This window comes from Marmota monax, unplaced genomic scaffold (genome assembly GCF_021218885.2).
Source record: "Marmota monax isolate L192 unplaced genomic scaffold, Marmota_monax_Labrador192_F-V1.1 WCK01_AAM20220418_F8-fsc00076, whole genome shotgun sequence".
NCBI classification, from domain to species: Eukaryota; Metazoa; Chordata; class Mammalia; order Rodentia; family Sciuridae; genus Marmota; species Marmota monax.
Window position 1 is genome coordinate 6,856,676 of NW_026692843.1, and position 142,685 is coordinate 6,999,360.

At 50.5% G+C, this 142,685-nt stretch overlaps 2 long non-coding RNA genes and 1 pseudogene across 2 annotated transcripts; 2 read left to right on the plus strand and 1 right to left on the minus strand.

The window, feature by feature from the left end:
- Window positions 1-33,896: 33,896 nt before the first annotated feature.
- Window positions 33,897-33,992, minus strand: LOC124095679 (U6 spliceosomal RNA; annotated as a pseudogene).
- A 17,412-nt stretch (window positions 33,993-51,404) lies between these two features.
- LOC124095620 (uncharacterized) lies at window positions 51,405-109,121 on the plus strand. The gene is made up of 4 exons (XR_006852539.2): window positions 51,405-51,691; window positions 66,757-66,893; window positions 108,320-108,425; window positions 108,502-109,121. It is a non-coding gene; the product is annotated as an uncharacterized LOC124095620 (long non-coding RNA).
- Window positions 109,122-109,128: 7 nt separating this feature from the next.
- LOC124095652 (uncharacterized) lies at window positions 109,129-119,624 on the plus strand. Its single transcript, XR_006852553.2, has 5 exons — window positions 109,129-109,941; window positions 110,426-110,518; window positions 111,276-111,336; window positions 113,983-114,110; window positions 119,185-119,624. It is a non-coding gene; the product is annotated as an uncharacterized LOC124095652 (long non-coding RNA).
- Window positions 119,625-142,685: the final 23,061 nt, after the last annotated feature.

Consider the following 142,685-nt stretch of genomic DNA (forward strand, 5'->3'; position numbering starts at 1 on the left):
GGGTCACAGTGTGTGGATACTGGCCACGGCAGGTGCTGCTGTCTCCCCAGGCTGTCCCTAGCCATGGCGCTCTACTCTGGGAGCACTCAGGCCTGGGTCCAGCTGTGTCCCACCCTGACCATCACTGCGTAGTGTTCCATCCTCAACTTCTGGGACTTTCTCAACACTGTGGGAGCCAGCAAGCATAGCCTAGCATTATGGGGATGTCCCAGTGGGGGACAGAAGAGGTAGATGAACACAGGGTCCCCTGTCCTCCAGGTGGGCAATTTTAGGAGGCTTTGAGGACACTCCCTGCTGCCTGATGTTGGGGCCTTGAGCACAACACTTGTGGCTGGTCCTTGTCCCTCTCTCCCCCCACCCCTTCCCCATTCCCCCATCGTGGGCTCAGCTCCCGAGGACCCGTCTCCATCTTTTTTTCTGGAGGACTCAAGTGTAAGGTACTGACCCATGAGAATGCCCCAAGTGAGAGTGCCCCTATGGTGACCTTGGAAATGGGTGGCTTTTTGGAGAGTTCCCTGAAGGGCATGGGTGCTCCCGCTTCCAGAGGAGGGGGGATGTGGTGAAGCAGTGGGGTGTCCTCACTGGGCAGCCAGGCTCCTGCCTGAGAGGACCAACTCCAAGACTGCTTCACCCTCCTGGCCCTCCTTGCTGACCCTCCTGGGGTGAAGATATCTGCAGTTTCTACCTCTTTCTGGGCACACACAGCAGGTTTCCTGTGACCTGGGACCCTAGACACAACTTTGGTTTCCTGAGCTTTGTCTGCTGGGGGCTCCGCTAGAGAGGACCCTGCCTAGGGACAGATGGTTGTTCCCTCTCAACCTTCCAAGATCTCACTGCACAGACCTTGCATGAAAAGAGACGTTATTCCCGGGACTTATGTCAATGAAGGGCCTAGCAGAGACAGCAGCTCTTGGGAAGTCGCATATGTGACACATCTGACTGTGGCCCCTTGTGTCTGCCCAGCCCGGGGTTCTGAGGCGGGCTGCACCCTCTGAAATCAGCTGCGGCTTCTGAAGTGCCCTGGATTCCTGATGCTTGTGGTTTTCCCTCCTGCAGGAAGCTGAGGGCTTCTCCTAAGAAGCCGAGTAATGGAACACAGGGAGCTTCAGTGTCCTCCTTAATACTCACATCTCAGTGGGCCGCCTGAGCACTAGGCGGATATTTTTTATGCACTGGCAAGAGAACAAAGCTACATTAAACTCAAAGATGTTTGCTAATACACCATGGGATTTGTTTTGTTGTTGTTGTTGCCTTAAAAGTCTTGCAGCAGCCAAGTACTGGGTACTGACGTGGTAAAGAAAAGAGGAAAAACAACCCTAGCCAGGCCCAGCCACGCCACTCCACTAGGGCAGCTGAGCTCCGGGGTGGGCTGTCCATCCAGGCAGAATCACCATCACTGATGGCACTTGATTTCAGCTGAGGGTGTGTCGGAGGCTCTGGACCCTCTTCCTGGGAAATACTCATATTACATAGCCTTTGGGGGACTGCCGGGGGTTGCACATTGCTGAAACACACCTATTTGCCCCAGCTGAAGAAAAATTTCCCGATTCCCATGAGAACTGGGTGGACTGTCCCGGGAAAAACAGGGGTAGAGTCCAGGCCATGCACAAGCCCCCAGGTCATTGGGATCCAAGCGGGGTAGGAGCTCCATTTAAAATATCTGTGGATGGGAGAACGTTGGGTGTTCCCTGAAGTTCCGAGAGGCAGTCATGCAAGGGAGGGCCGCATGTGCTCTCTGGCCAGACTGCTTTTTATGATTTTCTGTGCACATAAAATCAGGGCCATTCTATAGCATCAAGTGCTGCATTTTACAAAGACAAGTAAAAAGGTAATACCAGACTTCCTCTGTGTCTCAAGCCAAGACTGAGTATGTAACGGGGACGTGTGTGAGGCCCGTGCTCAGTGACTGCAGGGTGAGAGGGACGTCACTGGGGTGGCCACCGAGGACAGCTGGGGCCTCCAGAGGGCTGGAGGACCACAGGAACAGGCCCAGGTCAGCAGCATGGCTGGGTGTCCTGGGGAGTGGGCACTGGCACTGCCCCCTGAGTCGACAGTATTCGGGTGGAGGGAACTTTCCAGATAGATGTTCAATGGTCCTGACACAAACCACAAAACTGCCAAATATCTAGAAATGGGAACTGACAGAAGCTGCAGCTGAGGAAAGCGCAGACTGTCCCAGTTTCCTGGGAAAGCGAGGTGCCACTGTGGGGGACGGAGGCGCACCAGCGCCAGTTGATCTCTGCTTTACAAAGAGCCTTCGTGTGGCAGCTCTGAGATTTGTACAAGCCAATTAACTCCGTGTTGCTTTTAATGGTGAACACAGAACCTCACAAATGACTTTCTCTTTGGAGAAATTCCCTCATCAGGGAAAAGTTTGAAACATTCCATGAGACTGTGCAACCCTTTGATTGTGTTTTCTTTTGGAAGATTATTGATTTTCTTTTTTCCATTTTGACACACTGTTTAGAAACTAAAGATGAGCATGTAGCTTGTCCATGCAGGGTTTTTGAATGCTGTCTAATTATGTGAGCTGTTAAAGTTGTTATTTTGTTTTTCCTAAGGTAATACAGAGTCCCCCAAACACTGAAGGGAAATGGTTCTAAGACAATTTGATAAGAATATTAACCTAGTGCACAGTTCAGAGCAATGCTGTTTACAGAAGCCACGCCGGGGGTGCTGGAGCCCCGTGGGCTAAGGGGAGCTGGCCGTGCCAGATGGGCACAGGATGGTGAGGCAGGGTAGGGGTCACCCCTGATTATGCCTCACCTCCTGCTCTTGTTCACCTGGGGATCACGGCCTGCAGCTTCCACGGTGTCTGTGGTTCCTGAATGAACAAGAGGGGTGCCCGACTCTTGTTTGTTTCCTATAATAAAAACATGTTGAAGACACTTGCACACGCCAACTGAAAACAGCTGCAAACGTGCAGAGGCAGCCTAAGGAGAGAGATGAAGTTCAATCCAAAAAAAAAAAGAAAAAACAGAGTTAAGAAACAGGGCCGAGACCTACAGAGAAGGGACAAGGAAAAGGCCACGTGTTCATGCAATGGAGTACCAGTCAGCCCTGAAGATGGAAACCACCACTCACAACCGCGCAGGGGAGCCTGGAGGTCACAGTACAGCGTGAAGCCAGTCAGCAGAAGGTCACACGCCATGTGAGAGCATCCACACGAGGGATCTAGAGTAGACTGGTAGAATTGGAAGGTGCAGGGGTGGGGGCCAGGGTCCAGGGAGGGGAAGTACCCACCGAAGGTGCAAAGTTCAGTTGTGCAAGGTAAGTTTGCCAGGGACCTGCGGTGCAGCAGGGCTGCTCACTAAGAAGGTAGACCTACGTCAAGGGCTCCTGCTAGGGCTGGCAGGAAGAGGAAGTGAACACAGACACAGAGGGGAGTTTCGGAGAGGATGTGTTCATGTCGTGGACTGCGGGGTGGCTTCATGGGTGCACGCCTACCTCCACACTCGCCAAGCTTCCCACCTTAAACAGGGACAGCATTTTGTACATCAATCCCCTTCATAAAATGGTCAATAAAATGTTCTGGATGAGAATTTATACGGAACCACTCCAGTGCTGGGAGAGAGGGCTTGGTGTAGCTCCCCCCATCCAAACAGGGCAGGACGGGGGCTCCGAGAGTGGCAAGAGAGGAAACCCTCTGGGAGCTGTGCTGGTGGGCCAAGCCCAGGGACTCTTGCTAGTGCTTGTCCCCATGTCCCCATGTACACTCCCACCTGGACACAGTCCAGCCCCAGCCAGACTGGGATGGGGCAGTGTGGGCGAAGAGGCCATGCTCCCCAGTGCCCGTGGAGTGAGGGCAAAGGCTGTGGGTAGCTGCTCTCTGGGGGCTGATCCTGGAAAGGGAGGCCTCTGATCGCTTCCCTGAGGCGGCCCAGATCCTCCCAATTCAGGTGACGCCTTTCCTGTCCAGAGCATCCTGGGGGGGGGGGAACATGATCAGGGAGTGGCGCTGCCCCCAGCCCCTCCCCAGCTGGCTTCACCCAACGCAAGGCTTCCCTTCACCAGCCCCCAACCGCAGCCAGCACGCGGCACTCGTGCCTGGAGAGCCTGGGAGGGCCACAGTGGAGAACACCAGGAGCCAGGAGCACGCTGGGGCCCTGTCCCTGTCCAAGAGGACGTCACCATGATCGGATGGCCAGGCTGGCTCTGGTGGAACTGTAGCCACACTTGGGGTCATAGGGCATTCTATCCATCGATTCAGCCAGGGGCTTTATTTCTGCCGTTGTTGAGTAATCATCAAAGAATGTAAAATTCACGAGATAGAGCAACCTAGTCTTTTCCATTCAATTCTTTAGGTGTTTTGCACAATAATTTTCTAGGTCTGTAATATTCTGGAAGTTTCTATGACAGTTTCTGTAAGAAAAATCCAGCTGTCTCCTAGTTGGGTTGGTGCCGGAGGCTCTGTGAATCTAGTATGCACAAAGGTAGAAACTGAAAAGTGTCACTATAAAAGTGGATTTGGGAACCTTTCATGAGCCAGTCTTCCAGACCCCAGTACCACTGTGTAGATCATGCGGCCTTGCAGAGATCACCTTGGATGTTCTCTTTAAAGTTCAAAAACCATTTGGTAGAGTCGTGAGCCACTTGTGGTGTTTCCTGATGGTGTTAGTCTTCAGCTGTGTGGGTGGGCTGGCGCCCTGCAGGAAGTCGTGGGGGTGCAGCCCCCGACCTGTGGTAAAAGGTGGGAAACAGCATCCGCTCATGACAGTGAGCAGTGGAAGGGAAACTTCGGGTCCAGCTCTCTTTCTTGGCCACGGTGGCGGGGGTGCTAACATGCACAACTGTCTGCCCGGAGAGGTTAGAATTTCATTTTCTTTTCATTCTGGTGCTTGAGATATGGCAATGGGGGCTAGAGTCCAGTCCACCTGAAGTCCAGTCTACGACTGACCATGGCCTACCATGCCTGAACTACAGGGCCACCAGAGAAAGGAGTGTCTGTCTTTGCAGTAATGTGAGCCCTGCTGGACTGGAGACCTTAGCATAGTGGACTCAGCCAAAGGACAAAGATGAGGTGTGTGGTGCACATGGAGGGAGCAGGAAACATCGGTCACTGTGTGCCTGGACCCTCTAACTGGGAAGCTTGTTCTGCTCTGAGATGGAGCAATGCCCTGTGCCCTCCCAGTGTTGGGCCCGAGGTCCCCGGCCACTCCTCATGGAGAAGCAGGGCCACTCTAAGAGCACTGGACTCCACATTTGGGGTAAGGAAACCCAGGGCGGCCTGGAACACCCATGTGAGAAGAAAGGAGGTGCTCATGTATTGGCAGAGGTGGCGACAGTGGAGTTGGATGAGGGGTTGTCACCAGCAAGTGTTAGTTTGAGCTTCAGAAACAACACGATGGTAATGGGTCCCATGAATCTGCTAATACCCATGAGTCTAAGAGGATGCTCCAAGGCGATGCGTGTTGGAGAAAGGCCACAGGCTGCTGAGTCCCAAATTCCAGGAGTTCCGTGTACGTGAGCCCCAGCCCCGGTTTCCTGACAAGTGGCATCTGCTGGGAGGATGCGAAGCAGAGGTTTGTGAGGCCCGCCTGGTACCAAGGAGAACCAAAGCCAGCCCACTGAGAGAGCTGAGACAAGGCGGACCCCCGGGGAGGTGGGCTCTCTAGGATGCTGGAGAGCTGGAGATGCTGCCGAGAGGTGCTCAGGCCTGACTCTGCCCCTGGTCTCTGGGAAAGGCTGTAGACTCAGTGAGCTTTGAGAGCCATAGTGACTCCCATGGTCGTGAGAATGTCTCATGAAGAGCAAAGACAATTTGCACAAGTCCTTCCTGGTAGTGACTCTGACCTCCCAGCTCAGAGGACCTCAGCAAAGAACAGTCAGTTCTCGGGTCCAGAAGTTCTTCATTTGGCCCTTTGTGGAGAAAGTACCAGCACCAGCGATGTGCCCTCCCACCCCAGGGGGACCTCAGGGTTCCAGGGGGCTCTGCATGGCTTGTCATCTCCACATCAGGATCTCGGTCTAACGTTAGTGTGTGGGAGTGAATAAAAATGTGAGTGTGTGAATATGTGTGTATGTGAGCATGTGTGTGTGATTGTGTGAGTATATGTGACTGTACACAAATGACTGTGAAAGTATGAGTGTGTAATGTGCAAGTGTGTGAGCATGTAAGTGTGTGTTCACACAAGTGTGCTTGCCTCTGTGTGTGTGTTTCAACAGATATATGAATGTGTGGCTGTGAGTGTGTGTACAAGACAGTGTGTGTGATAGCAAGTGTGTGAGATTGTGAATGTGAGAGTGTGCAAGGGTGCATGAGAGTGTGCAAATGAATTAGGGTGTGTGTGCATGAGTGAGTGTAAGTGGCATGTGTAAATGTGCTTGTGAGTGTGAGAGTTGTGGGTATGTGTGAATGTGTTACTATGTGTATCTGTGTGTATGAATGTGTGTATGTGAACTTACAAGTGTGTGAATATGTATGATTGTGTGATTGTGCAAGTGTGTGTGTGTGTGAGCTTGAAAGTGTTTTCATGTATGAGAGTGTGTTTGTGTGTGTAAGTTTTATTTGTGCATGTTAGTATGTGAGCATTTGTGTGTATGTATGCAAATGATTGTGTGAGTGAGCAAGTGTGTTTGTGAGTGTGTGGTGTGTAATGTTTGAGTGTGAGAGTACATAAGTGTGTGTGTGTGTGTGTGTATGTGTGTGTGTACGGTGTGGTCCTCTCTTACCACTGCAGACTCCCTCCAGGTTCACGAGGTCAGCCTGATGCAGTGAGGGTGGAGTGGGTGCCAGGCGAGGCCCCTGGTAGCTCCCCGTGGGGTGATGAAGCGTGCAGCTGGGTGGGGGTGTTTCTGAGTGGCCTTGACAGCCCAGGGAGGGATGGGACGTGGGCCCTCAGGAGCTGGGTGCCTGTGGGTCCTGCCTAGGAGGACTGGCAGATGATGAGAGTGACGTGCAGGTTTGGGACACTCTGTGGTTGTTGGGGTGCCTGTGGAGCCCCTTGTGTGGTTGGCAAGGTGGGGCTGTGCAGTGGGAAAGGTTGGGGTCAGTGTGGCTACTTGGAAGTGATGGCTGAAGGGGTGGACGATCATCTGGGCAGCTGGGAGAAGAGGGCCAAGGCCAGATCTCTGTGCAGTCCCAAAGCCCTGGGGGGCACTGAGAGAGGCCACTTGTGCGCCCGTCACCCTCTCAACTGGGAGAGGTGCCAGGGGCCCCACTCCCTGTGTTACCCAGTCCCTTGGTGGGATGGCACCACACTAGGGACCCTAGGTTAGCAGGAACCCTGGAAGTCATCTGGTCAGAACCTGGGCTCTGACTATGCTCTGACAGATGCCAGCAGGGAGAAATTGGTGAGGGGCTTGGGCAGGCGCAGTTTCCTCACCAGTGACTTGAAGACGCCAAGCGCCCTCCTCCCAGGGTGGTAGATGTCCAGGAGGCGACTATGAAATGCTCTTCACAGTGGCTGGCACATGGGGCCAGCTAGACGCGGTCCTCTCCTAGTGCTCAAACTCTTCCTCCCTCTGCGTCCTGGGCATTGGGGATGGATGGGCCTGGCTTGAGCCGAGCTTCCCCTGACCCCTCAGAGGCTCCATGCGCACTCAGACAGCTGAGCCAGGTGGACTCTCAGGGCAGCCTTGGGCCAGTCTGCTCCTGGAGACGAGGCCCCCTCCCCAGGGCCTCCTCGGGGCCAGGCTGGGTAGTTTGTGTGGAGGGCGTGGCCTTGCCTGGGGCGCAGTGGCAGGGAGGGCAGAGGAGAGGGTCTCCTCCACCTTGAAGGTCCTGTTGGCTCTCTGTCTGGGGGTCCCTGCACCATGTGGGCCTCAGCCGCAGACGCCCAGCCTCCTGGAGTCACCTGCCACACTGCTGGAGACCTTCTTTCTGAACGTAAATCCTCAGGGAAAACCGGGTCTAGTCCCAGGCCAAGCTCAGTGGGGTCTGGTTTGAGTTATTTCGAGGACACACTGTGAGAGCACAATGAAAGGGTGACAGAAGGGGGGCCCTGGTCCGGGGTGCAGAGGACGCGAGGACGAGGCAGCTCAGTGAGTATTTGTGGTAAGTGTGCTTTTGAAAAGCTGAATCTAATGGGTGTGAAACAGTCCCCTTGTTATCTCAGACCAGCTGGTGTTTCCTGGCTGTGAAGGTGGGTGCTGTCCCCTTTAGGTGACAGTCCTGATAGTTATGACTTTAAAGCACACACTCTTTCTTTTTGAGCTCTTCTTTAAGAGCCATTCTCCTTGCACCCTGCTCCAGGCGGGGAGGAGCAGACGGCGGCTCTGGAATCCTTGCCAACTTGCGCAGCCAGCCCCTCCTGCCTCTGCTGAGGTGCTGGCAGGTCTGCAAGGGAGCACCTGCCCCTCTTCTGCCCTTGCCCATGGATCCTGGAACTCTGAGGTCGGAGCGGTGGGAGCCCGCGTGTCCCCTCTGAGCCCTGTTGCAGGGTTTCCTGTGGAGCAGGAGAGTGGAGGCTCCGTGGGTTTTGGGGCTGTCCCTGTCACCCCAGGTCTCCCAAACATCTCTCTTTTATTACAGGAAAAGTGTGATGCTGTGTGGAAAAGCTGATGTTCCTGGCAACACACACGTTCCCACTGCGAAACTGCTCAGATAAGCTATTTTCCGTTTCCATTGTGACCCAGAGACTCCTGGGGATTCAGGAACTCTCTGCTTACATTTCTCTCTAAGCCTTAAAGTGCGGCTTTAGCCCTGGTGCTGTCAGAAGGCAGGTCAGACCATCTCTCCTCTCCCGTCCAGCCCAGGGAGGCTGGGGAGGATGCGGCCCCACCTCCCTCTCCATGGTGCCTCTGTGTCTCCCTAGGTGTGACCCCTCCCGTGCTGGCTTTGCTCCCGTGGCGGCCCTTGAGGTTGGATAGGATGAAGGCAGTGCCCGAGGCCGTGGAGCTTTGGGCCAAGCTGCTTGGTTTTCAGCCCACAGGTCTAGTTAGAGGCAGCATCTGTGGACCAGCTCGCAGGAGGTGGGGTGACCAGCTCCTGACCAAGCCACGCTCTCTTCACATCCACAGGGTCCTTTCTGTGCCCTTCCTCTCTGAACCTACGTTGCTTGTGGATAAATCAGATGGGGGCTTTTGTCCTTGGGCCATGGGAGACCACGTGGGCCTCCTCAGGGTGCTGCGGGTCTGCATACGCTTGGTTCCAGGGGCGCGGAGGGGACTGGCCGAGGTTTCTGCCTGTGCCTGGTGACCCTCAGTGCTGCACCAGCCCACCCCACTCAGACTGCAATGACCAGTCTGTCTTCCCTCACCACCAGATCAACTGAAGCCAGCTCGAAAAAAACCTGGATTAACTGAGTTAATTACCCTGTTTAATTGAGTTAAGAATGAAAACTCGGAAATTCCCCAAATTGACGTGTCTGTTCTGGTAGGAAGAGCCCACTGGTTCTGCAGGTGCCGGCCCTGCTCTGGCTGGCTGCAGCAACCCCTCACCAAGGCCCCTCCCAGCTCTGTGCTCGGGGTTCTGGAACGCCGGAGCTGGTGTTTTAAAACGGGATCCACGTGTGCTGCTTTTCTTTGACCCCGTCCTAGCCCACACAGCACGGGGCTCTCTGTTTCCCTTTACAGCAGGTGCTCACCCACTGCACCCCGTTCTGTAGGCATCCATGATGGCATCCATCAACTCAGTGGGAGGATGAGTGCTGGGTCCCATCTTCCTTGCCCTGCCCTCTCCTGTCCTCCTCCAGTGTGGTGGGACCTCACCTGGTGTTTGTGCCACTGTCTTACGTTGCCCGTGTCATCCATCTTTGCACTAGGTGCCTGGCACGTGGTCACGTCTCAGATACGTATGCCCAGCACATCCGTCACTCAGCCTCCCAGCTCGCTAAGTAGCCAGTCTTACAGGGAAAGGCAGAAAGGCCCGTTTGCATTTCTATTTCTGCCCCAGGTGATGCTGAGGGGTTGAGAGTATCACCTGCCGACTGGGCTGTCTTTCGGCTTGCTAAGAGGGGGGCACAGAGCTCCCCATCTTCCACAAGGTGGGTGAAGTCTGGAAAAGAAGGCAGAGCCACCCCAAGAGCAGTGCTGCTGGGGGCTCCTGGGGGCTAGTCTGTGAGCATTTCTGCCTTCATGCTGGGCTGGGAAGAGAGTGCAGGAGCAGAGGGGAGGAAGTTGGCCCGAGTGCCCACCGTGGGCCGCAGCAGCCTGGCCCCACACAGTCCTTTTGAAGCTATTTAACTGCAGAGGCTTGTTTTCTGCGTGAAAGTGTTTCTGTCCCAGGACAGGTCTGTCTTGCCCTGTTGATACGTACTTCCTGTGGCCTGGCTTAGGCAGGGAGTGCAGTCCCTTGCATGTGCCAGTAGCTGATTGGGGGAGAGAAGATGGCCCTGCCACATCCCATTAGCAGTGGTGGAGTGTTCGCCTGATGGCGGCTCAGTCCTGCCGCTGGGCTGACCCGGGTGCAAAAAATCAGCACTGACTTTCCGAAGTGCTCTTGATTTCTTGATTCTGCCATTTGTCAGGTTTCCACCGTCTGCGCCCCTGAGGTGCCTGCCTCTGGGGGTGAGCAGAGCTTTTAAGGGAATAGACCATTTATTCATCTCTGGAAAACACAGCCTTGTTAGATGGGGGTGGGGATGGAAACCCGTGAGGACGCTCCTGCAGGAAGTCCTCCCCTACCCGCTCTCAGCTTCCAGGGGTCCAGGGGACAGGCCAGCGCATCAGGAAAAGCACAGCAGACAGGACATGTTAAGGGAATCATGTGTTTTTGTGAATATTTAGATTCCAACCTCCATTGAAATCTATTAATTCTGTAATAGATGTGAAATGCGTAACTAGTTTTTAAGTGAATAATGTAGAAAAAGAGACACATTAGTGTCTGGTTGTGCAGTGTGTACCTGCTGCACATGGCTCAGGTCACGGAGGGATCTAATGGCCATTCTTGTATGGAAAGCCCACAAGGTGGACGGCATTACTGTAGCTCTTCCTAGGTTTGAATGCGCATGCATGGGCAGGTGTGGGCAAGTGTGGGCAGGCTTGGGCAGGTGTGGGCACATGTGGGCATGTGTGGGCAGGCGTGGGCACATGTGTGCAGGTGTGGGCATGTGTGTGCATGGGTGGGCAGGCTTGGGCAGGTGTGGGCACATGTGAGCAGGTGTGGGCAGGCTTGGGCAGGTGTAGGCACCTGTGCGCTTGTGTGGGCAGGCATGGGCACTTGTGGGCATGTGTGTGCAGGTGTGGGCATGTGTAGGCAGGTGTTGGAAGATATGAACACGTGTGGGCAGGTGTGGGCAGGCATGGGTAGCTGTGGGTACAGTAGGCGGGTGTGGGCAGGTATGGACGCATGTGGGCAGGCTTCGGCACATGTGGGCAGGTGTGGGCACGTCTGGGCACGTGTGGGCTTGTGCACCTGTGGACTGGAGGCACCCAGTGGCCCACCTTTGAGAACTGATGGCCTTACGAGTGCTTGGTGCTGGATGACCCCCAAGGCACCGAGCCGCCTCACTGACCTGCGGCAGGCCCAGAGCCCAGCGGGACTTGCTCAGCCCAGGGCTCCTGTCTGTTGGTGCTGCTCAGAGGAACCGCTGGTGGAAGGAGGAGCTGAGCCCTGCTGTTTGGCACCTGCAGCTTCTCGCTGGGTCCACTCATCAGCACCCAGGGAACGTCAGAGGCACAGGTTGAGTGCCGTTTCTCTTGGAAGCAGCCCTTGCTCGGGTCTGTCCCCTTCTGGGGGCTTGACAGTGGTCGGTGGCTGCAGTTGCCCCTAGTGCTGCTCATAGCATCTCTGGGACTTTTGCAGATGTCGACTGGGAGCTGCAGAGGCTGTTGCCCTGCTCTCGGCCTCCATAAGAACCGAGGATAAATGGCAGCCGGAGTGATGGCTGTGAAGGGCCGGGTCTCCAGGGACAGTGCCAGAGCAGGCTGTTTCCAAGCGTGAGGCAGCCTCCCCAGGGGGACAGTGACCTAAATGGGGGGAATTAGACTGGACTAAACGCCTCATTAAACGCATCCTCTCTAGAAGCAGAAGTGTGAGCAGGGTGTGAGCTGGGGATCAGCATGGGGGTGTGGGGGTCAGGGTGTGAGCTGGGGATCAGCATGGGGGTGCGGGGAGCAGGGTGCCCGCTCCCCTTCCTGCCAGCCCGGCTGCTCCAAGTCCCCCAGCCCTGGGGAATGTGGCCTGAAGAGCATGTCACTAGGAGCAAGCACACCCTTGGCAGTGCCTGCTGGGAAAATGAATGAGTGAGTAGTGCTGCCAGGTGACAGTGGGTGACATGTGAGCCTGGTTTGCCTTCCAGGCCTGGGCTGACACCCTGTGGGCACTGCCTGCATCTCTCCAAAGGGCCCCCGGGAACTGTGTTTTCACTTTCTTCATCCCGTCAGTGCAGCAAAGGTCTTGGTCATCGGTGCCACCTTGCACTGTGTGAAACGAGGGCCCACACAGGCCACATTTGGAAGTTCAGACCTGCTTGGCTCCACGGTGGAACAGCGCCTGGCCCGTGTTGGCTCACCTCAAAGCCAGCACAATCCCTCCCCCAGATCCTGGCCCTCACCGCTGTTTTCTGACAAAGGTGACCAGTACCCCCCAAGGAGCACCATCTTGAAGAAAGAAAAGGGAAGCCTTGGAACAGAGTTTCATTGTCAGAAAGAGGCAATCCTTTCCTGAATGGAGGGATGGTCAGAGGAGAAAGGACCACCCAGGAGGGGCACTGCTGCCCAGCATGGCAACAGGAAGACGGGGTGCTCAGGGTTGACGGTGCAAGACCAGCTGACAAAGGGCCACGCACTTGGTAGAGGCTCTCGAGAAAGAGAGAGTGTACCCAGAACTTGTACTCTTGGTGGACAAGGACAGTGAACCTGGAGCCTGTCCTCTTGGTGGACAAGGACAGTGTACCTGGAGGCTGTCCTATTGGTGGACAAGGACAGTGTACCTGGAGGCTGTCCTCTTGGTGGACAAGGACAGTGAACCTGGAGCCTGTCCTCTTGGTGGACAAGGACAGTGTACCTGGAGGCTGTCCTATTGGTGGACAAGGACAGTGTACCTGGAGGCTGTCCTCTTGGTGGACAAGGACAGTGAACCTGGAGCCTGTCCTCTTGGTGGACAAGGACAGTGTACCTGGAGCCTGTCCTATTGGTGGACAAGGACAGTGAACCTGGAGCCTGTCCTCTTGGTGGACAAGGACAGTGAACCTGGAGCCTGTCCTCTTGGTGGACAAGGACGTGCCGGGACGGGCATGTGGTTCGCAGGGTCTCAGCTTCTTTCTGTTCCTTTCCTGTCTCTGGGTGTGGACCTGGGCTTACTTCTGTGTAAACAGGAAAGAAGGGTGGGGGAGGCCTCAGGCTGGGTGGGAGCCTGCCATCACCAGCAGGACGTGGGAGGGCAGTCTAAAACTTGGTGACCCCGGGAGTCACACACCCATGAAGAGGATTTATGGAGTTCCAGGAGGGAAAATCACCCCAATGCACTAGGGAAGTGACAGCCAAGTCCCCAGCCCAATGCCTTCCTTCTAGGCTGGAGTCTTCAAAGTTTTCTGACCAGATCTGTAGTGAACACCACGTTTCTCTCTCTCTCTCTCTCTCTCTCTCTCTCTCTCTCTCTCTCTCTCTCTCTCTCTCTCTCACACACACACACACACACACACACACACACACCCCAGTGGGCCAGCAGGACCTACTCTAGGTGACAGATGCCTGGAGTGTGCACTCATCTCCTTACCATCTGAGAAGACAAGTCACATCGAGAGCACAAGGCCCCCCAGATGGCACCCCACTGGCTGAGTAGCCATCCAGCACCTGGCAGGGACTGGACGGAGCCTCAGGGCCACCTCTGGCCCCAGCTCTGGGCACCCAGCACCACACTGCTGCGGACTGTGGAAGCAGGGCCTTGGGTGTTATGGGGTGGGTGGGGCCCAGGCCTGGGGTTCTTGCCACGCACCGGACTGGCCAGCAGGTGCTCCTTCTGAGAAGTCTTCGAGGCCGACTCTGTCACGTTGGAAGAGACACAGCTTCTCAGTGGTGGATGCTAATAAAAGAAGAAAGGAGGCCACTCTCATCCCGATGGGGAATTTTGACTGTAGCCCAGGGTCTCAAGTGAAGGGCTGCTGTTCTGCTTTAAAGAGGCGGTAACACCTCCCTTGTGATGAATGAGTACTCTGTGCTGGGCTCTACCTACCGCACACGCCACTCCCAGAGTCCCCAACAGCCCTCGGCAGTAGGCCCTGAGGAGGGAGCACAGGTCAGCTTGGACAGGGGCATAATCCCTAGAGAGTGGGGTCTGAATCCACATCTAAATGCAAACACATTATTTCTTACAATGGCTCTTGTGTGGGATCCTTATGCTTTTCTTACACAGCATGGTGGGGGGGGCACATTTCATTCCAGGGGAACAGGAGCCTGATTACTCTGTGCTATATAGTATTTATAAGTCCTTTCAATCTAACTTAGTGAAATAACACGAGGGCCCCATACAGTTAGGGCTCAGCCATCTGTCTAGCCTCAGTTATGTATTTCAAAACACGTCAGTGCTTGCCCAGTACACATGCCACCCTGATTCATTATGCTTCCACTCCACTGTGTGGACCTGTCTGACTCATGGATCACCAATTTTCAGATTCTGAAATAAACATAGAATACTCAGAGTGCAATAGTGAAATAAGCACCTAATAGAAAAATAGTCATTATTTCTCTATCATATCGTTCTAGCTGTTAGGGATTAAGTCTCCATTACTGGGGGAAGAGGGGACCCACCCATCACCCCCACCCCATTAGAGCTATCGATTTCCAGCTCCTCTTCTCAATTTCCACGGCAGGTGATCTGCTTGGGAGACTCTGCATTCCACCTTTTCCTCCAGCTCCTTCCTCCTGTCCTGTTAACAAGCAGTGAAGGGCACAGGGAAGACTGCAGAGTGGGAAACAGCTGGTGGACATCCCATCGGGGCTGCTGCCTGCCAACGTGCTCCCCACCCTTGTTATAAACAGGGCCACGCCAGGCCTCAGCCTTCTGAAGGGCTGTCTGCCACTCGAGGCTCCTTCCGCCATCCTGCAGAGTGCTTCCTCGCTCTCGCCTGGAGATGGGGCTTCCACAGAGCACACCCCAGCCTGTGGGAGCATCTGCCTGGGTTCCTCTCCACCCAGGGACTTGTCCCCACCTTGTCCCTGCTGGAGCACTCCCACGGGGCTTCTCCTGGCTCAGCGCAGGACTGTCTTCAGAGGCTCGGGGGTTCAGGGAACCCTAGGGACGCAGACCTCGCTGGGTTTGATTCCACATTCCTGGATGAGCTGGGTGTTGGAGCCAGCCCCTGGCCCGTCCTGGCTTCAGCCTCCTTTGGAGGTCTTCATAAGGAGACTGCCGGTGTTATACCTGTCTGGGGTTCAGCCCTGTCCTCTGCAGTCTTTTGTAGTGACGTGGGCACCCTGGTGGGTACTTGCTCTCGGTGGACACTCTTGCTGTGGGCAGTGGAGGTGGCTAGTGCCTCCAGGAGTGGGGCCCAGGCTGTCTGTGTGCTTGTTTATTAATTTATTTAATAAACCACCTGATGTGGTTCTGGGTTTCAGGAATGTGGCAACACTGAATTCCACAAAATCCATCTCTGAAGGGTGTCTGGTGGGGATCTGCAAGCCCTGCTACCACATGCAGTCGAGGAGGAGCCTGTGGGTCAGGGTGTCACATCAGCATGGTGTCCCATGGGCACTTGGAGCTGCGGGGCAGAGTCCGCTTCTGTCCATGTTTGGTGTTCTGGGCCAACATCCAGGGACATGTCCTCACCCTGGCCACAGAGAGGGTGTCATGGTGGGCTCTGCAGGGTGAGTGGCTACTGTCTGCAGAGTCTTTGGCAGGCCTCCATGGTGTTGACCTCATGCTATTTCACCACCTAGTCACCCAGATCTTAAGGGGAAGCAGGAACTGGGCAATGGCACACTCCTGTCTAGTGACCATAGGCTGCCACTGGCTAGCAGACAAGAATCAAGTGTGCGCTTTGTTAGTGAGGCCTTCCTCCCTGCATCGCGTCCCCAGATGGCCCTAGTGGCTCCTGTACCTTCACGGTTTCTTCTGCTCTGGGGTCCTCCAGGCCCTCCGCCTGTGTCCTCCTCTTGATGATCTCCCTGGGCTGCATGGCCTCAGCCTCTCAGTTTTCCTTTTTGGGGAGAGCTTAGGGTCCTGTCACTAAGTACCAGGGCTTGCCCTGTCTCAGTCCCTGCTGGCTGCTTTAATGAAGCCCCAGATTGGGTGACCTGCGAACAGACCCCTACTTCTCCATTCCTGGTAGCTGTGGGTCTGGAATCAGGATGCCAGCCTTATCTGGTCCTGGTGAGGGCTCTTTTCTAGGTTCTGTCCTGTGTCCTCTACAATTTGCTCAAAGGCTAAAACAGTGATTTAGCCCAGCACTGATTGCTGTGCTCAGAGCAAGGAGTAGCACTCTGTCCTGGGAGGAAGGCGATGGGCAGAGGGGTCCTGGTCCGCCTCTGGGAGGGAGGGGCTCCCTTTGTGAGTGGCAACCTCTGGAAGGCTGATCTTGCAGCCAAAACTGAACAGGTTTCCTTGGATGGCACAGGGGGCACCTGCCCCAGGGCTCGAGCACAGCCGTCCAAGCACCTCCTCCCACAGCCTCCTTAACCTTTAAACCCCCAGACACTGCAGAACAAAACCCTCAAGTGGTTGCTAGGGAGAGGATCTTCACCTGTGCAGAGTCGGGCCCAAGTTAGGTCCTGTGGGGCCCAGGACGTACCCTGTGCAGAGATGAGTGAGAACTGCCCGGGCTTTCCATGTGGTGAGCTGGGGCCTAGGCTGACGAGCAGCAAGGGGAGGAATCACAGAGGAGGTGCCGGCAGGATATGCAGGACCCGGGCGTCAGCTTCCCCTCCTCTCCCTCCCAGGACGGGTCCCACAGGCTCAGTCCCCTTGCCCAAGCACGCATTGGCTGGCATGTGGGCCTTCTGCCTGTGGTTCTCACTGGGCCTGGTCACCCAGGCACCTCCGGACTCTCAGGCGGAAAGTGGGTCTCCAAAACAAACCCCAAGGTTTGCACAGGGAGCCACCCTTCAGCTGGAGGAAGCTCCTAAATCCAGATGCCAGATGCCTTCCCAGAGCCAGCCCTGCAGCAGACCTTCCCGACCGGGTGGTCAGGCTCTGGCCACCCTGGGACATTGCCTGTCTCTCAAGAGCTTGATCTCCTGGGAGAGCAGCCTCTTTCTAAAACAGAGCCACCAGCATCTTAGGTGCTTGGCTCCAGCTATGCTCCAATGTCTAGCTCATCTCGACTTCTGACCCAATAAACACGACAAGCAGGAAACACTGACTTATGTGAGGATGCTTCGTGAAATTCTGGTGGTGAGGTGCAGGCCTGAGGTTTTATTCAAATGCACTGATAAAACCACAGAGCCTTAAAAGTCGACCTTAATCCCTGAATCAATATCCTCACTGTGCAGTTGATGGTTTGCTTTGGGGACTGAGTGGGCAGGTGTTGGCTGTGATGGTGGCTGCACAGGCATGGCTTCTGGCCGCCCCAGGACCCTGTGTGGGGTGCCTGTGACCCGTGCTTCCTCATAAACGAAGCCAGCCCGTGAGCAGTGTGTAATTGAGTGAAGAAGAAAACTGAACAATGAAATTGATTCGGGACAGAGTGGGGTTGTTAGAACACATGAATTTGGAGGCTTGTTGAACACTTTAAGGAAAATTCAAATTTCAAGTAATACTTGTTTTCCTTACTACACACCCAGGTGTGGCCACACTTTTTCCTGTAGTGATACGTCCATGGTGTCCCTGCCTGGCGCAGTCTCTGCTGAGCTCACGTTGACAGCCCTCAGGTACCGTGAGGACTCAGGGGCCAAAAGCTGTCCCTGTCCCTGGGGAGCCTGGTGGTGGTTTGGGCAGATGGCACTGCCTTTGAACTCGTAATTGGAAATGTCTTCAGAGCCTCATCTGGCTGCTTTCCATGAGGGACCCTGAGGGGACTCAGTGTCGGGTCAGCTGGTGTGGACTGAGGCAGGCCTGGGAGAGAGAACCCCAGCTTGGCCTCCAGACAAGTGTCCCAGGCTTTGTCCCCTTTCCTGCCTGAGGCTCGAGCTCTAACAGTACAGGGGTGCAGACAGCAATCCCAGAATGCACCTGCCCAGCTCAACGTGGCCCTCTGTGTGCTCTGGGTCCCAGACGGGTGGTGTGTAGCTGGGGTCAGCTGCTCCCCCAGTTTTCAGAGGACTTTCACAAGGTGACTCCTGGTTTCCCCTAGATCACCGTCCTGATTAACACCGGAGGTGATGGGTGTTTTTAAGTAGAAGGGTGACTGTGTGCTCCTCTGCTGGCAGGTGCATCTGTTAAAGAGAGGGACAGAGGTGTGCGGTATCTTTGTGCAGCATGTGGAAATACCAGTGTTGGGTGGTGCCAGGCAGGGTGTGTAGGAAGGAGGAGGGGGTGTGACGTGGTGACCCTGGCTCAGGCTTAGGACACCATTTCCTGGTGTTGGAGGAGCATCTCGTTACTGGGTGATGCTGTTGGAGCTGCCACCTGTCATACAGCTCCTCCAGGTGATGTCTAGGAGTTCCTGATGTCCTGATCTAGCCTGGAGAGAAGAGCCTTTAGCTAGTAGCTGCTGGAGGGAATTGGGTGCTGAGCTGTATCAGAGAATCCACCAAATAGTTCAAAGATTAATTTTCATGATGACTGCTAGTTAGTAAAGATTATCCTTTATGCCATCCTGAAAAAAATATGTAATGGGAATGATTTAAGTTACTTTGGTTTAATTCTAAACCATTAGTTATAGCAATTCTTTGCATTTTGATTACTGTTATAAGAGAACTGGCTGATTTGTGGATGCTGGATCCCTGGACATGGGTACAGCTGTGGGATACAGAGTCCCCTGCAGAGGAGCCAAGCTACCTGGGGATGCTAAGTGCCTGAGTTCAGGCAAAATCTCCTTCTGGTTGGTGGCACCTTGACAAGGACACAGGCTTCTTCTGTTCATCCATTCATTCAGTGAATATTAACTGAGGCTGAATTTAGAGAGAAACTTTGGATTGTCAGCTCACACTGTCAGCTGTTGTCTCCTCCATTAGGATGAATCCATGCAGATTTCCCCTGAGAGCCAAAGAGCCATTTGGTCCTGGTGTGATGTGGACTTTGGTTCTGCTCCAGTTCTGCTGTGTGGCCACCTGCAAGTCATGAAGCCTCTCTGAGACTCATGGTGCTCAGCTATCCAGTGTGGTAAGCATCTACCTGCCTAAGGTCTAGCTACAGGAAGGAAGCCCCCCGAGGGGTGCATGTGGTTCCACAATGGTTGGCTCATGGCAGACCCTTGGTGATGGCCCTCCCCTCCTCTTAGAGCTGGCTATCGTGACACTCACCTGCTCCGTGGACAGCATGGTCCCTGCACACACAACTGGACATCTTGGTGGACAGGTGGGTCCTCTCTGCCTGTCAGGTTTCCTAACACACATCCCAGAGTCCCTGCAGGGCTGAGGATGAAGCAGGTCCTGCCTCATGTCTGGCGCTAGAAGACAATCTCGTCCTGCGTTTGTAGAACTGGAAGCCAGGGAGACAAGTGACCTGCCCATGGTGACCTCGAGTGTGGCCAAGGTCCTTGGACTCCCTGTCCAGCCATTTCCTGCCTGACTCCCCAGTTTGACCTAGAAAAATGCTTTGTGGCCTCCCACCCACCTGAAGCTTTTCCCCACTTTCCTGGAGAATGCAGTGTCCCTGAGCTTTGGTCCCCATTGTCCTTGGCAGGTGTGACTCCAACAGGGAGGAACCCTTGGCTCTTCACTTTCAGAACACTAAAAAATTAGGCATTTGTCATTAGAAACAGTGACCAAGGTGAAGAAAATATGTTGGGAGGAAAGGAGAAGAGATTCCAAACCCACCCACAGCGCACTGCTAGCCCAGGGCTCAGGAGGCTCCTGGTGACACATCTGTGTCCTGGAGCGACAGAGATTGGTCAGCTTGAGCTCCAGCCCCGCGGGTGCCAGGCCAGAAGCCGAGGCTGGCACCTTCCTGGAGGATTGGTCTGCTGGTTTGGGGGGCCCTACCGGGTGTTTCTGCCCGCAGGCTCAGTCCTCAGTCGGTTTCTCCTGGGAGGATTTGCTGGCGCTCCTGTGACTGTTGGAATCTTTGCCTGAACATAGCAGGACCCCAGGTCTTCCCAGGGTTGCTGAGTCATTGGGGACACTTGTCCCCAAGGCCACAGATTCAGGATTCTGATCCTCATGAGGGAGAGTGCTTTGGAGCGATGTGCGATGTCTTGGAGAACACGCAGGCCAGGTTCTGTTTGTGGGAGGCACAGGCCAGGGTCTGCAGGGCCGTCTCTGGAAGCTGCTCTCCCCACTCAGGCCTGGGAGTGGTTTGAGCAGCTTGTTTCGTGGATGGTGGTTGCAGGTGGCTGCACTGAGCACCCATGACCTGGGGAGTGAGCCCTGAATGGAGGCCCTGCCTGCCTGGGGACTCAGGCACCATGCCTGTCTGTCCAGGCAGGCGTGGCCGCAGGTTAGCTGGCCTTGAAGGGATCAGTCCTCATTTCCTCCCTCTTGATTCTGTGCTCAGACACCTGATCACCTCTGATTTAGTGCCTGCTCTGCAACAGCTGAAGAGCATGGACAGCCACCTCCTCCTTCATGAAGGGTCATAAAGCTTGATTATGTTGCAGGAGCCATATGGAACCAGGTGCCAGGAATCACAGCCTGAGGGAGGGCTTGCTGAGGGCTGGTTCTTGGCCAGGAGTTATTTGGTTACAAGGACAGAAACCCAGGAGAGGCAGCTCATACAAAGAAGGCTTATTCCCAGGGTACAGACCCTCATAGAATCTGAGTAACAGCTAAGCCTGGGGCAGGGCCTGGCTTCGCTCCAAAGGGAACCCCAGCAGGCAGATCCAGGCTCTTTGCACTTCCCAAATCCAAATCCAGATGCCCCAGGAGGGAAGTCTGTGGCTGAGATACATCCAGGAATCCCTCAGTACACCCAGGTGAGCTGGACACGACATGGGCACACATCCACTGGGGCATGACTGTGGCTGCCCTGAGCTGGCAGATAAACAATATCTATTAAATGTCACAAGTGGATAAAACTTGAGACACAAACATATTTTAATGAGAGCTTGACACTTCAGCTTGTGTCTTAAGATTGACTCAGGTCTGTGACCAAGTACTTGCTTCTAACAGGAGCCTGGGACCTGTGACACATAGTGCCCATGACACCATTCAGCATGGGGCAGGTCGGCAGGTGCAGACGCTGGGCAGAGGGACGAAGGGCGGTGGAGGGCCTGGGTCTACTGTCATTTTGGAAAGGCCTGGGGGTTGAGGAGTTGGTCTGGGAAGGGAGGGCTTGGGGGCCAGGGAGTCCCAGGGAGGGGACTGGTTCTGACTTGGCCCAAGCCCTGCACTGTTCACTCTCACTGGGTCTGCATGGGCGGGTCGCACGTTCTTGCGCCGTCAGCCACCAACCATGGTAATGCACTTTGTCACTGAGCCACTTTGCTCATGATGGAGCGGGTTAGGTGACTCCCTGTGTAGCAGTGGAGCCGTGCTGGTTGTGGTGGCTGTGGCCACCTGTGTGGCCAGATCCTGAGCTCCATGGCCCTGTGCTCAGGTTCAGCAGTCTCCCTGTGGGCCGACTGCTGGTGAGCTCAGGCCATGAGGCACCTTCTGCCAGCGCGGGCCATGCAAGCTGCTCCTGGAGCCACATTTATACTGTTGCTGTTTTCTTTTATGAAACCAAGCCCCTGTAAGGTACCATTTGTCTCCCTAAGAAAATGTCCCAACAACGTCCCCCGCCCCTCCTCTGGGGGTGAGGAGACCGGCACAGCTGTGTGTGTTAGTGTTGCCTGCACAAGGCAGGGGCAGGGAGAGCCCACGGTTTGCCCTTCTTGTGTTGCTCCTTGATGGTGCTGGTCAGGTGCTGCTGCCCTGAGCTGCTGGAGCGGCGTGGTGTACCGTTGGGTGGGGTGACCTGTGCGTGGGAGTGGGGTCCCAGGCTGAGGGGCAGCAGTGTTCCCTGACAGCTGGTTAATAACTGTGAGTTGGTAACAGTGACTCCCCTGTCCCTGCTCGCTTCCCTGTCAGCTACTCTTCTCTTACAGTGTCCAGCTGCCACCAGGAGCAGAGCTGGCCGGCGAAGGTGCCAGCAGCACCCTCAGCAGCAGGTCTAACAGCGGGGCTCTTCGGGGAGCGCTGCCGGCAGGGTGCCCGTGGCCTGATAGCTGCCGAGGGCCACCGTGCTCTGCAGTTGTCAGCTGTGACTTGAGCTTCCTGATGGACGCATGGCGTGATGGGCGGGAAGGCAGGTGCTGGATGGCTACTGTGGACCCCGGGAGGGAAACCCTGGCTCTCGGCATTTGCCATCCTCCGGGATCGTCCTGCTGCTCTGCAGAGGCTTCCCCTTGATTTTATGTCACTCTACTCACCCACAGTAAGGAAGTGCCACAGAACAGGAGCCCTGTTCACACAGGTGTCTTCTTGATGAGGGGCCAGGCACGGGTGGACTCTCTGCTGTAGGCACAGACCCTGTGCACCATTCTGTCCCTAGCCTGGCCAGGCCACATGAGGACCTGGAATCCTTTTCCCTGAGCTGAGAGACAGATGGGAAGAGGGGGCGTCTGCAGCTTGGGAGTGCTGACCTATAGCAGAAGCCCTGTCTGCTGGCTCCTTGCCAATGAGGTGGGAGGTCTGGGGAGCAGGATGAAGGAGAGGTGAGAGTCAGGAGTCCTTGGTCTTGTAGGGACCCACGGAGTGAGGGACTATCTTTCCCCTCCAGTATGGGCAGGGAGGGTGGGCTCCTAGCCAAGGCAGGGCATCCCAGGGAAGGATGAGTGGGGGCTGCTGTTCCTGAGGCTGGGTGGAGCTCACTGGCTGTACCTGGGCCGCCCTTGGGTTTGATGTTTTCATACAGACCCAGAGCGCATGTCTGCAGCCCTGTGCCTGCCCCTTCCTACTGATTTCCAAGGGCAGGGGCTGCACCCAGTGGGCAGGTTGGAATGGGCACTAGTGTGCTGGGAAAAAGAGGGTGGGCACACGCACCCTGCAGGCTCAGAGGGCTAGGAGAGGACCTGGGACTCCTGGGCCTCCAGAGAGGAACAGGAGAGAAAAAGGGCTGGCGAGGGCTGCATGAGGGTGTCCGGGAGTGGAACTCGGCTCAAGACAGACTTTGTTCTTCTGAGATGGGGCTTTGAACACAGGTGTGCCCAGGACTGCCACAATAGTGACGCGGGTTGGCTTAGGGTGGCAGAGGTGTGTTCTCCAAAGCTCTGCAGCGGAGATGCCTGGCCCAGGTGCTGGCAGGGCTGCGCTCCTCTGAGGGCTCACAGACAGCAGCTTTCCCTCTGTTTCAGCTCCTGGTGTTGCTGGTGGCCCTGGGCACTTTTAGCTGCCTTATTCTGGTCTCCGTTTCTGTGGCTTCACTGTGTATCTCTGTTCTCATGGGCTTCGCTGTGTGTCTCAGTCACCTGTGGCCCCTGTCTCTGTCATCCTCCCCCTGGGGGTTCTATGATCCCATGGCCCCCGTCATCTCTATCATCTCATATTCTTATCAGGACTCCAGTCACTGGATTCAAGGTCTCTCGAGTCAGTGTGACCTCCTCTTAGCTAAATCCATCTGCTGAGGTACTACTTCTAATTTCGATTGTAGTCCGAGGTTTCGCGTGAACACGAACTGTCGGGGGATGATATTCAATCCAGGACAAGGACGTTTTCCAGACTGACAAATGGGACCGTGCCCCAGGTAGCGTCCTGGTCAGAGATGCTCCTCCTCAGCACCCCTTGACCCAGGTCTCCCCATTTCTGCCATCCTCAGCCAGCTGAGCCACTTGAGCTGTCCTGGCCCCTCATCCTGCTCTTGGAAGCCAGCCTTAGGTGTGCAGCCACGTGGGCATGGGGGTAAGGAGTGACACACTCAGGGTACCAATGGCTTCTGACCTTGATGGCCTGCCGGTGGAGCTCCCCCAACAAGCCCCTGACCTGGACTCTTGGTCTCAGGTGTCCTGCATCCTGGTGCCTCTCTCAGCTTCAAGTCCTCCCAGAACCATGTCTGAGCTGGTGCTGGGGTCCAGACAGACCTGCCCAGATGCTGCCACACTGTGACTGCCCCTCCCCTGCTGTCTCTCCAGATGCCAGCTGGGGAGCAGGTGGGCGGTGGGCTCTGCAGGCCTGAGCCAAGGTGGGATGGACTGAGCCAGCGCTCCTGTGGCTGACTTGCACGAGAGCCACCCTGTTCCTGCTCCCCGTGGTTCCTCTTTGCTGAGATGCTCTTACCTGGAGGTGCTTTCTGAAATGGCAGGCCCTGCGTGTTGAGTTGTTGTCTTTTGAAACTCTTCCATTTCAAGAAAATAGACTCTTATGGGAGTGTTGGCACATACCTGTGATTCCAGTGGCTCAGGATGGTGAGGAAGAAGGACGGTGAGTTCAAAGCCAGCCTCAGCAACTTAGCAAGCCCTAAGTGAGACCCTGTCACTAAATAAAATATAAAAAAGGGCTGGGGATGTGGCTCAGTGGTTAAGTGTCCCTGGGTTCAATCCCTGGTACCAAAAAAAAAAAAGGCTCTCTTATCAGGCATTTACCATATTGTTTTTGTTTTATTTAATGACCTTTATTAAAAGAGAATCTTTGTGACACTATGCATGGACATAGTGTTTTCATGATGTCACTTTGCATTTTTTACTTTATTCATTTAGGGCTGGGGACTGAACTGAGGGCCTCTGCTCTCCCACTTAGCAACAGCCCAGTTCCACCTTGTACTTTTTAAATTGACTTTTAATGAAGCATTTATGGTGCTTTATTCAGCTTTTTTTTGTCACTGTGACTAAAATAATGGACAAGAAAAACTTTAGAGGAGAAAAAGCTTCTCTGGGGTCCATAGATGGCCAACTCCATTGCTCTGGGCCCCAGCTGAGGCAGAACCGTGGTGGAAAGGTGTGGGGTAGGAAAGCAGCTCAGGACATGGCAGCAGGAAGCAGAGAGAGCCTCGCTCACAAAATGTGAGCCCCAAAGTCATGCCCCAGTAACCACCTCCTCTGGCCACACCCTGCCTGCCTACTGCTGCCGCCCAGTTAACTCATCCAAGTAGCTTGGTGTGTGATTGGGTTCAGGCTCTCCTAGCTCCATCATTGCTCCTCTGAGCCCCCTGGTACCGTCTCACACATCAGCTTTTGGGGGACACCTCATATGGAGGCCATAACACATGGTACTCGGTGTCAATTGCTTTCCTTGGCATTTGGCAGTGAGATGACACTTCCATTCTTAGGGAGTGCAGGCAGTGAAGGGGCAAGGGCTGGATGCCACCAACCAGCTTCGGTTTCATCTGGACGCTGTTGGGATGACATAGTCCCAGTTCTCCAGGACTCATGGAGTGAGGCGGGCTGACTGGAGAGGCAGTGGTTCTCCCAAGGGGTCAGGAAGAGACAGGGAAGGGTTCAGCTTGAAGACAGCAAGTATCTTGAAGATAGCAAGATACCTGGACAAGGTTTTGTCTAGCAAAAAAGTGTTTTTTTTTTTTTTTTGACTTCTCTGCTTTAGGAACAATGACATGTGTGCTCCTTAAATGGTATGCAGTGAGGACAGCTGTGTGCCAGAAGTTGTGAAGGGCACTCACCAGTGTGCATCTTACCTGGAGGCTGGGCAAGGGTGACCCCAGGAAGGCCTCCTATCATGTGCTGCTAAAGCATGAAGCACGAGTGGGACATTTCCTTCTGTTCCTCAGAGAGGTGCTCTTGATCCGGACCATTGGTCTGTCTTCTGAAGATAAGCTTCTCCCCACCATCTCTTCCCCTCCTGCTACTCAGCCCGGCTCTCCTCTGCTGCTTGGTGTCCCTTGGATTCCTTTAACACAGGATTCCCTGGCCTTGGCTGGAACCAGGCACACCCAGACCAACTCAGAGACTGTGGGTGAGACGGAGGCATCTGCCTCTTCTCAGGCATCTGCCTGTTTAAGTCTCTCTGCTGCTCCCAGGGTGCAGCAGGGTTGAGAGCTGCTTTAGCCTCTGCCACTATGTAGGAGGATAAGAAAATAATCGATTGGACCAGTTAACTCTTGCCACCGTGAAGGGATAACCTTGTGCTGTCATGCTCTGACTTGGGCATTGATTGACGGGGGCTTGAAGTGTCTGTCCTTTGTTGCAGAGCCCGGAGGCCAGGCCCGGCAGCACCATGGCCTGGGCTCTGCTCCCTCTCGGAGGCCTGGTGTGTGAGGCTGGGCCTGTTTTCCTGCGGACCTTTCCCAGGGCCTCCCCAGGGCCTCCCCAGGCCTTGTGGACCCAGGAGGTGCTCCCTGCCGAGCTCGGCTTCCCAACAGTCCTTCATCTGGAGAAGTCCTTTCTCAGGGTTGGCCCAGGCTGAATGTTTTCTAGCTTCTGCCAAAGCCAGAGCCATCATTTTGAAACCAAGCTGTGAATTGCTCATTCCTCACTAATTCCCAAGTGGGAGTTGTGATTTTTGTTTACTTTCTTAAAAAATTCACATTTAGCCTGAGGCTTGGCGGGAGGAATTTTAAACATTCTTTGAAAGCTATAAAGAAGAGTTGGGAATGAAATGACCACTCAACTTCAACTAGAGCCATCATTTTTTAAAAAGCATGTCATTAAGTGGTGGGAGCATGGTGGTGACTGAGCAAAGATCTCCAGCCACCAGGGGAATGCTAATATCACTGGACGCGTCTCTTGAGATGAATTATGGCTTAGGAACAATGGCAGAGTCAGGTGAAACCCCATTACGGCGGATGGCACTATGATTCAGTGCGCCCAGTATTTATAGAATATTAATTTGGTCAAGAATCATGCTCAGTGCCGGGCACTGGCTCTGCCTACAAACCTACTACTGCTGGGTGGGGAGACGAGAGCTAGGGGTGCGTTCCTTGCCACTAGCCATTACCTGAGATCTATAAGCCCAAAGCAGTAAATGCTTCTGCTCAAGCTGAGAAACATCTGGCGGCTGGAAGTCCTGATTGCGATTTGCTTGTCCAGGAGTGTCCAGCTTCTTGCCTGGCTCTCACCGAGGCCCCAGCTGCTCGGTCATATTTTACAAACTGCCCACAGAATGAAAGATCATGGAAGCTTGTGCTGGGAGAAGGAAGAGCAGAAGCACCATGGAGAAGGCCCAGACTGCTGTTCAGGGAGCCCCTGGGGCCAAACGCTGCTGGCTCCGCTCTGCATCCTGGCTAGTGGGGCTTGGAGCCCCGAGTGTGGATACTGGCACGGACACAGGGTGAGACCTGGAGTGTGGGGCTCTGAGTGTGCAACGCTGGGTGTGGGTGCCTGGCACAAGTCAGGGTCCCTCGTTGCCCTTCCTGGTGGCACTGTGTACTTCCGGCTAGACTTGGATCTGTGAGATAAGAGGGTGCTCCCTGTCTCCCCACCACCACCCTGGGGTTTGACCTCCGTGCCAGGGTGCTGAGTTTTGTTTGGTTCCTCTGTGGAGGCCTTGGGACATAGCTCAGTGGTAGAGCCCTTGCTTGCATGAGCAAGGCCCTGGGTTCTAGGGATCCCTAATACTGGGTTGGATCCCTAGTACTATGGAGAAGGAAAAAAAGAAAGAAAGGAGGGAGGGAGGGAGGAGAGAGGAAAGAAATCAGTCCGTGCTGTGGGTCTCTGTTGGGCTCCCCCTCCCATCTGCCAATGGGCAGCCCTCTCTGGTGGGCTCACCTGCTGCCCTTTCTGCCCGCCCACTCCACGTGGGAGGTGTGGCTGCCCGCTCTTCTACCTGCTCCCAGCTGAGCATCGTCTACTCTGTTAAGATGCAAAGTAGAGGGGAGGGATGGGGGAAGTGACACCAAGGGGCCTTTCACCTAGGCCCTGGACCTGTGCTGAGCCAGGCACCTGCTCTCACCACACACCGCCCCTGCTTCGCCAGCAGATGGCGGCAAGGCAAGCTCCGAAGGTAGGACGGGCTCCAGCTGCAGATGGAAGACGGGCTGACTCCATGCAGACTCTGCCCAGGGAACTATCCCTGCAGCGCTGAAGTTCAGCGAGAAAAACAAGCTTGAGAACTGGGACCACAGAGGGTGCTCTTTGGGATCTGCTTGCTGAATTCACAAAAATGAGACCTCTCTGTGTCCTATGTAACCATTCAGAGTTCAAATGCAAATACCGTGTGCTTGGGCCTCTACTGAGGCCAAGGGGTGTCAGGAGCCTCAGGGTGAAGCTGATCTTCCAGTTCAGGAAGATTGGGGCTCAGGTAAGAGCTCAGCCTGGCCTATGTACCCACTGCTGGCTCTGTGACCTTGGCCAGCTCCTTCACCAAGAGGGAACTGGTGTTTGGACATTCAACCGATAATAAAATTACTAATTGATAATTACTATTAATTACATGCTTTCAAGGCACTAGACACTGCATTAAGCATTATGTGCATTTTAAAATTGGAAACTCAAAATGGCCCTGTGAGTAGACATTGCCATTGACATTCACAGAAAGGAAGAGGATCCCAGCTTGGTGCCGGCTGGGGATGGGATCCCGGCTGGCCAGTGCCACTCCCCACCTGCCTCGCCTGGTCCCAGAGAAGAAAATGGGAGCACAGACTGGGGTGAGGCTGCGCCTGGTGATGGATGGGGCCAGGCAGAGGACGTCTTCACTTTCATGCATGTTTGAACATTTCTGTAAGAAGCAAAGTTGAAAAATATTATCATATAGATGGGGAAATGCAAGCCTTGGCCTGAGGGTGACAAGCAAGAAGTATTTACTAGTTTGAACCAAACTTGTGGCCACATCCCTTTTCTGAGGACAGAGGGTAGAGTTGGAGGGCCTGGCTTGGGGACTCAGCAGGGGAGAGGGCCGATATTTCCTTAGGGGTCTCACTTGTCAGGCTATGGGCACCAGGCTCCCCCCCGCCCCCCCCCCACTATAAATCCAGACCTAGAGAAATATTAGCAATTATACCACAAGTAGCCACTGCTACAGAGTCTCAGGTACATGCATATATGGGTGTATGCATATGTTCATGTGTGCATTTGTGTAAACACATACACACATGCATGTGTTTGCAATGCACATGTTTGTGCCTACTTGTGCACACACACATGAATTTACATAGGTATGCATTTGTGTACATGTGAACTACAAGGGTATAGTGTGCATATGTGTATTCACATATATGTATCTGTGCACATGTATTAGTGTATGTATATGTGTAGGAAAATAGTTGTTCTCCAGTGTTTAGCCAAGAACAAGCCAGGGCCAGGTGCCTGACTGAGCTCCATAGACATGAACACCCACTCATAGCACCGCATGAAGGCGCTTTTCTGAAAAGCAGGGAGTGGGCCTTTGTTTGAGTCCCTCGGGGGTGGACATGGCCACCATTCTCTCTCCATTTCATTCTGTCTGTATGTGGAAGAATCACTGGTGCGGAGAATCACTCAAGAAGTAACATGCAGTGCAAGCCTGGCCCGACACCGCATGCCCTGTGGTGCTTAGGGCACAGGGCTTTGTGGGCACCTGCCCCGGGCCAAGTGCAGGACTGAGGCTCGGAACCCCGAGTGAACCAGGGCTTCCACCTGGGGAGTGTATGCTGTGACAGGTGACCCCAAGCATCAAGCCGGTGGGGGGCCCAGAGTGAACCAGCCCAGGGCATCCACCTGGGGAGTGCACACTGTGACAGGTGACCCCAAGCACCAATCCCGTGGAGGCTGGATTTTCAGTGCTGGCACCATTGGCTGCCATCGGGAAGGCTCGACTCCTGTGCACCCCAGGGGGTTCTGTGGAAAATGCAACACCTCCCCCATGAGGACTGGGGAGAAGGGCGAATGGCAGTGACACAGTGACTTGGAAAGCCAGCAGGCAGACATTCAGACCTGCCCTCAAAGTGGCCATGCCCTGGAACCCCTCTGTTCCTGAGAGGGGCCTGGTACCTTCACTGGCCTCCAGGAAAAGTGACCACCTTGGCTGTGGTTTCCATGGGACTGAGGGTGGACCATTCCTTCACCTCCTACTTCAGAGCCCAGGTCATCAGTGACCAGGGGTCCATGGGCACAGGGTGGGAACTGACCCCGACTGCTCCCAGCTGGAGGGAGAAATGCATGTCTTGGGGGAAAGGCATGGCAGGGACAGGCAGCCTGACCCAGGTTGGGCATGTGAATGCTTATGCCCTACACTGAGGACCTGCAGGCCCAGGGTAGACCTGCTGGGCCCTGGGCCTGGGTCCCTGGGTGAGAAGTGTGCATTGCTTAGGGCCAACCCGCCAGGCTCAGAAGAGCAGCCCTGAGGGCAGGTGGCCTGAGAGCAGCATGATGGTCCACTCTGACCAGACCCTTTGGAGGGCGTCACAGAGCTGAATGGAAATGAGACCCTCCTTCCCTTCCCCCACCTGCATGCAGCGGCTGTGGGACCTGCCTGCGCCTGTCAGGCATGATTCGTGGTGCTCTGAACTTGAAGGTGGGGTGGTGAGATGTGTAAGTGCCACCAACCACTTGCTTTCTCCTCTTCTTGCCTAACACCCAGTTTCTGAAGCGTGATCAGTGGGGACAGTGGTGAGGAGCAGCCTCTGGCTCAGTTCTCTAATAGCTCCCTGTTGACCATAATGGACAGGGAAGGACTGCCTGGGCTGGCTGGAGAGACCTCATCACCAGGACACTCTTGGGCCTGGGCCCCACCTCCAGGGGCCAGTTGCTTCTTTCAAGTCTGCTGATGATGTTGGACCCTCTCCGTCCACACAGTTTGTGGCAAAGGAGAGTGAAGACAGAGGAAAGGACCCGCGGCTAGTCCACACAGACAATGACCTTGGGAGTACTGGCCTTGTGATGGAAGAGGAGGATTCCCTATCAGTGACTTTGCCACCTGATGCCTGCTATGTCTGCAGGACTCTGGCATCTCCGTGCAAGAGGCACGTCCCCACAGGACCTCCCTCGGAGCGTCCTCAGATTTGGGCCTAGGAATTACGGCAATCACATTGTGTTCTACAATACTTTTTGTGGATTATTGATGGCATCTTATGAAAGTAAATTGCATCACTCCCACAGCCCCGCGAGCCGACAGTGTCAGTCTATTAGCGTCTCGTTGCCGGAGGGGACAGCTCACTGGTTGTTTGAGCTGTATGAGATCCCAGAGGGCAGAGAAGTGTGCTGAAAATGCAGAAAATTTAGCTTTCAATAAACATATCAAATCATTGCAATTTGTTTATGATGGTGGTTCACTCAGACTTAAAGTTATTTTCTTTTCCATTTTGCAAACGCTTTGATGTTGCCCAAGGATTTCACAGTGTGCTGCACAGGCAGGACAGACACGTCACGTGCAGGTCTGGGCTTTCTGGTCCGCAAGATAGAAGCGGGGCCTTGTGCAGGGACAAAAGCGTCTGCAGTCTCTGAACAGCTGATCCAGACCTGTCTTCCCCTCCTGGCTGCTTGGAGGGCCCTAGAGGCCCCAGAGCAGGTGCCGGGACACAGGTGGCTCATGCCATTGGCAGGCACGGCTGCAGTTCCTGAGCAGGCTGTCTAGGAGTGGGGCGTGGGCAGGGACCATGTCTGGCAGGATATTTTCTGGAACCTGGGTTTCCTGAGTGGAAGCACAGGTAACATTCAGGGGTCTGCCATGGTGTGTGAAGGATGACCTGTGGCCACAGACCTGGAGGCTGTGGGGAAGAAGTCCCTTAAGAAACCTGTCCAGGCAGGGTCTGTGGCCAGCTCAGGGCTACCCCGGTATGAGCGCGGCTATAGCTGGGCTGGGCTCTGCTCTTTCAAGAACAGGCCGATCTCCCTGGCTGTGCACCTTTTCCCTCATTGTCATCGGCCCCCACAGCAGTGGCGGACCCCCCCACCCCACCGGCTCCGTGTCCTCATGGAGAGGGACAGAGAATTTCCAGGACTGGGCCAACCTGGGTCCTGGGGGAAATACCCACATCCTCGAGTTAAGGAACTGAGTACAGGACAGGTTAAAGGTGGGCAGGGCAGGGACGGCCCAGAGCTCTGCTCTGGAGAGCAACCCTACGGGGCTTTCACCATTCCTTAGAGTGAGCCTTAGTGGAAGGGAGAGACAGAGGGGCGGAGGCCTCCAGCCAGGAGGCACCCTGCAGGGAGAGGGTGACGATGGGGCGGCGGGATGGGTTCCACGTTCCACCTCTCAACAGGCTCCCCTGGAAGGCTGTGGGGGGGCCTGGGGACCAGGGTGGGGGCCAGCTAAATAGCTCTTGCAAGGCAGAAAGCTGGTGGGGCTGACCTTGGTCAAAGTCCACTCTTTCTTCTTCCCCCTGTTCTCCACTTCCCCTTCCGTCTCTCTTCCTCCCCCTCCTCTCCTTCCCCCTCCTCTTCTCTTTCCTCCCCCCCCAGCCCTCATGGCTCACTCAGGGGAAGCCAGCTGCCCAGCCAGGAGGGAGGCCCCTGTGTTTTAAGTGTCTTCATAACTGGTCACTCCCTTTGAAAGTGTGCTGTAAGAGTCACCTGAGGGAAACTGCTCTGTGACTTTCCTTCTGGTCCCTGTCTGCTTTTGGTATTGAGTTACCTAGATAATTTTTTTGGATGTCTCTTCTAGTTTACTAATTTTCTCTCATCTACATCTAATGCACTGATTAATCAGCTCATTGAGTTGTGTTTCATTATATTTTTGAGATAATAGTAGGTACATGTACAGTTGGAGCAAAGTCCAGGGAGGTCCTGGGATCCTTTGCCTGGTTTCCCCACTGGTGGCCTCTTGGAAGATCTCCACTGCACCGGAGCTCACCGACCTCCAGGACCATGCCAGCCTGACCTCACCCCCCTGTTGCTGCAGCCACAAGCCTGCTGCCTGGGTCCATCTTGCCCCCTTCAGGGTGCATGAGCAGGCTGTTTGATGAGTAACATTTGGGGATTGGTTTCTGTCATTGCACACAATTCTCAGGATTCACCAGGCTGCTGTGTGCACCTCTGGGTCTTTCCTGTGCACTGAGATGGAGGCTGCTGCCTGCTCAGAGGGACCACAGTTTGATATCCATTCACCAACCAAGGTGTTATGGCTCAGATGTGGTGTCCCCAAAAGCTCAAGTGTGAGACAACACATGGAGGTCTGGAAGAGAAACCACGGGGTCATAGCCTTAACCTAATCACTGGATTAATCCCTGATGGGATCCACTGAGTGGTGACTGAGGCAGGTGGGGTGTGGCTGGAGGAGGTGGGCATTGGGGACTGGGCTTTGGGTACATATTTGTATCTGGTGAGTGGCGTCTCTGTTTCCTGATCTCCATGTGAGCTGCTTCCCTCTGCCACACTCTTCTGCCATGTTCTGCCTCCTCGGGCCCTGAGCAAAGGAGCAGCCTCCTATAGACTGAACCTCTGAAACTGTGAGCCTGGATAAACTTTTCCTCCTCTACAGTTGTTCTGGTCGGGTCCTTTAGTCACAGCAGCAATAAACACGGATTAAAACACAAAGACTCCTGGGTGTTTCCCGTTTGGGGCTGATAAAACACATTTTTATATGAGCAGAAATTTTCATCGTTGATGTTATTCCTGAGCCTGGAGAAGACTTTTCGGAATTTTTAAAGTTACATTTTCAAATTCTAAAGAGCTTTTGGACTTTTTAAATCATCCAATTCATGTGGGGTGAGTATTTTCTCTTTTGAGTGCATTTTTTGGTAGAATTGGTCTGTTTTGTCTAAGATTGGAATTTCTCTTGTAAAGCATTCTGTGTGGTATTTCCTTATTATCCTTCTGAAATCACCCTGTGGTATTTTTGTCTTGTTCCTGATGTGGGAATTTGAGTGTTCCCCCTCCTTTCTTTGTCTGTCTTTAGAGCCTGTCGATTGGCTAGACCTTTGCAAAGGACAAGTTATTTACCTCATTTTCTCTATTGCTGTGTCCAGTCTCATTGATTTCTGCTCTTATCTTTCACTCTCTTTCTTCTTTATTTTTCCTTTGCTTCACTCTGTTCTTCTTTTTTCTGGGGTTGGAGCGGGAGCCTGGATTGCAGAAGTGAGACGCCAGTGTTTTTTTTTTTTTTTTTTTTTTTAATTTGTTCTAATTAGTCAGTCAGACCTGGCAGTAGAATGCATTTTGATCCACTGTACACACATGGAGCACCACTTCTCCTTCCTCTGGCTGAAGGTGGTGTAGAGTCACACTGGTAGTGTGATCCTACATGTATATAGGGTAATAAAAAATATGGAATGAATTTGCGTGTCGTCCTTGCACAGGGGCCATGCTAATCTTCTCTGTATCATTCCAGTTTTTCTATACTTGCTGCGGAAGCGATTCCTGGTTTTTTGTTTGTTTGTTTTGGATTTTTTTTTAGTTATACATGACAGTAGAATCAATTTTAATATAATTATACAACCATGGTCTTATTCCAACTAGGACCCCATTCTGTGGATGTCCATGATGGTGGGATTCACTGTGGTGTATTCTATACGTACGTAGGAAGATTATGTCAGATTCATTCCACTGTCTTTTCTTTTCCTAGCCCCCTCCCTTCCTTCATCCCCCTTTGCCTAATCTACTGAATTCTGTTCTCTCCAGCCCTCATTGTGGGTTAGCTTCCACATTCCAGCAAAAACATTCAACCTTTGGTTTTCTGGGGATTGGCTAATTTCACTCAGCTTGATAGTCTACAAATCCATCCATTTACTGGAAAATTTCATGAAGTCATTCTTCTTGATGGCTGAGTAGTACTCTATTGTGCATATACACCACATTTTCTTTATCTGCTAAGGGGCACCTGGGTTGTCTCCATAGCTGTGTGGTTGTGAATTTTGCTGCCATAAGACTCCATGTGGCTCTGGGGCTGTGCAATCCCCTCTCTGTCCTGCTCCAGCAGGGCTCTAAGCAGTTGGTGTGCTGTTTTTTCACCTCTGTTCAGTTCAGTGTATTTTTAATTTTGTTCAAGAGTGTGGTTGGTTTTGAACTGTGGATTTTTATTATTCAGTTCCACATGTTTGGGGCTTTTTGTGCTATCTCCTGTCCCTCCAGTGTGGCTCCATTGTGGGTGGAAAAGGCAAACTTTTACATTTATTAAGTCTGGTTTGTGATCTACTTGGTATGGTAACATGGGTGTTCTGCCATTGGGCAGAGTGTTCTAGAAATATTGATCACATGCCATTGGCTCTTAGTGTTTCGAGGTCTTTTATATTATTGCTGATTTTCTGCCTAGTGTTCCAACTGTTGTTGAGAGAAGGATATTGACGTTTCCAGCTATAATTGTGCATTTGTTTATTTCTCCTCTCAGTTCTCAGTTTTACTTCATGCATTTTGTAGTTCTAGTCTGACAAAGATGTATCGAGGGTTGCTATGTCTTAATGGTGATTGACTGTTTTGTTATTATATAATTCTTTGTCTCTGGTAATTTCCATTGTTCTGAAGTCTGTAAGTCTATCCTATGTTAATATAGCCACCCCTTGACTTTGATTTTTTTGGTCTGATCTATCTTTCCCTTCTGCTCACTTCCAGTCTGCCTCTATCATTATATCTAAAGGGAATTACCATTAGACAACACACAGTTGGGTCACATTCTTAAATCTCCTTTGACAATTTCCCTGATTTAATTGACGTTTCTTGACCATTTACATTTAGTGTAACTATTAAAATGTTAGAGTTAGAACTCATCTTTCACATTTTGGGTTCCTGTTTGTTCTCTCTGGTTTTCGGGTCTTGTTTTCTTTTCCCTCTTTTTCCTCAGGGGTTTCTTGAATATTCAGAATTCTGTCTTGATCTGTTGTGTTTGAAAGCTGGGTATTGAACTGGACAGCATAACTTGTCATGTCTCCTCGTGTTTTTCATTCATCACTGTGAGTGGAAAGCAGAGATCTTACCTACCTTTACGTCCCTCTATCTTGCTCCACTTCTAATTGTCCAGGAGTTTTCTCTACATGCACTTAGAACCATATCAGAGTTATAATTTCTGTTTCAACCTTTTACACAGTCTAGAAGACTCAGGAGAAGGAACTTGTGGTGTTCGCCTCTTTTTTTTTGTGAACTGTGTTCTTCTATCCTAAGGTTCCAAGTTTCCTTCTTTTACTGTTTCTTCTATGTTTGGAAAAATTCCTTTGACCATCCTCTGGTAACCAGTTCTCATACTTTTCTTCTGAGAAGGATAGTTTTTGCTTAATTCCTGAAGGATATTTTCACTGGATGTAGAATTTCCAGGACTGAAAAATGTGTGGTGCTTCTTTCCTGACCTGCGTGGTTTCTACTGTTGTTCCAATCATTCTCCCTGCTAGGGAGTCTTCCCTCTGCTTCAAGCCTTCTTTCTGGCTCTTAGTTTCTAGAAGCTTGACTGTGACATGGTTTATGTGCCTTTCTTTGCTCTCATCGTTTTGGGGATGTACTAAGCCTCTGGAATCTCTGAGTTAGTGTCTTTTGCCAAATATGGGGAGTTTCCCCATTGCTTTTTGGAGTTCTTTTCTGGCCAGTCTGCGCTGTCACCACTGTGAGAGCCTTAGCCACAGTCCTGTGGGCCTGAGGCTCTCTTCATCTTTAGTCTATTTATTTCTGTGTCCAGCCTGGGCCATTTCTGTTTCCATCTTCCATTCCACTATTTTTTTCCTTTGTTCCCACCATTTTTGGGGTGAGTCCAACCGCTGCACTTTTTAAATTTCAGTTATTACATTATTTTCAGTTCTAGAATTTCCATTTGCCCCCCCCCCCTTTTTTTTAAACTATAGCTTACGTTTGTTAAAGTTTTCTATTCCTTTCACAAGACTGCCCTTTTTCACTTATTTCAGCGTGTTTGAAGTCCGGTGGTGGCTCTGACCTTGTGTCAGGTAGCTGTGACATCTCTACCACTCAGTGTCAGCTGAGTCTTGATCGCCTCTTTACATTCACTCTGAGAGCTTCCAGGTTCTTCTGACGGTGCCTGGCTCTCATTGAGTCCTGGACTCTCTGGGTGTTGTCTTGACACGGGGACCTAGTGGCAGGTCTGGCTGGCTTACTCTGATCCTCTCTGGCTGGAGAGGGGGGTCTCATTAGTGCAGGTGAGTCAGGGCTGCAGGCCCTCCGCTCCACTCACACCCACTCCTCACTCCTGTGGGTGGGGCGCTTGCTTCCACTCCTCAGCCGTGGTGTGGGGCGTGGGAATTCCTCGGTACTTTTTCCATGTGACCAAGAGGAGAGATGGCCTTGGTATCACTGGATGCTGGTGAAATTCCTGACTTTCTCTCAGGTGTCCTCTGTTCCCTTAGAGGGGAGAAGAGAGGGGTCTTGCCCCATCGCAGGGTAGGGGGACGTCCAGGCTGCCTGCGCAGTACTTACCATGTCAGTGGGTGAACATGGTTCTTTCTGTGATACCTGCTGGAGTGGTGCTGCCACCCTGGACATCTCTGGCTTGCTAGGCTCCTTGTTTCTAGATCATTACTAGAGAAAGCAGCTCTTGTTGGGGCTTCTGTCTGCACCCGTTATTGTTTCTGGGTTGCTGGCTTATTTGACTTCGGGTCTGAGAAAACCCAGAGAGCTCACCAGAGTGCTGCTCTCAGACCTCAAGTCTGCTGATCAGACGGTCCTCTCCACACTCCCAGAATCTTCCTATGTAGTGAATAAAAGGTATTTAGGGCCTTAGTTATTTTTAGCTGAAGGAATTGTGTACTAGTTTTGTCTTCTGGACAAGGAGATCATTGAGATTTTTCTTTTAATTCTCATAGTTTTATTTCTAGAAATTCTTTTTTATTTTTTTAAATCTGGTGTGCTCTTTGTCTGTATGTTTCACGTTTATGTCTTTAAAACATCCATCACAACGAGCTTGCGGCCACTGAGCCCTCACTTGGAAGGCAGCTGCTCTGTGCCTTGTCTTTGCCCATGGCCTTCTGCATAGGCTGGGGGCTTCTTTCTTCCGAGAGGCTGCCCTCTCTCCCTTCTGCTGCCCTTGACTGAAGGTGCAGGCAAATTTGGTGTCCAGCTGGAAGGTTTCTGGATCTGCAACGATGTGAATTCAGACTGCACACCTGCAAGAGGACAGCTGGGGGCTGCCAGGGACGTTTTTTCTCCTCTCGTGGTAGGGAGGAAACCAATACATTGCTTTGCTACTTCCTGCATGGTGAGGACTATTTCTTACTTATACTTGAAGGCACACGTAGCCCTTTAGAGTCTTGACTTGGTGTGGGAAACTCCTTTTAGATTCTCATCCTTGGGTGTTCCATGGGTTTTATCTCCTTCCCCTATGTCTCTCCTATAGAGCCACCACAGAAGCAGCTCTGGGCCAAACTTTCTTGAATTTCCCTTCCTCCCAGAATTCCTGCTTACATTATAGTTTTGTCTTTATAGAATACTTGTATGTTGCCAACACATTAACATAACCAGAGCTTATGAATCACTAACCATCTGCATTGACGGGGTATTTGAGGTGTCCTTTTGAGGGCCACTCTGGGGAATGACAAGTGGGTAGGATTTCATGTGCAATGGACGTTTCAGCAGAGCCAAGGTTTAGAGGCTGTACCTAGGAAACACTGTGTGTCCCGGGGAACTGGAGCACCTCCTTAGGATTGTATTGACTGTGACACGGGTGAAGGTTAAGTCTGGAGATTTCCCCTAGGAAGGGACACCCACCAAAATGACATCTGTAGGGACTGGGAAGCTAGGCAGTGTGCGTTGAATGGAGGTGGATGGGAAATGCAGAGCCGGGGAATATGACCTTGGCAGGAGCAGGTGAGCTGCTGAACTCAGCAACAAAGGAATGCAGGGTAGGAGGCATTTTGCAAGTGCTTAGCCAGAGACCCCACATGTGAGTGAAGCTGAAGGCAGGGCTGGGCAGAGGTGGGAGGTGCCCTCAGGTCGGCTCATGTCTGGAAACAGTGGGCCTTGCTGTTGGGTTAATGAGCTCATGGGAATGTGCCCAAGCTGCAGGAGTGGCAAGGGCTGAGGTCCTGGAAAGTCATCGCAGGGCACCCTGCATCCTTGCAGAGTTCCACGGAGGAGACGGGTTGCTGGCCTGGTGTCTAGGGTGGAGCATTGTCCTGGGTGTCCCTACAGCAACACATGAGCTGTAGGGTAGCTCCCTCTGCCCACACCTGCTTCTATGGGAGGTATTTGGGGCAGGTGTTTGGTTCCTCTGTCTGTTTGTCTTCAAGGATTTCGGTTTACGTCAGACTTGTGGGAGATTTGGGGAGGGATCCAGGACTGGACTCCTCCCTTTCAATATCTTCATCAGTTCCCGGGGCCAGGTTTCTTCTGGCTTTCCTGACTCCCCCTTGGGAGAGCAGACTTCCCATGCAAACCCACATCTTCTGTCTCTTCCCTCAGCAAGAGGTTAGGAGGCCAGAAGCTGGGTGGGTGTTGAAGGGGACCTGGTCACCATGTGGTGGGATCCATGGAGTCGCCGTTCCCTGTAGGGTGGAGAGAACCCTGACCAGGTGTGGGTGGTACCTTCCTTAGGGAGAGGCAGGGACTGCTGGGGTCATGTCACTGTTGGAGCCTCCTTGGTGGAGGGATGGGGCCTCTTTCTGCTTCCTAGGTGCCCTAGCATTGGCTGCTGGGCAGATGCCCATGCATGCAGGGGGACAGACACATGGAAACCATTTGTCAAAGATAGTCTAGCCTCCCTGGACCGTCTAGTTAATCAGGTTCTCAACTGTCCACATGTGCTCGTCCATCAGGGCCATGTGGGCGTCTGCCCCCTGCCTGGCCATCTGCCCCTCTGCAGGATGAGCAGCTGACTGTGACCTCAGCAGCTGCCTGAGCTGGGTCACTAGCCACACGGGCCCTGTTAACGGGCAATGGACCTCTCAATTTTGCTATGATTGCAGCAAATGAGGTGAGTGTTGGGAGGCATTTCCACTCAAGATTTTTGCCCAGCATCTCACAGTAACGGGCAGTTTCCTAAGTCCTGGGTGAAGTAAGCTCCGAGGCCTCCAGGAAGTGGTGGCACCATTACTTGGTCCTTATGGCAGAAGCAGAACTTCTGCCCTGGAGCAGAGATTCCTGAGCATTCCTTCCAGGCCTCAAATTCGAGCCACTCCTTCCTGTCTTAGAGTCTTGCCCTCGCAGGGGAGGAGAGAATGAGCAGTGTGAAGGCCATCATCTCCCAGCCCTGTTAGTGCTCAGAAGCATTTGCTGAGGGTAGGAGGAGAAGGTCCCAGCTGTACTGCTGGGCCCAGTACCACGTTTGTGGGTTCTCTGCTTCCTGAGCCCCCTTCTCTTTCCTTGTTGGCCGTGAGCTGACCCGGCTGTAGGCAGGGTCTTACTGGCCCTTTTCTTTGTCAGACAGACCCACCTCATCACTTTCAGCAGGTATTCACTTGAGACCTAGGGGCCCCAGGGAATGCTTGCTCTGAGGTTATTTGCCGGTGAGCTCTGCTACTAGCCTGTTCCCCCCTCATACTGGTTTCCAGGACCCTGGGTGTCTGGCTGGATTCACAGTCATGGCAGTGGACGGGCCTCCCTGCTTGGATGCTGGTATCTCCTCTTCTGTTCACCTCTGCATCTCACTAGATACATCGTCTAGTGGGAACTGCTTCCGCTGGCTTGGGGAAGAAGAGGTGGAGGAGGGAAGGAATGGGAAAGGAAATGACACCTGCATGTGAGCTGTCTCCACCTATGGGTGCTGAAGCAAGGGCAATGGCCCCCAGCCAGAGGCAGATGGATTAGGACTGTGGCCCAGACAGAAATGAGGCTCAGACTCTGTCTTTGATGCTGCTGGACCAGTCCCTCACTCAGGGCAGCTTAAACAGTGGACAAGTATTTCTTGGAGTTCTGGAGGCTGGAAGTATGAGATCAGATGCCCCCAGCTGGGTTCTGTGAGGGCCCTACGGTTGCAGACAGCCCCATCTTTCACAGGGACACTAATACCATCCTTTGGGGTTCCACCCTCGGGAGCTGATCTCCTCCCTAGGCCCCGTGACCCACACCACTACATGGAGGGGCAGGGCTTCTACTTGTAAATTGTGGACACACATTCTGCCCGTAGCACCTGTTCCAGGGCAGGTGGGCTGTAGGAGGAGGGGAGCTTTGGGTCAGTGTTGACGTTTGGCTCAGGTGTTGCTTAGCCGAGGGGCTCCGGGTGCAGCTGAGTCCTGGCCTTCCTCCCCTGCAAACACTGGATGCCCCAGCAGAGCTACTGTCAGCCCTAGAAGGTGGCGAGCACAAGTGCAGTCAATGTGACCCCATAATGGGGTGTGACTTCCTGGCACGGCTGTTAGGCAGAGGCCCAGTGGATTTCCTAGAGCCTGTTTCTCAGAGGTTCCTGGTGTCAGATGAGCTCCAGGACACAAACCATGTATTCCCCATAGCTGCTGCCCCTTGCCAGGTCTCCCACAGCCTCAGGCCCTCCCAGGGGCAGTGCCGCCTCCCACACCATGGTCTCAGGAGCCGGTGACTGACAGCACTCAGAGCAACTGGCCATCTGCTTTATGCCCATGGAAGTTTGTAGAACTCATTTCCAGATTGTTCACTTTGACACAATGTTGGATTTAGTCTCAGGCTAATTTGAAATAGGGGTTGCCAGGATGGCCATGCTGGTGTCCTTGGCAGTGCTTATGCTGGCTGACCTCACTGGCTCCTCAGGGCAGTCACCTCAGGAAAGTGCTGGCATGGAGGCTACGGGCCAGGTCTGCACTGCCGTGGGTTCCTGCTAGTCCTGTGTGCAGCTGTTGGCTCTTAGGTTCATGTTTGTGGTGGAGGAGGAGGGACGTGCCCCCACGGCTGCTGCTGCTGCTGCTGCTGCGGTGGTGCAGGGGTTCAGGGACAGATAGCACCTGCCACCTGAGGCTGCCGGGCCTCTCGGTGGCTGACATGGGACAGCACCATAGGATGCCATGCAGGTCCAGTCCTGTTCTCCTTCCTTCCTGCATCCTCCTGGGAAGGAGTGGTTGCCTGCCCCACCCTGAGGGCACACAGCTCTGTCCTGGTGGGTTTGCTTTCTTCCTCTGGGAACCACCCCAGGAGGTAAGCCCAGATCAACTTGGCTTTATGGATCTAGGCAGAAGGACTGTGGCCCATCCGTGGCACCTCTTACTCAGAGCTCTGTGCTTAGTTGGCACTGTCCACTCCTCTTGAAGGACACTTTGAGCTGGGGGCGTGGGCTGCTGGCAGAGCGCCCCTCCCCACACGGCCCTTTCCCTCTGGCAAGTGACCTGTTCTGGGCTCCTCACTCCCCACAGCCACCTGCTCCCTGGGCACTCTCAGCCTGTGGTTTTCAGAGCGTGCTGTAATTTCCTAGTGAACTCAGTGCAATGGTCAGGAAGCCTCCCGCCACCGAGTATGCTGGTTCATTCCCATCGTCCCCAGCCCACAGCACGGCTGGGCTCCTTGTTGTCACTTCTTCCTGTTTCCCACCTGGGGAATTTCACTGTCCCAGATAAAGCGACACTTTGAAGCTCTGAGACAACGGGGAACCCAGCAGAACTTGATGAACTTCGGATCCTATGTGCAGGTTCCAGCTGCCCGTGCCGCTTGATCTCCGTAGGCATTTGAAGACTCAAAAAACTGGAGATGAACCAAACAACAACCCAAATGGTAACTACCACGTTCCCATACCTGCCATTGTCAGACACGGTGGTTTGGACCAATCAATCCTCCACCGAGAACAAGAAGAAGAACTGGAGAAAGAATGGAAAATTTTTTGAAAGCCTTGGTGAGCTCTCCTGATCTGGGACAGGAGGGAAATGCAAATATCCAGAGTGGGTCTTACCCTAGGGGTGTTTGTGGGCTTTGAAAGTGGTAGCTCAGCGCCTAAGACACCAGACACCAAGTCAGTTTTCAGTAGGTACTGAGACCCGAAGAGCCCAAATCAAAGTGAAACACTGATCATCAAAGGATGCAAGATGTGATCTCTAGGAAAAAGGCAGAAGGAATTATAAAAGAAATACAGCTATCTAGCTAACAATGTCATAAGAAAAATACATCCAAAAGACAGCAAAGAGATAAGGAACAAGGGGGTGGCACGGAGGAAAGCACCCAGATGACTGGCATCAGTTTCAGTGATCAGCAGCCCTCAGGCATTTGCTTGGGACCCTAGTCAACGCCCACTGTGTTGAATCACCTCGGGCCCTGACTGGACTAGGGGTCAGCCATCACTGGTCCCTGTAGGAGACAAGGACAACCACAGGCTTTCTGAAGGAAGATGCTTTATCAACATTCTCCAGTAATCTGTTTTATTTCTTATTATGTGAAGTTTTGCATTTCTTTAAAAACAAAGAGCTAGACGTGGGAGGAGGTGCAGCTCACATAACCCCACATGAAAAGCACAGAGGGAAAGAAAGCAGACACACTTGGTGTCCAGAAAACGGAGGGATCAGACGTGAACTCAGACACAACAGCTGGAATAGCCTCGTGAAACATACTAACGTGAAGGAGAGCTGACTCCTGACAAAGAACTTGGAACTGAGGGAAACCAACATGGTGACTCTACAACGGGAAAGTCAATAACCAAATTCTAACTCTCAGTGGCTGAGTGTAGCAGCGGACTGGGCGAGCTGGAGATTCCGTGACTCTTAGATACAGATTCTCCAAACCTCGCCATTGAGAGACCGATGAGAAAAACCACCTAAAGTCCCCGGAAACGTGGCCCAACGTCAGGAGGCGCTGTGAGGATTCTGTGGTAAACAATGACTGAATGACTGAACCCTGACAATTTCTCATGGCCCAACTCATATAAAATGAGTTCTGAAAGAGAAAAGATAAAACGAAAGTAAAAAAAGACACAAAACGGCCTCTTCAAGGAGCACTTTAGGATAAACACCAAGAATCCGCGACCAAGAGGAAATCTTAAAGGAGCCCCGAAGGAAACCACAAGACCAAGGCGGGTGGCCCTCAGAGCAGTGGGAGTAACAGCTGGCTTTGCGGCAAGACGACCACACCCTGTCGGCCCGGAGGCTTGGGGACGCTGAGGGGAGAGCTTCCTACCCGGGATGCTGTGCGCGGCAGGGCTGAGCTGAAGGGAGAGCTTCCTACCCGGGATGCTGTGCGCGGCAGTGCTGCTGCCCCAGAGAGGAGGCCTCCAAGGTTCTGAGACAAATGGAGTCATCAGCACAGACAGCAGCCAAAGAAGCCCCCACTCACTCGGCTCAGCGAGGGTCAGCGCCCCTTCTCCATGCTTGCGCGACCTTCCCGAGGTGCGTGCCTGAGCTTGGGGGTGCCGAGGGCTGTCCCAGGCACCTGCCTCTGGGCCCTGATTTTGGTCAGCCCACCCAGTCCTGCGTCTGTCCGGCCGGCCGCTGTCTCTTCTCCTGAGCGCTCCTCCAGCCGGTGAAGCCTCGTGGTCTCTCACACGCTGCCCGTGCCAGGGCCAGGTTGCAATCCCCACCCCCTCGGCTTGGACCTGGCTCCAGGAAGAGGGCTTGAGAGCTCTGAGAAAGAGCCGCAGGCAAGGGGCAGGGTCAGAAAAGGAGGACGTCCCCTAGTGTCCAGCTCAGGACCTGAAAAGACACGTGGCTTTAGTAAGTGCAGACGGGATGGGGGCTGGGTGTTTGGAAATGGGAACACAGGTGTGGCTGGGGCTCCCACGGCAGCAGTGACCATGGGTCAGAGGGAGGGCTGCAGGTGTACCTGAGACGATGTTTAGTCTGGGAGGTTGTAATTCATGCATATGTATTAGATAAATACATGGCTTCTTTCCTAATATGCATTGTGCTTTTAAAAATGAATTACTAAGCAACTCGGTGAGACCTTGTCTCTAAATAAAATACAAAATACAAAAAAGGGCTGGGGATGTGGCTCAGTGGCTGAGTGGGGTTTCTGCTCCCCAGGTCCCTCGTTGCCTGCTGATGGTCAGCTCTGCGGCTGCCGTCACTGGGCCTCGGTTTCTGTGTGACGGGGTCTCTCCTGACTGTACGTTCTCACCTCCCCTCACATTTCTCTGTCTGTCGTCTGTTTCCTCCATCTCTGCTCTCAGTTGTTAAACAAAGCAGGCAGTAAGCATCCGTATGAGAAAACATGGATATTTGTATAAGAAAACGTGAATAAGGCCATTTAACAGGTCTGCATGAAACTAAACTTCAGAACAAAAGCACAAACTGATGATCAAAGAAGTGAAATGTAAATAAAAGATCAGGAAAACACAGTGGTTAAAAACAAACCAACAAACAGGACATGGGCAAGAATGACCACAGGATGTAAATGATACCGAGCCACACGGGTGGAGCTGGCCGTGGGCTGCTCCCCAGAAGAGACAGCATCAGGCCCCTTTCAAACCTCTCACAGAAATTGACTCAAAGGGTCCACAAATCTAAATGTGGATGCTAAAATTCTACACTTCTTAGAAGAACTGTCTAAGGAAAAGGGCCTCGGGAGCTGGGGATAGATAGGGACTTGTCACAGGCATATCTGAAGGAAAGCACCTGTTAGAACGTCACCAAAACTAAAACACATAGAAAGACACCACCGAGACAGCAAGGGGACAGCCCACGGTGGGAGGAAGAGCTTTGTATCCAGGACACACTTGCACTGATGACAACCAGTGACACAGGACAGTTAAGGAAGGGCAGAGGTCTGAAAGACATCTCACCAGCGTGGACTCACGAGGGGCAAGGAGCACTAGGAGAATCCCAGATCACAGCACACTGGGTGCCCCTGTGCACACCGCTGGCTTTAACGGAAGACAATCCCATCCTGGGAGGCTGAGGGCGGGAATCCCGGCGTGGGGAGGCACAGGCAGGCATTCTGGAAGAGTCTGGGGCAGGTCCTTATAAGTTAAGCACATATGCATCCTAAGACCAGGAACTGCTGTCCCAGGTCCCTGGACAAGACAATGGAGGCACGGGTCCACATGGGTGTTCATAGCAGTGTTCCTAACAACAGATGGGAAGTGCCTGCATGTCCCAGCCAGAGACTGGGTGGACAGATGTGGCATGTGACGCGCCAAATCAACATCTGGTAACTCCCTCACGCTCAAAGTAAGACACACAGGACACACGGCAAAATTTGGTTACTATGAGGTCAAGAAGGAAACGTCAGGGAGTCCGGGGGGTAGAAATGGCACTAAATGCTCCCAAGGCATTAGAAGCAGAAACCACGAGCCCTCTACTGCAGAATCACCACTGCTGTGAGAACTCGGTCAGGTTCTGGGTGTGCACCTGGCACGTTGTGAGGACAGGATTGACGACTGTCACGCACTTGGCATGCTTCGTCAGGGAGCTCTGGCTGAGAGGTCGTGTGTTTAATTATTCAAGAGCAAGCGCTGGGCTGGTGGTGGAGGACCTGCTCTGCACTGGCCTGGACGTCGCACCCTGCTTGTCTGTGGCACACTGCTGCCCCTTGGGACCTGAGTGGGCCCTTCCAGGACTCTGGGAAAACTCGGCAGAGAGGTCTGCAAGGTCGGAGACTGTGCCTCCAGTTGATTGTGTTTTTGAAGGGGCAGAACTCAATTTCCCCGAGGGCATCAATCTCTCACATGCTAAGTGAGAAAGCCGATGGGAGACTGCAGCCCGAGGTAGCCTGACACTCACTCTGGCAGCTGGCAAGGAAACTGTGGGAGTCTGAGCTACATCACAGAGAGGAGACCCAGGTTGAAAGGAAGCAGCGGTGGCAGGTGGCGCAGAGGGAGGCACAGAGACTGGTTCTGCTGCACAGTGGAGAACAAGGGCCATGGTTGCAGCGCCAGGTGTGGCCCTTGGTGTTTCTAGCTTCAGCTCCCAGAAAGAGTGGACCACAGTGTGCAGAGCCCTGGCCCTCCGGGTGACAGACAGCGTCCAGCTCTGGTGAGGAGCAGGGGCAGGCCGCCTGGGCACAGGGCGGCAGCAGCCCGGGAGCATGTGGGGAGAGTGTCCCCATAGCCCCTCATCCCCATAGAGCACTGTCTACATTTTCAGATAATTCAGTAAATTTTAAAATGAATTGTGATGAATTATAAAGAGCTGTTTTATTTCTCTTACATTTTTGTGTAAGAAAAATCATTATTTTTATGAGCAGATTTTATACACTATTTAGATTTCTTATCTTGTAGCGTTTTATCGTGAGCATCTTACAATGCTACTGAAGAGTTTACAAGACCATTATTTTTTAAACGTTTATTATTTTTACACACGTCAGCCCTATTGTGGTGTAATTGGCATATGATAAACTCACACATTTAGAACTTATAATCTGGTAAGTTCTGACAGGTGTACACCTGTGAAGCCACTCCATCACTGTGCTGCCAGCGGGGTCCAGCATGTAAAGCTTCCACTGTCCCCGGCCCTCAGCCCACGTGCCCTAGGACCTGTCCCTGACGACCCTTTCCTGCTTTCTTCCAGCATTTCAGGTAGATGGAACCAGAGGGCATGGCACTCTGGCTCCTTTCATTCTGAATACTCACTTGGAGGTTCCTTCCCGCTGTCCGGAGCGCCCCTTTGTTCCTGCCGAGGAGTGCTCTGTGGTGTGGATGTATTCTGCCTTTTTATCCACGCCAGGGCTCAAGGATATTCCAGTTGTTTCCATTTTTGGCTATTGCAAATAAAGCTGCTGTGAACATTCATGTGCAAATATTTCTTGTAAGAAAACACAAAAAACGACTTCAGATCTTGAGAGAAAAGCCTGTGAGTGGAGGGGCTGGATCCAGTGGTGTGTGAAAACTTGCCCAGGGCTTCCCCCATGCTGGTGCCATCTTGGATTCCCTCAGCAGTGGGAAGGGCCAGTTCCTCAGAGGCCCCCAGGCGAGGTGAGCCTCCTTCTTTCCAGCCCTTGGAGTGTGTGTGGGTCATTCTTGACGTGGCTGTGATTTGTCCTTCTTAATGACTGATGATGTGGAACATCTTTTTGTTTGCTAATTTGGCACCGGTGTCTATACTCTGTGCAAAGTGGCTTTATTCTGCCCACTCTTTTTCTGACTTTTGTTACTTTTGAGTTTTAAGAGTCCGTGTTTTTTTGAATATGAGTCCCAGGATTATTTCTGGTATATGCTTTGCCACCATTTCCTCCAAGCTGTGCCTGCTTGAGTGTCTATTAAAGAGCAGAAGATTTGGATTTTGATGAAGCCCCACTCACCAATTCATTCCTTGTGAACTGTACTTAGTGTCCTATGTGAGGAAATCTTGGTCTAACTCAAGGACAAAAGGTTCTTTTCTTGTGAAGCTTTGTGATTCTAGGTTTTCTGTTGAGGCCTGTTATCCATCGCCTGGGAAACATTCCGTTCATAGCAGGAGTAGGGCCTGAAGTTCATGCTCTGGGATCACCTGTTGAAAACTCCACCCTTTCTCTACTTAACAACGTGGCCGTCTGTGATTTCAGGAATCTGTTTTGCACCTTCTGTCTGACTGTCTTTCTGCCAGCGCCACACTGTCTTGATGGCAGAGCCTTCACAAGGCCCTGAAGCCAGGCGTGACGCTCCTCTGGCTGTGTTCTTCCTCGGGGTCTTGATGGCTGTCCCTGGTCCCTTATGTTCCAGGTGGCTGAGAACTCAGCGCATTTGTTTCTGCAGATAAGCCCATTGGGATTTTTATTAGGATTGGTTTGGGAAAGCATTGAGGTGCTAACCACATTAAGTTTCTCAGCCCATGTACAGTTATTTAGGTATTTAAAAATCTCAGAACATTTTTGAATTTTCAATGTGAAATTCTCTCACATCTTTTGTTAGATTTATTTCATATTTTATATAATTGTGAATTTTTAAAATTTCTGTTTTTCTATTGTTTGTTGCTAGTACAGAGAAAAATATTTGAACTTTTATACCACAGTTTCTTTATCCATTCATCTATTGAAGGGCATCTAGGTTGGTCCCACAGTTTAGCTATTGTGAATCCAGCTGCTATAAACATTGATGTGGCTGCGTTACTATAGTATGCTGATTTTAAGTCCTTTGGGTATGGACTGAGGAGTGGGATAGCTGGGTCAAATAGTGGTTCCATTCCAAGTCTTCTAAGTAATATCCATACTGTTTTCCAGAGTGGATGCACCAATTTGCAGTTCTACCAGCAATGATGAGTGTGCCTTTCCCCCCACATTCTTACCAACACTTATTATTATCTGTATTCTTGATAACTGACATTATGACTGGAGTGAGATGAAATTTAGAGTAGTTTTGATTTGTATTTCTCTAATTGCTAGAGATGTTGAACACTTTTTTATATATTTGTTAATCAATGGATATCTTCTTCTGAGAAGTAGCTGTTCAGCTCTATATCCCATTTATTGATTGGGTTGTTCATTTGCTTTTTTGGTATTAAGTTTGTTGAATTCTTTATATATCCTGGAGATTAGTGCTTTATCTGATGTGCATGTGGTAAAAAATTTGCTCCCGAAATGTAGACTCTCTCTTTACCTCATTGATTGTTTCTTTTGCTGAGAAGAAGCTTTTTAGTTTGAGTCCATCCAATTTATTAATCCTTCATTTTATTTAAGAATATGCCATATTACCATTAGTCAAAATGGCTGGAGAGGTTACCCTCATCCTGCAGAGAATTGATTTTACAGCAGAGTATATGGCCAGAGGTAAAGAAGATATGGGTCCCTCAGAGGCCACAGAGAGGGGGAATGGCTGCGGTGCCATCTTACCACTGGACTTCTGCTGGGCATGTGCCTTCACACTTGCAGTGGGTTTCTCGCTCTCACCTTGTTTTATAAATGCCATCTGTTGAAATTTGCTTTCTGGTTAGGGACTTGGACGCACGTGCTCCCTGTGATTCTTGCTGGGCTGAAGTCCATCCTGTCACCTCCTGTCCTGACATCATCTCCCTCTTGTGTGGGCTGTGGTGTTTTTGAGTTCCACTTCATGTCCTCGCTGGCTTTTTAGCCAGAGCTCTTTGTCTTGTTGCGTGGGCGGCTGCCCAGGGTCTAGGCACGAGCCTTACCTCTTCACTGTTGGGCTCCAGGTGCAGCCGTGTGCTTCACGAATGCCACAGGGACCTCTGTCTGCACCCCCATAATCCTGCCTCCTGGCCTCTCTGCTACTCTGTGATTCATTGTACTCATGTTTTTGTAAAAATCGTTCATTTTTAAAAGAGATTTAAGTAACAGGAGAAACGTAAGCATTTGCCTGGGTGGTTGCCATTCCTAGTGTTCTTTGTGTCTCTCTGCTGCCACGTGCCTTTGGACCGAGGTCTGCTCTTGGGTCAGCTGGTGATTCTGCCGTCCTTCAGTCCCCGGGGATTGGTCTGAAGTGTTCTTTTTGTTTTGAGAACCTCTTTCTGCCGGGCATGGGGTTCTTGGTGGGCAGCCTTGTCCTCCCTTTGTGGCCTTTCTCTCTGCCTTGACCTGTCCAGAAGTTGGTGTCTCCTTGTGCTGCTCCTAGGACGCCATGTGTCTGTCTCCTCTGGCCACTGGGAGGTCTTCCTTTCTCTCTGCTCTCAGCCACTTTGATCATCCTGTATCTTCAGAGGACTCTTCTGCACATTCCCTGTGAATGTGGTTTGTCGAGCTTCTAGGATGTGCAGGCTTGTAGTTTTCATCAAATTTGAAAAATTTCACCCATTATTTCTTCAAATATCTTACTGTCTCCCCCAGTCTACTCAGGGGGTTCCAGACTTGGGGCTGTTTAAATGGCTCCTCAGCTCATTCATGCGTTGTTTGCTGTTTTTAAACCAGCAGCCTTTCTAACGGTCACGCAGCACTTCATCTCATACAGGTTTTTTAATTTGGTCAGCCGTCTTTCCGTCAGATGGACATGGGGGTGGTTTTATGTTTATTACTCTACTATTAATGTGACTGGGAAGAATGTTTTGGGGAGAAAATGCTCCAATTTACCAGAAGCACAGATCCCGAGATGACTGAAGTTGCGATTTTCTTTAGGAGCTCACAGATTTCCTAATGGAAGGGTTTACTGATTTACCCCCCATGCCGGGTGTGAGCATGTCCCTCCCAGGTGGGAGGGATCTCACATTACAGGTTTTAAAGTTACTTCATTCAAATGTGTTTTCCCCTGGGAATAAGTGTGTGCCCACTTGTGTGCATGTGTGTGCCAATGTATGTTAAGTGCTCACAAAAGGAATAATTCTTTACTTATTTGAAAAAAATGCACCATAGAAACACCAAAGTGCTTGAACAGTGGTGGCGTTTTCTCACATCCTCTAAGTTTATCAATTGGCTTGGGTTGTTTGGCACTTGTACCTCTATCTAAATGACACTGGGTAACATTGGTTTTAGAGATAAGTTAAATGTTTTAGATAAAATATCAGCACCTGCTGAGGTGATAACTGTACTTGCTCTAGCTTTGATGCTGTCCTATGAGGGTAAGGTTTCATTGACTTTTGGGGAGACATAGCACTCAGTATGTAGCATGGGCATCTTAATCCATTTCCAATGGCCCTGAGTGCTCCTGTGGTTTTTTGGAAATGGTTATTCGCTCTGTTGGGCAGTTGATGGCTCACACTTGACTGTTGACTTGATTTTTTCATTTATAACATTTCTACTATTAAAATATTTGATTTCCAAGCTTGCTTGGCTTTCCAAGATTATTTGCTAAATATTGTGATGATATTTTTTGCTAGAGACTTTCATGTTAGCTATTTTTGTTGAGACCTTATTATTATTATTATTATTATTATTATTAAATGTCTGGGTTTTTGCTGACAAGTTTTAGTTTTATTTTCAAATGTGTGCTTTTCCTCCTCTTTGTTACCTCTTGACACTGGGATTGTGTTTGCTTTCTGCAATGGATCTAGCAGTTGTCTGTAGGTTGGGCGTTGGCTTCTGTGCCTTTAACATAATCTCTGCTTTGAAAGTTCGAAACCGACAGACTGCTGGTGTGTTTCCCGTGTCTCACTGTGGTTTTGTCTTCTTGGTCTACTCACGCTTTCCTCTCTTCAGCACGCTGGCTGGCTTTAATGGTTATTTATCTCAGTCTTTCTCTTCTTCCTGGGTGAGCGGTGGCCTCAGTGAGTGGCTGAGCAAACTTCCCTGCCCCACAAACTTGGGGCTTAGTTGTGAGCCTCACCTTGGACAATGGAGTGGGGGGGGACAGCCCTTGTCCACACTGAGGCTTTCTACATGCTTAGAACACTTGTGGATGGCCTGCTACTTCCAGGGGATCATCACTACTTCAGCCACAGGAGCTGTGGACACAGCCTGCATGCCCTGGGCCCACCCAGCTGTGCCTTGCCGAGTTGGCAGACCCACAGACCCTGGTAAGAAATACTGACATGATAAGCTACTGAAATTTTTCAGTTATTTATTTTGCAGCACTGGCATGAAACAGCTGATTAGAACTATAGTTGATATGTGTACCTCAGCAGTTGATAATTTCACTGAATATCAATTGATTCCCCTCCCTCCATCCCTTCTTGGAATCTTTAAAGCTGTGGATTCCATGTTGAAGACTTGTGCCACAGGTGTTCTGGAATGTGATGTTTGTTGTGTGTTCTACACAATCTGTGTGGCATTTTACTTTCTTCTTTTTATTCTGATAATTACTAGTTATTTTTTCTCCTGAAAGCTTAGAGTTTTGCTCATTGTTATTGGTGACACAAGCCTTATTATTAATTTTAAGTTTTAGTCTGTCCTCAGATACTATGATCCATGTGGTTTTTGTTTGTTAAATTTTGCTGATGTTTTCTTTGGCACTTGGACGTGTTAATATTTATACATATCACATGGACTTTTTCCTTGCTTGATCCTCTGACACACGCCATTCCTACACGGTTGCATTGTTTTAGGGTGACTTTCCGCAACATAAAATAATCCTCTCAATGCAGTGCAAATTTTTCTAAATTTATTCTTTGTTAGTAAAATGATCATTTCTGCATCAATTTCCCCATTTGTCCTCAGATCCCCATCCATCTTTTTATTTTGAACATTCTACTTCATTTGTTTTAGACATGTGGTTTGGAGCTTTTGGCTTTAACTTACCCTTTAAAGGCTGTGACATTTCTGCCACACACGGTGGCTCACGCCTGTCATTCTAGAGACTCTGGAGGCTAAAGCAGGAGGATTGCAAGTTCAAGGCCAACCTCAAAACCCTGTCTCCAAACAAAAAAAAATAAAAAGGGCTGGGGGTGCCGCTCAGTGTAGAGCACCCCTGGGGTCAATCCTCAGCACCAAAAAGCAAACATGAGAATCTTACAACAGCTCAGTTACTCATTCCTACTTGATCACCTTTTTTTGTCATTTGATTTGTCATTTCTGCTCCTTAAGTGAGTTTTGTTCCTGTTTTATTTTAAGTATGGAGAATAGACCTCATTTGCCTTCATCTCCTCAAATGATGTGTCAAGCTTAAACTGTGCTGATTTTTACAGTTGTGCTGAACCTAGTTTCACGATGTAGTTTCCTGCTGTGCTTCTTCATAGAACAATGACGCCTTTCTTGGGAGGCTCATTGTTTGGTGCCTTCTTTTCTCCTGCTGCCCTTGCCGGGTTCATTAACTTAGCAGGAGACTGGGAATCTTTAGAAAACAACCTTCCTCCTTTAACAAACCCTCTCTGAATATATGATGCTTTCCTAAGGTGGTTACGAAAGCGACTCACCCTTTAGGCAGATCACCATGAGTCAGTTGGCGATTGCTATGGTTGTTTATCAGCCTCTCCGTCTCGTCTCTAGGTGCTGGGTTCTGGTTTGGTTTTTGGTCATCTGCATGGCAGAACAAGCTTCCGGTGGCCTCAAGTGCTGGCCTCTTGTTCTGTTGCTTCACCTGTTAATGAGCCATGGCCTCCCACCAGTGGGGTCTTCGGGTTGGGGGAGCCAGAGACGCCCGTTGCTTTCCCTTTGGAGACTCCGGTTGTGCTGTTCTGAGGGCCTAGCTCTGTCGTCTTAACTTTGACTCTTCCTTGCTGACCCCATGCTGAGGCATTCTGCCCCTCCCCTCCCTGCCCTGTGGAGACGGCTCCACTCCATTTTGCGGTTGGCATTTTCTTTCCTGCTGGTTGCCTCTCTCTTCTGCTGCTCTCGTTTCTTTATTGTAATTCCCTCTTGAATCTTATTGGAAACCCAATGTCATTTTATGAAACATTCTGGCTTTCACTGTCATAAACGCAGCTCAGCGGAATCTTCCAATGCCCTAGGACAGTATCCTCCATCTTTTAGGCTGCAGGATTTCATCCTGGGCCACGTGTTAAATTCTCTTTTTGTTTCTCAATGAGAGCCCGTGGGGTGTGGGTTGAAAATGTGGCCCAGCTCTCACACTTCACCAGGGAGGGCCGCGGGAACTTGCTGCCCCTGGATCTGGGCAGGCCCTGGTGTCCCCACTAGACTGTGCTCCCTGGAGGTTCCAGGAGGCGCTTCGGGGACGCGAGCATGGTGAGCTAGGGGAACCTCCTCAGCACTCCTGGTGTCCCCCAGCAGGCCATGACAGGCAGGAGGCTGAGGCGAAAACCTGGCTCACGGTGTCTGAGACTCACTGCTTCATGGGGGACACTGGGGCTCCTGGCCTGGAGGGAGGGGCTTCTCCTTCCTTAGCGCCTGCCTTGGGGCTGCTCACTGCGAGGCAGATGGCTCCTGCCTCTGGCTTTGTCCCTGGGTCAATCATGAGGCTTCGAGAGTCAGAGGGAAGGCAGCCAGAGTCCCCGGGGCCAGGGCTTCTCAGGAGGGGCTTTGCCTCTGTGCCTGGTGGGTCTAGTTGCAGGGGAGCAGGGGCAGCCAAGGCCTCTTCCCGCTTTCCTGTGTGTGACACTGAAGATGGGTGGTTGGGGACAGAGTGTCATTCCTGTATGTGCCTTTTGTCACCTTGTTCCGAGAGACGCTGGGGAGTGGGTTGGCAATGACAGTGATGGCATCACATTAGCAGCCTCAGGAGCTGGCCCCAGCTGAGTCTCAGGGAGCTGCTCCACAAGCCCTCTGGGGTGGGAGTCAGTTCCCAAGGGTGCCCATTCTGGGCCCAGAGGGTGCTATCTGCTGGGTGCTTCCTGGGCTCTAGGGTAAAAACACTTTGCTTTTTTTCCATTTGTGTGTTTTCTTGTTATTTAAGGAAGCTCAGAAATGGTGTTTCCGTGCCCTTACTTGGGTATCCATCACACTGTGTGATTTCCATGAGGATTTCCTCTGAGGGTCTTTTCTGGGAAGGGAGAGGCTCTCGGGTTGTGTCAACCTCTGGTTAGCTGTTCTCCAGGAGTGGCCCAGTGTCAATCTGGGTCACACATGTGCTGAGCTCTAGAGGGACAACAGACATGTCTGGGGCTTTTGGGGCACCTCTGTGAGAGGTGACAGGTGCCACTCATCAAAGCCCTTTGGGAATGCCTGCTGGGGGTGTGGTTATGAAAGCTTTGGGATCTCTGGTCCTATGGTGGAGGGAGTGTGTGGGATGCTCGGTAGATTGTGAGGGGCTCTGAGGATGCTGGGGTATGCAGTGGGGAGTCCATGGGGACTGCAAGGTACTGATGTCTGGCAATGTGCCTGGTGGTCCTTCCCGGATCTGCCTCCATGAAAAGCAGGTGACACTTCCTGTGTTCTGCAGATGGGTGTCCTCCTCTTTGAAGTAAAAACACTGCAGGTGCAGAGGTCATTGCCTCCCAGAGTCCCACAGCCAGTCAGCCATGGGCCTCCAGCCCCAGACTCCTGGGGCATCACCATGGTCACCAAGGAATGGGTTGGGTTAAGTGGCCACTTCCACTATTGAAAATGGGGGAAACCAAGGGATCATTCAAGTGATGGGAAACACTTCTAATTCATGCATGAAAAGAGGCATAACTTTGTTATGAGACAGCAGAGTTAGCAGGACTGGGGGCTTTCCCACAGGCAGAATAATCTCCTCACTCCTTCAGAATGTGTCTCCTCCATTCATCTCTAGATGTGCAGTTTTACGTCTATTAGACAATAGACAACAGTCTTTTAGTACTCCTCTAATTTCTCTCATGCTTTTCCTGTGAAAAGGATCTTGCTTTTATTCAAAGTAAATGAGATGTCCACTTAGTTTTGAGAAGCCGGCCACCTAAGGTGAGAGAAGGCTCTTGGGATTCAGGCAAACAGTCCCTGTGATTCAGTTCTGTGAGGAAGGGTCCTTGGAAGGGTCCTCGGAAGGCCAGGGCTTTGCCTGTCTGCACAATGGCAGTCCGCTTCATCGTACCCTAGTCACGGCCCCACTGCCTCCATTCAGGGCTGCAAGGTGACCTCACTGGGGGAGAGGTGGCCTTCCGTGTCTCCTGTGTGCTGGAGGAAACTCCTGCTTCTTTTTGTGCAGTAGAGGACAGTCACGGCCGCTCATGTGGAGATGCTCTTGCTCCCACCGTAGCCTGTTTAGGATGCAGCTTTGTGAGGCCATTAAGATGTGTTGTGGGGAAACACGCGCTGCGCGAATCACTTTGTCAAGGCTCCTGTTAAGTAATTGCTGCTATCAAGGTCAAATGAGATCTCACTTAAATTAATTACAACTACAAGACCAAGACTAGATGTGATAAAATTATTATTTTCTCACCTTTACAGTTCTCCATAGGCCTGGAGGGAGTCCAATTAGGACTTCAGGGAGGGGGCGGATTCATGTCTGTTAAAATTAAGCTTGCATAGAACCGGACAGAACATCTGTTAAATTGTGATTAGCCAAATTTCCCAAATTTCATTTGGACCGGTGCTAAAAAGACATGTTTGCCAAATAATGATCAAGACAGATGCTCCAATTACACAATCGTATTTGCAAAAATAGTTTACTTAAAGGCAAAATGTCGTTGGATAAAATGAAAGCTAAGTGACATGTAGCCCCATTTTTCACCTTAGTGAGCGGTGGGGAAGTGCCGCGATGTGCGTGGATCTCCATGGCGTAGGGGGGTGTTTTGGGGTCTGAACACCATGTTTTCATTGCGAATCACATTTTTGACAAAAATCTCCCCAGAGACCAACTTAGACCAATAATGTGAAATAAATGCATAGAAAAAAACCGCACATTCTGTGACATTAAACTAGTAGCTCCATGTCTAAGTCCCATGAAGTGACCACAGGGAGCCCAGCAGCTCCTGTCAGAGATGCAGAATTTGAACTCTCTGAACTCAAAGCTGAGTGATGGTGCGCCAGGCGTGCCCACAGCTGATGGCTTCCTCCACAGTGGCACCTGCCAGGGGGCTCAGAAAGGAGCTGTGCTGCAGGGTGGCTGGCAGGAAACACTGGGCTCTCACCCTGCCCACTGCTGGAGGGATGAGGTTGGAGAACTGCGTATTGGACTTGGGCTCACAGCCTGCTCCTGCACCTGAGGGTGGCCCTGGGTCTTGCAGAGGGGCTGGGGAGACACCATCTGCCTTGTGGGCTCTGTAGAGGGTGAAGAGCTCCCTGAGCTCCCCCTCAACCTGGGGATACTCCAGTGTTTCCTGAGGATTTGCTGTTCCTTTGTTGGGTCCAGTCTGGGAGGAAACTCCAGCAGGCCTTGGGCCTCCGGACAGTGCCCACGGGTATGACTGTACTGGGAAGGTGAGAGCGGAGCAGGCATGTCACACCGTCTGCCCTCTTCTCCAGCTCTCTGGAACTTCTTTGGTCCCTAACAGGGGTGGAGGTAATGGCCCCTGTGCTGGCAGGTCATGGCTGGTTCTGAAAGGGGGGCCTTCAGGCTTCTCCCCCACACACTCTGGCTGGCCACGCGGCCTCTTTCCTGCTGGGCTCTGATGCTGGTGCACGGGGAAGGAGACACCTGGAGTGATGGCATGCTGGGGGTTGGATAGCTGCCTGCTCCAGGCACCAAGGGAAGGCAGGGGCCGTGGGTAGCCCAGGGTGAGCCTGAGAAGCTCCGTTGTGTGATAGAGCCTGCTTTGCCCCGTGCTGATGGTGGCGGCACCCACGGTCCTGTCGTCCTATCGGGAAGTCGTGGTTAATATACGTACAGCTTAAATTGAAGGTAGAATGGGGTGGCAGGTGCATCTGTAGCAACCATGAGTGCAGTTCCCTGGATGCACTGCATTGTCTGAAGCTTAGTTCTGTGGGGTAGACACGGCCTTCTCAGAAGGGCAGGTCTCTGGTGACCCTGGAGAAAGTGAACTGGGGAGCAGTAGGGCAGCTGCCCCAGGGAGGTCAACCCTTCTGTGGCTTCACTGTCTCCCCGAACCAGTGACCGTGGCTTCTCCTTCCTCTGAGAGGTCAGAGTTAGATCCTGGCTCAAGTTTGATGCTTTTAAAAAAAATCACTTATTCTAAAATGCTTTAATTAAAGGCATTTGACAACTCTTCGGAGAATGAGAATTCAAGTGAATTTCCAATCTCGAGCTCACTGGGCTGAGCTAACCAATTCTGGTTTCATGCACTATTTCCACAAAGTGGTTAAATTATGATTCAGCTTTACTTGGTGGGCTTTAGAGCCGCCGTGTTAATGGGAACGAAGTCCCAGCTGCCGTCGGAGGTAATTAGATGGGGAGAAATCAGCCAGGCTATTTTGGGGTTGGCCAAATATTTTGAATATGTGTTAAACAGTGATAATCAACTTTATCTTAATTGCCTCTGCATTAAGTTAACAGGTGATTAATATTATGCATATAAAATTTTGCTCAGCGAAAGATCATGACAAGAAGAATTTAGGAAATCACTATGGAGGAGGGAAGGAGCCCGGGTTGTTGCCACTGAGTCCTCTGCAAAATCACATTCTTGATCTTGTACCTGACCTCAGGAGGCCCCTGACGTATGTCCTGGGCTCTGGGCAGCATCTTCATGAAGGCTCTCTTTCCTCCCACGCCCCTGCCCTATCCCAGATCTGCCTCTCCATGCTGGGCCCAGCCCCAGCAACACCATAACCCACCCCCTTCCTATGAAAACCACCTGTGTGTCTCTGCTCGTTTAGGGGGCTCCTCTATCCGAGTAGTATCAGGGGAGGGTCTTCCTGTGCCATCACCCAAATACCTGGGGATGGCCTCAACACGGAATGACAGCTAAGAATGATCGAGAGGCTGTGGAGAGCTCGGACACTCACGCACGCAATTACGAGCGGAAACGTGTCCCAGAGCCTGTTCCGCTGCCTCCCAAAGGAGAGGGCAGACTGCCCAGCCTGTCATGGGCCACGCCAGTGCTGGCTCAGGCCTGTCAATGTCCTCAGTCCTACTGTGGGATCCCACCACCCCTGTGCTTAGAAGGTTCTGACTGGAAGGAGAGCTTCCCTGGAGCAGATTTCACACCACTTGCTGGGAGCTTCTCGATTGCTTTGCCTGCAGTTGTTTGGATGTCAGACTTAAAGACATAAAATTTGTCAACTATGTATTTGTGGGCCTGCTACTGGTGGGGCAGAGCTCCTCCAGGCTAGAGTTGTTGGACCCCGAGGAGCAGAACCCACCTTGTCCCGTTTGCTGTGGCCTGAATGCTTGTCACTCCAAATTCATATTTGGAAATGCACACAGCTGTGATAACTAGGAGGTGGGGCCTCAGAGGTGACTGACCCTGATGTGGCTTCCTGAGTGGGATTAACGCCCTTTGATAAATAGCCCTGGGAGCTCATCCTCTTCTTCTGCCACATGAGGGCACCGTGGTAAGAACAGGCCTGTGACCTAGAAAGGGGTCCTCACAGGACACTGAATCTGCTGGTGCCCTGGTCTTGGGCTCCCTCACTACAGAGATGTGAGAAGTAAATTTCTGTTGCTTATAAGTTGCCCCTATTACATGGGTGTTTTGGTATTTCGATAAAGTCATTTGAACAAACTAAAACACCTTTTTTCATGAGTGCTTAGAAATGGGAAAAGAATAGTTTTTTTTTCAATAAATGTTGTGGGATAACTTAATGATCACATGCAAAAGAACAAAATTGGACCCTGGGCTGGATTTGTGGCTCAGTGATAGAGCACTTGCCTAGCACATGTGAGGCACTGGGTTCCATCTTTAGCACCATATAAAATAAATAAATAAAGTTATTCTGTAAAAAAAAATGGATCAAACATAAAACTCAACATAAAATGGATTACAGACCTAAACGTAAGACCCAGATCTGTAAAACTCCTGGAAGAAAACAGGAAAGCTCTTTGAGGTGGACCTTGGCCACGGTGCCATGGTGTTTGGTATTCACACCCCAAACTCAGGCAACAAAAGAAGGGCAGGTGGGACCACATCAAACCCAGAAGCTTTGTCAAACAAACAGCCAACAAGTCCAGAGGCTTCCCATGGGCTGGAGAGGACGTTGGCTAGCCACGTTCTGATCAGGAGGTGACCCAGGATATGAAAGGAGCTCCCGCAACTCACGGCAGAAAACCCAGGTAGCCTGATTAAAAAATGGGCAAAGGACCTGAATAGATGTTTTCTCAAAGGAGACGTGAAAATGCCCAACCGGTCCGCGGAAAGGTGCTCCACGCCACTGGTCATTAGGGAAAGGCAAATTGAAACCACTGTCAGGCATCGCCTCACCCTGGAGAGTGGTGACTCTGGAAACAGAGATAACAAAGGTGGAGAGGGTGTGGGGGGAGGGAGCCTTGTGCTGAGAGGGAGCAGCGTGGAGGCACCTCACAGAGTCCAAGGGAGCCACATATGGCCTCTACTGCACCTAGAGCTGGGGGACCCATCACCTCAATGAGGTAGCTGAGCTACGTGTTCACGGAAGCACTTTTCACAGTAGCCAAGACATGGACACGACCCAGGTGCCCATAGGCAGCTTTAGAAGAGCAGATCCTGCCATCCCCACAGGTGGGGATGTGGAGGCCCTCAAGGACACTACGGTATTTGAAATGAGCCGGGTGTAGAAGATGACACTGCATGACTTCAATCCTTGCTGGAATCAAAAGAAAGTAGAGCTGGGCACGGTGGCGCACACCTGTAATCCCAGCAGCTCCGGAGGCTGAGGCAGGAGGATCTTGAGTTCAAAGCCAGCCTCAGGAATATAGTGAGGCCCCAAGCAACTCAGTGAGACCCCGTCTCTAAATAAAACACAAAATACGGCCAGGAAGCTGCCAGGGCACAAGGAGGAAAAGTGCTAACATACCAGGACTAGGACGGCCCTGTGAGCTGTCACGGGGAGTCCTGTGGTTATGTTCTCAGCTTTGGCCAGGTCAGGGGGAGAGAGACAAAGGCTATCATGGGCAGCCCTGGGGCAGAGCCATAGGCAGGCAGTGCCACTTCAGTCTCTCCCCTCCACCTTTCCAGTGGGCTTCAATGAGAAGGAAGCTCTGGGCTCCTCTCAATCAAAAGATGAACACAACCTGTCTATCCAGGTTGTCTATCCTGTGCTCCTGCCCCCGCCTGTGGCTCTCGGGTGGCTTGCACCCAGTGGCCATGTCAAGTAGAAGTCTGACGGTCGAGGTCTTATCCCTTCTCCCCCACTTCTGGGCAGACTAGGAGCAGAGTTAATTCATAATATGAAATGTTTGTTATGCAAATTAACTGTCAGCTCTTGTTTGCCAACATGGCAAGTCTTATTTGTTTCTATTATAAAACCGAATCCCTAAAACTCTGAGTTCTTAATATTTTGAAATTTCAATTTCTGTGCTGCGATCGTATCTGTGTCTGCAGTGGAGTCTGCGTGCGGAGACTTGCTGATGGAAGCAGAGAGCCTCTTCAAGGGGGGAGAGGTCCTTAAACCTCCGCAGGAGTCTGATGCGGTTATTTCTTGAGAAGAGTCATTTCCCTCAGTGCGCTGGAGGGGCGTGGCTGCAGTGCAAAGGCCCTTGGAGGAGCCCGCCTGCACTTCCCTGGGCCAGGCCAAGCTCCAATGGCGACCTGCGCTAGGTCTTGAGGTTCTGAAAGTCCTCGAGGTCCCTGATGGGTGAGCCATGGAGGCCAGTGATCTCGAGGCATGTGTTTGAATAATGTTTGTAAATTTTAAATTATACTTTGGGCCAGATAAATGTACCTATTCAACCTCATGGAAAAGCTGTAGGGATAATCAGGGGTTGCTTCCAGAGTCTTTGAGCAGGACTTTGGGGCGCACTGTCTCCTCAGCCTCTCAGGACTACAGCTGAGCAGCCTCTCCCCGGGCAATGAGGTGGGGTTCACAGAGGACGTCAGCACACAGTGCCAGGGAAGGAGGGGCTGCTGCCCTGAGGACCTGACCACGATGGAAAGGCGGGACCCTGGGACCCAGGTGGCCTGACAGCTGTGTAGCCACCTGCAGGGTCCTTGGGACAGTCTCCCTGCCCCATCACTTCCAGCCATTGGCTCCAGTGCTGCTTAAGCTGATTCATCTGGTGTCCTCACCAGGCTGACAGTGTCTGGGGGTTAGAGGAGAGGCAGGTGCAGGGTCCATGAAGAAGGTGTGGGTACCTGCAGGAGGGAGCCTCTAGGTTGCTTCCTGGTGGGCATGCCATCTGTCCCCATCTCCCTCCAGGTACCTCAGGGATGGACCATGGCAGGGGCTCAGTCCTTGTGAGTGGCCCACGGATGCATGTAGCTGGCTTCAGTCTCTGGGCTGTCTCTCCACAGGGGAGCCCAGGACCCAATGGACTGTTAACTACAAAAGTGGGAGTTCCTAGGAGGCCCTGCAGTGAGGTCTGTTTGACAGTCGAGTGTCCTCTTTGTGATTTTGCCTGTCACTCTTTAGCAACAGCAGAGCCAATCCCTATCTCCCAAGCATGCTTAATCACCAGCAGGGTCAGGAGGCGCCATGAGTTCAAGGCCTTCCATGGTAGAGGGGGAGTGAGTGGGGTGACAGCCGAGAGAGGCACAAGACAGAGCCAAGCTGAGGGAGTCCACAGCACACAGCTCAGGAGACTGGCTCGTGAGGCCAGGTAGGCGCCTGAGGCACTCACTGCCGTGACCAGTGTGGCCAAACTAGCAGGTTCAGGCGAGGGGTAATGGGAGATTAGAAAAATAGAGACTCATGTACTCAGATTTTGAAGATAACTGCTGGGATTGGGTGGAGCGCTGCTCTGATGGAGAAGAAGGTCTAAAGAATTACACCAGCAATCTTTGTTTATAGATCTCATTAATCAGATTAAAGACTCTGCAAGCACAATCCTTTGTATTCATGAAAGTCACAGAGTTAGCAACATCATGCAGCTTATTCCTCAGTTACATTCTACAATTGCAATGTGCAATGTTAGGAGCTTCGTGTAGCTCTCAGGAAAGTCCGTTGTTTAAAGTTAGTCATGCAGGCAGGTTCAGGAGCAGCAGAGCCAGCGGGTGAAACATTGCGGTTGTCTAGCAAGGGAGCTCCTCTATGCCTGGGAGCTGAGTGCCTGAGATCAAGGTGGAGGCTGATAAGACTCTAGCTCAGAGCCTCCTCATGCAGGGCATTGCCATAGCAACTAGACATCCTGCACCTTTGCACAGAAACTTTCCCAGGCACCAAGCATCATGCCACAGCCACGAGGTCATCAAGGGCCCCAATGTCAGACACTGCTCCCCCATTCACTGTGACTGCTTTCCACAACTCACTGCCCAGCTGTGCATCAGCCTGCTTTGCATGTGTCCTGAGGGTCCTTTTGTCTTGCTCTGTCCCACCCCCATGAGGCAGGCCACGATGTTTTCTCCTTTTGATCCAGTGGGGACACACAGATAGGTGAGCCCTGCTAGAGGTCATTCAGCTGACAGTGGGAGAGGCAGGACTTCGTGGGGTCCCACCTGCCCACGCCCCAGTTCTCCATTCCTAAGCCAGAGAAAGATGGGGTCTGGATCACGTGGGGTCTGGATTCAGGAGAATCTGGCCTCTTCTTGTGAGGTGAGGATGCCTAGGCCCCTCACCATTGTGAGTGTCTCCTCGAGATGGGTGGGACTAGACCAGGACAAAGGCCTGGAGCCCTGGGCTCCCGCTGGGTGGTGGGTGATCTCCAGGTAACTCTCAGCTCTCAGTCAGTCATGAATGCGAGTTTTAACCTCTGGCCTCTGTGTTGTTACCAATGGAAGAGTAATGTGTTGGTGGGAGGGAACATGGGCTAGACATGGTGACCTCAGAGCACATTGACATCCACTCTGCCTCTGTTGCTAGCCTGCAAATCTGCCCCTGTTATCACGTAAGTAGGGTCCCCCTTGCTAGCATTTAGCAGTGGCCTTTGGAGGATTTCACACAAAGCAGACATGGATCTTGGGCTCTGCTTTGTGGCCTGTGAGCAGGGGCCCAGGGCCAGGGTGTGACAGCTTGTGGAGGTTGCTGCTGCTTCTCTCCTGCCCCTGATTTCCCATGGTGGCCACCTGATGCACCCTGTGGCCAGCCCTGAGGAGGCCAGGGAAAATGGGCAGCAGTGAGGGGTGGTGTTCCTCCCACCAAGAGGGCAGGGATTCTGAAGACACAGCTTGGGGAGGGAGGGTCCTCTGTCCAGTGTGGGGTGGGTGCTTCCTTCTCCTACCACCCATCTGCAGAGCCTGGCCCTCAGGCTCCTGAAGGGCAGGCACAGAACTCACGGTAGACCTAGGATGCTGGTGGCCACCTGCTCAGCCCATGGCAGACCAGCCCCCAGCGGCAACACATGTTGGTCTTTGGAGTCAGGACAAGGGAGGGACGGATGAGATTCTAGGATTTGGGCTCCTGGTCTAGTTTGGAAGACCGATTACCTTAGACTGAGCTTGTCTGGGCTTGGAGTAGCTTCCTTGGTAGCAAGTGTCCTAGAGGGAGGAGGGACCCTAGGATCTAGCACCCTTCCTCTGAGACCCTGCATGAGCTCCCTGGCCTCCTGACCTCTCTCTTGTCCCTTTGCAGACACTCACTCTGCCTCCCTGTGAGCAGGAGCCACTGACCTGCAGGCTCAGGCCTGCGTGGAGGGACAGACAGAGGGAAGCCAGGGCTGGGTGTGTCTCTGGCTCCATAGAGCCAGATGAGACAGGCCGACTTTCAGCAGGCCAGTGTCTGCGTCCTTGCGGGCCTGGGAGGGCTCATCCAGCTTGTGCCAGACCCTTCTATCAGGGGAACAATAAGCCCTCATGTGTGCTCAGCACACCAGCAGGTCCCTTATTCAATACATGGTGCCAGCTCTTCCTCTGACTAGGCGCTGGTCCAGGCCTTGAGGACAGACCAACCAGCAAGGCAGGCCACCGAGGTCTCCCAAGAGCTGGGCAGCAGATGGCATTCTAGTCCAGATGGTGACCCCAGCTGCTCATACAGATAAACCACAAAGCCTCACCCAATAAAAGTGTATTTCTCACCCTGCCACTGCCCTGTTTATTGGGGGGCTGCTCCATGTGGTCATCCAGGGCCCCAGGCACTGTCCATTGTGGAGGTAGTCAGTGTAACTCATCAGAGAAGGAGTGGAATGGAGTCGCGATCACTGGGGGGTTAGGGTAGAGCCTGGAAGTAGAGGCCCCCTGAGAACGGGCGGAAGAGACCACAGGGCCCACTCCATCCAGGCCTCAGGACGCAGAGAGCACAGGGATGGCCTAGAGCAGTCAGCACTGCCCTGTGACCCTCACTGGCCCATGAGAGGTGACTGACTCGTAGCTGCTCTGTGACTGCCTATTGTTGAATGGCAGGAGAGAGCAGAACACCAGGCCTTGGGTTCCTCCAGAATGTGGGTGGAGGCCTGGCAAGGTCTAGGGGCTCTCAGGACAAACAAGCCACTGCAGGGAGAGAGCAGGCAGGGCCCACGGTGACACCCCGCCAGGCAGGACAGAGCCGGGCACAGGGGGAAGGGCCAGTCTCTGTCCTGGGCGAGGCATCTTCTATTCCATCTCTGGAACGGCTCTGTACCACTGTACTTTTTTCTGTGTTTGTTTTATTATTTGAAATTTTCTTTAGAAATTTAACAGGCTTGGTATGTTTCTTTGTTTCACTGTTTTCCTCTGTGCATAGATTACATGCTTTCAGCAGCATCTGCTGTGAATTTTAATTACGATGCTCAACTCAAAGGGAGCCTCACAAAGCAGCCTGTGTCGTTAGCAGTCCAGGGCCATGTTGACGGCACAGACGGAGGTTGCAAAGTGCGTCAGGAGACTTGGAAGCCAGACAAAGGAAATACAATCCAACAGTCCTCCCCTTGTCTCACCGCCTCCTTGTTAAGAGGACTCTGTAGCAAGGGACAGCTATGCATAAAATCACATTTGGTTTATGTTTTTAGCCAACAGTCGTCTTTTGGTTCTTTAAGGCAGCATCACAGAACCTCAGCACCTTTTAAAGTAGCAATTGTGGGATTTGTAGTTGGACAGAATGAAAAGCGCCTTTCTGTGTTTGGCTTCTTCAAGCTGCAAAAAATAAGCTTATAAAATGTCACAGAACCGGGCTGCCGCTACTTCTGAAGACTTCTGGTTTGGTGCACGTGGTCCCTTGTGGTTTGCCCTGCCATTGCCAGGGGCAGATCTGTGCATAGGCTGGAGCATCCTGCTCCTCTGGCTGAGTCAGGCCAGGCTGCTGGTCCACCAGGTCTGGGTCCAGTTCTGCTGGACATTGGCGGCCTGCCATGGAGCCCATTCTCGACAGAGCAGATGTGTCTCCTATCCTTGTCGTATGAGCAGCATCATGACTACATTCTATTTCAGAAGCAAATTGTACTGATCGTAAACTGTAATTATGTGGTAATTATTTGGCTGCCACTGTAAGTATCTGGGAGCTGCAATTTCCTTACACAGTGGAAATCGTATCTCCTGGAGCCCTCTCGCCAGGCTGGCCCTGGGTACCTGGGCTTCCAGGAGGAGGTCTCAGGTCCTGCCACCTGATGCTCTGTGAATGCGTCCTGAAGGGCAGGAGCAAACCACAGCACTGTCTGAGCTTGGGCACCCCATCTGTGCAGGGATGCGGCTGATCCTGATGCTGCGGTCCGGTGTTTGCCTCTGGGGGTTGGTACTGTACTGGCACTGCTACAAGCCTGGCTAGAGCAAGTGTTAGGGAATATTTATCAAATGGCATTTGACTTTCTGCTGGGCACATCTTAGCCAGGGCACCAATGCCCAGTTCCAGCTCTGGATAAAAATATACCTGACACAGGCACTGTCTAGCCCTCGGGTCATAAAGGACAGTGCCCCCAGGCAGGGCTGGGTGGGTGCCAGTCATCTTTGCTGATCCTGCCAACCTCCTATGGGGCTGTGCCTCCTTTACCTAATGAGATTGGATACCTGCCAGGTCTTTTGCACAGGGACTTATCATGGTAAGAAGGCTCAGTGCAGGTTAGTGTCCTACATTCCTGGCCTGAGACAGGGCAGGGGTTGGCATCCATGGCCGTCTACCTCAGGGCCCAAGTGGGTGGTGACCTTGCCTCTCTGCCTTCTAGGGATCGGGACTCTGATCTTTGGGATCATCCATCTCCAGGGACAGCAAGCCCTCATTGCATTGTCCCTGGCTCTTTTCTGTGGCCCCTTTGCTCCTCTGGGCCTTAGTGTTTCTGCCTTGCTGGTGCTGGAGGGCAGCGGGAGGACCTCTGGAGTTGAGGGATGCTGTGTTATTTCCTCCCTGACTTTTGCCACTGGAATTGTTCTTGGGACTCCAGGCATGCGATCCGTTATGAAGACCTGGTCTCTGTTCTCCCTAGGTGTCCTGCCTCCCCCTTGTAAGTCCTGCTTTGTGACTGAAGACACAGCTCTCTCTTTGACCCAGAGGAAGAGCCTGGTGGAGGGAGGCCCACATGTGATGATCATCCTGCTTCGAGAAGGGCGCTTTATAGGTTTGGTGAGTAAGTTTTGACATTTATCTCTCAGGGCTGCTCCTCAAGATGGGAAGGAATGAGGCAGGGGGGATTTGGTTGGTCTATGCCTGGAAGCCAGGGAAACATTGAGCGATTGATTGGTCCCCTGACACCACAGAGAGGGGTCCGGTCCTCAGGTTTGCTGAGCTGCAGCGCACGGGAGCTTGGTCTTCCCTGTGGGAGATGGCAGCCCTGTGCCTCTTTCAGAGTGGGACACCTCCCGGGGGACCATTCAAGCACGGTGGGCAAGGACAGGCCAGCCCCCATCAGGCATGGGCTGCCATGGAGCTGGCTGAGTTGCTGGGGAGGGCACAGGTTGCACACTGACGGGGCTGCTGGCACTGACCTGTGCTGTGCTGCCAGTCCGGCTTCCTTCATGCTTAGTCTCTGGGCCTGTTTCCACCCCGGGCTGGCCTGTGGCTGCCAGACCTGGCCCAGGAGAGCCAGCACTCAGAGGAACGCAGCTGCTCCCGAGCAGGTGCCCAGATTGGAAGGCCCAGCTGGCCTCTTCCTCTCCGTGCTCGCAAGGCGGCTTCTCAGGGCTCCCTGGCCAGTGTCACGGGGGAATCTACGTAGGCAGCTGCTCCGATGTTTCAGGATGGAATAAAGGAGACCCGGTCTGGCTGTTGAGCTGAGGTGCAGTCACGGCCCCCGCTGCCTGATAGCCACCTGTGGTTGTGAGGCAGGCCCTTGGAGGACCCTTCCCCACACTGCCGTGCACAGGCCTTCGTGGCTCAGGCATCCACAGCACCACGGCAACAAAGCAGGAGTTGTGCCAGTGCTTGACCCCAGGCCCTGCGGCTGACCGTGAGCGTCCATCAAGGACAAGGGGTCATTTGGAAAAATCAGTCCATCCACTGAAGTGTAGACGGCATGCTCACGTTGTCTCGATCAATAACACTAGACCTGGTGTGGAACGTCACATCCTGAGAAATTGTCTTAGCAATTACAGTTATGGTCACTGGAAATTGAAAGTGTGTGTGTGTGTGTGTGTGTGGTATATGGTGTGTTTGTGATATGAGTGTGGTTGTATGTTGTGTGTAGTTTGTGTGTGCATGTGTGGTGTGTATGGTGTGTGCAGTGTGTGTGTATGGTGTGTGCAGTGTGGGTGTGTGTGGTGTGTGTGTGCAGTATGTGTGTATGGTGTGTGGAGTGTTGTGTGATGTGTCTAGTTGTATGTGTGGGTGGTATGCAGTGTGTGTGTGTGTGGCCTGTGTGTGTGCGTGTGTGTGGTTCATATACACAGGATCAATATCCTGTGCGGAGGAGTGTGGTGGGTGAGGAAGAGCACAATTTCCAGCATTGCTCTTACCTTGGGGTAAACCCTGGGAGAAGCGCAGGATGCAGCTCTGGGAAGAGGGCAGACACATGAGCACCTTTCCTGGTTGCTAGAGAAGAGCCAGCATCTGCAGGTGGAGCACGGCAGTGGGGGGCAGAAGGCCTGGCTGCCTGGATCCATCTACTGCATGGACGTCTGAGGCACCAGTTTCACTTTAAAAATGCTAGTGTCACTGGGCACAGTTGCACATGCCTGCAATCCCATAGCTTGGGAGGTGGAGGCAGGAGGATCAAGGGTTCAAAGCCAACCTCAGCAAGGCCCTAAGCAACCCAGCGGGACCCTGTCTCAAAATAAAATAAGAAAAGGGCTGGGGTGTGGCTCAGTGGTTAGGTGCCCCTGGGTTCAATCCCTGGTACCTAAATAAATAAATAGATGCTGGTGTCGACAATGTGCCAGAATCTATACCCCATTCCAGTCTTTGAGTACCAACACCTGACAGGTGGCCTCAGTCTGCAGACCTGGGATCAGGTCGCTCACGAGGACAGAGACATAGTGCCTACATGCAGGGTCCAGGTGCTGGCACCTGGCCAGGCCTCCTTGCAGGTGGTCCCATGGTGGAAGGCGAGGCTGTGTGTGGGAACAGGAGGGGGTACTGGCCCTTTGGTCAGGAGGTATGGCCCTCAAAGCCTCATTACCTCTCGAAGGTCCCGCCTCTTGATACTGTTAGACAGGAACTGAATTTCAGTGCTGACTATGGAGGGAACAAGTGTCCCAGTCATACCAGGGTCAATTTGCAGACTCTAAGGGCTCTGAGGTCCCACAGTCCCCACTGCTTCAGCCTGACTGAGAGGTGCAGAAGGTGGAAGTAGGATCAGAATGCACCACAGTGAACTTGATGTGGTTAATTTTTTATTTTAAAATTTTAGACTAGGTGCCGCAGTCTGGCTGGGCACAAATGCCGCAGTCTGGCTGGGCACACAATCACGAGCCACCACACAGCTTGTAGATTCAAACAGCAACTCTTTATTCCCGAACTCACACCAGCCGTCTACAATCACGTTCTGGGGAAATCCACGTTCTCTTCCCAAATCCGCGTTCTCTGCCCAAATCCACCTCCACTGGGCATCTGTCTCCCAAAAAATACTGTCTGAATCCCGTGAGAACTCAAGGGGAACTCAGGCAGCAGGATATGCCCTATTCCCAGCAGGAATAATCTTAAACCTTAAACCTGGAACCTAAACCGGGAACGCCCTAAACCCGATTATCTTAACCGGGAACACCCTAATCCGCCTTGGTCCTTGAGCAAGGTCACCTACATTCAATGTCACTGCAACATGGGGTACGCTGGCAAGGAAACTGTCATACCCACTTGGCTAATGGCTCCCAGCATCTCCCCCCTTCTGATTAATTGAACAACAAGCAACGTGGCTTAAGGACCGTGCCTGGTAGGTTGTCCAATTCAACATATGGTTCTTACCCGTCATCGGAAAACTGACCTTTAGGCGTCAGCCTCCTGTCTTAGGTTGATACCACTGCAATTGAATCATACCCGTCACTGACTACCGGTCCAGCATACAGCCATACTTGTGGATAGGTCTATGCACCAGTGGGGGGGTGAGGTTCTTTGCCTCACCTCTGTTGGCCCCCAAATTTGGCCTTGGTGCCAGTGGGGGAGTGAGGTTAATGTGGCTTAAGGATCGTGCCTGGTAGGTTGTCCAATTCAACATATGGTTCTTACCCGTCATCAGAAAACTGACCTTTAGGCGTCAGCCTCCTGTCTTAGGTTGATACCACTGCAATTGGATCATACCCGTCACTGACTACCGGTCCAGCATATAGCCATTGGCCCCCAAATTTTAGACCATCACTAGCAGAAGGGAGGAGGATACAGAAATGCCACAACACCTAGCCAATTGACGGCTCCTTGGGAAAAATTGCATCACTGATGACACCATCAGCAAAGATATGCCAGCACTACCACAATTAACATGGGGTGCGCTGGCAAGGAAATAAAAATTGCATCACTGGTTAATCACTGTCACAGATGTAAGAATGGCCAAGCTGGAGTTCTGGATATCAGCTGTTATGGATTTGAGTCAAATCATCTTCTTTTCCATCTGTAGAAATTGTTTTAGTTAATCTCTCTGGAATCCAAATCGGCTGCTGTTCTCCCTGTGGAAACACACAAACAAAACCCCGACTCCAGACAATCACTGGGTCAGGACCTTTCCATTGTCCTGTTAGAATATCTTTCCAAAGTACCTTAGGCTTATGTACATTTTTTGGATACATGTGTCTTTCCACAGCACTAAGTCCTTATGAATCCAAATTTAAAAAGTTTAGAGTAAAAAGGGTGATTTTAAGTTTATCTTTGGGGGATATATACCCCTTTCAAATTCCCTCTTTTTGCTTTAATAAGTATATGTCTGTATCTAATAGTTGTCTAGCTTTTTGCATTTTTCTATCTGAAATACCTTACTTGACGTTTTCAACCATTTTTTATCTTATTTCTATCTTCTAGTTTTTTTTCCCCCCCTAAGGTTTGTACATTCACCCTTAGTTGCTTTTTTTTCCTTAGTTTTTTTGTTTCCTATTTTGTGGGTTTAAAATTATTGTCTTCCTTCATCTTTTCTATCTTCCTATATCTTTTTTATCTTTTTTTTTTAACTTTCTATACTTGTGTCTTTAAAGTTTTTCACTTCAAATTTTTAATCTATCTTTCTACATCTTTTCTCTTTTTTTACCTTTCTGTACTTCTGTCTTTAAAGTTTTTCACTTTAAATTTTTAATCTTCTTTATCTAAATATATTTTATCCTATTATCTTCCCATTTTTTTTAAGTAATGCCTTTATGATTAACTAGGCTTCGAATGACGAAATCTTTCCTCTGTCATGAAGGCATTTTAACCACCTTCAATTTAACCTTTTAAAGCCTTCCAATTATCATCTATACTGTACTTTTAAATGTACTTTTTCACCACCTACAGCTTCACTCTTTTAAACGAGGCTTAGATTCTGTTTAAATCGCTTTAATGTTAGTTTACATGGCTGCCCTTCAACCAAAGGCTTTTTTTTTTTTAACTCCATTGAGAAGCTTTGTCTCAATCTGCCATGTACAAATACCTTTTTCTTTTTTCTTCCTTTCTCAAGCTTTTAAAGTAAGTCTAGTTTCCTCAAATTCTTTTTAAATGGCATTTTACAACTTTTTACTTTACCACACAGAGATTATCTCATCTAGAAACATTTCTTTTTCCTTTAACCTTTTATATTAAAATATATTTCCACATCTTGAATCTTTTTCTATCTCTTTTTTAACCGTTAACCCTTTTTATAAATTCACATTTTGAAACAACTCTTATAAAATTTCTGATTTAGACAAATTACTCCACTTTAATAAAATGAAAGACTTTCATGTTTTTTTATGATACTATAATACTATAATTGAAACCCAACTGAAAATTTTTCTACTCTTTGTATATAAATTACACATGATAGAATCTTAACTCTTAGTAACCTTGTTTTAGCAAAGACACAGACCAAAGCAACATTAAACCTTTTTTCCATTTACCAACTTATGAAAACACACATAATGTTTAAATATATTACCTTATGGAACTTAATAAGTAAAGACTACTTGATTTCATATTTAGTGGTTGATATTTTAACACTTTAGCTTTGTAAATTAATCAGATGTCTGTAAAAACCAAGATCTTAGACAAATGTAGTAAACAAAACTAGCCATCTCTTTCTTGAAGAAAAATCCTTCTACAGGATACCATGATGGTCTCATTAATATACTTAATAACTCATCTTTAAAAAGCCATTGGCTACATTTTTGTATTGTATCAACGTATGCCCTAATTGTTCTTGGTCTCACTGGGGTGCCTCCTTCCTCTAACAATTTCTGTTGCTCGGAGGCGAATAACTTCAAACCTTGAGTCAACCATTTTCCCAGGTTTGCCTGAGAAAGTTCTAGGAACAGGCAACTTGAAACAAAAACAAGATAAATCAAAACAATAACACATTGTTTTTTGAATTGGTCACCCATTCTTTTGCTCTTCCTCAGGGGCGAGCAATTTCACTTACCTCCAAGCTTCAGAAGTTCCCCGTACGGGCCACCAAATGCCGCAGTCTGGCTGGGCACACAATCACGAGCCACCACACAGCTTGTAGATTCAAACAGCAACTCTTTATTCCCGAACTCACACCAGCCGTCTACAATCACGTTCTGGGGAAATCCACGTTCTCTTCCCAAATCCGCGTTCTCTGCCCAAATCCACCTCCACTGGGCATCTGTCTCCCAAAAAATACTGTCTGAATCCCGTGAGAACTCAAGGGGAACTCAGGCAGCAGGATATGCCCTATTCCCAGCAGGAATAATCTTAAACCTTAAACCTGGAACCTAAACCGGGAACGCCCTAAACCCAATTATCTTAACCGGGAACACCCTAATCCGCCTTGGTCCTTGAGCAAGGTCACTTACATTCAATGTCACTGCAACATGGGGTATGCTGGCAAGGAAACTGTCATACCCACTTGGCTAATGGCTCCCAGCAACTAGGGGCTGGGGATGTGGCTCAAGCAGTAAACGTGCTCGCCTGGCATGCACAGGGCGCTGGGTTCGATCTTCAGTACCACATAAAATAAAAAATAAAGATGTTGTGTCCACCAAAAACTGAAAAATAAATATTAAAAAATTCTCTCTCTCTCTCTTCTCTCTCTCTCACTCTTTAAAACAAAATTAGACTAGTTTCAAGTTTACAGAAAGTTTACAAAGATGTAGAATGTTCCAGGGTCCCTCAGTCCCTTTCCCTGTTGACATCTTACACTTCTGCACTCATACCTTGTCGTTAATTAAGTCCACACTTTGTTCATGGGTCCTTAGTTCTTGTGCTAAGGAACCATGAACAACGGAGCCCACATTGCATCCGGCCACCATGCTCCTCGGCTTCCTGGGCTGTGGAGATCCTTGGACCTTCCTTGCTCTTGAAGACTTTGATGGCTGAGGGGTTTGGAGCAGGGATTTTGCAGTGTCTCTCAGCTGGGATTTTTCTGAGGCTTTTCTCATGTGGGACTGGGGTTGTGGGTTTGGGGAGGAAGACCACAGAGGTAGAGTGACAGTACTTCACATCGAGGTAAGGGTTGACCCTGTCAGCTTGACTGACCATTGCTGCTGTTGACCTTGATCACCTAGCCAAGGTAGTGCTTGCCAGATTCTCCAACCTGTGCTCCTTCATGGGCTGCATATCTAATGGAGGAGATAGAAGTGCCAGTTCTGTAGCCTTCTAGGGCTCTGGACTCACAGGATGGCCAGATGCCCAGCATCACCAGGAGGGACCCCGTGTCCTCCTGTGCTGGGCTGAGGAACTGCCAAAAAAAAAAATCCAGGGGAAATAACCTTCTTGTAAGAATGTGTCTGGCACAGTGAGGAGTGTCCCTGAAGCCCTCCTGTATCTCTACTTTGGTCACTGCTGATGGACCAGCAGGACCACTCGTCCTGCCTGGCTGGGCCCATGGATCTACCTCCACCCTTAGGAGCAGTGACTTCCAGTATAGCAAAGAGATGCCAAGTGGGGAACTGTTGGTAACGTTCCCAGTGAAACTCAGAGTATTTTGGGATTCCGCTTGGGAAACATCTTCCATTCAAGTTTCTACTTGAAGAGTGCGTGTTTGCAAAGAAAATGTGCAAGGAACCATTTCCTTGTGACTGAGTACAAAGCAAGACTATTTTTATCAAACTATTTTCACACCACGCCCTTACAGCTAAGAGGGCCTAAATTTTGAAGGAGGCGTCTTATGCTACAAACATCTTCCTGCAGGAGCCTGGGGCAATGGGGACCCCTTCTTGCTAGCCCCAATAACTCGCCCAACATTTTGTGGACAGGAGACCCACTCACCTTTATGTCCACGCTCTTCCATCTGGAGCACTAAGCTACCTTCAAGGGCCCACGTCAGTCCGCCAGCAGGAAAGGTGGGCCGTGGCTCCTCAGGTCTCCCAGGTAATGTGGACATTCTGGCAGGTTTGTGAAAGATCAGTTGCTTCTTTGTTGCTATATTTCATGTTAATTGTATTTTTTCCCCCAAAGTGTGTGGGGGAGGCAAGCAGACTTGAAGTTAGAGGGTTTGAAAAAATAACTGATTAAAAGAAGCCCAACCCTCCCAGCCTCCTGGAGGCCGGGTGTGCACTGGTTAGAGCTGTGAATGCTGGGAGCCCAGTCCTGTGGAAGTATTGAGGATCCTAGAAACCACCGGACTTCACACCAACTCATTTTTTCCCCATGGTGCTGGGGAGTGAACCCAGGGCTTTGTGCATGCGAGGCAAGCACACAAGCTCATTTTTGACATGGACTTCGTTAGGACTGATTCCCATTGAGATGGCTTAACTTTACAGGCTTCGTAATGTAGCAAAGTAGCATTGTCATCCTGCAGCCTGTCCGGTGTCATGTTTGTTTCCCAGTGTTGTAACCTAAACACTATTTGAACCCCCCCCCTCCCCCCATAGTTGTGCGGCTGCGCAGTCATGTGCCTGGGTGCCTCTGCTCCATTGGAGTCTCGTCCAGGAGCAGGCAATTGCTTGTGACAGCTGGAATTTTCCTCAGTCCCGCGGGAGAAAGGATCCAGTATTTTATTGTTATTAACCTCCTGTTATTAAGTTCTCAACACTGTTGTGCAGCTCATCTGAGACTTCTCACTTGTGAATATTAAGTGGTGTTCTCATTGAGGACATATTTCCCTTTTTGTGTGCATTATGAAATTCCACATCCTGAGCAGCTGGGGGAGTGAAAGTGGCAGTCGGGGTCCTCAGAGGAGACCAGAGTGTGGTCCAGACTATCTGCAAGGGTGTGGGTGTCTACAAGATCTGTTGGGCTAAAGGCTGTCTTGTCCCCCAGAGCCCCATGGTTAGGGCAGTGGGGACTCCTTTGGGTGGTGCAAGTGGAGGGAGCAGAGGGAGACAGTGAGGGCCTTAGCAAGAACAGGTGTGTGTGTGTGTGAAGCTGAAGTGCAGTGACAGGACAGTCACTGTGTGCGCTTTCCCCCTGTGTGCTCTGTGGGCCTTGGATTCTGCTTCTGAGCCCCTCCTGCAGCCCAAGTAGGGTCACAGTCCTGCCAGCAAGGGGCATGGGCACTCAGGATGGGCATGCAGGAGGGAGCGTGCTTCCCGGCCCCTCCACCTGCCCCCGTGGAAAGCACTTCCTCACATTCCTTCGGGACTGGGACTGGAGGACACTGCTAAGCCTCATCGAAAGGGGACCTGGGAAAGACGTGGTAAAGGTCATTCCCATTACCATATCTTTTTCTATTTCGGTAACACAAAGACATCTTACATTTTTCAGTTGCTAAACTATAAATCTTATAATCCCCACAAAACCCAAGTCTCCACTGCTCTCTAAGTACAAGGCTGCAGGAGGTGTATAGGGCCTGGGTACCAGTGTGCATGCTACCAGGATGGGGCATCAGGGAGCTGGTGCAATTCAGAGTACATCTGCGACTGCTGGTCTGGGTCAGCAGCAGAGCCCCTGCCTTAGGATGACCACCCAGCTGGGTCTGCTGGGCTGTGGATCCTTCCTCTGATTAATCTAGGAAACCATGATTGCAAAGCCTTGGAGGGAACAATTGCTATAGGGTCCCAAACACATTGAGGTTGTAAGAAGAATTCATTGTAACCTCACTCTGATGTGGATGAATAATATGAGAGAGAGAGAGAGAGAGAGAGAGAGAGAGAGAGAGAGAGATCCTATCATTTTCTGTTCTCTCTGAGAACACCAGCAACTTAATTATAAAAAATCAAGCAAAGAGAAACAGGTATCATTGTAAAACATCAATTGATTGATTGGTCAATTTGTTTGTTCATTTGTTCTCCAAATGTTCGTCACATCTCTCCTATAGGTCAGGCTCTGTGCTTGCACAAGGATAACAAGATTAGCACGACAGATGTGGTCCCTGCCATATCCGAGCTCTATCCACTGGGGGAAGCTAGACATTAAAATCAAGTAATTGTATAAATCACAGTTTAATTATAGTTGGAATAAGTGTGACAGAGGAAAGCACCGTGAAGATAGAATGGGGAGCTGTAATGTCATTCTGACCACTAGGCACCCTGAGGACCACGTTGGGCAAGGTCCCACAACACCTGAGAGCAGCTGAATCCAGGGTGCTGGGGACAGTTTTTACCTGGTCATCAGGCACAGTAGCTGAGAGACAGGTGCTCCGAGTGTCTGTCTTAGGGTACTGTGGTTTTGCCTGGATGTGTCCCTGAGGTTGCATGACAATCTACCTGCTTGCCAACATGGCCCTTGGGCATCTCCTGAGTAAGTGGTACATGGAGTTGTGCTGAGAGAGTGAGCTCTTCTAGACCATCTCATCACCTTGATGCTGAACCTGTGTCCCTGGAGAGCACCACATACTCAGGAAATAACACTGAGTCCAAGATTCTCTCTAAAAATAAATACTAGCTGATTGCCACCTGCTTCAAAATCATAGTTATAAAGTTAGAGCAGTAAGAACATTTATTTCCATAGCAATTTCTTTTGGAAAATAATCTGAGAAGGTTCTCATCCTATGAAAAGTGGGGCTCTATGAAAAGTGGGGCTGTACTTGAATTTGCCCTAGGAAGGAAGCCTGGGGGCTCCAAACGAGGGGCTGGTAGCTGACAGGTGGAGAGCATCTGGGGCCTGGAGGCTACTGGGTCCTCACCTTATGAGAAGCAGAGCCTCTTGGGTTGGGAAGATGGCTCTTGGCTACCAGCCCTCTCCCAAAGTGATAGGGGGTCTGCTGCTTTTTCTGGAAGAACCAGAAACATTTTAAAGCACATTCTAATCAACAGATGAGTTGATTTTTCATTTTAGAGAACAGCACAGTAGTGGGGAGTGTTTAGAAGTTGGAAGGACTTGAGGTCCTTGCCTGCACTTCTCTCCTCTCATGAAAGAGCTGAGAAAAAATGCTGGGGAGTGGTCCAGATGTTTCCTTGCAGGCCCAGCTGGCGTCCCTTTTCCACTGTGCACAAAGATTTTGTCACTTCCTTCTAAAAAGCCCCTCTCTTTTCTATTTTTAAGTGAATTTAAATCTGACTTTTCTGCAGGGAAAAGCACAACAGATTGACACCCCTGGTGGCAGGTAGGGGACCTCTAAGGAAGTCCCTCCCGAGCTGCTCTGTCCAGCCAGGCCCCGGCAGCGTGTCTCCCCTCCTGGAGGCCTGGGCTGGTCACTGCATGCTTGCTGGGGCACTAGGGGCACAGGTACATGCTGGGCCTTGGTGGCCACCTCGTTGGCTATGTGGAGAGAGACACTTGCAGAACCAGCAGATGGGTGCATGGCACACAGGCCTGGCATGCTGTGCTGGTCTGGCTGCCCACTTCTGCAGATGCCTCCTGTTCCGTCTCAGTAACACACCTGTGGGAGGTTGGAAAGGGAGTCTAGGGTCATGTGCTTAAAATGTGTGTTTTTTGCCTTGACAATAGAAAGGAGATCTTGAGTCTAACCCAAGTGTAAATAGAGCTTTGGGTGCACGACAGTTAAGCAGTCAACGCCACCATCCCTGCCTCCTAGGGCCATGGCCAGTGTTCCTTGCCCATCCTTCCCTGCATCCATTTCAGCACAGGTGACAGGGAGCCAACTGCTGACACCAGGAGCCTCTGCCCACAGCTGGTCCGTGTGTTAGTCCTGGCAGCCATTATCCACCACCAAGTGCAGCCCACGCTTCCTGCCTGCTGTCTCCCATCAACCCTGGCCCTGCGGCACTCTTAAAACAGGCTCTGGACATGGTGACCAGACCTGGGCACTGTCCTGCTGGAACCATTAGTGTCTGGGACTGCTCTGGTGGACTGCAGACACGGCCCAGGAGGCCCTGCCCTCCCCAGCCCTCTGCCTGCTGGATGCCCCTGGCCTCTCACTTTCCTCCTCCTCCGTCTGCATCAGACTCCAGTCCCAGCAGTTCTCCCTGCTCGGCTTCACTTGGGAGACTTCCTGTTCACTTTGCCCTCTGCTTGGAAGGCCTGGGGTTCAACATGCCTGGCTCTGGCACGTCTGAAGGCACAGTGGGCTGCCTCTAGGATGCACTCGCTCAGACAGAATTTGCTGCTTTTGGTAGCTGCACATCACCACCGAAGTCACGTCGCCTCAGAAGCAAGCGTTGGTCCCTCTCTGCCTCATTCAGTAGGTCGTAAACGCACATGAAGGAGTGTCGGGGCTTGTTTGCTGGTGTGTTCCCAGGCCCAGGGCCGTTCTGGTCACAAGAGCTGCCCAAGAGCGGGCTGCGTGGTGGAAAGGCTAAAGAGCTGGGGGAGATGCTGGCCAAGGCGACCCTGCACTCAAATGCCTGTGTCCAGCACCCTCCTGCCACGCTCTCCTTCACTGTCTCACCCCTGGTGGAGTCGTCCTGCTCACTCAGGAGGCCGCGGGGCGAGATGGTGGCTGGGCATCTGTGCAGGCATTTAGTGTGGCTTTGAGGACTCGGGGACACCCATGGTGTGATGAGGTCTCTGACACGTGCTGTTCCCTCCCTCCTCTCCTGGTGACCATCAGGAGGAGAGTTTTCTTTTTAAAGTTTATGGCCTCAGTGGTTCGATCTCAGTTACAGTGCCCCTAACAGCTGTTACTCCTTGCAACAGTGGATCAGAAATGAAGCTGAGCTCAGGCTTAATGGAAATTGTCCCTTGAAAGGTTTGAATTCAGAGCATTTATTCTCCATTAATTTCAAGCAGACTCTAAATTGAGCAAAACAGTTCCTGTCTTTCCTTTTAGTTGCAGGTTTTAGCTGACAAATGGATGCCAGGGCTGTCCAGCTTGATTGCAGCCATTGAGACATGCCAATTTCAGCAAATGTGCTCATCTCTGCGACTCACGTCCTTCCAGTTGGAGTCTGGGCTCCGCTGAGCGTGGTTGGTGTGGGAGTGTGGCGTTCACGGCGAAGCCCCCCCTGCTGAGGCAGACGGTGCACCTAAGTTGCTGAGCAGCACTGGGAGAGACCCAGGGATGGCCAGGGAAGGGGTCAAGGGGCTCTGTGCTGAATGGAGGAGGCCATTTGGGCCAAAGAGCCCCACCCTGCACCCTGCTCCCACCCACAAAGGGCTCTCTCTCTTGCTGCACAGGGTAGTGTTGGGGCCATTGGCAGCAGCAGGACTTCTCCACAGCATGGTCTAGGTGGTCCCTGTCAGGGTTGGGGACATGAAGCTGTTTCTGTCACACTGTTCAGGAGGGAGCATGCAGCATGCCAGCCAGTGCTTCAGGACCACAGAACACAGCTGGGACGTTGGGCTCTCTCTGTGCTGTGTGGGGACGTCTAACTGGACACTGGTGTGAGGCTTCCCACCCTGCTGGGGAAGGTCCACAGTGGTGGCTGGCATTCTCCACTGGCGGATTTCCCCCGCTAGCCTGTCCTTCTAACCCCTTCACCTTTGACCCAAGTACTAACATCCGTCTTACCAGCTCAGAGGGGTCCAGGCAGAAATGACTCGATATTTTCTGATCACTCTCAGTGTGTGGCCCCGCTCTTGCCTCCTGATGACATCTTGGAGGATTCCACAGGTTTCTGGTCACTTCTGTTCAGGAACAAGGCCAGGCAAATCCACCCTGAACTCCAGTCTCTTCTTCTTCCCTGCCCTGTGAGACTTTAGAGACTTACAGCGAGGAAGGTGGGGTTCAGATTTCATGGCCTCCCCTCCCTTCCGGGGTCTTTGTCTCCCTAGTATGAGCAGGTAGGGAGGCCAGGTATGAAAAGGGACACAAGTCTCTCAGGCACCTGGCTGCTGTTAAGGACCCTTGGTGGTGTGGAATGCAGAGGGAAACCAGGACAAAAGGCCACCTTGGCCGGCATTTCAGAATGGACCGGCAGCCATCAGGACCAGGACTTAGGCATAGGTCAGGTGGCTGACGGGGAACCACCCCCTGGGCTGGGCACATTTGAACTGTGAGCGTGAACGTCTGAACTGGGCCAAGTCTGCAAACCCTGTGGCCGTGCCTCAGTGAACTCTGCTGTCCATCACTTCCCAGCCCCCGGGAGCCCAGTGGGCGGCTCCTCCACACCACATGCCTGTGCGGGGAGCTCCTGGAATCTCTTCTGTGCCTGTGTCTCCTTCCCTGTGAAAACCCTGTGCAATCCCAGCTTCCTGGAGCGAGTGCTCAGGCAGACCTGTCTGAACTGGTGTGTCCCCTGCTGCAGTTCCCGTGACCCCAAATCTCTATCGCCTTGCAGCTCCTGAGTTTGAACTGGAGACAGCTGTGGCTGCTGGCACGTGCCCTCTCACGGCAGACACCCAGTGCTGGCTTCTGATCAGTGCCCCCCTGAGATGCCTGGAGGGCCACGCCAGGGCCTCTCCACACCCCTGGTGTGGGAGACACTTCAGCTCAGCCTGGTACCCACCATCTCACTCTGCCCTGGCAGTCCCTTATGCCTTGGGTCCCCTTGCCCACGGGCCTCCCCTTGGCTGGGCACCAGCAAGCTCACTCAAGCCCATTCCTGGAGCAGTGTCCACGGGACCTGGGGCAGGCCTTGGGTAGAGGCAGGGGCTCTCCTGACCACCACCCTACTCTGCCATCTTCTCCCCAGTGCTCAAAAGAGCTGGAGGCTGGACTGGCCCTTAGGTGAGCCCACACCTAGACTTATTTGCATTTCCAACCCCAGGCCACGTGTTCTAAGTCCCTTCACCCTGGGGCAGCAGGGACAGTGCTCGAAGTCCCCTCCCCATAATTGTGGCTGCCCCTGTGGAGCTGGGCGGGGAGCTCTGGGCTAGCAGTGGAGGCTGATGGTTGCTGCCCTCCTGTTGTCTGTGGCTCTTGGAGATGGGTGAGGGCTCGGGGGCTTCCTTGCCTCAGTCCTCAGCCTTGGGTTCCGACAGATGTACACTCAGCATGGCGGCATCAACCCCTGGCACAAACCTGTGTTCTCTCCCCATCCCTTTCTCCCAGTCCTCGCCCCCACCCTGGTCCTGCTCCAGGGCTGCTGTCCACACCTCTGTCCACCACCCTCTTTCCATGGCCCCAGCTGCAAAGCAGACATCTGCTGCCTCCCCTCTGTGTCCTGTGAGGGGACACTCTCTCTGTGACACTCTGTCCTGTGACCCACTCTGTCTCTGTCCCTCTGATTGTCACCAAGATTCACCAGACATTGCCGCTGGCTAGCTACTTTAATGATGGGAAAGGTGGCGTATCTTGGCAGCTGAAAAGGTAGCTTTCAGTGAGACTTTGAGACTACAGATTACTGAAGGATGATTCACTGAGAACCTGGACCTGCTCATTTACTAGTTATGAGACTATTTGATTTTCATTTTTATTGGGATTAATTTTGTTCTCCTGTGGATTCTGATTAGAGTTCTCCATGGCTCTTGCTGGTACCATGTTGGGCTCCCTGGGCACAGGACTTAGCCAGGCTGTTGCCAGCCTCCTGTGCCACCCACGGCCCAGGTGTAGGATTGGACTTCTGTCCTGTGGCAGGTTGTAAAGGGCCAGCTTTCTGTTCGACCACGTGCTTCAGTGAACTGAACTCCGGTGCCTTCAGAACTACAGGAAGAAGCAGGGCCTCGTAGGAAGAGAGAAAACCTCCACTAACTCTCTGAGTTCTTAGAATGACAGGCTTTTCATTGCTTTTTCTGAAAAATAAAAAAATCACCATGTCTGTATATTATATAAAGTAGGAATATATTTAAATGATTATAAACCAGATGCATTTGCAAACCTTTCAAGAGCAATAGCTCCATCAAGAAAGTGCTTAAATAAAAAATAAATTATTGCAATTTTCAGGTTGAGAAATAAAGTGTGTCTAATTGCAGTGGCGAACAGGAGCATTGAATGAAGCGTATCTGTCTTCTCCAGGAACTCCACCAATCAGTCTGTGATGAGGAAATGTAATGAAGAAACAGACACTATTGGTGAGGTTTAACCGGCCATCCCAGAGTGCCTGCGCTCACCAGCAAGCAGTCAGTCACCCGCTGGCCCACCCCCTTGCTCAGGCCAGGCCCAGGCCCAGCTGCACCCCAAGGCGCCTCTTCTCTCGCCCATTCCTCTTACATGCTCCTTGCTTCAGGAGCCCTCCCGACTGGTCCTGGAAGATCTCCTCCCTGCAGCCTGCAGGGCACCTCTCATGCTCTTGCTCTCCTCCCAGTCTGACGTGGCTTCAAGACTCCAGTTAGAAAGGCAGGGGGTGGGGGGTGCGAAGCTGAGGGTGCCGGCAGGTTCTCTGTGGCTGGCGAGGGGAGGCAAACCAGGCCGACCCTAGTGCGTGCGTGTGGAAGTCTGTGCACGTGGTCCAATGGGGCACCCTGACCATGACAAGACAGCCTTCCAGCCTCCCAGGAGAGTGATGTCTAGGCCTAGCGATGGCTGCTGGGGTCAGTACCATTGTCTGGTCCGCTGGACACTCCCCTCCTGCCACAGTGGTGTGCAGAGGTGGAGAGCTGTCAGCGAGACACACTGGTGCCCTCAGGGTCAAGTGCCCTGCGGAGCCATCTCGGTCACATGACACACCTGCCCTGCTTCCCCAGCCTCCTTCCTGAGCGGGCAATCCCACAGTAGCGAAGCCCTTCCTTGGCCTTGGTCTTGCTGCACCTGTCCTGGTCCCAACAGGTGCTCTCATCTCCCTCTCTCCCTGTTGTTTCCCTCACATCGTCTCATTCAGTAACGAGAATGGAGAGTTTAGTTTTGCCTCCTGCCTGGGACATATGTACACTCTTTGGAAATTTGACTAATTTTTTTTTTTTCTCAAGAGGTGTCGCTCTCTGTGATTCACAGAAGTTCCAGGCACTGAGGCTCTCCCTGTGCTCCGTGGAGAAGTGAGTGACTTCTGATTCCCTCTGTAGACATTTCTGACGTCAGCGAAGGAAGGGATGAGTTCTGTGTGAGTCTGAGCCTGAGTGGGAGGGAGAGTCCTGCAGAACTCAAGGTTCATTGTCCAGCATCAATGAGGAGGCCATTCTAGGCGTCCAGTATTGCTGTCAGCGAGCGAGGGCCGAGTAGAAATGAATGCCGCCACCCAGAGAGTACCACGAACTAGCGCTTCCTTCGTCTTCTCCGCGCCTCTGACATTTCCCTCCTGTGGGCCTCTGCAGTGTGTGAGCACAGCACAACCTGGAAGGTCCTGATGGGTCTCCACTGGCCTAAGTCAGCCGTGAGGTGCCCAGACGTCAGCGGGAAAGACAGGGGTGACCCTGAGAGCTGAGTGTGGACACACACGCCAGTGTCAGAGGCTCCTCGTGGGAAGAAGGGAGCCAAGGAGTGATTCAGAGAGCGAGAGGAGGGGCATGTTTCGCAAATACTGCCTTTGAAATGAAAATGTGTGTGACTATGACAGAGATAAGGCAATCCCAGAGAGCCAGACCCTCAAGTGCACACCACCCAGGCTGAGGAAGAGAACTCGCGATTCTCCCTCTGGTCACTCTCTTGTCCTATTGGAGATCAGCACTGAGTTAAGTTTTGCCACTACCAATGCTTGTGCCTCTTTATTTTCTTTATTGTACACATGCTAGTCCCCAAACGATGTTTTATTTAGCTTTACAGAAATTCTGGATTTCATGTAACCGCGACCACATGTACGTGTTCTTCTGTGGTTCTCCATCTTGCTTAATGTTGAGTTTGTGAGATTCATCCATGGTGACAAGTGAATGGAAGGAACCATAGTTCATCCATCTTTATTGCTTTATAACATTCTGCTAAATGGAGATGGGATGATAAAGCCATCTATCTGTCAATAGATTATGTTCAGGCTTTTGCTGTTATAAAATGCTTCTATAAATATTCTTGAACTTGTCTCCTGGTGAATTAAAGTGATGGATAACACACACATGCACACACACACACACTTCAGGGTGTGGGATGTGCAGATCTTTCAGTTTCATGAGATAATGTCCTTTTTTCTGTAAATGGACTCTACTAGAATTCAGTTGCTCCTCCTTCCCACCAGAGCTGCTCCTTTGTTGTGATGCTCCTCACTTGGCAGGTGTGAGGCAGCATCTGCCTGGCTCTGGCCACTCACTTCCACAAGCATTGGAGAGGCTGAGCCTCTTGTCTTAGGGTTACTGGCCACTGAGCTCCACTTCCTTTTTGGAGAAAGGTTTGAGATTTTTATCTATTTTTAAATTGGGGTCTCTTTACATATTCTGAATACATTTTGTGATTTTTAAAATTGTTTTTAGTTTTTAGTGTTAGTTATACATAGAAGTGGGGCTTATTTTGACATATTCATAAATGCTTGTTATGGGTTAGATACAAGGTATCCCTCAAAGCTGTAAGATAGTTTAGAAATGAACTGATTGGATTATGAGAGCCCAAAACTCACCAATGCATTAATCCACTTGAATGGATTCACTGGGTGGTGGCTGTAGGCAGTGGGGAGTGGTTGGAGGAGGTGTGCCGCTGTCTGGCTGGGCACAAATCATGAGCCACTCAAACAGGAACAAACTTTATTTCCAAACTCCCACAGACACCCGCTCCCCGGGAACCTCTCCCGAACGCCACCCACGCGGCTCCTCCAGGAACACACCACACATCAACCGGAACTCCCTCCCCTGGGCTGCGCACGTACTCACCCTCGGAACCCTGCGAGAACTCAACAGAAACTCTAAAGTAGCAGGCGCCGGAGGCAGCAAGAGCCATCCTATTAGACAGTAAAGGTCTAATATACAACTGAATACACAACCTGTTTCAATCCAGCATAATGGCAATCCAACTTAATGGCTCGCTTCTCAACCAGACTTCTGGTAAAATGCCAGGGGCCATTCCGACTTGGCTGTGGCTCTCAGCAGAGGTGGGTCTCTGGGTGCGTTTGCTTGGGGTTCATACTCTGTCCCTAGTGAAAGAGCCCTTTGCTGCCTGTTGCCATGTCCTGAGCTGCTTTCCTCTTCCCCATGAAGTTCTGCCTTGCGTTGGGCCCCCGAGCAATGGAGCTGGCCGTCTGTGGACTGAGACCTTTGAACCGAGCACCAAATAAACTTTTCCCTCTCTAAAATTATTCTTGTCAGGTCTTTTGGCCACAGCAGCAAAACACTGCCTAAAACAGTACATAACATAGATGCATAACTTTTCATGAATTTGAAACAGCCTAGGCCACATACTTAATAATGCTGTATTAGCAGACATTTTTATTTTAATAAAATCAAATTTGTCTACCATTTCCTTTATGCTGAGCTTCTTTCTCTTAAGAATTATTTCAAACTTTAAATTTATCAGGATGTTTTCCTAATTTTATTCTAATTATTTGTAGTTTTTTTTTTTTCACATTTAAGTCCATAATCATCAGGGTCTGGCTTCTGATAGGGTAGGCAGGAAACAAGCTGTGGAAATGAGCCAGGTGTATTCACGTGGCCTGGAGGAGCATTCCCTCACATGGACTGGCCACAGTTCATACATTATTGTGTGGGGAGATGTGGAATGCTGGTCTCTGGACTCTGTGAATGTTGTGTGGATATCTGTGGACACTCTATGTCCCTGGAAATGATTATTCTTACTTCAGGGCCAGGTGAATAGTGCGGCCACGCCCTGTGCTATTGTGCAGGTGGGCTCTGTGTGCAGGTGTGTGTTGGCACGTGCCTGGGAGTGAGATCTTGTTCAGCTCTGGTGGGTGATGCCAGTGTTTTCCTGGGTGCTGGCCTGGCTCACACGGACTGTCAGAGCGTGGGAACCCCTCCTCCAGGTCCTTGGCAGAGCTTGGTGCCCTCAGGCTGTTTACAGCTTGCCTTTCCAGGCTGGGAATGCCCGTGGGCTCCTCTTCAGATCTTCATCATTCTTTGAATATCTTTCCTTCACCACCTGTCTGCCCCATCTTTTCTGATGCATTGCTCACCCGTCTTGGTTCCACGGATACTCTGTGGACACTCTGTGGTCTCTGTGGACTCTCTATGGATGTTTTGAAGACATTCTATGGTCTCTCTGAACTCTCTATGGATGTTCTGTGGACACTCTATGATCTCTGTGGACACTCTGTGGACACTCTGGATGCTCTGTGAACACTCTGTGGTCCCTGGAAATGATGTGGACTCTCTGTGGATGCTCTGTGGATGTTCTGTGGACTCTCTGAGGACGTTCTGTAGACACTCTGTGAATGTACTGTGGACATCCTGGACTCTGTAGATACTCTGTGGACATGCTGTGGTCCCTGGAAATGCTGTGGATGTTCTGTGGTTGTACTGTGGACACTCTGGACTCTGTGAATGTTCTGTGGATACTCTGTGGACACTCTATGGTCCCTGGAAATGGTTTGAACTCTCTGTGGATGCTCTGTGGAGGCTCTGTGGACACTCTGGGCACTCTGTGGATGCTCTGTGGACATTATGGTTTCTGTAGATGCTCTGTGGACACGCTGTGGTCCCTGGAAACTGAACATCTCTGTGGATGTTCTGTGGACCCTCTGTGGATGTTCTGTGGACCCTCTGTGGATGTACTGTGGACACTCTGGACTCTGTGAATGCTCTGTGGACACTGTGGATGCTTTACCAACCTGGCTTCCGCTGTTGGAAACAGCCTACTTCCTTCCCTGCTCTGTAGGGCCAGTCCCTGCTGGCCCAGCATCTGCCGGGGTCATCTCTGTCAGCTCTGTTCTGGTCACTCCATTCTGCTCCCGTGGGCTGTGCCTCCAGTGTGGGTGCAGTTGTTTAACTAGTTCAATTCGTGACCACTCTGGGTGGCAGGCAGAACAGCAACCTAGATTGTTTCCCTGTTGACACTGCCTTTCATGTTCTGGGTCCCTGGGCTTCTCACTTAAATTTTACAGTAAACTTGTAAGTTTAAGAGCAATTTTGTAATTTTGAATAAATTTGTGAAAAGTTGACATTTTACAATATTAAGTCTTTATAACCCAATCAATATGACTAATTTCTGTGTTTATTCAGGATTTCCTTAGTTTCTCTTAATTTTTTTTCTTTTTCTGCAGAGAGATTGTGTGTGTTGTTTGATTCCTTCCTGGGTATTTGATATATTGGATGATATCGTGAATGGTGCATTTATAAAGCGTATTTTTAAATTTTGATGGGGTAAATAGACACAGTTGATTTTCATACAATTAATTTGCATGCAGAAACTTTTGAAAACTCTTCTGTGAACTCCAGTGATTGGTTTGCGTGTTCTCTTGTATTTTATTCACATATGTCAACCAAGAAAAATAGCAATTTAACGTCTTACAGTTTAGTTATTGTCACAAATTTTATGAAATCGGGAAACTTGTTAAGTGAGGGCAGCTTCCCTCCAGTTTGCTGAGGTTCACTTTCTGCCACAGTCCCACAGGCTGCCCCTGTTCTCTGAGGCAGTCAGCCTGTGGATCGTGTGTCCTCCACCCAGGACTCTTGCTGACTTGCCACGTCTGCAGTGGACTTCTGGAGTGCCCGCTGTACTCCCCAGTGTCCTTGGTGGAGCTGCTCCACTCATCCTGATCGGCCATTCGCAGATGGACTCTTGTTCTGCAATTTCACCTTCACAAATTGTTTCCTGCTGTCACTTCTAAGAGCACTCAGTTAACGCTTGTTTAAATTTGATGATATTCACATTCTCCCTTTTCACACATCCATCTTCAATCTCAGAAACTCCTCTGGAATCTTCTTTGCCCTAACATGTCCATCAGAAGTCCACTTGCGCAGACCTGCTGCCCATGAATCCCAGATGTGTGGTTGTCTAAGGTATTGTTGTTTGCGCTGCTTCTCGTGGCTTCCTTGTTTCTGTGTGCTCCTCTAGACTGAGCCCTGTTCTCTCAGCACCTTGGAGACATCACTCCAGCATTCTGGCCGCCATTGCTGCAGTTGGGAAGGAGTGCAAGGGTTATCCCATTGGCCACCATTTCCCTTTCTTTTTAACTGCTTCTGAGACCTCTTTTGACTTTCTGCTCTGGTTGCCCACGTTGTGCCATGATGCAGACCTCCTTCTGTTTATTCCTGGCACCCACCATCTGTGACTGAGGATTGGGCCTCCATGTGCATGGAGGCTGTCGGACATACGTCTTCAACGCTGCCTCTCCCCAGTCTCTGCCTTCCTTCCTGGACTCCCACTGGGTGGGTGATGGCTCTCTCTCTCTCTGTCGTGCTTTCGTTTTTTTCCACTTATTTCTATGTTCTACTCTTGATGATTTCTTTAGATCTAGCTTCCCAACCACCCTTTCTCTCTGGGATTGGTTTAATCTGCTGTCTATTCCAGTTCGTTTTAATGTATATCTCATTTTTAAGATTTTTGCAGGGTTCATTTTAAAATCAGCATATTGTCTCTTAATCTTTGCCTGATTCGTGCCTTCCTTTTATTTGTTCAGACCACATACAGTTATTTTGTATTTTGGATATAACATTCTAATACCTGAAGGTTTTTGAATCTGGGTCTGTGGTTTGCTGCTTCTGTTTCCCTGTCTTGTTCACTTACTGACTTGTTTCCTTATACTTAGGACAGTTTGGGAAGGAGTTTGAATGTGCTCCTGCCAGGACCCCGATGGCTTCCTCTGATCTCAACCCTGAGCTCTTCTTGCATCCTGCGGGTGGAGGGTGGCTCCCAGCCTGTGTGGGACTCAGGATTCCCTGTTATTTTTGTTTGGAAGATAACTTTTCTTTCTGTGAGGTCAGCTTGCTCTCCCCTGACTACCTCTTTCACAATGAGTGGTCCCCACCCAGGACCCTGGGTGAAGGGATCACTTCCTCATTTCAGCCTTGACCGTGCACTGCACAGAGACTGGCCATGTTTCAGACAAGGTGAGGTAAAGATCCCCCTGAGTGCAGGGGACCAAAGCAGCGAGAGTCCTGTTATGGCTCGGATGTGAGGTGCTCCCCAAAAGCTCATGCGTGGGACCATGCAAGAAGGTTTGAAGGAGGGTTGTGAGAACCTTAACCCAATCAGTGAGTTAATCCTCCGATGGGGATCAACTGATTGGTGGCTGAAGGCAGGTGGGGTGTGGCTGGGGAGGTGGGCATTGGGGTGTGCCTTTGGGGTATATATTTGTATCTGGTGAGTGGAGTCTCTCTCTGCTTTCTGATCATCATGTGAGCTGCTCCCTCCAATACACTCTTCCTCCATGATGTCCTGCCTCACCTTGAGTCCTGAGGAATGGAGCTGGATGTCTATGGGCTGAGACTTCTGAAACTGTGAGCCCCCAAATAAACTTTCCCTCCTATAATTGTTCTTGTCAGGTCTTTCAGTCACAGAGGTGGAAAGGATGACTCAAACAATCTGGTTCTACCTGGCTGTGATATACCACTTCCAACCCACTGCTGCTCAATGGAAACAAAGAACTCAAACTCCATTTGAGTATGGAGAAGGATTGCGTGAGGGAAGGGGGTATTCTGAGGGATGGAACCAGAACAGATTTAGAAATGAAGCTGAAGTGGCAATTCTGTTTAGACCTCTAAGTGAGAACTCACAGGAGGGCAATTCCCTTCATCCAGGCTGGTACTGGTTTTGATGCTGCAGACATTACACCTTTGGCTCCGACGAGGGGTTAGAAGGAGACATCATTTGCATCAGAGGTTGGACTGGCATATGCATCCCCTTGCTCCGCCTCCACCCTGCAACTGGCAGATGGCTGCAGCCTCAGCCGGGAGGGCAGATCAGTCACCTGCTGAATGGCTTTGGCAGGGAACATCAGCACTGTCATATCCCCAACCTGTCACACCGGAAGGGTATGCCGTGACAGGAAACAGACTCTGCTGCAGAGGGAGGGCGGTGGTGAAGCCTCCATGGACAGGAGTCGAGCGTCACAGAGAGGAGATGGCCCCGGGGAAGGCCATTGCACAACAGCCCAACTTCCTTCAACCCCACTGGTTTGGGGGGACTTTGGGAGGATTCAGGAGCAGGGAGAGCCTTGTGTCAGCGCTATCACACAGGCCTCTGAAGAGGACCCGCCGCCCCTCAGACTCCATTCCACACTACCCTCCACCGCCAGGCGGCATGGTCTGTAGCTCCATTGCCTCAAAATGCCGTTCTCACATGTCCAGTCTGTCCTTTGTATAACTGTTCAGAGTTATCTTCTTGAAGTTCAGGTTGGATGATGTCCAAAATCCTCAAATCTCTCAGAGATCTCTTAAACACTTTCTAAAACCATTTCTTTTCTTTGTTTTTAAGTATCATGACTGAGGTGTATTTTGAGTACTGTGAATTTTACCTTTTCAAATGAACAATTCAATGAGTCTTTGTAAGTCAGGTTCCTGTGCACACCCGGTGCCCGAGGCTGCACTCACCTCTTTCTTTCTTTCTATCTCTGTGTTTTTGGAGTATTTCCTACACGTTGCACCACACACTGAGCAGATTCTCCTGTCTGGCTTCCTCCCTGTCCACTATGTCCTGGGCCCGCCCATGTTACCTCAAGTGTGTGCGGCTCTTCTCTTTATGGCTGGGTAGTATCCACCGGTCTCCCCACTCACCGGCTGGTGAACTCAGGTTCTTGCTGATTTAGAGGTATCATGAATAATGCACCAAAGAATTGTGCAAATGCTTGTGTGCAGAAGCATATTTTCATTTTCTTTGTGTGGATATCTAAGGGTGGGATGGCCGGGTCATCTGGTAAATTTGCATTTCACTTTTTAAGAACTGGACAAACTGTTCCACAGCAGCCGCCATTTTGCTTTCCTAACACCTCCCTTTCCCATACCCCCAGGGATCACTGTTCTGCTTCCTATTACTAGAACTTTCTGAAATGGAATAATAATAATAATTCTAGAACTTTCTGGAAATGGAATCACAGAGTACATCTCTTGGCTTGCCTGCCTTCACAGAGCACACTTACCTTGAGATTCACTCACACAGCTGCATGTGTCGATGGTCCCTCACTCTGTGTCACCCTGAGTAGTGTTCATGTGTACCACTGGGTGTTTATCCACTTGCCTCTGGGTGGAAATCCCCCACCTAGGCTTTGCCTGTTACAAACAGGCTGCTGTGAGCATGACGCACAAGTCTTTGCAGGGTCTCCTGCTGTTCACACTCAAGCAAACACCTCCTGGTGGGATTGCAAGGGCAGATGTTAAGTGCTTGCTTAAATGTGGGGAAGCTGACAAAAAGGCCACTGCACAGTGTGACAGGCAGGGAGCCCCAGTTCCCCATACCCTCAACAGCCCTGGTGCAGGTGATCTCAGTGACTCTGCAGGGGCAGCAGGCTGTGGGTCAACTTGTCCTTTCCTAATGACTGACGCTATCAAGGACACTTTTTCTGTGATTACTTGATGTCCATATGCCTTCTTTGGTGAAGAATCTTTGATGAAGTATTTTCTTCTAAAAGATTTAGCTTTTAGGTTCCACACTTATGTCTATGCAACATTTTTAGCTAAATTTTGTGCATGGTGTGAAATAACATCTAACTTTCCTTTTCATATAGAAAATTGGTTGTTTTAGGACCATGTATTGGAGACTATTCTTTCCCCACTGAGTGTCAGAGGCAGTGTCTATGTTTATTTCTATTTTGTTCGTTTGACATTATCTGTCTATTTGGAAACTATACATTTTTGTGGTTAGGCTTTAAGTTAATTAGCGTTATCTTCCAATGTTGCTCTTCTTTTTCAACATTGTTGTGCATTATTCTAGGTCTTTTTGATTCTGCATGCACTTTAGGACCTGTTCATCAGTTTCAACAACAAGCCTTGATGAGGCTTTACTTGGTGTAGCATCAGATCCCCAAGACAACTGGGGAGAAGCTGACTTGTTAACAGGATTGTGTTTTGGAGTATTTCTTACAGGTTGGACCAGCGCTGGGCAGATTCCTCTGTCTGCTTCCTCCCTGCCCACTATGTCCTGGCCCCGTCCCTGTTATCTGAAGTGTGTGTGGCTCTTCTCTTTATGGCTGGGTAGTATCCACTGGTCTTCCCATTCACGGGTTGGTGAACTCAGGTTCTTGCTGATTCAGGGCTTTGAACGCAGTGTCTGTCTCCATTTAAGTCTAATTTCTCCTTGCAGTATTTGATAGTTTTGATTCACTCACATCTTTGGTTGAATTTCTCTTTTTCATGTTTTTACACTGTCTTAAGTGGCTTTGCTTTAGGTTTCCAATGTTTGCTGGGACATAGAAATAGCTTCCTGAACACCGACACTGCACCTGTCCTGATCAGTCCTGGTGGCCTCGGGGTTTCACGGCACTGCTGCCACTGGCAGTCCTGCCGTTGGAGGGTCAAGTCACCTCACTTTGCAGCCTCACGTCTTCTCTTTCTCTCTCTAGCCTGGGTGCCCTGGTGGGAGGTCCAGGGCGAGGCTGAGCACAAAGGGTGGGTGTCCATCCTCGTGTTGCTCCTGTCTCAGGGAAAACCCTTCGCTCTTTCACTGGGAAGTGTGGTGTCAGGGCTGGGCCTCTTCAGGGTGAGGATCTGTACTTTCTTCCTGTTTGCAGAGAGTTGTCAAGGGGAGCACAGACTGGATTTTGTAGATGCTTTATCCATTCAGTTGAGATGATCATATAGCTGTCGATTTTTTTTACTTTGTTAGTAAGGTAAATGACGCTGATTGATTTTCAAATGTTGAATGAGCCCTGCGTTTCTGAAATAAACCAGAGGTAGTTGTGATCTGATATTCTTTCAATAAAAGAAAATCTAAGGCAGAGAAATATGGGCCCATTTCACACAGGAAAGTAAAGCTAAGGGCAACAGCTCATTACTCATAGAAACAACAGGGCAACACCTCCAAACCACTGACAGAAAAAACATCAACCTGCAGTTCTGTGCCCAGAGTGTCCTTCGAACCAAAGGCAAGGTCAAGACCTCTGCGGAAACGCTGGGGCTGGAGAGGTTTATGTGAGAGGAGGGAGAGAGGAGCGACACGGGCAGACACCCTCATACAATCGTGGTCTTGACAAAATAAAATCAAATTACATTTAAAAAAAATCTATGTATTTGGAAACAAAATAACGTACTTTAAAACACCCTGTGGGTCAAAGGAGAAGCCAAGGGGGAAATGAGAGAGCAGTTTGAGCAGAAGCAAAAGCACCTGGTCTCAGGCGTGGGTCCAGCTAAAGCAGGAACTGGAGTGGGAGGTAGAGCACCAGAGGACCCCCTCAGAGAGGAAGGGGCCTCCGATCTAGGACCACGGCATTTTGCTTAAGAAACTAGGAGAGGAGCAGTCATGCAACCTGAAGCCAGCAGAGGACGGGAGCCTAAAGATGAAGATAGAAAGTCATGAAAAGGGACACAGAGTGAACCAGACAAAAGCCAGTTCTTCCAGAAGAGAGCATAGTTGGTGAACTGATCCAGAAACCAAGAGGCACAATGGCCAGCGTCGGAATGAGACTCAGCAAGTATCCCAAGGCCGGCAGGAGGACGCTGTGGGCAGCCTCAGCCTGCACCTTCAGAACCACTGGGGACATGGGCAAGTTCCTGAAGTGTGGAAGAGCTCCCGACACCGCTCCGAAGGCCGACAACCTCCACAGCCCGAATCCATGCAGACCCTGAACCCTCTGCACATGAACCCGCACACACCCCGGACACTCTAGAGCCAGTGGCTCACTAGTGAATCATCCAAACAGTCGAGGAAGATGTGAATCAAGTCACCGCGAACACGTTCATGAACTGGGGAGAGTTGGACCCCGATGTCATCTTTGAAGCCAGCATCGTCCTGATTTCGCACGCTTCACCAGAGCCAAACACTGCAGCCCACGTCCCCCATAAAGCAGATAAGCAAAATTGTGGGGGCAAAATGTCAGTGAGTTACCCCACAGGGCTTCTCCCTCCAACCTCGCTGTACCCTGGGATGTTTAGCTTCCTTGACCACCGGCCAGTTTAGCAGACTGCAGGGCTCTGAGCCGCTGCTCCCTGCTGCCCCGCCCACCCTCTGCTCCCTCACACTGGGCAGGGTGGGCTGTGCCTCTTGATGCTGACTCTCCCCTCCGGATCTGGTGGTTTCTGCTGCTGTGTCTGGGGTTCCTCCTCCTCCTCGGCACCCTCCGCCTGTCCATGCAGCCTGGACACAGGAGTGTTTGCCTTTAGAATCTGTTTTATTCTTTACTTTGCATCTTTCACATCCCTGAGCGGCGCTGGAGCCCCTGGGACGCATGGGGGTGACTTTTGGAGTCCTGTCTGTTGATGCCGATGCCTTGTGGGACCCGTGCTGGTTTCGAGAGTCACCATGTCCCCTTCTTTTGGGCAGGGCTCCCGCTTGTCCATCTGCTGGTCTTTGATTGGATGCTGGCGTTGGGTGTAGGTGCTGGGTATTTTTATGTTCCCCTAAGTATTACTGATTTTTTTTTCTGGGGAACAGATAATAGGGAGACCATTTGATTCCTTCAGTCTTGCCTCTGACTTGTGAGGTGGGTGTGGAGCAGTACCCTGTGGCACTCATTATGCCACCCTTGAGACGAGACCTTCCTGAGCACCTCCCCAGTGCCCGTGGATTAGGAGATTTCCCAGTCTGGATGGGGAGGACAAGCACCATTTGTGACCCCATGTGAAGCTGTTTCTAGTCTTCTTGGAGAGTTTTTCCTGTTACCTCACGGGGGCCCCGTGGACTCCCCTAATGTGCTGAATAATCCTGGAATCTTGGGCAGAGCGTCGGGTTTCCCCCTGTGCCCTGTTGGTGCCCTACTTCCAACCCTAGCCGCCTTGGCTCCCCAGAGGCCCTCTGTCTCCATGACTCAGGCTCCACCAGGCCCTGCCCCACCTGGGTCCCCGTCCCCATGTCCTGGCTGGGAGCTCTCACAGCAGCAGGGGCGATCTCAGGGAGGCTCACCTTGCTGATAAAGCCGACCCTCTCAGACCCTGGTCTTCCTCGCCCCATGTCTGGTGCCTTGGAAACAGCTCCTCTGGTTTGTCTGGTCTCCTCTTAGTCTCAGCTGGCACCAGGAATCCTGTCCCTGTCACAACTCCTGGTGGTAGCAGACCTCCCCTCTCCTGACTCCTTACTTAGCCTGACTCCAAGGCCCTCTGTGGTCTGGCTCACTGGGCTTTCCAGTGACTTGACTTCTCATCATCTGCTGCCTTTCTGCTTCTGAGCTTTTATGCACATTGAATTTCCTTCCCAATATCTTCCGGAAACCAGTTAGTGATGCTTCATGGCCCATGTCAACATCTCCATCACAGTCAAAGCTTTCCCATGCAGCAAGTACCTACCATGGGTCAGACATGTCCAGGTGCTTGAGATACACATGGTGACCCTTCCCTCCATGTCTCTGACTCCTCAAACTGGCTTAGTTGACAGTGATTGTAACACAGTGTAGGAATCCTGGATTGGTTAATAGGTGATGGTAACACAGTGTAGGGATCCTGGTCTAGTTAATAGGCAACTGTAACACAGTGTGGTGATCCTGGTAAAGTCAATAGGTAATAGTGACATCGTATAGGGATCCTGGTCTGGTTAATAAGTGATGGTAACACAGTGGGGATACTGATCTAGTTAACAGACAACCATAACCCAGTGTGGGGATCCTGATAAAGTCAATAGGTTATGGTAACACAGTGTAGGGATCCTGGTCTAGTTAACAGGCAACTGTAACACAGAGTGGGGATCCTGGTCTGGTTAACAGGTAACTGTAACATAGTGTGGGGATCCTGGTCTGGTTAATAGGTGATGGTAACACAGTGTAGGGATCCTGGATTAGTTAATGGGTGAAGGTAACACAGTGTAGGGATCCTGGTCTAGTTAACAGGCAACTGTAACCGTGTGGGGATCCTGGTCTGGTTAATAGGTGATGGTAACACAGTGGGGATCTGGGTCTAGTTAAGAGGAGACTGTAACACATTGTGGGAGGCACACACTAAGTCTAGTGCCAGTGGTCACGGCAGCAATGATCAGGCAGCCACACTGTGCTGATTTGGGTCATGGATCAGGCACTTTCCATGGTGAGACGTGAAGGACAAGTAGATGTCACGAGAATTAGGGATCCAGGAACTCTGGCACAGAGCAATGTGGCCACATGCCAGGAGCTGGCTGGTCCTGAGGATCAGATGTGAGCAGGAAGGGGGAGTCCTCCAGCCTCCTATGAACCTACTGGTCTTGGGCAGCATGGAGGGCCCAGTGGTTTCAGTCCAGGGCTGATGTGGTCCAACCTGCATGTGCACAACTTCCTCCAACCTTGGTGTGGTTGGGGGGTGACACTGTGGGGCCTGGTCCGTGTGGGAGACCACGGAAGCAGGAGTAGGTCTGTGGCAATGGCTAGAGAAGGGCCTGCACAGTATCACTGTGAGGAGGCTCTGTGGGGCTGGAGGGGACAGCAGCCCTCCAGGATGATGCCCAGGATCTGGAGGGCCAAGGGTGGACACTGGGCCTGCCTTAGACACAGGGAGCCGGGATGTGCGGCTTTGGAGGTAAACTGCTGCTTTGCCGTCTCGGCCATGACCTCCCTCCCTTTCTGTCATTGCTCGCTTCCTGGGTTTCCACCGGTTTCCACTTCACCCCAGCCATCTCACCTTGCGTTGGTTTTGGGGTTGGGTTACTCACCTGCCTCTGTTGGCCTGTGGCTGCCATAGGGAGTGGATCCTGTGTGTCCTTCCTGCATTCCAGGGTGACTGCCGTCCCCAGAACAATGCCTTGTGCACAGTGAATGATTAATAAATTCCAAAGGCTCAAATTAACAAAGGGCTTGCTTTAGTGCGATGTGCTGTATTCATGATTGAATGCTCTTCTGTCGTGAGAGGCAGCACTGTGGTGTCCTTTGCTATATTCTTGAGGACTTTGTGGCATGCAATTTTAATTTTGAGATCTAAATAGATGTGTCAATGGCACAGGGTCAGACAAGAAATTCTCAGCTTGACTTTTTTCCCCACTGTCATAACATTTACGATCCTGTGGAGCCATAAATATCTCCCTCAGTAAAGAAAGCGGCCAAGGAATAGAGCGTGTGGTGTAGCAATGCTGTGGCCCAACATGCACAGCCCAGCCAGCTTCCCTTCAGCCTGATGCTAACCAGAACCGGAGAGCAAGAGGCAGGTCTGCTGTGCACAGTGGAGCTGTGTCCTCCTCCACAGGCCTGCAGCCCAGCCCAGCTGCCCTGCAGACGCTCGGCTGAGCGCTGACTGGAATCTCAATCTGGGGCCGGGCTGGGAGGCGGTTTCATTAGCCAGGAATGTGCCTGCAGTTTATTGCTCTTGATAGAAGCAGTGCCCAGTGAGACACCTGTTGATCTGCCTGTCAGAACATCAGAGTGGAAATACCAGCACAGGGGGAGAGTCCTCAGCAAGGCCATGGACGGCCCTGGAAAATCAATGCCGCACACACACAGGTGTGTCTGGAGGGCTGCTTTTAGCAGGAGAGGCGTGGGCTCTGGCCCAAATTTCAGATCTCAGAAGCAACATTTCTTTTTAAATAACTGGATCTAAAACACAGTGTGACTTAAAAGACTACAAATAAAACCATTTGCTTCTTGTTGTGCCAACTCCTGGGGCACTTGCAGGTCCAAGCCTTACCCCAGGGACAGAGCTTCCCAGGTTCCCTCGCAGGCCCTCCCCAGACTCCCCTACCATGCTGTTGGATGCCACCCAGGCAAGACTGGTGTACGCTCAGCAGGCATGGTGGCCCCTGTCTCAAAATTAAAAAAAAATATATATTAAAAAGGTGGATAGGGACATAGCTCAGTGGTAAAGTGCCTCTGGGTTCAATCCCTGGTACCAAAAAAAAAGAAAGAAAGAAAGGAAAAAAAAAAGACCTTCATACTCCTGACAGTGCTGTTTGCAGCCTGCTGTAGTTTGAAGCCTACATGTACTAAGGCTTGGTCCCCATTGGGAGATAGCCAGGGCCATTGGGAGGTAGCAGGACCTCTAAGAAGTGGGGTTTGGTGGGAGGACTTTGGTTTCTAGGGACATGGCCTTGAAGGGGACCTGGGGCCTGGTCCCCTCTTCCTGGCATGAAGTGGGGATTCCTGTTGCCCCCACTCCCACACCATGCTGTGCCTCCTCGCCGTGGGCCCAGAGCAGCAGGGCCCCTGACCTGGGAGGGGCCTCTGAAATGGAGCTCAGCAGACCTTTCTCTACAAGCTGGTTCTTCAGATATCATGGTAGTGCCAGAAAGCTGACCACTGCCCAAACTTGAGGGAAGCCGATGTTTCCCTGATCTCCAGAACGTCCCCTGCCCCCATCTTTGATCCCCGTAACTTAACCGACAACAGACATCAAGACACTGTGAGATTTTTGGCAGAGGGAGAAGTACCCTGCTAAGACTCATGTTGATTTTATTTCTGCTCCCCCACTGCCTCTCCACTGGTGGGCTCCCCTTGGTTACTTCTTCCTCCTCCGAGTTTCTCCTCTCTGGTTTTGGAAGACTTCCTTCATTAAACTCAGTGAGCCATCTGCAGTTGCGTACTGGGCCTGGGGCTGGCTGCTGCCTTGACCACCTCATCACACCCTCTGGGGTGAGTCTCTGCCCTGGGGGGACCTTCTCTCTCTGGAACCGTGGAACTCCAGCACCTTCCGGAAGCTCTCTTGTGTACTAGAATCTTTACCCCAAGTGGTTTAGATTGTGTGATGCTCAAGAAAATCTGCTTTGTTTGTCCAATTTCCAGGGGATGTCCCCAGCTCTCCTAACCAGTGGCCTGTCTGCCACATACTTTGAAAAGCCACGCCTGTCAGGCTTGAGAGTCTCCCACATCGTGAGCTCCTGGATCTGGGCTGTCCTGGGCTGCCTGCTTTTTGCGTCGTGGTGTGTGCTGTGAGGCCGTCCAGGTCTCAGTCTGCACAGCTGCTCCTCTGGAAAGCCTCCCGGGCTGCCCAGCCAGGACAGCCCTGTTCTCTCCACCTTGCTTGACTTTCCTCACAGCATTAGCCACACTTGGGACTCTCCTGCCTTTCATGGGATTTTGTATTTATCACTGATCATCCTTCTGCTCTCTGAAGATAAGCCCCAGGCTTCATCCCAGTACCACAACAGTGCTTGCATATGGCGGCCACCAAATGATGACATGTTCCTTGAATGAGTTCGAATGGCTTTAACTACTGTGCTTTTAGAACATACACACACACACAGAAACACACACACGTGCACACACATGTGTGCATATGTATGTGTATCTGTTTTCAGGGCTGGGTTTGAACCCAAGACCTCGTATATGCTACAGAGCTCAGCTCTACCACTGAGCTACACTCCAACCAGAATATGTCCTTAATATCTTTATGGTTGAATGTCTCAGAGTACTGAAAATCTATTCTATTCTCCCTGGGCTATGAAAGGAGGGAGCTGGCTCTCAAAAGCCTGGGTCTCCACGCTCCACCCTCTGCTTCCTTGCTGGGCACCAGTGCTCTCTGCCCTGGCGCCCTCAGCCCTGGCTCCCTCAGCCCTGGCGCCCTCAGCCCTGGCTCCGTCAGCCCAGGTGCCCTTAGCCCTGGCTGGGTGTGCCCACCACCCTGGCCCCTGCTCTGGTCTCCAGCACACAGGTCCTTCCTGCCTCTGAGCTCAATGTTCTCCTTTCTGTGCTCTTTTCTTTCTTTAAACTTGAAGGACATACTGACACAGGGTGGCAGCTGCTCTCCTTCATTGGGAAATGAGTAAGGCGATCCTGCCATCACCTCCACCTGGGCTCAGGCTGGGACTCTGCCCAGGTCCCAAGTCCCTGCTGCACCCGTGCCCCGGGCCACTCTCTTTTATTTATTTATTTATTTTAAAGAGAGAGTGGGGGGGCGGAGAGAGAGAGAAAGAATTTTAATATTTATTTTTTAGTTTTCGGCGGACACAACATCTTTGTTTGTATGTGGTGCTGAGGATTGAACCCGGGCTGCATGCATGCCAGGCGAGCGCGCTACCGCTTGAGCCACATCCCCAACCCCCCTGGGCCACTGTCTTGAGCTTTGCTCTCCTCCTGCCCTGGTTTTCTTTACAGATTTACCATTCAGACTTGCATCTGGTCAACAGAGGTCAGTCGGGCCTGCTCTGAAGGCCATTTCAGTGGAATGATGGGTGTTCACTTGGGTCTGGTGTCTTGCTCAAAATGATGTTTTTGAGACTTATCTCTGCTGTGTGCAGCTGTAGTTTGTCCGTTTTTATTGTGAGACAGTAGAATATTGTGGAAGGACACACAGTCGCAGGGTTTATGATAGAAGCCGTGGCTTGCAGGTTGGGGAATTGCCAATAGCGCTACTCGCATCCTGCGGTGCGTCTGGGTTGGACGTGCAGGTGCGCCTTCTTCAGGGCACACGTCTCTGTATGTCTGCCGGCTCACGGGGCACGGGCCTCTCTGCCTCACTCAGGTCCACAGAGTTCTGTTGGGCAGCTCGGGCCATCTGTGTTTCCTCAGCAATGACGGAGAGCCCGCTGCTCTGCATCCTCACTCGCGCTGGGCATTGTTGGTATTTTTAGTTTTGATCACACTATTGGTCTGTAGTGAGCCGATCCCTGGCTCCCAGTGAGGTGGCCCCACTTGTCCAGTGATGGTGGTCACTCCCTGGTGTGGAGTGCCTGCTCGGGTCCTATGCATTTTTTAGGACTTTCCTTGGTGACTCACAGGAACCCTCTGCACACACACTATCCTCCCTCCAGTCACCGTAGGCACTGCAAGAGTCTCTTCTCAGATTGCCTTTTCTCTTAATTAGTAGTGATTTTAGATGCAATAGCTGCTGTTGATTTCAGTAGCATCAAGTTCATCAGTGTTTCTCGTTATGGTGAGATTTTTAAGTCTGTTTATGAAATCTTCTCCTACCCAAATGCTTGAAAATATTTCCTGTATTTCTAATAATACTTTTATTTGCTCTTTTTTTTGTATTCACATCTCAAATTCCCAGAGACTGAGGTCTGGGTGTTGTAGTGGGGTGCTGGTCCAGCCTAGGCTGCTCCACATAGGTACCCCATTGCCCCAGCACAAGCTGTGTAAGAGCCAAGTCAGCTGGGTGCGGTGACCATGCCTGTCATCCCAGTGGCCTGGAGGCTAAGACAGGAGGATGGTAAGTTCAAGGCCAGCCTCAGCAACTTAGGAAGGCCCTGACTCAATACAGAAATAAAAAGGTCCAGGGATGTAGCTCAGTGGTAGAGCACCCCTGGAATAAATCCCCCACCATACACACGAGGCAGCCTCAGGCCCCTGCACTGTGTTGTAATTCAAGGGTTCATAACCTGTAGGTCTGTTGGGCTCTTTATTCTACAACACCAGGCTCCCTGGAATATGATTGCTTACTAATAAGACTTCCAATCTGGGAAGCCTTCAGCTCTTTCTTCATGTCCTTGAGTCTCAGCCGTGGACTCTGCCCTCCTACCTGCCCTTTGTATTAGCGTGTGACTCCTCAGGTCGAGGTTTGGATGGGCATGCACTGCGTCAGTAGAGACGTTTGGGGAGAATTCTCACCTTCACGTTTCCGTTGTTTTAAGGCTTACTCATATTCCTCCACCAGCGTCTCATAAGTATTTTGTTGTTTATTTGAAGTCAATGGACCTGACTATTTTTGATGTTATAAATATTATTTTGAAGTATTTGTGTTCTATATTTATATGATGGAGATAGAGAAATTCATTTAATCCTGACACAATGACCTTGAGTAGCCTGAGTCCCCCATTAATCCTGGGCTGCTTCAGTGGAATGTTCTGTATCCCATACACATAATCACATTTCCTCCAGACGGTCTTCTCCACTGTTCACCATCTAGACTCCGTTCGTCTCTTTCCCCCACACTCGGCCTGGCTGAACTCTGCGTGTTCTTCAGGTTGGAGCCTGTTTTTCACTTCCGTGGAATAATGTCCTGATCCCCACGTGTCAATCATTCTTCTCACGGTTCCCTCCTTGATCCTCTTCTTTAATGTTAAACATGAGGCTGGGGTATTTGGGGGGGGGGGTGTACGTCTATCTGATGCTTTGCAGGAGAGAACCACACGAGTGGTGTCCATACATGCATCCCAAACCCAGCAGCGCCCGGCACGGGGCAGAGACAGTGACCCGCCTCTGAATACATAAACCAGTGAGACATTGTCAAACAATGTTTGAAATTCTTTGAAAATTCTCTTTAATAGTCCATTTAGTCCTTTGATTTGAACCTCATTATATTTTTAATTTTGAGGAGCAATAATACAAGAAGAAACCAATGAAGAGATGTAATAATGATGAAATTATATGCACTTAAACAGCATAGACTTAAAATGTAGAGGGCAAACAGTGAGGAGATTGCGAGGAAGAGTCTCAAGTCTCCAGAGCATGGAGGGGACCTCTTCCTAAGAACCTGACCATCAGGCAAACACTTATAAGATTTTGGTAATATAGACACCCAAAGTGAGAAATTTGATTGCTAGTACAACTTTCACTCATCACTCAGAAACTAGGAAATAAGAGACTTACACATATTCCAAAAAATTAATATTATACACAGTTTGTTCTCTGTTCCTAGGACAATAAGTGAAAGTTGCTCATATGATTGGACACTAAGCTCTAATTCATGGAAATTATAAGGCATTTACAAACTTTTATCCTGGGCATCCAGAATGAAGCCCAGTGGGCCGTGGGCCCTCAGCAGGGATTGGTCAACAAGATCAACACTAATAGAAACACCGTACAAGGACCTGAGGATGCAGCCAGGTCGCTGCTCAGAGGAAGATGTTAGTAGTAACTCCTTCTAGAAACCAGAGAGGAAGAGTCCTGGTAAAACATGTGGATTAGATACCTGCATTTTCTCTCTTCCCTTCATAAATACCACTAAACTCATTAATGCTAATCCTGCAGCCTTGAGCCGTAGCCACGAGATGCCATTCTAGTTGAGGAAACCAAGAGCTGATGAGGGTGTGGCGGGGCAGGACACTGCTGATGGGTTACAAACAGCCAAACCGCTTTCAGCGGAGTGTGGCATGGACAGTGGAGCGAGAGGGCGTTCCTGGCAGCTCTGCTCCTAAGCATGTGGAGGCCTAGGAAGACATGCCCAGCACAGCTGATGGCAGTCTTGTGGGTACTGAATCACCATGGGGACAACTCACACGTTCTCAGACAGCAGTCAGCATCTACGCTGGGGCCATCTATGGTACAAACGTATGGCAGTTAGAATGACTGAACCAGTCAACAGCGCACCACCAGAGGCCTGATAGCCAGACCGCATACCAGTGTGAACAGAAAACACAGTGGTTGGAAGAAATGTCATTTGTGTGCATTTTATAAAAACCCACAGACTGTTGTTTGCAGGTTTGAAGCTATATGTAGTTAAGATATTAAAACCAAACACAAAGAATCAACTAAAAATTCATTAGAAAGACAAGGAAGGGAATGGGTCAGGGAGGCTTCACGGGAGCTGAGAAGTTTTTGTCTTCACTGGCTTTTCTAGGCGGCAGTAACTCACACGCCCCTGTGTCCACACAGATGGAGGTCGATGTGCAGACTCCAGGGAGGCTGGCCTCAGGCTGGGCCAAGGCAGCTGAGCTGTGAGGCTGCCAACAGGGACCCAGCACCTGTGCAGGAAGAGCAGAGCAGTCCCGAGATGGGGACTCGGGGCTATTCCCTTTGTTATGCCAGGAAGGAGACATGACCAGGAGGGGCCGTTTTCTTCAGGCGAGGTGGTCCCCAAGCTGCTGGCAGCTGAGTGGCCTCTTGGTGACTCTGCCAGCATGTGGGGGACTGTCAACGTCTACGCAGGCTGCTCTGGTGAAGTCCCACCAGCTGCATGGCTTAGGAACAGACGTGTGTGGCTCATGCTCTGGGCCTGGGAAGGGCAAAGGCAAGGCCCTGGCTGGTTCCTGCTCACAGGTGGCACCATCTCCTCTTCTCATGTCCACACAAGTAGCAGGACAGCTCTCAAGTCCCCTTTGCCAGGGCACCTACCCACTCATGGGGTGTTCTTTCAAGTTCTCTTTTTCCATATATTATTATTTTTCCAAATATTTAACAATATTAATAAGCATTTACTGAAGGGGGTTGGGGAGGAGGAGGGAAGGGGAGGGAGGGGGATAAAGAGAGAGGGAGAGGGAGAGGGAGAGAAGAGAGAGAGAGGGAGGGAGGGAAGGGAGAGGGAGAGGGGGAGGGAAGGAGGGGAGGGGGAGGGAGAGGGGGAGGGAGAGGGAGAGGACACACTCTTACACTCTTGGTCCCGGGAGCGGCAGGTGCTGGTCCTCCAGCCTTCTCACCCAGTGGTCAGGGCTGGAACCTGCTTGTGTCGTGAGGAAGGGTCTAGTGGGGTTTTCCTGGTAGAGTCTCCTTCACCCAAGGTGCCAGAAAATTCTGAAGCCCCACAGCTTCGTCCTGGTGCTTCCTGGTGGCCCAGGAGTCCCATCTCTTTGGCTTCGCGATGACTCCAGAGATGAGCTGCCCGTGCAGCTTCTCCCCAGACAGGCTCAGGGCAGGGGCAGGGAAGCCAGGCTCAGTGCAGGCGGAGCACCGGGTGTCCTGCTGCTGTCCTCGGGCTGCAGCCTGAGGCTGCGTGGGAAGAGAGGCTCCGAGTTGGGAAGGACTCCCTGGAGGACTCGGTGCTCCCAGTGACCCCCTTCCTCGGGTCCCTGAGCCTGAGCTCACCTTTGGCAGAATTTTGGAAGGGCCCACACATCTCTGTGCTCTTTGTCAAACTATTCATTCTGAGAAACTGAATTCAAGATGAAAAATTCAGCAGATACACAGGGCTCTTCAGCAACACCCAGCCCCTCTCTCCCACCCAGTTTCTCTATAACCCCCTAAAGAGCCTTGAGTGTCACCTGAACAGATGTGGCCTTTGTCCCTGAGAAGTAGAGTACAGGGCATGGGTGGGGGGCACACAGCGCAGTGGAGTGCCACCAGCAGGTACTGGAGGAGGGACGCGGGGCCGGATGAGAGTGGCCAGGGGCAGGAGGCTGAGTGTGGCCAGGCATCAGGCTCCTCTGTGATCTGCCCGGGGATGAGGGGTGGAGGCCCTGGCCAGGGGCTGCGGGTGGGGATGACCTGGCACTGGAGGGGAGAAGCCCGGCCGCAGGCTGTCACACGTGAAGCCCACTCTTCCCAGCTACCCAGCAGCACGACATGCGTCCTATCTCGCCTGGCCCTTTGCATCCTACAGCACTGAGAACACCTGTGGGGGGCGCTTTCCAGACCTTCCTTCAGGCTCTCTGACCCCAGAGCTGCTGGGAGCCAACAGGCCCGCTGGTTCCTCGGGGAAGACCTGGGTGCAAATGGCCAAGGGAATCCACGGTGTAAGCACAGGGAGGCAAGCTCAGAAGTAGCTGAGGAGGAGACGTCCTTGTAAATGAGGTTATTCAGCGAAGAACAGGGAGGACATCATCCTTTTTTGCACTCATCACAATTATGGCTAAATAATCACACGTGTAATTGTATAGTTAATATCTGCCTTCTTTTCTGGGCTGCAAATTCCCTGGAACAGGAGGCCAGGTTTGTCTTGTCCAACATTTCATCCCTGACTCGGCCCACTGCCAACATGGAAGACAAATTAAAAATAATAGCAAGTTGTGTTCAATGAAAGGGAAGGTCCGTGCTGGATGATGAGAGAACTTCACGGCCGCTGGAAGTGTCAGGAAGACGTGCTGGAGGGGCCAGCCCTCTCAGTTAGCCTTAAACACACACAGCGAGGCGTGCACATGGGCTTCCTTGGGGGGCGGGCTAGTGCATGAGGGTATGGCTGAGAGCGTGGGGGTCCAGCAGGGGCACAGGGTGCAGGTGAGTGCCAACAGCAGGTACCAGGAGGTTGTGTCCAAAGTCACCCTAAGAGAAGCCAGGAACTCCCAGCCGCCCCGCGATGGGTCTGAACTGCCTGGGAACATGACTCTGGGGCCCTGGGGACAGAGGCCAATTTATGTCCAAGAGGATGTAGCCAAGAGCAGCAGGTCTAGAAGTGCCGGAGATGTCACCAGAGAGGCTGCAGCTGCTCCGGAGACGGGCTGGGTGAGCCCGCGACCTAATGTGAGATCTGGTTCTGCAAATTTGGGTTTCTTGTTCACATTCTGGTCCAACTTGGGAAGAAAGGATGGTGGTGAGTTTTGGGGGAAATGGTGTGAGGAACGGGGGCCCAGACACACTAAGGGCAGGTGGGGACAAGCCCAACCAGCAGGGTGCTCCACATGGGGTCATGGGGTCCAGCAGTACAGCCGCCTCCTGCTGGCTGTCCTCAGGGGGAAGAGCCATCCCAAGGAGTGCAGGGCTCTGGGGGAAGGTGCGGGTGTTGTGGGCGTCCCCGGGGGGGGGGGGGGCAGGGAGAGTCTGAGGTCAGGTGTGGAGGACTGAGCAGGGCAGCACCCAGCAGGTCAGGACGCACAAGAAGGGGGAGGTGGAGCCCACGCTGCTGGAAGGGCTTGTCCTCAGAGCTGCGTGTTCACAGGCCAAGCCAGAGATCTGTGGGGCTTGAGCCCTTTGCAGCCTGTGCCCCAGGACCCTTGGGCTGTTGCCCACAGTGGCCCAGTTTCTGCCAGGGGCACCCTTCAGGACTGCCCCCATCCCTGGAGCTGTGTTCTTGCTTAGGGGGTGTCCCCTCGTGTTCTGGTGATCAGGGGTGGGAAGGGACCACCCTGCTGGGGGAAGTTACTAAAGGCCGCTTCCCCCTGGACCATTTGCTTGCATTTCCGGGGAGCGCAGAGGACATCCCTGGAAAAGCAGGACGTGCCTTCCTGCGTGGCAGGCCCTGTGGCTGTGCACACCGGCTAGAGACAGCTCAGCCACACCAGTGAGCTCCAGTAAGAGCAAGTCGCCAATGAGCACAGAGAGAGGGAAGGGCACTTTACCCCTGACCCCCCAACCCAGGCTGCAGTACAGGTGTCCCCCCTGGGCTTGGGTCATGTTCTGTGATGTGCAGACAGACAGACAGCCCACTGTGAGCCCCTGAGGCCCTCCATGCCCTGCAGAAAAGCAGCCCTGGTCAACGGCTTTCAGGCACCAAGCTTTGCAGGGCCTTGGCTACAGGACCCCAGTGTGGCTTAGCAATGATAGGGCCCACCCGTCTCCACATCCCTGACCAGCGCCCTGGGCACTAGGTGAGGTCAGGAGAGCCGTGTGGCTCTCACCTGGTGGCTGGAGTGAAACTGCCCTGGGACTGTGGCTGGAGAGACCCAGCAGGAGCCACCTCCGTTCCCAGGCCATGCTCTGAAGTGGGGACTCAGAGTGAATGGCAGGCACATGTAGACTCACAGAAGAGGCCATGGGTTCCTCGGGGACTGGGCCCTGGGCTCGTCCTGCTCCAGGAACAGAACCCCTGTGCCTTGTCATTCTTCATGGGTCCATTTGCTCATCAGACCCTCAGCACAGGCCGAGGGCCAGTACTAGAGTCCCAGGTACATGTGGGCAGCCACCATGGTTCCCCTAGAAGAAGGTCCCATTGGAGCAGTGGCCTTGGGTGTCACAGATGCTCTTCCTCCAGTCACAAGCACCTCCGATGCTGCCTGCTGCTCCATTTCCTCATGTCCGCCCTGTCTCAGCTGCCAGCAGAGTGCTGAGATGTGGCCCAGCAACGCCTCGCCCTCTGACGGCGGTGGAGGGGGTGACACTCAGTCCTGACTGGAGACACCCTGGCACCTGCTCCTGCGTGTCATCCTCGCTTGGGCACCAGTAGGGGAGCTCTGGCCAGCCCTTGCAGGTGGCTGTCACCTCAGTGGGATCAGGGCTCTCCTTTGTGAATTTGTGTGTTGGGAGATTTGCTTTTTGAAGGTGGTGGACACTCGGGACAGCCTTAGTAAAGGGATAACTCTTTTTGGTCTTCACTGTGGCATGATTCTAGGCAGGGGGAACACAAATTTGGGAGAGGCCTCCCCAAATCTTCAGGCTTTGGCTGCCACCCCAGCTCCCAAACCCCTGGGTCTCCTCCCTGGTGAGATTTCTCACATCTAACAAGGGCAAGAGAGTCACCCCCATGAGTCTTGAGCTGCTTGCCCGGCAAGGCCTCTGACCACCCCTAATCTCACCTTGCGCTGAGATCCTGAGGAAGGTGGGAAGCCACAGCCCCCCGGCTGGCCCTCCTGGTGCCCACACTGGCCAGTCGTCTGCCCAGCACTCAACACGGTGTGGAAGACGAGGCTTCCCATTAGACATTCTGCCCTTTTGCCATGATTTAGGCCTAGAACCCTTAGCAGAACAGCAGATAAGACACGGTCTGCAGGGGCGAAGGGACAAGTGGCATGGTGATGTCTCTGTCATCAGCCAGCTGGTCCTGGGTGCTGCGCTGGGCCTGCTCTCGCCTCAGGCTCCTCCTTCCACCACCGCTCCTCTTGCTCCCCCTTGCCTCTCCTACAGCCTCAGCCCAGCCTTCTCGAGGACGGCCTTCCCCACCCCTTGGCAGGTGCTGGACAGAGAAGGGAGGTCCCTGCACCTGGCAGGCCAGCTGCCAAGGCCTGGACACCTGGATGTTCATGTCTGGATGCCCCACGGCCACTCTAAACTCATTTCCACGGTGAGGGAAAGGCGGGTACAGCAACAATGCACTTGTAATTACAGGAGGAATGTAGGCTTTCCTACAAAGAACAGCATATCTCACTGCAAAAAGAAAAACACAGAGAATAGAGGACAATTGGTGGAATTTACAACAACGCCCCCATTCGAGGTGAGAACTGCTGATGCTGGGCGTTTCCCTTCCCTCCCTTCCTGTGTGCAGGATGTGATTCTGGAATTTTTTGCAGGTCATCAGAAGGATTGTCACACGTCGCTGTCACACTCACCAGAGCCACTGTCCCAGGATGTGTGTGTGTTACTGAGCCACTCTCCAGGGCCACGCACTCATGCTGTCCTGGCTTTCCCAGGAGAGATCTTGTCTTGTGTGTCTCGTGTCTTGTCTGTCTGTCTGCCCTGGCATGCTGGCAGGGCGAGGCCTGGAAACAGGAGGTGTGCACCTGGGGTCCAGGGCCTCAGCGGGAGTCCCAGCTCCCCACCACGGGCGTGTGGCTTATGAAGTCACCAATGCCACTTTCCAGCTCAGCAAGGTGCAGATGTCTGTGGTGAGGCCCTATCAGGTGGGAGGCCTCCCCTGGGCCGGGACAGTGAGGAGCTCGGCCACCAGACCACATGCCCAGCACATTGGCTGGTGTCAGGCTGTTGTGGCAATAGAGTCCTTGTCCATGTGACTACTGGCTTCCGGGCGAGGCCTAGAGCCAAAGGACGGACCCCAGCCCCAGTGCTCCTGGGGGCTCCCAACAGAGTTCTCTTTACTTTCCAAGGACTGTGCCAGGCTGCCCCACCCAGCGAGCCCAGCCCACCCTCCCTGCTGTGGGCCAGAGTGGTAGGCAGAGCCTTTCCAGTGTGCTCCCACCCCTCCCTGCTCTGCTCGGGCCTCTCGCCTCTTGCTCTCCTACCCTACCCCCGTGTGGGTGGGGATCAAGTTGAAGGCAAGCCTGTCTCTCCCAGAAGGGGGTCACTCTGTGTCTAAGGGGGTGTTCTGCTGGCAGGACACTGGACAGGCCCTGGCCTGGGGGGCTTGTGTGTCTGGGAACTTCTTATTCGTAGATAGGCGTTGGCTGTGCAGGGGCCTGTGGGGTCTGCCCGTCCCGGAGCAGGTCTCACCATCCTCTCACCTGCGCGACAGCAGGTGCCTCCCTGTTCCCTGTGACAAAGGCTCTGCCCTGCTCGCTGGGTGGAGACAGGGTTTCTTGAGTGTTCTCTTTCAAGGCTCATGGTGGAAAGACCCTGTGCTCTGGGCTCGTAAGCAACGAGGATGAAATGCCACTCCCTCCCTCTGCCCCAGGAGCGCCTCGCCCAGCATCCATTGCCCGTGTTTCCTCGCCCGGCTGCTCTCCTCACCCGTGTTCGGGCTGCTTCTATATCAGCACCCACTGGAGGATAAGTCAGCAGATTAGGGTTAATTTGGGATATGGCACTTTTTAGTTTTGGTATTCTTAGACTGTATTTTAGAACTACACAGGGCTGGGTTCTTATTGAATATTATCTTGTCATTATTGTCTGTTTTTCTCCCAGTCATTAGAATGATTTTACGGTTAAAGAAAAATCATGTGGATTCTGCCTGCACTTGGTGTTGGTGGCTTTGACTTGAGGAAGCACCTGGCAGTTATAAGAGGCTGGGAGCCACACAGCCTGGGCTGGAATCCCAAGTCTGCTACCTGAGGGAGGTGAGCTGGGCACCTGGGGTGTGAACTGGGCACTGAAGTGTGAGTGAAGTACCTGGGGTATAGGCTGGGAACCTGGGTGTGAACTGGGCATCCTGGGGTGTGAGCTGGACATCCTGGAGTGTGAGCTGGGCATCCTGGAGTGTGAGTTGGACATCCTGGGGTGTGAGCTGGGCACCTGGGGTGTGAGCTGGGCATCTGGGTGTGAGCTGGGCACCTGGGGTGTGAGCTGGGCATCCTGGAGTGTGAGCTGGGCACCTGGGGTGTGAGCTGGGCATCCTGGAGTGTGAGCTGGGCATCTGGGTGTGAACTGCATACCTTCACATTTGCACAGGGATGGCATGGCTGCATGGCTGCATGCTTCATGTCTTGTTACAAACACTGTGTATTTCTGTCTTTTCTGAGAAATCTGCCACCACCACCACCAGATGGCAAAGATGTTTTTCTAGGTTTCCTTATGGAAATTATTTTACCTCCTGTTTTTTAGGTCTATGAAACATGTCAGGATACTTTTGGTGTATCTCACTCTCTTCCATGTTGTCATCCAACGCCACCTGAGGGACTTAGGTCCCTTTTTCCAGTGAGTAGCAGTGGCCCCTTTGTCAAAAACCAGGGGAGGGCAGGCACCTGGGTGCCTCTCTGGGCTCTGGGCTCTGGTCTGTGTCCATCCTTATGTGGGATCCCACACTGTCCTGGTTACCATCCATCATGGGTGGTCCTGAGGATGCAGTGTCCTTGTGGTGGCCTGGGCGGCTGCATGGCCCGGCAGGGAACAGACCCTCCCCTGCCTGCACAGTGGCGTGGCCCGCGGCCTTCCCTGGGCTGCTCCCTGCCGTCCTCTGCACTTTCTCTGTGTGTTCCTGTGTCAGCCGGGGGTTTGTGTGCCTCAGTCTCAGGACAGGTTCACTACTGGGACACTGTGTTAGTCGCACCCTCATTGTCACTTCAGCCTCTGTCCAGCCTGAGATTTTACCCCATTGCTTGTCGGCTGTGGCCAGTCTGTTTTGTCCCCTTGGGCAGGTTTTCAATTTAACACAACTTTTCACAGAGCCAACTTCCCTTCATTTTTCCATGTTTGATTCCATTGATCTCCACTCTCATCCTTGTTTTCCCTCTCTCCACACATAGCTCTTCGTTCCTGCCAACCTCAGGTAGAAAGTCGTGTCATTGAATTTTAATCTTTCCTTGTTTTCTGATACTGACATTTAAAGCTCTGAGCTTTCTTTTAAGCACTCCCTTAGCTGCCTCCTCAAATTTTTAATTTTCATTTCATTCAAAATTTTTCTTCTCAACTGATTTGTAATTTCTTCTTTTGTTTGTGAATGATTTTTGTTTAGTGGCGACGTCTGGATGTAAAGATGCTTCAATGCTGCAGACGTCCAGCCTGGTTCTGCTGAGGTCAGTGTTTTCTCTATGATTTCAACCTTTTGAAGTTGATAAAGACTTTTTTTTTTTGGTACCAGGGATTGAACCAGGGGTACTCAACCACTGAGTCACATCTCCAGCCCTTTTAATATTTTATATTTAGGGACAAGGTCTTGCTGAGTTGTTTACGACCTCATTAAATTGCTGAGGTTGGCTTTGACCTTGAGATCCTCCTGCCTCAACCTCCCAAGCTGCTGGGATTACAGGTGTGCGCCACCACACCTGGCACTAAAGATGTGTTTTACTCTGAGGTCCTTCCACCTGCGTTACACATGGGGAAAACGTGTTCTGTACTCACTGGGGTAGGCCTATATAAAAAGGATGTGTTTTAGTACCGATGTCAGATCCTCTATATATCATTTTTAGGTGGAAGCCTCCAGTTTTGATTGTGAATTCATTTCTCCTAGCTGTTCTCTCAGGTTTGGACAAGGGCATTTTGAGGTGTTGTTATAACTGTTTCTCCTGGTCTGTCAGCTCTGTCACCTTGTGCAACACCTCTGTGTCACTGGTAACACCACGTCCACCAGTACCTCCACAGTGACTGCAGCTTGTTGGGCTTCCTGGTTACGTGCTATGTCTCTCCCGTGCTGTCCCTCTCCTGTGCTTTCACTCCCAATCTCTTTGAGTCTTTGCATTTAAAGCTCAACTTTTATAAATACCAATTAGTTGGTTCCTGCTCCCCTCCCTCCAGAAAGCCAAGGTGTGCCTTTTGGTTGAAATGTTTAGTTCATTTACGTTCAGTACAGTGATGGACAGTTTATTTGGTGTGCCACCATGCCATTTTTCTGTCTCCTCTGTTTATCTCTCCTTTAAAAAAAATTGGCCGTATTTTGTGCGAATGAAGAACTTTTGAATTTCCATTTGAATCGTCTGCTGCTTCCCGAGCTGTATCTTGTTGCGTTGGTGGTAGGGGCAAGCTCTCAGATCAGAACATACATCTTTAACCGGCCGTGGTCCACCTGGAGTTGGCTCTGGACCACTGAGGTCAAATGTAGAAACCTGGCAAGACCCACCTGCGTTCCCCGCTTCGTCGCTATGTCATGTAGGGTCCACCTGTGTATGTGATGACCCGTCCAGGGTGGTGATTCCTGCTCAGTCCTGTGTCCTTTAGAGAAGATAAGAAAGAAGAAAAACAGCTATGTTCCCCCACTGCACTACCACCGTCTCTGGGCCCTGTGTTCCTCCCTCCAGCAGGTCCTCACGTGAACCCGGGGACGGGGCTCTCAGCAATCTGAAGGGGTCTGAAGGGGTCCTCGTGTCACCTGCACTTGAGAATCACAGTTTTGCTAACAACACACAATGCTCTTCTACCAGCCTGTGACAAAACAGCACCTTGGGTTTCTAGTGAGATCGGCTGTCACCATGTCATTGTCTCCTTGTGTGTGACAAGCATTTCCTCTCTCAGCATCACTGTTCTCCTGGTGCCACCTGAAGAGGCTTGTGCTTAGCTTCTTGGGGTGCACTGACATTTTGGGGTCTGTAGGTTAATATTCTCCACCGACTTTGGGACACTCCTGCCAATGTTTCTTCACATGGTGTTTTTCCTGCCCATTTCCTCCCTTTGCAAAGGGACTGTGGTGCTGTGTGTTAAGGACTGCTTGGCACCGTCTCTGAGGCACTCTTTTTCCTAGCATTCTTCAGGTTCATCAGGTTCATGAATTTCTTTTAATCTACTAGCAAGTTAACTACTTCTTTTTTTTTTTTTTTTTTTGGAAACATCACCAACCAAGGTGCTGTTGAATCCTTATGGTGAATTTTAAAAAATTTAGTTATCATAGTTTTCTGTTCCAGAATTTCCATTTTTATAGTTTTGATTTCTCAGTTGAGATTTCCTATGCCTTCAGTTATTCAGGCCATTTATCCTTTTATTCTTTAATTTTATGTACAAGACTTGCTTTGAAATCCTTGTTTATTAAATCCAACATCTAGGTCACTTTTACTGACTTCTTTTTTTTTCTGTGTGTTCGGCATACTTCCCTGATTATTTGCATGTATAAAACTTGGGTTTTAAATTGGATGTTACAGATGCCTTCGTGTGGAGATCTGGAGTTGGCTGTGTCCTCAGCATTTATTTTTGTTCTAACTCACAGTAAACTTGCTCAGCCTCAAATTACGAGGCTGGCTTTTTAATGTTCTGCAGCTGCTGAGAGCTCTGCTGTTTGGGGTATTCCCGCTGCTGTTGGGTAGTCTACTTTTGTAAATTACGCTTGCTAATATTTATATTTCATTGCAAACCAACCTGTCATAGCTCTTTATATATTTGGTACTTAACCTGTGACTGAATAATTTATCAATCCATCAAAGATCCAGGCTGAGATTATGTTCAGATTAGTGGCTCAGCTTCTTTGGGGTTTTCTATTTCCCGGGATTTTTCCCATCTTCCTGCAGCTCTGGCAATCTGGGGCTCTGTCTCTGGCCGTTCAGGCTCTTGAGGCCTTAACTTCCTGCTGTCTGAGTTTGTCTGGGGAGTGTGCTCCCTAAGCAGAGGAGAACAGCCAGGCCTCACCTGTGCAGTGCTACTTTCCAAACAGAACACCACACACCAGTGCACAGCTTAACTTGCAAGCAGCCATCCGGGTGTAGTTCATGCTCCGTGTTCTTGACCCGCTTCTTCTGCAGGACCCTGGCTCCCAGGATGTTCCCTGACAGTCCTGACGTCCGGCCCCCGGCACCATCAGGGAGAAAGGCCCTGGCCAGGTCTGCTGCTGTGAATGGTGCAGGAGGCTCACCAGGACCAGATGCCACAGGTAACATTCTCACACGGTTTGGCTGCAGTCAAAAAAATAGTATGGATTCTCCCCTGGTGTTTGTCCATCGTGAGCAGATTTCTAAGTGTCTTTGAGTAGCTCCTTTTAAGGTGTTATGTAGGTTTTATCATTTTAATCATAAAGAGAGGCAAAATTACCCCAAATTGAAGTGTTTTATTAGCACTTTATTTTGTTGTGATGTTTGCCTTCTTAAAAAAATTTATTTAAAGTAAAGTTCTCATTTTTTTTTCTTTTCATTTCATGATTTACTGCATTTGGTCACACTTTTGAAAGAATCTATGTAATTGTGAGAGTGACTATATAGTTTTTCCTTATTTCACAGGAAGTTTTCTTACTTTGGACTCTGTATATCACAGAACTATTTTAACACTCCAGGTTTTCTTGTAAATCGGAAATGGGTGAACAAGTGCATCAACTGAGTTATTAGTTTTTGCTTTCTTTTTTAAGTGGCTGTTATTTGTCTTTTATTTATTTATTTTTTTCATGTCACTTGCTTTATTGTGATATTCATATTATTGTGGAGATCTGGAGCCAAAACTACACTATCTCCAAACTATGCATATATCATTAATAGCAGTCAACAAAGCTGTCCTAGTCGCACATAGAGACCTGAAAGAGTTGGTAGAGTGATAAATATTTGCACACACTAGAAACCACATAGTTATTCATTAAAAATCATAATTTAAAATTATGATTACAGTTTGGGATGTAACCAGGGAATTGACCTAGAATGAGAGGATTAGATAGCCTTCCCTGAGGAAGGTAGAATTTCCCCCCACACACATTTTTTTATTGGTGTATTATATTTGTACATAGTGTTAGGATTTGTTGTTGTATATAAGTACATTCACATGATGTAACAATATAATTTCACCAATATCTCTCCCATCCTCTCCTCCCTCCCCTCTCCTTTTCTTATTCTACTGATCTCCCTTTGCTTTTCTTTTTTTGTTTTTGTTTATTTATTTATTTTTATTATTAGTTGTCAAAACATTACAAAGCTCTTGACATATCATATTTTATACATTTGATTCAAGCAGATTATGAACTCCCATTTTTGCCCCGTATACATATTGCAGATTCACATCGGTTTCACATCCACTTTTTTACATACTGCCATACTAGTGTATGTTGTATTCTGCTGCCCTTCCTATCCTCTACTATCCCCCCTCCCTTCCCTTCCCCTCCCCTCCCCTCCCCTCCCCTCCCCTCCCCTCCCCTCCCCTCCCCTCCCATCTTCTCTCTCTACCCCATCTACTGTAATTCATTTCTCTCTCTTGTTTTTTTCCCCTTTCCCCTCACTTCCTCTTATATGTAATTTTGTAAAGGAAGGGTCTCCTTCCTATTTCCTCCCTATTCTGTTCTTTTATTATTGTCTTCATTAGCAGATGAGAAACGAAACCCACCTGCCTTATTAAAAGCCTGAAGCCCTCTGCATGGCAACTGGGTCTCTATGCTCCTGCTGCAGTGGGCAGTTCTCTGGCGGCCTTGAGACTGAAGCTGTCCTGAGCCTTGCGCCCCCTCCCTGTGCCTTGGCTTCGCATGCCTTTCTCTTCCATCCTGGCCTCTAAGTGGATTTGGTGAACTCTGTGCTGGGGAACGGAGCCCAGGTCCTCCGTGGCTTCAGTGTTCCCTGCCATCTTCACTTCCTGTTCCTGGTGCTCACAGGTGCGGGGCTCTGGGCTTTCTCCTGGTCCAGTGGTGCGCTTGCCTTTGGTCTGGTACTCTGCACAGCACTCTCCTCCCTCTGCACGCTGTGGGTGGGAGTGCTTCCTGCAAGGTAGTCTGGCCAGCTCTTATCTCAGCCTTTAGTCCACCAATGATGGGTGTTGCTATAGGCTGAGAAGGGGGCTCGGCCTCATCCCCCTGGCTTCCCACCATTAAAACACTAAGTCGTCTTTCCCTGCTTACGTGAAACCCCAGTGTCGCAGTGTAAGTAGTGGCAAGTACTTGATTTGTTTCTTAACCTTTTCCATTCCAGTGCTCTGTGCCCCTTTCCCTGCTCCACTTGTGTGCATATGAGACACTTGTGCCGTCTTTGTGACTGACCCCGTTGACAGGTCATTTCTATTTTATGGGTGACTTTATTACTATTTATTTTTTCTGTAATATTCTTACACATTATTTTTAAAATAATTTTCAAAAATTTTTGTCAAGTTGAACCATCTACTTGTGATTTCTATTGAAATGGTGCAGAATCGTAGAGGTAACAAGCAAGGGAAGTGTGACATGGTCCAGAGCGAGATGTCCCATCTGGAAACACAAGAAGCCTTCTTTTTCCAATCATTTTCATGATTTTCATAATATGCAGTTACTTTTAGGCAGATTTTGCCCAGTTCAGAACATTTTAGTTCCTAGGAATCTTGTGTAAGTGCAAATGGACTCTTTGGGGCTCTTACATTTTATTTGGATGATATTGGCCTAGAGTAAAGTCACTAGGTTTACAATCATTAAAATTAGGAACATTAAATCAATTGCTTCTAATACATTTTATTTATTCTCCAAGGTAAAAATCACATCACCCACAAAAAAATCACAACAAAGCCAAGTGTGGTAGCACGTGCCATAATTCCAGGGACTCAGGAGGCTAAAGCATGAGGATCATGTAGTCCAGGAGTTCAAGGTCAAACTGGGGAACAGAATGAGACCACAACTCAAGAATCATTATGGTAGAAATTCTTTATATTTAAAAGGTTTGCATTGACTTCAGAAATAGTGAAAATGAGCCCCTCTGCTTTAATAGTGTGATTTATAATAAGTGTATATTTTGGTCTTTGTCTCTCCTCCTGCCACAGAAATGCTAAACTAAAGCCCCAGAGATTTCCTAAGCCAAAGGGGAACTGGCATCTTTAGTCCTGATATTTGGTCTTTGACTCTGATGTGTGACACAGAGCTCCCAAGCCCCTTGGAGCTTCCAAGGTTGCAGGAACATCTTTTGGTCGCATAAGGTGACCCCTCGGAAGCTCCTGGGTAGGGCCTGATCACCGGGAGACCAAGCCAGGATTAGAAAATAGGAAATCCCGGCTCCACTCCATCCTTTGGGCAGGGCTGAGGTTGAGTTAATGATGGATGATGTCTACGTGGCGAAACCTCCATCAAAACCTGGGAGAGCTTCCAGGGTGAGGAGTGTGGGGAAGTGTTGGGGTGGTGCCCCCAGAGAGGCCATGGGTGCTGGGCGCCCCTTACCCACCCTGGGCTTATCTCTCCCTTCTGGCTGCCCATCAGCATTCTTCAGAATATCCCTTATAATAAGCCAACAATGTGCTTCCCCAAGTTCTGTGACTGAGCAGGAGGGAGCCGCAGTGAGCCCACCTGGCTTACAGCTGGGTGTTAGCCCTGGGTGGCAGTTCTAAGTGGGGAGACTGGCAGAAGTGGCCCTGGACCAAGGGTCTGCACTCTGCAGAGTCAGGATGGAGTCCAGTGGCAGAGCCAGCTGGAATCCACTGTGGACGGCTTTGTGAAGAGTGCAGAGAGAGACAGCTCTGCTTTCTCCTGCTGTATACAAAAAGGAAGGGCAGGTAGTTTGAGATAACTCCATATTCATCTTATTTTAACACATTCTTAGCAATACTTTCCTATTATTGAATAAATAATCCTTAAAAATAAGGAATCAATGTTGAATTTGGCTAAATGACTTTTAAGCATTTATGGCAATAATCATATAATTTGTTTTTCTTGGACTTACTATGACAAGTAATACTAACAAGTTACTATATTTTTCTAGAATAAAACATTTTGGTCATTTCCTGTTATTTCAGATATTCTGATAGATTATAAAGAAATTTTATTGTGGAATACTCATTGAAATCTAAAAATATTTATTCTAAGCTAAAATTATTATCTAGTTTTATTTTTTGTGCTTTTAATTTTTTTTCTTTGCTATCAGGGTCATGTATAATGAAATGAACTGGGAAATTTCCCAAATTTCTATGTAATAAAATAATTTAAATAACAAAAGAATGATCTCTTTTTGAGATTTGAAATTACCTGCTCATAAAAATGCTTGGATTTGCCTTATCTTATGAAATTAGTTCATTTCATATTTTAAATTATTTTTTACTACAAGCTATATATGAATATACTTTCCTTATAGAAGTTTAAAAATACAGATAGAGCAAATTCTCTTCTGATTATCTCACGCTTCGTTTCCCATTTCTCAGCAGACACAAACAAGTGTTTTTTTCTTTGTCTCTGAAAGCATACATAAGCACTTCAGAAATATGAGGCATTTTCTCTGCACATTATTTTTAATGAAATTGGATAATTCTGAATGTGTGCTGTGAATCTTGCCTTCTCTTTAATAATAAAGCTTAGAAATCTTTCCTCGTGAGTGTATGTGGCCTTCACTCTATCACTTGCTGCTTCGTGCTTTATTATATGATGGAAATAAGCTTAGTTCACTTATTCTGTGGTGCTGTTTCCTTCAGGGCTATTGGTTCATTTATATTGTCTGGCATTTTCCTGAACAGGATGGAAACACCGGCCTCATCCCGACTTCCCTCTGCGTTCCCTCTCTCCCTCCTTCCTTGCTCGCTCACCTGACAGCCATGGATGGTTGTAGGGGGCCATGCACTTTCTGAGGGACTTCGCAACATCTTTGAGATCAGCCCAGGCCCCGACCTCATGCTGCTCACAGCAGAGACTTGATCAGGTCTAGGTGTGGAGCGTCTACCCAGACCGTGAGCAGGAGGAGATCTAGTCCTGATTCAGGGTGTTTTCTTATGACTCTCCACCTTTGCAAATGTGGTGCCCCTCCGATCAGCTCTGTCTTCATTTCCAGTGTTTTGTAAATCTGTGTCCTCTTCTGTGCTGGACTTGGAGCCTTCCTTTTTACTAATTCACTTATCTTTCTTCATTATCAGGGTTTTTTTTTTTTTTTTGCCATGATTAAAATCCCACAAACAAAATTTCTGAATTCTGCTACTTTAAGTGGGTTTATCTCTTCATTTCTCTCTTTAACTGTGTTGCTTTCTCTTTGCAATTTTATTTTGCTGTTCTTTTTCTCTTTTATCAGTTGCCCTGTACATTTACTTTTTCTTTTTATCTTTTAAAGGGTCCAAGTGTCAGGCTTTGGCACGGATGATGACAGTCCACCGTCAAGGGCAGATGTGTTCATGTGTTACCAAGCCTTCTTCACACTCACCTTCCTCCACTGTGCTTAGGAATTTAAGGAACTCGTGGGCACCATGGTGGGCTTTCTCCATGTTGGTCTCTGGACAAGGAAGTAGAGTGCAGCCCAAGGCAGCAGCAAGGTGACAGCCCGGGGAGGTGGGCTGCTCATCCATCCTGGGATGCAGGCAGGCTGAGCCAAGGTGTCTCAAGTACCTCAGCAAGGGAGGTGCAGGAAAGGGAGTGGAGAGGTCACAGCCCACTCTTGCTCTGCCAAACTGTTTTTGTGGGTTGGGGAGTTTAGAGCAGCTTTCTGGGAGGCTCCCGCTGCAGATCTTCCTGCTTTAGGTTCAGATAGGCATCTGTTGCTAAGTTTCCCATGTACTCTTGGTGTTTTTATGACATTAATAAAAGCATTATTCATCACGTGCTTCCTACATGCAGGGCAATGTGCTGAGGACCGCATCACCTCCTTCAATCCTCAGCAAGCAGCTCTGTATTTTGCCTGTGAAAGTGAGGCTTTGAGGGTGAACTTGGCTGAACTCATGGCGTTGGTGACTGGTGAGCTTGTGCTTGAACTCCAGGGACTGCCATTCCAAAGCCTGCACTGCCCACCATTTAGTTTTAAGAGGGCATAGACATTTTATTTTGTTTTATATTTTACTTTTATTTCTCTCTTTATCCCTTTCTCTGTAGTCTAGGGAGAAATTCTCCAGCTGGTCATCTAATTCGCTGATGAAATTTTTCCTGGGTTCATTTCTGTCCTCTCTCTCCATTGTCCTTTTCAATCTAGCAATCCTGTTTTTCAAATGAAAGCAATATTCCTGATCGCAGATGCACTGTCATCTGAAATTTTCTTTAAAAATCTCAAAATAGGGAATTTAAGATTTTTCTTTGGGTATTGGAATAAGTCGGATTCATCGGAGAACGTTTCTGACTGTGCAGATTATTGCTTTTCTCTTGGTTACTAAATCATTGTGCACGTTGGGAGACTTTCTCTGCTAATTCATCTCTGTGGAGAGCTGCAGACAGTGGCTGCTCATTATTGGATTTGAGATGGGTTCTGTCCTAGATTTTGTGGGTTGTGTTTCAAGTCTTTCAGGATGAGGAAATGGTTGGCTTTGCTCTGACTTTATTTTGCCAAGCCCGGCCAACTGTTAAGGGGAAATCAGGATGCGATGCTAACAGGACAGGCAGGGAGTGGACAGTGGGCAGGCAGGGAGCTTCCTCACTGTTCAGAGGATTCCTGCTGCTTGTGGCTTCTTGTCTTGGATCTGTCTTGCCTCAGCCACCAGCTCTCCCCATATGTCACCGACCGCAGGATGTCTCAAGACGCATCAGCACTCTGTGCCGACCTGGATGCGCTTTCTCCCTTCCTGCTGGCCCACGCCCCTTCCCTGGCAGCCTGCATTCCAGATACTGCCTCTGCCCAGCTTCTGACACAGAAATGCTCCAGGATCCCACGGAGGCCAGATGCATTTCCTTTCAGGGTGGCAGGGTCTGCATGTGGCAGCTTTCTGCAGTCTGCCCCTCAGCCTTCACCCTCCTGCTCTGGACTATGGCTAGGAGACCCTCCCAAAGGTCCCCACAGCCATGATGTTGCCTCTAGGATTTATCCCACAATGTATCTCTCTGGAACAATCCATGGAAACAGGTTAGAGATATTGAGAATATAGAAAGAAAATTCAGAAATGAAACTAAATAGTGAAAGATGCATAAAGGCTTTCGGAACACCACTGGTAGCTCAGGACTTCCAATTCTCCAAAGTGGTAAGATACACACACTGACATTTTAATCAAAAATTGTTTTGACCACAAGACCTTATTGTGGAGTTGTCCTTGGTCAGAGGGCATCCTCCTCCACACCACCTTGGTGACTCATTCTCATTCCCCTCAGCACAGAGCTCACATGCTGCTCCTTCCAGAAGGGTCTCTGGCCTCCCAGGGAGGGGCAGGTGCTCTTGTGTGTGCACAAGCGGCTTGTGATGTGCTCTTAGAGCTCCATGCAGAGTGGCCCTGCTTCACCCTGGTGTCCATAAAGAGTGCAGCAACCCCAGCATGGGCTAAGTGGGTGATGCTAAGCATAACACACCACCCAACTCCCACTGTGGCTTGAAAGTGAGTCACATCGTCACACAGTCATGGTTTGGCTGCAAGAGCAGACACCACCACACATTCTGCTAAATATTTAAAGAAAAAGTGTAGCAATGCACACATACTGTGGGAGCCCAGGGGTGAGTGGATGACTCCCAGGTCATGGTAAGCCTAGCACAGCTCTAAAGTCAAACAGAAGATCATGGAAGTAAAAAAAATATAGCCTGATATGTGAATCAAGGCATTTCAACAATAGAGTAGCATCACACGCTCATGTATGTGTACACACACACACAACTGCGCACACACATCTTACATTCCCTTAAATATATATCTATAAACACGCCCAGATACATACTTAAACACACGACATATATCCACGCCTGCAGGCCCACATCAAACACACCACCTACATACCCATTGATGCAGGCCTACACATACCTGTCATGGCTAAAAGGGGTGTATCCTAGCAGTGCAAAATTGATAATTGCTTGTAAATTACTCAGTGTTATTCACCACATATAAAGAAAATTGGAGAAATTGAATGTATTGTCTCCACTGGTGCAAAGAAAGCATCTGACGAAATCAACTCTGAGGATACAAACTCTCAGCAAATTCAGAATAGAGAGGAACTTGCTCGGCCTGATGGAAAGCACCTGCAGAAAGAACCACAGCTGCCTCACACTTACATTTGTTACGGGAAGCGTGTAAGTTAGGCTCAGGGAGTGAAGGACAGCACAGTGGGGACACAGACCGGGACGAGCAGACTGTTAATACTCACAGATCACAGAGAGGATGTGGCCATCAGGACGTGTGTGCCCAAGCAGAAGGAGGGGGGCCTGTCGGCTGGAGGACTTTGGGTAGGGTGCTACCTAGTGGGTTTCCCAAAACAGGGTTTGATTGATTCGTGTGAGAGAGTGCAGAGCTAAGCACAGGGATTTGAAAGTCACATCGTTGGGTTCACCAGACTAAGCAGAAGAAAGGGGTCCAGCAGCTGAGGGCACAGACATTTGTCTACCTAGGAGAAAGGTGAGAACTGAGTTGAGACCATCTCAGAACATGGTTGTCAAGGGGGATGAGGCAACCCTGATGGGAATAGAGTCGCGAAAACCTAATGGTGAAAGTTAACATTTTCCCAAAGATCAGGAACACAAGAAGGATGTCTGCCCTAGTCTGTCTACTCAACCTAGCCAGGGCAATAAGGCAAGAAAAGTAGGTATGGCATCATAAAGACGAGTGGGATGAAGAGGTAAGGATGAGTAGATGTGAGGATAGACCAGGAATGTGAGGAGATGAAGACCAGGAGGTGAGAAGTGACAAGGAAAAGCACATATTTAGTAATCAAGAAAGGAAAGTAAGTATTCATGAAGATGATACCATCATCTACATAAATAATCCCAAGAAAATTAAAATTAACCAGAAATATCATACACCAATTTCAAAATTTCCGTACTAGTTTGTTCAAAACAATAAAATTTCCAAACATAGAGAGCTGGTGTTTTAATCAGCTTTTTTTGCTGCTATGACTAAACGACCTGAAAAGAACTATTTTAAGGAGGAAAAGTTTATTTGGGGGCTCCCAGTTTCAGAGGTCTCAGTTCATAGATGGACAACTCCATTTCTTGGGACACAAGGTGAGGAAGGACATCATGGCAGGAGGGTGTGGTCGAGGAAAGCACAGAACCCAGCATGCAGAAAGAAGGTAAGCGCACTGGAGGACATGGCCTTCTGACCCGATGCCCGCCAACCGCAGGCCCAGGAGGCCCTACACGCCTGGCTTTGCCCACTCCCGTCATAATGAGGCCAAAGCAAAATTTGTAAGGACAACAACTGAGAATTTTCCAAAATATTGTAGCATGAATTTACAAACTTCAACACGACACATAAATAGATATGCCTTGATACGTTTTTAGGAGACTTGAGAGAGAATCTCCTAAAGGCCCATGAAAAGCAGCCAGCCTCTCAAACAACTGACAAAAAACAAAAGAAAGGGGCTGGAAACTCGGAGGGGAACAGCCACCGCCCAGCATAACTGTCTTCCAGGTGAGGTGGCACAGGCTTTGCACTCGGAAGGATATCTAACGTGATTGCAGCGTAGGAGGCTCCTGGGGCAGGAGGTGCAGGGCGCGGTGGGTACAGTGGCCGAGCTCACTGTGCTATGGGCTGTGGCGGTAGTGGTTGGAACAAGATGGTAGCTCTCAGTGGGACCCTGGGAGGGGGCTGTCCTCACCTCCTGTGGTCCGCGAGGTCCTAGGCCTCTGCCCTTTATTCTGCACCTCCAGGAGGCCCTGCAAGGCAGAGGCCATGGAATGTCCAGATATTAAGCTCAAGTAAATGAGGCAGGGTGTTTCTGGCATAAAGGTTGACCTATGGACAATGCTACAGAATAGGGAGCCCAAAAATGTTTACCCTGTGCTGCGGCTTGATGTACAACCAAGTCATCCTTCAGCGTGGGCCCTGAGAACGGAGGCGGGTTCTGCCTTCAAAAAACGAGCTGTCGTGCCCAATGGGAAGCAGAGGAGACAGGATGGAGTGGCTGATAAACTTGACTCGCTTGACCTCATTAAGGACCTGGGAAATACAGATCGAAATCACATGGGACACCAATGCCCAGGGGCAGGGCTTTAAAAGATGGAACACGCCTGTGTTGGAGCGGACGCCAAGCTGCAGGAACTCTGTTGGAAGTGAGCGCATGCGTGGGTGGGACCTGCGCCTCCATGATCCCACAGCTCCGCCTATAGGTGTGTTCTCAGCGACAGCCCGCGCACACCTGCTCTTGGAAACACAGGTAGGAATGCCCAGCACGTCCTCATTCGCAATAGCTACAGCCTGGAAACGTGGATGTAGAGTGGGTCAGTACACCAAGGAACCACAGCCTGGACTCGACGTGTGTGCATCTCACAGCATAAAGTCCTGTGAGAAGCCAGACACAAAAGCTCACGTGGAGGACAGGTGTGCTCACACGAGTGAAAGATGAACGTGCCCCTGAGCTTCCATGCCCGGTGGTGAGCGCGCTCTTGGTGGCTTGGTGCTGCAGACAAGGCAAGCACCCATGACCTGGAGAGCCAGCATAGATGCACAGTATTAGGGCAGAGGTTGGAGGGTTGATGGAGAGGCCAGCCCTGCCTTTGTGGGTGCTGGACATGGTGCTAACTAGATGCTGGCATAGGCTTGCTTTACCATGATTCTTTGAGTCGAGCTGTGTTAAAGTACATTTTAAAAAGTAATGAAGTAGTTAACAATAAAACACAGGCAGGTGAATAACTGACCAGGACATTTCACAGGGAATTCCTGCTAAGACCTTCACGCAGAACCTGTTGGAGTCACTGAGTGGAGTTTGGGGCCACACTGAATGGGATGCATCAAAGCCACTGTCCTGGGAACTGAATGTGAGAAGAAGTCCCCAAGAGCAGCCCACCCCAGGCCAGGCCACTGTCCACTGTCACCTTGTAAAGGAGCCTACTTATGTGCCAGGCTGGAAGTGACTGGGTCAGGTCACACCAATTCCAGCTCTTGAATTGGATCTGAAGAGCCCTGGGCCATGGCTCCTCTTGGCCTACATCTCCATCTGCCAGCTCTTGCATGGTTCCAGCCCCTCCTGTCCCTCTGGCCACCTCCCTTCTTCCTCCATTATTGATAGAAAAGGGAAAATGTACTTTGGATACAAAGTTGTTCACTGCTTTAAGAATAAAATCAAGCCCAAAATCTGAACTAACGAGCAGCACATGTGGGCTGTAATTAGTGAAACGTCGGCTCCCTGGGGTGTGGGCTGTCCATGTGGGGGCCAGCATGCGCTCCCCACAAACTTCCCTGCCTTGGGAAGACCTTTGGACAACCTGGACTGGCCATGGAGCCATTTTAGAATAAGTGCAATTTTCATGGGTAATTTTATTTCAAAAAGGAAGCATTTTTCTAGCATGGATCCAAATGCAGAAAGCCGTAGTAAGTTGGGCCTAATGACAAGAAATGTGAATAAAATATATAAATGTTTAATTTGGGCTCAGATGAGCCAGATGCAAATTTCCTGTGTCCCTAGGCAGTGCAAATACTGATCGCTTATACGATTGCTTTGAATAAGGGTCAATTTTTGGTTTAAGGAAACATAGCTGAACTGTTAAATATTTATGGAACACAGTCGCTGCAGCAGAGGCGAGGGCTGCTCGGAGCAGCTGGCTGCTGAGTCACCGCCGTGGCTTCCACGCTGCACACCCCTTCCTCAGGGTCTCTCTTCTGGCCACTGGAGGGTCGAGGGCTGGACACTGTCATTTATTATCTCGGGACAAATAGCACCAAATGTGGATTTTCCAGGAATAATGGAGGCTGAACTAAAGGCTCTTGAAAACCAAGCTTTTGAGTGTACATAGTGCCAATGGCTTCAATTTGTTTGTACAAACTTAGGCTGTGGCCCGTCTTTCCTTTGGCTACAAAGGGGAGATAATGACATTCTCTGCTGGTTCGCTCATTAAAACACCATAAATCTGGTAACGGAGAAGAGGTGTCAACCATGGGCTGTAAAAGTATTAGGAGGTCTGTCTGCTTGCAGACTGTGAACCAAAGGACAACTCTGCAGTTCTGTGCAGCAGACAAGAGAGTTTGTCTCCCCTTCCTGATGGATTGGGGGAGTCATTTATGTCAGTCTGAAATGTGCATAAGGGGGTCTGATAGTGTATACTTATGTCAGTGTACACAGCATGCACACACATGTGTCCTTCCAATTATATATGCATAATCATCTCTCTGAATAGGTATGTTATAGCCATAAGTACAAGGCATGCATTTCAACACATTGTTACACATACACATGTGTACATCTGATTCTACAGGGATGAAGGCGTGTGTGTGTACACACCTGCACACACACGTATGCACCTTTGACTTGGGGCAATAGGGACAGGTGGGGAGATCACCCTACACAGTGATGCCCAGTGGCACCTGCTGTGGAGCGCCCCTATCTTCAGGAGAGCTCAAATCCAAGCCCCACGTAGACGTGCTCAGAATGTGCTCTCCTGGTCCCTGGTGTCCCTTGGCCCTCTGAGCAATCCGTCCTCCGGAGCTGCGGGCACCCCTGCTTTTCTTGCTGGGGCTGACAGTTGTGAGGACAGTGTGCATGATACTTGTTCTTCCTAAAGCAGGACTGTCCTCTCAAATTCAGTGACCTGTTGGGTGAAGACCCACCATTTTTCAAGAGCAGTGCTGCGTGTCCATGGTGTGCAGTGGGCCTGCTGCATGTCTGCCCTTCCAGGAAGACCGTGAGGGGCAGCACTGCATGGGCCCCTCAGAGGGAGGTTCCTAGCCTGCTGGGTGGGTTTAGACCTCACTGTACCCAGCCTGTGAGGGCCTCGGGCTTTATGTCCTGGGCATCACACTCGTGCCGATCCTCTCTGCCCTTTCTACAGAGGTTGGTGAGACCTGGTCTGAGGTGGCCATGGTGGCGCTCTGCCCTGGTGAACATTGACAGCAAGCTGCTCAAGACCCAGGCTGCCCTGCAGCTCTCGACACGGCCGGGCCTTCTCACGAGTAGCTCGGGGGCCTGCTTGCCTCGGCATGTGCTTTTAGCCTTACAGGAATGTCCCCAGTAAGAGACACAGTTGACTAACCTGCTCCAACTGTGTCCATGCAAGGCTACTCCAAAGAGCCTTTGTCACTCCACAATTTTAGGTGTGGTTGGCCCAAGTTCTGGCATGCTTGGTGACCTGGGAATCGGGGTGTTCCTGAGGCCCACCATGAGATTGCAGCTCCATCCTTCCTTAGTTCTCAGTGCTCATGGGCCCAGGATGGTACACATGGCTGTTCCTGGGCCACAGATGGGCTCTGTGTCATGGTGAAGGTCCCCTAACTCTCACTGTGCCCCATCTGTATTCTTGGTGCACGTGGTCTGGATGCCTCAGTGCAAGTCTGCCCAGGACTCTTCAATAGAGCACTAGGCCAGCGTCCTCAGGCAGGAAAGGAGCCCCTACCCAGAATGAGCACGTGAGCTTTAGCACCTAAGGGAGGGAAGCATCTGGTTTGGATGGTGGGTCAGGAATGTCACCGCTATTGCAACTGCTCAAGAGCTGTGTGTCTGTCTGCCCAGACACACTCTCCACAGGTGTGGGGACGAAGTGGGTCTTTCTGTTGCCACATGACTGGGGACACTGCTTTTAGAGATGGAGGGGGGGGGTGGGGGGAAGTGCTCTACAGTGCAGCAGGTCAGTCGCATAGGACGTGGAGGCTTTTACCCCTGAGAGCTGGGGCTGCTCCACTGGGACCCTGACCTCTGCGTCCCTCCCGTCGAGTGTGCTCATTGTGAAACCTGGGCTCGGAGCATCGGAAACCACCCATGATGCTAGGCCTCGTTTGGTTCTGCCCTCCTTTCATCCTCCTCCCTCCATGTTCTTTCCAGAAGGTTCAGGTTTTCTCTGCACAGCTGTAAAAGGATCTGTTTCCCTGGGGTGCAGGCTGGCCTTTCAAGTGTATTGTGGTTCCTGAGTCCCTGCACCTCTCCTCTGCTCCAAGGCCATGCAGATCGATGCCCCAGCACACAGGTGGCCTCTCCCCAGAGTGCTCCACCCCTTTGCCTGACTGCACATGAAAAGTCTGGGTTTTCAGCAGGACCCAGGATCAAAGCTGACTTCCTTCAGGGACACCATGCTCAGCTGGAGGTTGGCAGTATCAAAGAGCTGTATTTATAAGTCCTGCAGCAACTGGCAAAGTTAGTTCTGTGTTAAAAAGAGTCAGAAAGAGGGGAGGTGCTGCCAAGTGCTGAGTGACCACAGGTCTGCTTGTGACATGTGCTAAGTGCTCTCAGGAGCCTGTGGAGGCAGAAGGTGGAGCCAGATGCGCAGATATACCAAGAGCCAGTGGGGACACCTACAATGTCCAAGCCTCCCTCGAGAACTTGCTCATCATGAACAGTTTTAGAAATCATGGTGAATTTCAAAGCTGGGATCAATCTTAGGTGATAGCCACATCATAATGCTGCCCAGGGGGTCCTCATGTGAACTCCTGGTCAGGTCCCTCTCCAGGGAGGCCACGTCATAAGTGCCCAAGCCCCCACCTGATACCAGCTCTGTGGAGATCAGGTGCTGCCCATCTGGGGAAGGTACTGAATCAATGGAAGACAGGAGTGTGTCAGGCCCACAGGCACACTGTGTCCCAGAGCCTGGAAGCCAAATGTGACTCCCTTTGGTGAGTTTAGTCACTGGGACTTGACTTCAGTGACCTACATGTTTTTAATGCTTTGTTTTGAGATAACTTCAAATTTTAAAAAGTTTTGCAGAAAAGTACAGAGTGTTCCTGTCTACTCTTTCCCCAGATTCACCAATTTTTACTATTTTGCCTTGTTAATTTTATTGCCAACTCTACTTATTTTATTAAGAATCTATAAGTCTCTTCTAATGTAAATTCCTGATATGATGTTAACAGATTATTTTTATCATCCAATCTATTTTTATTAGGTGGGCTAAATTGCTTTAATATTACAATTGACTATGATGCTCATATTGTTTCATCTCTGATCATTAAGAGCCTGTTATATTGTAGACCTAGAATGTCCCCAAATGCTCATGTGTTGAAGCCTTGGTCCCCAGTACAGCAGGGTTCAGAGATGGGGGTTTTTGGTAAAGAGATTTAATCACAAAAGCTCTGACCTCATCAGGAGATTAATCCATTGCATGTTCATGATTTTCTGGTTTTATTGGGAGGAGGTGGAGACTGTAGGAGGTGGGGCCTGATTGGAGGAAGTAGGGTATTGGAGTGTGCTGTTGGGGACCCTATGTTGTCCCCAGCCCCTTCCCCTCTCTCTCTGCTTCTGGCTTCCATGAGCTGAGCAGCTCTCCTCTTCGACACCCCTCTGCCAAGGTGCTCTGCCTCACCTTAGGCCCCAAACAATGGAGTCAGCCTACCATGACTGAAACCTCTGAAACTATGATCTTTCTCAGGTATTGTAGCCATGGGAAGATAACTGATAGAGTCCCTTGAACCTCCTTCCTCTGCACTTTGGCATGCTCCCTGTTTTTTTAGTCATACCATTTTTATTTTCTTGCACAAAAAATATGTTGCAGTCTCAACGTGTATTTTCCCTGACTCGGCCAGGACTCAGTCACTGTCTGTGTCACTTACTGTTTTAGTGGGGTGCAGTGTTTAAAAGCCACGGTCTGTGTACTACATCGCTCATTAATAACACAGTGCCCTTGGCTCCAGTTCTCTCAGCAAACCAAACAAGGGAGCATGCACAGTTGTGTGTCTGTCTGCCTTTCTGCTTTGTCCATGTGTGTATCTAAAGCCATGAGTTCATGCCCGTGACTCCAATTCCATCCAACATGACGATGCCTAACAGCCAGCACCATCATGGCACCTAGGATGCTACCCAGCACCACCAACACAGAAGGTGCTTTCAGACTGGCTGCCCTGCCTTGCTCCACCGTGAAAGCCACCTCCTGGGGACTGCTGCACCCATTCAGGAGCTTCCCACCCTCAGTAACTGGAAAGTGAAGCAAGGTGTGTGAAACAACCACATCTAACCTGAACAGTAGTCAGCACAGGACAGAACACTGCCTGGACGGATGGGGACGCACTAGGCTAGCGCAAGGTGACATAGCTCATGGCCATTCTGGTGAGTTGAGAAGACAGACCATAGCTTTGAGGGGCCGAGGCAACTAGGACTTGCAATGCAGACTATTGGAGAGTCCAGAGATCTACAGGGGGCCACTCAAACCTGTGACTCAATATCATATTGTTACGTTAATCTGTGAGTGTGGGTGAATCGCCACAGGGTTGAAAAAGAACCACTGGAAAACAAGGGCAGATATCCCCAGAGCTCACATAGCATTGTAGATCTTAGGTTCTCACCAGTATGACTGCCAAGACTAGCAGAACATGGGGTACTGTGAAGAGCCCTCAGAAGCATGCAGCCGTAGAAGTAAGAATAAGCCTTCCCCAGATGAAAGTGAGTTCTGGACCCTCTGCAAAAATGCCTCCAAGCATACTTCAAAAGAACCAGCCAGACTGCCAGTAAGTCGACACAGCACCCAAAGACTCATTCCTAATGCCCGGCATCTAGCTAAAGTACCAGTGACACAAATAGGCATGAAAACAAAACCCTCCAGGAGGATCAAACTCAGATAATCATGTCCAGAAGTGACAGAGATTATGGGATTGTGGGTATAAACTTTGAAACAGTCCCCCCCTCAACACACTAAAAGAATAGTGAATCTGAAAATGTGGTCGGCCCTCTGTATCCACAGGTACATCCATGGATTCAATCAACTGTGAATCAAAAATATTTCTTAAAAAATGCATGAGTACTGAGCATGTACATTTTTCTTGTCATTATTTTCTGAAAAATTCAGCATGACAACTATTTGCACAGCATTTGCATTGTGTTAGACATTACAAGTAATCTAGAGATAGTTTAAAGTGTATGGGAGGATATGGGTAGGTTATATGCTGATGCTATGATATTTTATTCAGGGAACTTGAGCAACCACAGATTTTAATATCTGTGGGGAGTCCTGGAACCAAGTCCCTGAAGGTACTGAGGGATGCCTCTGTAACAACAGAAGTCAAACAAAATTAATCACAGAGGGAAAAATAAACAGAGTATCAAACCCATGAAAGAATATCAGCTGGTCTAAAGTAAGTGCAATCATTCTATGCAGACAAGAGGGAAGGGTTTCAGAAAAATCATGTGAAGAAATGATAGCAGAACTTTTTTTTTTGAAGTTTGATGAAAATTATAACTTACAGATTCAAGAGATCAACACATCTTTAGTAGAAAAAATAATAATAAATAAAACTATGCCAGGTCACGTATTAATCAAAATGGTAGAAAGAAGAGTGTAACAAGCATTTTATATAAGAGGAGAATAGAAGCCCATCACATAATTGCACAAGAGGAAAAAAGATGAGAGATTGACAGCTCACCTTGCCTCAGAAACCCTGTGAGCTAGAGGAAAGTGGAAGGCCCTATAAAACACACAAGGGAAATATCTCCACAGACAATGTACCCAAGGAAAACATCTTTCAAATGAGGGGTCCTCTGTTTCTGAGTATGAGGGAGTAGGGCCCCAGAAGTAGCATCCTTTCCAGGAAACCACTATAATTTTGGTGCCCATCACAGAAAGCTCTATCCATGGAAGGAGATTGCTCTGTGGGGGGTGGGCAGCGTTGCTAAAGGAGCAAAGGTTGGTTATGCAAGCAAGTCCCCATCCCCCCACCCCCTAGGATCATCCTGGACCCTATATAGCCATGAATCATGCACAGGGCAGTGCATCTCCCTTGGATAAACTGTAAACTCACTGACCCAGGGGACCAGAGAAGTCAAGCTGAGATGCAGCACATGCTTCAGAGAGTGCAGGAATTTTGGAGGAAGGGTCAGAAAGGGGTCTCCTATACCTCTGACTGAAACAAAATACACATGTTCAACTAACTATATAAGCTCAGTTTGAAGCAACGTAGCTGAATCGACCCATCTCCGAAGAAAGAGTTTAAAGTTCAAAACCAGCAAGGAAATTACCTGGTAAGATAAAAAAAAAAAAAATGGGTGGGGGGTAGGAATTAACAGAATCCAGAAAGTCAACATTTTATACTCATAATTTCCAAAATACAGTCCAAAATTTTATCACATGGAAAACAAACAAACAAAAAAATGGAATGCATTCTCAAGAAAGAGGAAAAGACAAGAAACTTAGCTAGAACCCAGCATGCACAAAATGTTAAAACTGTATTTTAGAGTGTATCTTGAGTATTCTCAATAGTAAAGCAGATACATTTAACCTTCATTTATCCTTTCTCTGATTTTCTATGTGTGGATCTGATTTTCTGTTTGTGGATCTGCTTTCCTGGGTGTGGATCTGATTTTCTGGTCTATATCATCGTCTTTCTCTTTGAAGAACTTCTTTGAATATTTCCTGCAAAGCAGGCCACTGGCTGTGAATCCCTGGGTTGTTACTTGTCTGGTGAGTCCATTTCTTCCTCCCTTTGGGAGGCTGGTCTCAGTGGATCCAGCCGTCCATGCTGAGGTTCTGCTTGTTTGCACTGGACAGTCCCTCTGTGCCCTCCTTGCTCACGTGGGGTAGGAGGAGAGGTAGGTGTGTTCTTGTCCTTGTTCCTCTGGAGGGAAGGTTCTCCTGCTGACGTCTTCCTAGACTTCTTCTGTATGTGTGATTCTCTGGAGTTTGAATGTAATGCAGCAAAGTATACTTTTTGACATTTATCTTGACTGATATTCCTGAGCTTCCTGGATCTGTGGTTGGTGTCTGTTATTATTTTAGAAAATTATCAGTTCTTCTTATTTAAATATTTCTCTTGTTTTTTTCTTCCCTTCTCATACTCTCAAGCTGCAGACATTCCACATTTTGTTGTTATTCCATGGTTTCTGGCCATTTTAGTCCATCTTTTTCACTGGTTCTTTTCTTTGTCTTTCAGCTTGGAAAGGTTCTACTAATGCAGTGGAGCTTCCCTCGGCTCTGCCCAGGCCGTGGATGGCCCCTCAAAGTCTTCTTCTCTGTGATCTGTTGCTTTTGATTTCCAGAATGTCCTTTAGGTCCTTTCCACCGCTCTGCTCCCATGGTTCATCTGCTGTCACCCACGTTGCGTTCCCCCTTAAAGCCCTGACTGTATCACTCACAGTTCTTAAGTTCCCTGCCTTCTCATTCACATCTCAGCCATATTGGAGTCTGACTCAGATGTTTGGTTTGTCTCTTTGGCCTGTGCTTTTGGCCCGTTAGTGAGCCTTGCCATTTTCTGGCTGAAACTCAGAGAGCCCTGGTGAAGGGAACTGGGGATAGAAGCCTGCAGCGTGAGGTCCTGTTCATCTGGCCAGAGTCAGGTTGCTTGCTGTCTGCTGCAGCCGTCAGCGTCAGAGGCTGAAGTGTCCTCTGGTGTTCTTGCCCTCGCCAGCCCCACGTCTTTGGGTTTCCCTAAGATTTCCTCAACGGGTCTCAGTCCTGCAGTGCTGTTAGCCGGTATCCCGGTGTCCCGCAGGAGCCCACTGAAGTGGTAGTGAAGCTCAGATCCTGCAGCCTGAGTTGAGGATCATTCCTTCCTGGGTTGTTCAGTGCTGGACTCCTGCAGGGACCTCCTCTGAAAGGAGACCTTGTCACTAGGGGTTCTGGTCAAGTTTTACAAGGGACGCTCCCTTCCCTGAGGAAAGCAGCTGGGAGCTCTCTGTGATCTTCAGTGGAAAGCAGTGGAGCTGCTGGAAGAGGGGCTCACAACGGTGCCCCTTCCTGAGATTTCAACTTTCAAATTGGCCATGTTTTTAATTAAAGAAAATCTCTGAGACAAACATAAAGTCTGGATGGAGAAAAATAACAAATGAAAATTCCTGTACTAAATTATTAAATTTGTGTGAAAATATTAATGAAATAGTACGACAGCTAAGTGGAAACAAGTGAGAGAATTTGAAGGTATTAATGGAAATTATGCTAGAGAAATGCAGAGACATCAGGGCTTTGTGTCTTTTTAAAACATGAAGCCTAAGTGGTTGGTTAGATTCTCTCAAAAGGTTCAATATACATGTAATTGGATTGCCAGGGGGAAGGAACAGAGAGCGCGGCACAGAAACACGTTTACAGATACAATGTCTAAACTATTCTACCTCTGACATAAAACAGAAACATGCTAAATGGACATCAGGAAATAAAACACAGAAGGAAGCCCAGGCTGGAACACATTATTATCTCCCTGCTGAAAACCAGATGTAACAAGCAAATCTTGACAGCAGCAAGAAAAAAATGACATATTACTTACCAGGTAACTGCGATGCAATTAATGGCTGGCTTCTCGTCAGAAACCATGTGGGGACAAAGAGGAGAGAGCATCTATGAAGTGCTGGAAAACAAAGTGCAGTTTATGCAGTGTTCTGAAAATTAGCTGTTTCCGGGATTCTGTATCCAGTGAAAACATCAAATAAAGACATTTTTGGAAAAGGAAAGCTGAACAAATCTGCTGCCAGGCAACCTTTGCTTTAAGAAATGCTGACATGAATTATTTGGTCTGAAGGGAACTGCCACTAGATAGAAAGCTGGAGACTCTGTAAAGAATGAAGAACATAAAAATGGTAAATATCCTATGAGCATTGCAAAACCCATAGCACTGAGGACTACAAACAGTGAACTTTACCATATGCAAAATAGAAAAATTAAATTGAAAGTGAGGGTTCCAGGATGGAAAGCTCACGGTGACCGGTACATGTGACTGCATTGTAAGTGTGAGGCACGTCCACACTGAGGGGAGAAGACAGTTCACCTTCTGAATCGATGCCACAAACAGTGAGGCTACGCTGCACTCCAGGGTCAGCCCACTTCTCATGGGGGCCATCCACCTTCTAGACTAGTTTACATGCACACCAGGGTCAATAAGGAAGTGAATGAATTGTAGGCAACGGGAGCCACGTTCTCAAAGTGAGAAAAGAATGAGCAAGAGGGAAAACTGGAATCGATACTGTGGGGCTGGAGGAGAGGCAGAGACAGGCCGTGAACCAGCTCATTTTAATGTGTGTGCAGAGAGACACAGAACTAGTCAAGGGACACGGAGCCCTCAAAGCATCACTCATGTGTGGAGAACCATTTAGCTGCTGGCTGTTGGGACAACTGGCCGTCCAAGGCTCCCGTGGGCGCTCTTGGCCTATTTCTGTGCTGCAAGTATTTCTGCAGTGGTTGATTTCAAGGGACAAATGTGGTGCTGCTCCACACGCAGTTGGGAACAGATGCGAGAGATTGGCATTTGTGAGCCAGTATGCGTCCCCTCCAGCATATTAGGAAGACAAACCATATTCTGGGCCATAAACGTCTCAATAAATTTGAGAGGATGAAAAAAGCAAAGAGCATATTTTCTGAGTATGAGCAAATTATACACAAAATCAATGGCTGAAATCTCTTGAAAGATAGCCAAATTATTAGAAATTTGACATTGCTCATGAGTGTGTATGTCAAAGAAGGAAGTTCAAGAAAAATAAAAAAAAATAAGGGGAAGGAATATATTTCAAGTCAATCTGTGAGACTGACATTATCCTAACACCAAAATCAGAATAATACATTATAAATAAAGCCACTAGCCAGTGTTCCTCATGAACAGACACGTCAAAATTATCAAGAAAATAGCAAGTTGAATCTAGCACTGTTTCAAAAGGACAGCTCAGCATGATCAAGTGAACTTTATCTACTTCTGTAGGAATGGCCAAACGTGGAAAAAATCAATCAAGGCAATTCACTAGAACAACAGAGCAAACATGAAAACCATGTGAGTATGTCAATAGATGGAGAATAGGTAGTTGACAAGATTCAATATCCGTTTTTGACAGACCAAAAAAATGAATTATCAGAAACTTAGAATGGAACTTCCTTGACCTGCTTAACAGTATCTATAAACATCCGTAGAAAATATTGTAATATATCGAATAATGAAAGACTGCTTCCCACCCCACATCTTCAGTGCAATAATACATGACAAAGAAATAAAAACCTAATCGTATTGATTGGAAACCAAGGAGTAAAATCTTTCTAACAATGTAGTATATGATTATTTTTAATATCTTAATGCATCTACCAAAAAAGGTGATAGCATTAATGATTAATTCTAACAAGGTCACAGGGTACTAGGGCAGGCTAAACAAAATAAGTCAATCCAAAAAAACAAAACAAAAACAAAAAAACAAAGGCCAAATGTTTTCTCTGATATGTGGATGCTAACTCACAATGGGGGTGGGGCTAGGGAAGAATAAAGTTACTTTGAATTAGGCAGAGGGGAGTAAAGGGAGGGGTGGGGCAGGGGGTAGGAAGGATAGTAGAATGAATCAGACAGTATTACCTTATGTACATATATGACTACACAACCAGTGTGATTCCACATCATGTACAACCAGAAGAATGAGAAGTTATACTCCATTTATGTATGATGTGTCAAAGTGCATTAAAAGTGCATTCTACTGTCCTGTGTAACTAATCAGAACAAACAAAAAAATAAGTCAAGCTTATACGCACAAAAAAATAGCTGTGCTTTTGATATTTTATATATAAATAATTTAAAGTTAAACTTTAGAGATTCTATTTAGTAGAGGATACAAAAATGAAATAAAAATGAATAAAAATATGTTTACATTAAACATTCACATACCCACCCACCTACTACCCCAAATATGAAATATTTAAGAATGTCTCTAGCAACATATATATAAGAATTAGGCTGAAAATAATAAATGCTATTTAAAAAATCACAAGACCTAAATAAGTAGAAAAAAACCAACGTATGCCTATCACAGGAGGCTGAATATTGCTAAGATGCTAGTTCTTCCCACATTGATCTGCAGATCCACAGAAGCCAGTTAGGCTTCATTTCCTATAGCTTCTGAGGAAATGCAAAGGATTTACACGATTTTTAAAAACAGTAGGACGAAATTAGAGGACTCATCCCACCTGGTTTCCAGTTTGATACATGAAGCCACTAGAGTGTGTGCTGGTGTGGGATGGGCGGGCTCGGAAGGGCAGAAGCCGGCACAGAGATGCACGCACACACAGAGGAGCCGACTGACCCTCACCAGAGGTGGCCACGCAACTGCCCGGGGCAGTGGGGTCTGATAGCACATGGCGGCACAGTGAGTGGGTATGGAGTCACGGAGTGTATGAACACCACAAGCAGACTGGGTACAGCACGGGAATCGTCTTCAGCCATGAGAAGAGCAAGCTGGGGCCATGCCCCGCACAGTGAGTCCCAGTAATGTCACGCTCGGTGGCCAAAATCCATAAGCACAATGATGACCCCCTGAAGTATCCCAGTTACACAGAGAAGGAAGGTCACGGGGGCAGAAAGCAGGGCTGCCTGGGGTGGGGCAGGGGAGCAAGTGCTTCACTGCAAAGGTGGTGGGGAGAGAAGTGTCAGGAACGAGCTCTTCTGCATCTTGAGTGTGGTGCTGACTGAACAACTATGTGCTTGTCAAAACTCCTTGAATTTCACACTTAAAATGGGTGAATTCAGTTGAATGCAAATCATGCCTCAATATAAGCAATTAAAATATTAAGCAAAAAAATCCAAACAAAAACCTGGGGAGGTGGTCATCCTAATCTCCTGGGGCATCAGCCAGAGAGCTGGGTGGTGGCAGGGAGTCTCTGCATGAGGTCACGTTTGCTTGTCATTCTCTTCCTTGGCCTGAACTGGGGAATGTGAGGGCTCAGAGCTCTGGCTCCCTGGGGTTGCCTGGTGCAAAGATGGTGCATTCTCCACCTGTTGGCCCTGGGATCCCGTTAAGGACCACAGCTCTGCTTTTCTATGGGGTTCTCTGAATCAGCTGGGCACGCTCCTGTTGAGTGCCCACTGCTGTTCTCCTGGACACTGCAGACAGGGCCCGGGCAGTGCAGTTGGATGTTTGGGTTGCCTGGTGAGGAACAGCATCTCTTCCCTCTCTGCTGCCTGTGGCCCGTGTCCGTGCCCTTCTCGACAGCAGCACCAGGCTAATTGTTCTTTTCCCTCTTGACCACAGTGCTCCATTGTCATGGATCCGTTGTGCTGTCTTTTCTCATTAATTGGACAATCAGTTCTCTATGCCCGGACCTCCGGCTGCAAGAGCCATGGTGGCTGCAGTCAGGTGAGCTGCGCACAGAGGCTTCTGGATGGCCAGTCTGGACTCCTGTGGACTCTGGATTTTTCAAGAATGTGTTGTGTGTGTGTGTGTGTGTGTTGTGTGTGGTGTGTGGGTGTGAGTGTGTCTGTGTAGACACATGTGTATGCACATAAAAACGAACCTTCTGAGACCTACTGCAGGTTCTTCCAAGTCCTTCTCTCTTTTAAGTCCATAGTAACTCTTTCTGCAGGATGGTACCAGTGTCTGCATATACTTGCAAACTGAGGACTGGCAGGATCTAGCACCTGGCCTGAAGCCTCTCACCTGGCCAGATCTCCGTGTCAAGGCTCTAGGACCTGCGTGCTTCCCCACAGCTTGGCCAGTGTGTGTGTGTGTGTGTGCCCCTGGCTGACCTCACCCCCATTGAGTGGCTCCCCTCCTGCCAGCCCCCTGCCCTCCTGCTGCTCTGGGAGTGCCCCCCTGGGGTTGCATGCTCCCAGCCATGCTCTCACAGTGTCTGCACCCACCCTCACAAAGCCTCCCTCAGACCTTGTGCAGGGTCCCCAGTGGAGGCCACTTCCTCAATTAGCGCCTCCATCCCACTCCCCACCTGTCAACTTTTTACATTCCCACGCTGATGTCCTGTTTGCTGTCTATTTCATCAGTTGGAAGGTAGGCTTCCAGAGGACAGGGACTCTGTGCTCTCTGTGGCAGGTTCTCCAGTTCCCTCCTCTAGTCAGCATGGTGGGAAGAGGTGCTTCCTCCTCATTATCACAAGACCTGAAGGTGTCCGTGGTCAGCCTCCTGTCCCTGGTCCTAACATATGCTTCTGAGTCGTGTTCTGTAAGACTGGGATTTCAGATGGGCTGGGACCGAGTTCTGAAAGAACCTGTTGTACAGGGAAAATCACATGTGGGGCTTCAACGAGTAGTCCCTGAATAGTTACGCATGGGAGTCCTTCAGCTGACAGGGGCTGTTCCTTTCCTGATGCATGTCCCCTTCTTAGCACCCTGAGCAGGGTCTGAGATCACCAGGCTGTGTCTCTCTTACTAAAGTCAGCCAGGCTGACTACCACGTGGGCACTGTGACTAGCTGGACCTGGGTCCCCCTGGAGGCCAGCAGGGAGGCCTGGCTGGAGGGCCTGGGGCAGCCTGAAGGAGGCCAGCTGGCCTGCCCTCGGTCCTGGGGAGTGTCTGGGTGTTTCCTGTGCCACCAGAGGGAGGCAAGGGGGCCTAGATCAGCTGGAGAGACCCACAGAACCCTCAGGGCTTGAGGAAGAGGTATATGGTAAACCCTGCAGCTGGGGACCACCTGCCCAGGGTGGGAAGGGGCTGAAACCAGGGGCCAGCAAGGGCATGTACTGAGGACTCCACACTGTGGCACAGGGTGGAGCTGGGACCCAGGTATCTCCAGGAAAAGGCAGCAGTCTCGAGTTAGATCAAGTAGAATCTTGAGTCGGTTCTGCAGATCAGCTGAAGAGACTGAACTTTAAGTGGCAAAGGAGAAAGTTCACCTTGAATGGCAGGATGCAGGTACGTCCTGGGACATGAAGGCATGCGCTGGAGCACGTTCAGGTGGTGAGAAACACAAGTACATTCTGCACACTAGCCGTCCATAGCTCTGGACCCCCGACTAGAGCTGCTGATTCCACAGGTGCTTCCTGCAGCTATTGAGAGGCATTGCTGTGGCCTGAGTTGAGAGTCAGATTCCAGCACATTCAGTGGCCCTACCTCCAGAGGAAGTTCCCACACTGCCCTCCAGCTACTCCCAGTCTGCAGGTGGAGCCCAGCCTGAGCGGATGGGCTGCAGAGGTCTGCTTCTTCTAATCAAAAGTTAGGCTGCTGAAGATCAGAATTGCTTTGACCAGGCGCCATCATCCTTTGGAAGGAGAGGAGGGTTTAATTGAACAACTCAGCCCGGCAGGTGTGCTATCGATTTTATGTAATGCAGAGAAGCAGGGCAGAGGCATCAGAGAGATGCTCCTCCCGCAGGCCAAAGGAGGTACATCCCAACAGTGGGTCTTGGCAGAAAAGCCAGCTATTCCAGAATCTGCTTCAGTAACTTCATGCAGGGTTAGTTGATTAATAGTTCTTGGTTCCTTCCTGTGGGTCAGGGCAGCAGGGTTGCAAGTTAGGGGGGCGGGAGGGGGGACTGAGGATATGCGGGGAGCAGGCGAGAGCTGGGGGCCTGAGGACACTGGGACAGTGCTTTGAGAGGCTCTGCCCTGCAGAAGGCGCAGCACACAGAGTGTGCAACTCCTTTATGAATAAATGAACTCGAGGGCTTCTTGCGCATCTCTGGATGATGGGGAAGGAAGAATAAGGGGCTTTGGGACATTGGTGGGGACCCTCTGCTGAGGCTGAGCTGGGATGCCACCAAACTTTGTGAGAGTTTGGCAAGTGGTTAGAGGAGACACACGCTCTTTTTTGACTGTTAAGACATCACTTTACTAACAATGGGCTCAGTGTTTCCAATGTCCAGAGGGCTTCCTGGACACAGAACCTAGCTCCTGGGGATGGTTGATGGCAAGCGTCCCCAGGTGTGCTGCAGAAATGCTGGGAGCCTGATTTACTAGTTCCTGGGACTCCCTGCCAGAGGACACCTCTGCAAGCAGAGTTCACTTTCACCCACCCACGTGGAAATGGGCTTTATTTCTTCATGAACAGCCATCTGTGTCCTTCAAAGTGAAAGGGGCCCTCCTAAGGTAGGGTCTTTGGGCTCAGTGAGTTCCCCTCCTGTTGTGCTTTCCAACCTGGAGTGAGGTGTTGGGCCTCCTGGGATGCCAGCAGCATATTCAGGCAGGTAATAAGGTGAGTTCCCCAAGTGCTGTGAGCAGCAGGGCTGTGTGAACAGCCATCACTGTGGGTGGCACCTGTGGTTAACTCTCAGGAAAGGGTGGGGATTGCTGATCCAAGCATTTGCTCCATCTGAGACACAGACGCAGGATTCAAACCCCAGCGTCTTGGGGAAATTTTAGAACCTACAGGTGTTGGTTGCTATTTGTTGTCCAGGTACAACTGGAAGAGTGGTCACAACCAGCTCCTGACTCCGGTCCCCAAGGGCCAGGAAGAGTACCCTCTGACATTAGGCCTTTCTTCCTGATCAGGGCACAGACAGGTCACTCCTGTCTGCTAAGCCCCGAAGGGGACATCCCCAGAGCCACTGCAGTGTGCAGCAGAGTCCATAAGAACAACCCAAAAGGAGTCGCCCAGCCCGCAGCTAGGCTCCCCGATTAGGAGCAACCATGTACAGACTGCGGCTACATCCCGCAGGTGCACTGCCCCTCGGTGTCCTGATGACTGGGCCCACTGGTGTTAAGAGCTACAGAACTGCTTCTCTGAAGGTTGTCCTGTGGATCCTGCTAGGTCAAAGACAGGGTTGAAAACTTATTAAAAGGAGAAAGTGTCCCAGTGTCTATAATATGGCCCATGGATTAGTTTTTGCAATGACTTGGAAGAAAATACAGAGGAAACCAAGACACAAAGCATCCTTAAGCGATGGTCCCTCTCTCTGGTCTTCCTTTAAAGTGACAGACACTGCCAGGACCCTAAGCATGTTTGAAGTGAGGTCTTTTTTTTTTTTTTTTTTTTTTTTTAGAAAGAAGAGAGAGAGAGAGAGAGAGAGAGAGAGAGAGAGAGAGAGAGAGAGAAATTTCTTTAATATTTATTTTTTAGTTTTCGGTGGACACAACATATTTATTTTATTTTATGTGGTGCTGAGGATCGAACCCAGTGCCCCACGCATGCCAGGTGAGGGCTTTACCGCTTGAGCCACATCCCCAGCCCAGCAGTGAGGTCTTACCAAGAAAGCCCGGGTGCTGCCAAACCAAAGGTGGCCTGCTGGATGCAGACCAGACGCTGGACCACCCAAGCCTCTTCTCCCAGTCCTGCCCGACCAGTCCAGAGCAGAGAGTGGGCACACACCTTGTCATCTCCCCAGGAGGGTTGCTAGGTCAGAGTTTATCTCGGGAAAGTAACACGTGTACCACACCTGAGAGTCCATTACACCCGAGAGCCCACCATCAGATCAGAGCTTATCTGCTAATGTCACTTTCACTGAAGTAGATTGATATCCATCACCTGAGGAATTACGAAAACCTCAAAGGACAGATGCTCAAAGGACTCTCCGTGGGAGGTGTGAGGGAGAAATGAAAACTGACCGCTGAGTCCCGGGAACGCTGGTTTGAACCTTAGGTGAAGCAGTCTGTGGTCACATGGCAGTGCTCCCCCTGAGCTGTCTGCCCCTGAGCTGTGCAGGTGTATCACACAGGAGAGACAGAGGGCCCCTGCTGATTCCTCTCGATAAGCCTGTGTGCATGGTGCTGGGACACTCGGCCTCTCCCGTGAGTTCTGCTTGAGGTCTCCCTGATATGTTAACCTGGTGAAGGCGTTCCCCCTCCCACTGGCTTGACAAGGTCACAGTGAGGATGAAAGTGTCTGGCAAGGCCACACTTGTGGGAAACTGAAATCATGAGACTCTTTTTATGTAATTGGGAGTTTTTATTTTATACTCATAAACCCAACAGAAGGCATGGGTATACTTATTGCTAAACCAAATTAAATTCTAGATGGCCAAGAATATAACAGGTGGTTCATGACTTAAAAGGCTGTTTTACTATCTCTCAGGACATTGAGGACAAAACAGAACATCAACAATCATTCTGGGAAATGTTACAGGAACTCTGGGCACCACAATTGATTATATCAACTAAGAATCCAAATTCATATCCTCAGTCTCTGAAAGAGCCTAAGCAGATAGTTATCATGCCTATTGCACGAAGCCCACCATATGTAGCCTATTTGATTAAGGATGGGT